This window comes from Indicator indicator, chromosome 16 (assembly GCF_027791375.1).
Source record: "Indicator indicator isolate 239-I01 chromosome 16, UM_Iind_1.1, whole genome shotgun sequence".
Classification (NCBI taxonomy): Eukaryota; Metazoa; Chordata; class Aves; order Piciformes; family Indicatoridae; genus Indicator; species Indicator indicator.
In genome coordinates this window covers 16719494-16863120 of record NC_072025.1, presented here as the reverse complement: position 1 = coordinate 16863120, position 143627 = coordinate 16719494, and the positions used below count along the sequence as shown (strand labels likewise).

Genomic DNA, 143627 nt, shown 5'->3' with positions numbered 1-143627 from the left:
GCTAAAGGGCTGGAGCTTGTCTAATATGCACAGTAACTGCAGACAAGAGCACAAACCTTGCAGATGTTACAGAGGGGAAAGAATCCATACTAAAATCCATTTAAATTCTTGCATTTTGTTTGTTGTTTTATTTCTTGTTGTTTTCTTACAATCATTATGCTCAAATATAAAAGTTCCTGGCCAAAGTCAAAGTCAGTTCTAAAAGTGATCCCATCTGCACTGGTACATGATAAACATCACTGAGTTTACCTTCTGAAATCAAACTGCTCAGACTCCCTGCAGGTTGCTCACCTGATGTAAAGAAAAATCCTCTTTTCCAAGTCATGCAAACATTCCTCAGTTTGACAGAAAATAGTTACACCTGAGTGTTTCCACACTTAGTTTTCATTAATTTTAAATAACTTTCTCCCATGGACCCTTAACAACTGGTTCATGCTAAGCTGCACCATTGTGATCCTTCTCATCTAGGCATCCTCACGAATCACAGGAACACCGGAATAAGAATAAATGGAAAGATGCCATGAGGAGAATATATTGGTGACAGGCACCTTTATTTCCAGAGCTCTGGAAGAGATGCAGTGCATTGCAGATTGGCTGTTATTAAGGCACGTGGTGAAGAGTTTATTACATCGGGCAAGCTCATCTCTCTGAGTCAAACATTCTGTGCCAGTAGTAGACGACGGTGGGCGAGTTGCTGGCCCCTATCACTAGCAGCAGCAGCAGGTACAGCATCATCATGATGGCAAAACGGTGGGTGGAAAACCAGGAAGACTGACCAGAAGGCCTGAAAAAGGAACAGGGAATTCTGTCAGATGCACAAATATCTGGGCAAAGAGTATCCCAGGTTTTGTTACTTCAAAGCACAGAATGCCAGGTTGGGAGGGACCCCAAGGATCAGCTGGTCCAACCTTTCCGGGTGATAGTTGAAATGAGCTGGCCCAGCACCCTGTCAAGCTCAGTCTTATAACTGTCCAGTGTAGGGGAATCCATCACTTCCCTTGGGAGATGATTCCAATGTCTGACTGCTCTCATAGGGACATGTTTTCTTCTGGAGTGCAGTCAGAACCTCCCCAGGAGTAACTTGTACCAAACAACCCTTGTCTTTTCCACGACTCCTTGTAAAAAGGGAGGCTCCATTGTACTGGTAGCCACCCTTCATATACTGGTACATGGTAATAAGGTGTCCCCTAAGCTTTCTCTTCTCAAGGCTGAACAAACCCAGTTCTCTCAGCCATTCTTCATATGGCAGGTCTGCCAGTCTCCTGGTCATTCCTGTGGTCCTTGGTTAAGCTCATGCAATAAAAGCAAAGAGTTGTTCCGTAGTCCCTGTAACTAACAGAGCCTGATTTCAAATCATTCTTCCCTAAATCTCTGTGCAGAATCCTGTTCTTTCTCCCCACGTTCACACTTTTCTCTGTGGTTTGGAGCTGTAACTGCCTGGCTTGCACACACATGTTGATTAGCTGGATGAGTGCTGCCACTTAGGAGAGATAAGGGCCCAGCTAAAACTGCCCTGTTTTTAAGAGCTCCACTCATCAGAGTTTCACCCCGTTTCCTGCCACAAAGAGATTATTGGACCTCTTGAGGATATGAAGTGCTGTCAGGTTCTGGTGAAAAGCAAATTTAGCTGAGCCTGGGAGTGTCAGAGGGAGACAGAGGCAACATTTTGGTATAAGCCTTATTTCCACGGGAAACAGGCTAAAAACAATGTCTGGCAGTGTCTTTCTTGCTTGTTTTCTGTTGTTTTTCAAAAGTGAGATGTATTTGTCTGGCTGTTACAGCACACTCATCACTCTAGACAGCTGAACTCTTACCTCCTATGCTGTTTCTGGGAATACACCAGCAAGTATTTAACTCTTAAAAGCTGATTGTTTGTGACAACAAAGTACTTCTGTGGTACATCACCCCCTTCGCTGTTTCTTACTCTTGCTCTTTTTCTGTCTATTTCTTCTGAATCTGAATGAGAAGAGAAAAGAAGAGGCCTTTGGGGAAACAGAAAAGCAAAAAAAAAAAGATGCACCAACTTCAAATAACTGCAAAAAATTAAACCAGCACCCCTCACCCCATCCCCAACACACACCCCCACAAGGGTGGGAATGAGATAACCAAGGACCTAGACTTGGTATTCCCCTGAATCCCTAAGCACCTATGAATAGACTGAAAAGTTTGCTTGAGGCTATACCACTCCCAGTCATCCCTGGTATGGGTGGCAGCATGGCCCAGCCCAGGGTGATAAGAAGGCATGTCTCCCACAGAGCACTTGAGGAGGTGCTCATGTTAACAGGGAAAGAAAAACATCGAAGAGTCCTGCAAGCAGGAAGCAGTCAAAGGAGAAGGAGAATTTGAGCAGAAGCTTCCCAGACATCTAAACAAGTTTATTACTGATACATTTGTGATGCTTCTGTTCCACCACCACGGGCGAAACGGTCAAATGTCATGAAACATGATTTAATCTTGCTACGAAAACTAGGGAAAACAACTGATGCCACCAAAGTATTTTCTATCCCTTAAATGTGCTATTTTAAGAGAAGCTTCACAGACAAGGAGACTGTTGTGCATTTGAAGGGTCAGGTGCAAAATGAGCCTGCAGGCAGTTTCTGTTGGAGGGTACCAACACTCCACGTGCTGCACTGGTTATACAGAATCACAGAACTACCTAGACTGGAAAAGACCTTAAAGATCATCAAGTCCAATCCTTACAACAGATATATACACTCAGCTGAAAGAGGAGAAGTGCTAAGGGAGACATGAACTGCACCCAGTTATTATTGCAAGCTCACCTTTCTTTTTCACCTGGCACTTTACATCTGGGTGGTCAATGATCTCACAAACAGCTACACAGCTCAGGATAGAGCCCAATGCACTTCGCTGCCAGCCAAGGCCATGAGGACTATAAAGGAGAGCCAGGCTCAGGTCACTGGTAAGATAGGTGCCTTCACCAAACAGGGATGTCTGAAAGGGAGCAGAAATACATCCCAAAATCCTGTGTTGCAAACCATGAACAATGTACAATCGTTCTTTACTTCCAGACTGGCAGCTCTGTTTCTGAAGGTAAACTATGAAAGGCTTTCCTGACCTGTGTTGGGCCTGGCACAACTTCCTCAGGGTGGGGCAGCTGCCCTCTCCCATCCCTCAGATTAACTGCTTGGCACAGCCCTTGGTGTGGACAGATTCATGCTTTCCCGGATTTGGGCTGAGTTTGCCAGCTGAAGTATTTTATATCAACATGAGTGCACTGCTCTTAGAGGCATCTCACTGATTTATTGAGGCTTCCTCCACAAAAAGGCAAGGCTCTGCTTGTGCTTAAATCCCTGCTTGGCTAGAAAAGAGGGAAGGATTTTTCATTTGTGAATTCCTTTCAAATGTTTTAATATTTGAATTCAGATGAAATTATTCATCCAGTAGAATCAGAGAATTCCTTCAGTTGGAAAAGACCTTTAAGATCATGAAGTCCATTAGCCCAGCACTGCCCGGTCACCACTAAACAGTGTCCTTCAACACCACATCAACATGGCTTTTAAATCCCTCCAGGGATGGGAACTCTACCACTGCCTTGAGCAGCTTGGGCTAGGCCTTGACAACTCTTTCAGGGAAGGAATAGTTCCTAACGTTCAACCTGAACCTCCACTTCCTCAGTTACTCCTAATATCCAAGCTAAACCACTCTCATCCTATTGCTTATTGCTTGGGAGAAGAGACTGACCCCCACCTTGCTCCAATCTCCTTTCAGGTAGTCGTAGAAAGTGAGGAAGTCCACTGTACCTGATATGCCATTATTCATAAAGAATGTAGGGGGAAAACATAGTCCAGGTTGACTGGAAGGTTAAGCAGCTGCTGTGTCAAAGCTGCTTTACAGATGACACAAGAATCCAGGAGTCCCAGCTGCCTTTCTGCTGAAACTGGAAGAGGTACAAATCCAGGATGTCATCCTTGACCAGGCCATCTAAAGAAGGCTCTATTTGCATTGCACTTAAACCTTAGTTGACCCAAAGCTGAGGTGAAGCAGAAAGAGAGGATCTCTGCACAGCCATTTTGCAGGTGCTGTCAGACCAGTACTTTCAGAGGCATTAAACTTCCTCACAAAGAAGCAAAAGATAATTTGTGCCACTTCCAGCTTTTACCCTCAAGCTGCACTAGAAAATTCAACACAACCATCCACAAAGGCTTACACTGAAGTGAAAACAGCAGTAAAAGACCATCATTTCATGCCCCTAAAGGAATCTGGGCCTATTTTTAAGAAGTGTCGCTAGCTGCAAGTGACCAACAGAAGATGGTACAAGGAGCCTCACCCTGTTCAAATGGCAGTGTAGACCGTTGTGAAGTATGGAATGGAAGTTCTCCAGGCGGCTCCCATGGAAGGCATAGATGAGGTCCCTCTTCCCCTTGGTCTCAGCAAACTTGGTGTTCATCTGATCGCAATATACGATCTCAAAGAGATAGTCTGGAGCAGGAACTGCAGCCCCAGACAGCCCTGTGAGTTCCTGGATCTTCTTGTACTTAAAAACAGGAGGAATATGAGTGTTGGTTTATGGGGTTAGATTACTCACTGGAAATTCTGCTTCTTGTCCCTTAGTCTTTCATACAGCTTTACATGTTTTGATCATGCTTTCTGTGTTAGAATTCAACACTGTCACAAGTCAGGAGTAAGCAGACAGTAAAAATTCTGACAGTTTCTTGCTATCAAAGCTATACCCTTCCTTTCCAGAAAAATAAAACAAAACAACAAACTGAACTGTGATTATGAGTCAACTGATGTAAGGACAATATCTCAATTCTACTTTGGCTACTAAGACGATATATTCATCAGCTGATCTTGGAAGAGGAACAAAAGTGAAAAGAGAAGTTGTTTTCATCTCACTGCTAATCTCTGCAACTATTTTGATCCCTGTTACAGAAGCACCTCAGTGGCTCTCAATCTTCCCATTTCTGGGGCAGCATGCAGAAATATAAAGTTGTCTTTCTCAGTCAGAAGCAGGATCTACCTCTATGATACTTGAGCTGGACGACTGTGGTCAGGAACATGCCTGTACATGCTGTGTTAATGCGAGTATCTGACTGCAATCACTGCCCATTATCAACTACTGGCAGTGACAACTATTTTTTCCAACTGCTCTTTGTGAAAATTTTGTTTCAAAAACAAAACAACCAACACTCTCTAGATACAGAGAAAAGCTGCATTCACACTGATCTGTCAAGCTCTCCCATCAACCAAATAACTTTTGTCAGGAGGGAATACTTCTTGAAATGTAAAGACAAATTCTAACCAAGACCTTCAGAATTCAAAACTTACCTCTTGTTTCTTAGCACTTTGTATCACAAAGACCTTTGATGATAAAATCCAACTAAACAAATCCCAGGTCCTTTTCTCTGTGGTTGGCACAGACTCCAGAAGTTCGTTCAAGCTTGGTAGAGCGTTAGTATCTGCAAGCTAACAAGACAAGCATTTAGGACAAGCTCCTTTTCATTATGACTAAAGAGAGACCTCTAGTGAAAACAAAACAATATTTCACTTTGAAAGGTTGTAAATTGAAGAGCAGTTTCTACTCTGAGACATAAACATTTGTATCCAGTCTGTGGGAAAGTTTGTCACTTCTCCTTAAAAACAAATACCAGACAAGTTAGGAAGTATTTGTGTTTACCAACAATGCCTGTAAGGAAACAAGTTCCTGAAAGAAAACAGCCCATCACCGTGTAGTACCTGAGGCGGGATAAAACACAGGAGGTGTTCAGGCCATGGCAAATACAAACACTTCAAAACTAATGTCAATTTCACTGAGGGCAAGCTCTTAAAACACTTCGTGTCCCAACACAGCGTTTGTAAGCTTCCATGGATGGGTGGGTTTCTAGGTCAGAATCTCAAAGTACTTTAAAACCTGGGTTGCTTAGCCAGATAAAGAATTAATTCTCCTTTATTCCTAACCCTGAGGCACTGCTGCCCTCCCCTCGCCCCGCTTCTGCCCCAGAACGGCCCCGGCACGCTCGGCCTGCGCTCCCCCAGCAGCCGGCCCTCACACGGCTCTTTCCCGGGGCAGAACGCGGTATTCCCGGTTCGGATATAGCCCCGCTCCTCGGCCCGGGGAACCGGCACTCACCAGCCCCGCAAAGTCCTTGGTGTCACCGCTGGCGTAGCGAGCCGGGAAGGGCCTGAGCACCGAATCCCTCTTGTAGCTCATCAGCGCGGCGGCGAAGAGGCTGCAGCGCAGGTCGGCGGCCAGCGGGTCCCTCTCCGCTTCCTCCCTAACGTTGGCCGCCGCCTCGCCGGGATCAGAGCCGGGCGGAGACATGCCCGGCGAGGGGCTGTCGCAGTGAGAAGGCGACAGCTTGCCTCCCGGGCCACGTCGCCCCCTCTTCCGCCTTGCCTCCGGGGCCGCGGCCTGGCCCCGCCGTTCCGCTCGGCCCCGCCGCTTCGCTCCGCTCCGCCCCGCCGCGGGCAGGCTGCCTCCGCCCGCCCGGGTCGGTCCTGCCCCGCATGGCTCGGCCGTTGGGGCTGCAAGGGCTGCGGCTGTGGCAGTTCCTCGGGGAAGAGGAGGAGGAGGCCTCGGGAATAAAGCTTTCCCCTCGGGTAGAGACCGGGATGGAGTACAGGGGGTTAATGGCTCCTTGTCTTCAGGTAGAGACTGGAAGAGAGATACAAGGGGGAAATGACACCTTCCCCTCCGGCAGACACCTGGAGAGGGCTGCAGGGGGGGAATGGTACCTGCCCCTGCAGGCATGTGGAGTGGGGAAACGGTGCCTTCTCCTTAGGCAGAGAGAGATGAAGACAGATACGAAGGGGAAATGGTGCCTTCCCTCCAGCAGAGACCTGGAGATGTCCGTGGCCCATGAGGCTGGGGGGGCATGGGGGGGAGCTGTCTGTACCCACAACACCAGCATGTTGTGACCCTGCGGCAGGGGACAGCACCTGCCCGGGGATCGTGGCAGCGTGCTGGGGTGTGAGTTGCACCCTGGCCCTGTCAGACAATTTGTGCCTAGTCCTTGGCTGATGGGGCATGGCAGATGCAAGCTCCCGGATTAGCTCCCGGATTAGCTATTGCATTCCTGTGAAGCAATAACACTGATTAGCCAGAGAAGTCATCCGGGGAGACTGCTTTTTGTGTGAAATTTGGGTTTATGTGGCTCTAATTTTAACAGATTTATGTGACAAGTAAAAACTATGTAGATGTTGTTGCTCTTTAGCAGTTCCCTTGTGGCCCGTGTGGCTTAGCAGTTGTTTGTGGCCTCAAAGAATGAATCCAGGTTCGTTTGAGTCATCTCCCACAGGATGGTGTTGGACAGTTAAGGGAGAAGGAATTACTGCTAATTTTTCAGCTGCTTACCAGTGGTTTCACTGGGTTGTATTCACTGAGTTGCCAGAGACTGGGGCTCAGTCTTCCATCTCTGAAATACTGGCACAGTGTCAGTGCTGTGAAGCATCTCCCCAGTTCCAAGATGTATGAGAAGTCACCACTGGCTGGGCGGAGGTCTCCTCAACTCGAACTGTGTTCCTGAGTACAAGTTATTTAGACTGACCAGTTTTGGAAATGGGCAGCCAATATTAGATGTCTTCTAACACCTTTCTCAGTTCTTCCATTTGGGAGGGGTATTGCACATGGAGCAACTGATACAGGCACTGCACATGTAGACCACTGGAAAAACCTTAAGGTCAGTCATGGATACGTGTTACTGGGCTCACTCCTCACAACTGTATCTCCAGAGAGTTCTGGAGCTACGATGTGCAGTCTTACTCGTCATGAACAGGAACACCAGCTGTGTTAAACAATGACTAAGGTGCTGTCAAACTGACATCAAAGCAAACAAAGCACAAACTTTATCCCCAAGTGCAGAGTTTATGTTCTTACTCACCCAGTTGAATGGGTTGGGCAGTACAAGGAGGTTTCATAGTCCTGAATAGATAGACCATAGGCTGTGCACAGTTACATTAAAATTGAGAATAATTTCACAGTGATGTCCATGAGTTGTAGGTTTGGTTGGTTGTGTTTTATCATTTTACCAAAAGTGCATCTTTGAATAACAGCTGCAAAATTAAGCCATCAGTTCTAGCACAGCACAAATACTTGCTTGGGTCTGACATATTTAAGTAGACAAAATTATTTTAAAGATATTTTTTATTTAGAGTCCTCAATTTCCTAGATATCTGCATATATTTTTAATCTTTAAAACATTATCCAGCCTGTGAGATCCAAGCTATTTTTTCCTTTTCGGTATATTGGTAGTGGGTTATTACCATGCAGGTTTTGGATGAAACCTTGAAATTCAGATTTTGTCTGCACTTTGCAGAACTTCTCATGCTGACAGAGGTTTGTCTGAGTGTCACAACCAGCACACCTCCAACTCCCCACTGTATTTTGTACTGTTTGTTTTCTTAGAACTGGTAGCAGCCACACTGCACTGGTCTCACACACACCAGCAGCATGGATGGGCAGCTTAAGAAGAGGTCTGCCACCACACAAAGCTTTTGCTCAGGAGCTATGGAAAGTAACTAGACACAAAATGCAGCCAGAGAGATTCCTTTCCATATTTCTATATCCTTGAGAGGATGTATATTACTTTATCTGATGTGGTGCCTTATTCTGCTGTAAATAGTCTGATATCTTTGGCAGGCTGTTAGCAACATCATCCAGTGATTCAGCTCAGGACATGTTTATTATCTCACATTATATTGAATTGTTCTGTGCCATCCCTTTGAAAATCAGCTGCTGGCTGTCTAATTGGCTGATTTCACCCACTAATAAATCATTAGATGTAATAATTTTTGGCGCCTGTTAAAGAACAATATTAGAAAATGGCAGAGATGTCTCTTTCAATGCCTTTGAATAGAATTTTGAGCTCTTGAATTCCAGTGTCCTTGTTTAAAATATCACTTAATATGGTAGAGAAGAAAGGATGAGTCCTGCTCCTGATGTCCCTGGGATGGACAGGGAACACTTCATGCAGCAGAAGGTGTGGTGTTCTGTCAGTCGAGACTTTCATGTGACAGCTTTCATCTCACAGCATGTCTGGGGCTGTGATTTTGGGGCAGTGGGCAGGATGCTTACAGCACTGTCGTCTGGAGCCCTGTTGTGAGGAGCTTTTGGCACATGATTAAGGAGTGGAGACAGGCATTAGTCTCTAAGGAGAAGCTAGAAGAAAAGGACAGCATGAAGAAATGGCGAGGTGGAAGGAAAAGGGTTTCCTTGGAACCACATCAGTTCTGGTGTTACCATGCCACCACTCTTACCGTAAGAGAGTCTCTCAAACAAGTGAAGGCATTTGGTTGACTTCTTGTGGTCTGAAGAAATTAACCCCAAATAGATCTAACACATCACTGGCATCATAATAGTTAATGGAGATTCTGAAAGCATTGATCCAAAACGGATGCCTGCCTTTGGGATTTCAAATGGATGGTGCTTCCATTACGGCTCAGCTCAGCTGAGTTAGGCAATGACAGATATTGATGAGATAACAAGTTTGCTGTATTGATGCTGTCCATGAGTGCTGTCTGGTCAAACTCATCTAACACTAGACTAAAATCCTGTTTACAAAGCAGCCCCTAAGCCAGAGGTGAAGTGATGAAAGCTCTTGGTGCTGGTTTTGAGGGAGATGCACCTTTGTGTGCTGGTGATACTGGACATCTACCTGCTGTAGGTTCAGGCTGGCAAAACATGGAGGATCAAACAGGATAAAGTCATCGTAAAGGAGATGGGAGCAAGGTGGGTGTTGGTCTGTTCTTCCAAGTAGCAAGGCACAGGATGAGAGAAAACAGATTCAGGTTGAGCCAGGAGAGGTTTAGGTTGGACATCAGGAAAAATGCCTTCCTTAAAAGGGTTATCAAGACCTGGAACAGGCTGCCCAGGACAGTGGTTGTTCATCATCTCTGGAAGGATTTAAAAGCTGTGTAGATGTGGTGCTGAAAGATGATGTAGCAGTGGACTTGATAAGTGTGGGGTTAATGGTTGGACTCAATGATTTTAGAGATTTCTTCCAACCAAAACAATTCTACGACTCTGTGATCATTCATCTGGGGGGGAAGCCCAACTTGCCCCTGGTGTTAGTTACAGCAAGTAAGTTCTTCCAGCTTGTGCCTCATGGAAGCCCCAGTCCCAGAAGATCTCATCTCATCTCATCCCTCTCCCAACAGCTCAGTGTTGGCAAGGCTTTAGAGTCAGAAGCAGCACACAACAGCTGCTGGTTTAGCTTGTGTGTTCCTGTTTTTTAATTAAGTGCTGCAAGGCTGTGTTGTGGGCTGAAGGTTGAGATTCAAAAGCATCTTTCCAGTCCTCTTTTAAAAGCAACCTTTTGAACACTGTGGTGTGCACCTCAGCATCTCTTAACAACTGCACCCCACGCTGCTGAGGTGGCTCATGCATTTTCCACCCCTGCTTGAGTCCTACCCTCCAATACCTACAGGCAGGCGAGCCTAGCTGGGGGGCACTTACAAGGAGCTCTCTTATTTTCCTTTGTGAAGTGCCTTTCAGATTTAATTTCCCTTTTCCAATTTTATTTTCCTGGATAGAAAAGTCATCTTCAGATGGTTTGCTGTGATTCAGAGCAAAGATGGCTTTGTAAGAGGTTCTGGCAGAGTGGTTGCCAGTGGAGGAGTTTGAATACCGTAGCTGTGTGGCTGCTTATGAAATCGAAGATCTGATTATTTAACATAAACCGCAATAAAAATAGTTTCTGGTGTTGGTGGATGTGTTTCAGCTGAGAAATGTGGCTTAAATGTCTTCATTTCATTCCAGTGTATTTAAAATTGATCTCATGGACCGGAAAAGAGATTTTTCTTTTCCCCCCTCCCCTCCTTAACTAGGGTCTGTGAAGGAAATTAATACAGGGAAGGGAAAATAGAAATACAATACTGCAGTCAGTGAAACAAATGCTTATGGCTGAGGGGTTCGTTACTTGCTAGCACCACTGGAAACGCCAGCTGGATGAGGTATGTTTTATTATAGAATTAACCTTGACCCAGGGTTCAAAGAGAAAGGTTAGTCAGAAATAAATCAGTAGTATGGGCAGGTCACTTCAAAGAGTCTAAAGCTGAGCTTGAAGATTACATGCTGTTTATGTGTATCCAGTTGGAATAGAACATATGGGAAAGATAATAGAAGTAAACTATTTATCTCTTCCCCTGCCTCCCCCCACCCCATCCTTAGCACTTAACACCTTTTTGTCCTTTGCTTGTGTATGCTGCAGGGGATGTTTTGATCCTGAACTATTTATTGAAAACAGAAATGTGGATATAAAGCAACCTTTAAGTCAGCTGGGTCTTTTGCCTTTAAGGTTTTTCCAATTGCTCAGAGAAAAGTAAGAACTATTTTGGAAATAGTGATATGCAGAGGGTGAATCATATTTCTCTGTCACTTGTCTCAGAGAGTTCGTCTGAGAAAATCAAAACAAAATGTGCTCAGCTCTGTAGTTGTCATTGAAAAGCAGGAAGATGTATAATTAAGAGCTTCCCAAATACCAGATAATCCATGTCCCAGCAAAATGGACATGAATACCCCAGCTAGCATGGGGAGTGGGAAGTGAGGTGGGTTAAGCAATTTACCCAAAACTGTAGCAAAATTTAGATGAGTCCTCAAGGCTGTGGTTGTTTCCCACACTTTCTGGGGGAGAGGACCAGAATCTCACCCTGAGTTTCCTGAATCCCAGTCTGCAACTTTAACCGTAAGACCAAAGCTTAGCTTTTGGTCCATGTTCCCTTAATTTTTGCTCTTTGTGCAGTAAGGAGGATACTAAGAGTTGCAAGGTGGAGTGTCTACCAGTCATTTGAGGCATGTTCAGCTTTGCGTGGATCACTGTATAGGGGAAGTGAAAGAAGGTTTCACTTAGCTTCTAAGCACATCAGAGGACACAAAGTGCTGTCAGTTAATTCCTACTAGATGACAATCTCCTGGGGGTTTCTGATGGTTTATGTCTATGATCGGGCAGCCAGAGAATCCCTTTTCCTTTTTTCGGGGTGGAATTCAGGCACAACTTCACTAAAGCAAGTGCAGTTTTGACTAAAAACCAGCATGTGAAGTGAGCTGGGCTTAGAAGGTGTTGAAAGACAAGGAGATGCTTGGGTGAACAGGTTCTCCCTGTTTGAGCTGCTGTAGGCTGTGATGTGCAAGGCCAACACTAGGGTTTTGCAGCACTTCTGGAGGAGGAGTGGGAAGAGCAGGGCTGGTGGCCTGGCTGGGAAGTAGAAGGGATCTCCTGCTGAAATGAAAACCAGACGTGGTCACTCCCTAATAGCTGTGCTCCACAGATTGTTTTTTCCCTAATGTGATACATACAGTGTGCAGATAGTAGCATGCTTTGAGTTTTATGATTGCCTGTTTTTTCCCATTAATAGGGAAATCTGATAATTATCCATTTAAAAGCAATTACTGAACAATAGGAAGGAGTATGCCTGTTAAAAGTAAGCATAAAAGTGAGCTGGATCTATCTTAGGGTGCTGAGCCTTTGATAGACTTGCTCCTTACAGCAGCCTTTGATCTGCCACACTAGAAAATAAACTCGGTGGGAGACTGGCTATGGAATATAGAGCAGTTCACCCCCAGGTCACAGGCTGCAATCCAAGCTAGGTCAGGAGAGCCCCTGGGTCAGTTTTTGCAGGACCTGGGGACAGGCTGAGCTGCATCTGCATGGTGAGCACAGGGAGAGCACAGCTCAGCAGAGACAGCCAGGTGTCCATGTCCTTCAGCATCACATCTACACAGCTTTTAAATCTGTCCAGGAACAGGGAATCCACCACTGCCCTGGGTTGCCTGTCCCAGGACTCCACAGGGTAGCCTGTTCCAGGCCTTACGGGGAAGAAATTGTTCCTAATATCCAAACTAAACTTTCCCTGGAACAACTAGAGGCCAATTCCTGTTGTCCTATCACTTGTTTTCTGGGAGAAAAGACCAACCCCCAACTGGCTTTGACCTCCTTACAGAGCATCATAGAGAGTCAGAAGGTCTCCCTTCAGCTTCCAGGCTCAATGCAAATGGCTCCACGTAGGAGGCACAGCACATGTAACAGGTCACAAATGAAGTGAGCTCACAGCAAGCCCTTGCCCTGGTACATTGTGAGGTTTTCTGGCTATGCAATCTGAAATTCTGGCTATAAGCCTAAAAATGAAACAGAAATTAAATGCAGAACTGAAAAGCTTGGGGTGTCTCACTGCTGGGGAAGTCACTGGAGTTTCTGGCAGTTCCAGAAAGAACAGGAACAGGGATTTTGTTGCACTTCACTTGTGTCAGATCTGGGGAGCTGGTTCTGGTTTGTCCTGTACAAGAGGTAACTGCCAAGATTTCTCTTTGGGGGGTGTTTTGCAGGAAGGGAAACAGATGTGAGAAAGGTCTGAAGTCTCACATAGCTCTGGGCAAGGCCATGTAACCTGAAGTAACTGGGCATCTGAAGTCTGGCCAAATCTCACTCCACACAATTCTCTCAACTCCAGACTAGAGCTATAGGGATAAATAGTAAGAGCCAGGCTGTCTGCTAGGGGCCTGCACACCTGCAAAATGATGTTTTGAGCCCAGAAGAGCAATCTGTACTGCCTCCACTTGGACCTGAAGGTCTCAGTCAGTGGTGGGAGGTGTGGCCTTTTGCTGGCCAGTCAGCACAGGGAGCACCATAGGCTGGAGGTGCCAGCTCATGCTGGACAGTGGGGTGACACGACAGGTGTGTGGGCTCAAGCCCTCAGTCCTCCCCTCTGCACCTGAGCGTGCCAAGAGCCTGCCTCAGGCACAGAGTGGGACATGGAGATGGAGCTGGTTGCACACCATACCTACCAATGACTGGGCTCTGCTTCGAGAAACATTAAGCCCAAAGCATTTTTCTGATCAGTTTTTGCTTCCTTTTTAAACTCCTGTCATCCTCTTTCATACATTTTTTTCATGATTCAAACCAGCACATGACAGATGTGTACTGCAGGAAGGCCACAAGCCTTTTGCTTTAGAGTGGATGGCAGGCAGTGGGCTGTGAGTTGGGCAGCAATCTGCCTGGCAGGAGGTCAGGGAATGGCTGCATAGACACAATTTCATGGGCTATGAGCCTCTGCAAGTGGCAGCTCAGTGCTGCCAGCTCCTGAGGGCAGCAGGGTCCTGGAGTCTCAGAAGGAGGAGGCAAAGGAGGGGAACTGGAAATCAGAAAGCTAGTGAAGTAAAAAAGATATCTAAATGAAAGATCCATGATTCAAGATGAACCTTCTTGCTTCTTAGGTGAAGGCCACAAAAATGATCCAAGTGTTGGAACCCTTCTGCTGTGAGGACAGGCTGAGAATTGGGGTTTCAGCCTGGAGGAGTAAAGGCTCCAGGGAGAACTTCTTGTGACCTTTCAGCACTTAAAGGGACCTAAAAGAAAGATGGGGACAGACTTGTTAGCAGGGCCTATTGTGACAGGACAAGGGGTGATGGGTTTAAACTAGCAGAGGGAGATTCAGGCTAGAGAGAACGAAGACATTTTTGGATGCTGAGTGTGGTGAGACACTGACCCAGGTTGGTATAAGCCTCATCCCTGGAACTGTTCCAGGTCAGGCTGGGGCTCTGAACAACCTGCTCTAGTTGCAGGTGTCCTTGCTGACTGCAGGGGAATTGGACAAGATGAGCTGCAAGGGTCCCATCAAACCCAAACCATTCTATGATTGATTCTGTGACAATCAAATGGAGTGTGTAGCTCTGATGCAACTTCAGCATTTTATGAACACTGGGTAGGGAGCTACCTGAGCAATCACACTTTTGCTGAGCTCCAAAATACTCAACCTGGGACACAGACCTGTCCACACCCTCCCTCTACCCTTAAGCTTTCATGATCTCAGTTCCATGGAGACAGACGGACGTTGGAGAGGATATGGAGGCACTTAAAGGCAAGATTTGCTTGGAGAGGTCCAGCCTTCCCATGCATCTGAGCTTCCCTGCTGTGCCTTTGCTCATTTTCTGTGCCAAATGATCTCTCCTCGGAGTGCGAACGGCAAAACGAGAGGCGTTGTGCCTGCTTTAGCTCTCCTCGCACCGGATTGCGCCTTGTGCTTGTTTCCATTTGCCAGCTGATGGCAGTAGTGCATCTGCACAGGGGAGCCGAGCTCGGGCAGGCAGCGCGCCTGCCCTCTTGCCTCTTCCCTTTGCTGCTCATTACCCCGAACAGTGCAACTCTGGGCTATAAGGCAGTTTCCCGCTGCCCTGCTGTGAGCCGGCCGTTGCCTCTGATCAAATAAGTCACACACAGGAGAGTTATCAGAGAGTGGCATGGAAATAAATCTGCTGCTTCAGAAGGGAAAAACTGCAAGAAACTTTCCTTGTCTGTAACCCACCTGCTGATTTGTCCCCTTCAAGCACAGCAGAACCAATTAATCACCTCCAAAAAGAAATGCCAGGTGCTGAGTTGTTCCTCTTCTGGAGACAGGACTATTTCCTTGGGACCCAGGAGGCAATGGGGTGGTTCTCTCTCCCCAAGAGGTGCTGTGGGGTTTACCCCACTGTTACCCTGCTGCTCCCTGGGATGTGTCAGCCCATGGCATTGCATTTAAAGGAGATGAATATTCCCCTCTCACCTTCTTAAACACAAACAATGATTTTGGGGGAAGAAAGAGAACAATAAGCTATTGTTATGTGGTTCCCCACCTCAGCCTCACACTGAAATATTTAAGCTCCCCCATGAATAATGCAGCTTCAGCCCCAAGCCTGTTCTGCACTTCACACTAACTGGGCCCATAAAACAACGGGATTGCTCCCGGCATACATTATGCCATATATAGGACATCTCCCACCAAGCAAAGCTTTGTCTTCACTATAACAAAGGCTATTGGGATTTTTTCCCCCCTCTCTCCAAGAAGGATAACGAGCCTGAGTTCTTGCTTTAAAACATTAGTGGAAACAAGTCACTGATGGTGTTTTACCTGGTGCTAACTAGCTGCGGTCCACACCGCATCTCTTCCTTGGGGCTGATCCCATGTAGTTTCCTTTTTATCCAGCTGCCATGCCCTGTAGCAAGCACTTCATCTACAGGGAAAATACACCAGATTTAGCTGTCAGGCAAACACAAAATGAGCCAGGCCAACAGTCTGCACCTTCAGACCAACAACTGCATTTGTGTGGTTTAAAGAAGGAAAAATCATGCTGGGTGATGCTGCCTCTCTGAGCAGTTTTGCACTGGCATGATCAGTGGCTGTGAGTGAGGATTAGATCTGATTTACATCCAGCTGGGAGTGCTCAGGTATTGTTGAGTTCTGGGAGACAAACTGATACATTAGGAGTCAGGATTGCTCTGTAACCTAAAATAGGAATAGTTTCTTTCTCTGCAGTAGGAATTGGGTACCTAAGATGCTGCAGTGAGCAGGGACAGCATGCTGTTAATGGCTGGAGGTTCATACATTCCCCCCCCCTGCCCCCGAGCATATCCCTTCCCATGTCCTTGTAAAGTTCAAAAGAGATTTTGGTAGCATTTTAATGATGCTGCTGTTCAGAACAGGACCCCTTTGGTGTCAGGTTTTGCCGTTCCCAGCCATGCTGTGCAAAGCTGCCCCCTCCTCAAAGGAAAAGGAAAAATGAGGCAAGAGTAGGGGAAAAATGTGTGCCCCCCGCCTCCTTCCCATGAAGATACCTTTACACTCACTCTAAACTACAAAGGTGAGGCTGTTGATGAATTTTGGATTAAAAGGAGCAATATGCCTCCCTGGACATCTGGTCTGTCGTCAATAATGACATTAGGATCTGTCACACAGGAATTGCCATCTGTGATCCGGTCAGAGGCCTTTCAAAGGGGAGGAAATGGGAGGGTGGAGATCAAGGAATGGTTTGCTGCAGGAAAGAGTGACTTGGAAGCCCTGGAGGTGCATGTACTTTTCCTTCAGCTCTGCAAATCATTCCTCCATCAGGCCAAGGAGGCAGAAAGGCAGAAACACGGGGTTTTGAAAAAATGGAGAGGGCCTTTGCTCTAGAGAGGAGATGAAGCAGGAAAAGGTAGGATTGTCTGTAACGTGATTAAAAACCAAAAGGCCATACTGAGTAAGTGCAAAGGTTCATCCACACCTGAACCCTCTCCCGAGAAGAAGCTGAGGGTGATGCTCAGAGAAGAATGGAGCAGTGGAGAGTCATACAGGGTGTTCCTGGTGTGCTCTGCCACCTCCCTGGTGCTCAGGGACTTCCTGGGTTAGATGTGAGAGGTCTGAGTTGAAGGGAATTGACCAAGCTGTGAGGTCTGGTGCAAACTACTGAAAGCAAATTAAAAGCACCCCATTTGCAGACTGCTCACATCAGGCTTTGGCTCCTGAAAGGAAGCAAGCTTGCAACTTGCCTTGTACAGGCCACCCTTACAGCCGGCTCTGTGCCAGCACCTCTCTGGAGCCTGCTGCTCCTGATTCCCATGCAAAGGTTGTAGTCGTGACTCCCTGGACCTTTACAAGTGAAGATGGAAAGAACAGACAGAGACCTAAAAGAGCTAGGAAAGGTTTTGCAGCTGTATTCTTGCATCATCTGAGTTAGACCACCTGCTAACCCTCTCCCAAACCAGTACTGTCTGGCAAGATATGTGCCTCTTGAAACCCACCTGCTGCCAAAGGCAATAATATTAAAACCTCCAGGGCCCTAGTGATGCTATTTTCCACACATTTTGTTTTTCTCTTGATTAGCTAGGTATAAACTTTCCCCATGGAAACCCAAGATTAATCTGATCACCAGCCCATCAGCTATTTATTTAAAGAGGGAAGTCCTCGTCTTGTATTTTGGCCATCAATCCCCATTAGCTTCCCTATATGGTTGATTGAATAGTCCATTGCCTGTACTAATAAGCACCCATTAGTTGTCCCACAGAGCTTTAGTTTTATTAGAAACAATTCATGTCACTCTAGGCCAGATGAAATGCTTTTAGCTGGATTGTTTTGATTGCATTACTTGGAAGGTGGCATCTGAGCTCCTGGAAGGTTAGAGAGGTGCAGCATCTGACTGAGCTGCTTTTGCACATCTGCAGTGCAGGAGAGATGCAGATGATAGTGTGGTGAGCCAGGTAAGGATTTGCTGCAGGGGCACACAGAATGCATTTGAACCTGCAGAAAAGGCTCTTTGGTTTGCCCCATTTGGGAGCAAATGTTTCCATCGTCTGCCCTCTGTCTTTGGGCTTTCAGAAGCTGCTGGATCTCAAAACGTGCCATTGGTGTTTCACTTCTCTTTTCGTTCTCCCTCTTCGTTCCTCACAAGTCCCCAAATTCCCATTTTCACAGCATTTTGGGCTGTGGTAAGCTGTTTACAAGCAATTTGGCTCACTGCTCTGGAAAAAAAAAAAAAAAAAAAAAAGGTGTGGAAGGCAGGAATTGCTGCAAATCACTCTTCAGCTGCTCTTCATCACACCAGCTCTGGCTTCCATCTACCAGACAGCCCTGCTAAAGGGATAATAATGCTTTAAAAATTAGAGTCAGCCAAATGACTACTTCATAAATTCATGGCCTTGCCCTGATCCTTTCCAGAAGTTTTTCTTTCAAATTGAGTCCTCACATCAAACCTTGGATTGCTTCCCTTTGGAAATGCTACTGCTTTTCTACTTTCTGAGCACTTGCTGGGTGACTCAGCTATGCAAAGGAGGTTACCAATTATCTGTCATTAGCTCAACATAAACAAGCATCGTTTGGGGATAATCTTGTGATCTGTCCTTCAGAGAACATGGGATAATCTCTCCATGATGTTGTCTTACTGTGGGATTTTGTCCTTGATAGATAAACTGGTTCTGAAATCCTATTAAGAGCTATTCTTCCTCCCCTGAAAAGAGACAAACTCACAGATGAAACAACTCCTGGCAAACTCAAAAGAGACCCTTAGCTTTGTCCACCTGATGGGAAACAGCTCAGTTCTGCAGCAGCTGTTTCCATCTGAACCACTTCTGAAAGCAATTGAAGATCTAACACAGCCCTGGCTTTTATATGGCACTGATGGTCCTTCTCAGCTCATCAGATCCACCTCCAGCTACCAGCAGGCAAGCACAGCAAATATATTAGGAGCTTGCTCAGGATGTGGTGAGAAGGCAGCACTTGATGGAAAAGCTGGCTGGAGAGGCTGATGTAGCACCCTTTTGATCAAAGGTAGGTCCTATCCATGTCAAAAGAAGAATTGTCCTATTGGTTTTCCACATACTGCAAAGGTGTGGTGTGCTAGAGGACCTAGGCAGGAGAGCTCCCACTATTGCTAGCTGGAGGTGAGGTTCAGCTGTAGTGTTCTGCTTCAGAATTTGGGGAATCTCAGCAGGAAAAGTACCTGGTTGGCAGCTTCCAGTATTTTCAGCCTGGTGTCCTAAAGGAGAAGGCATCTCAGTTCTTCTCCCAAAATAACTGACTCCAGTGTCTGACTTTATCTGTATCAAGACAGGGACAGAGCTCTCTAAAGCTCTCAGGTTTCATGAATAAAATTTCCATTCCTGGAGATGCAGGATGTCTCTGAAAATATTAAAGCCATGCTAGGACCCAATGGTTTAAACCACCCTGGGAAGCTGCTTTGGCAAAGAGGCTGTAAAAGGAATATTTGCTGCTTATCATCATAGAATGGTTTGGGTTAGAAAAGACCTTAAAGATCATGTAGTTCCACCCCCTAGCCATGAGCAGGGCTACCTTCCACTAGACCAGGTTGCTTGAGGCCCCATCCAACCTGTCCTTGAACACTTCCAGAGATGGGGCATCCATAACTGCTTTGGGTACAGAGTGAAAGAGGGACCCAGGGATGCCATGATAAACCCCACGAAAAGCATCTCAGTGGCCAAACTGGGAGGATAACCTTGGTGGGAGCTGAGCTCCCATCAGAGGAGCCTGATGCAAAGCACATTTAGCTGAGAGCATGTGGAGATGCTGAGCACAGCTTGGACAAGGCTTCTTGATGCCTGTCACATATCTGGGTGCAACATCATCAACCATCAAAAACTGCTTGTCCAAACCTTGCCATCCTTTGCCTGACTTCTTGGTTTGTGAAGAAAAAGGATCACTGCATTGATGGGTGCCTGGTGACCTCCTTGTTCTTGAGTTGATAACAGGTAGCTTTTTTTCTTATAGAGAAATGTGGTAGCACAGAGCTGCTGATTTCCTATGAATAAATAAAAATGGTAACAAACATCTCTGATTCAGATAAAACCCACCTCTGTCTTTAAAGATACCCAGATCTTCCTATGCCTGGGATTAAAGTGGGGCCTTACAGAAAGGAATATTAATAATACACAGTGGAGATCAGGCTCCAGAGGGCCAGAAAAAGTTCTTAGCAATCACATTTCCTTGAAGAGCAGTTTTGTACCCTGCTCAAGTCAGGAGTTTAGTATTAACAACAGTTTTTTGTGTTGCTACAGCTCTTCAGACAGCAAAGCCTTGGAGCCCTTCGCATGGTGGTGGTGTAGGCTTGAGCCCAGGTTTCTCCTGAGGTTTGCTCTTTAAATTGTGGGGGTCTTGTTTTAACCTTTTTGTGCCTCTTCTCAGTAGCACAGCAAATAAGCAGAGAAGTTTGGTTGGTTGAGTACCAAAGCTACAATGCATTGGCTGGTTTCCCAGAGCAGGTTCACACCTCTTGGTCAACATGTAGATTTAGAAGATACAAAGCAATACTGTCTTAGCAGCACCCTCCCAGGCACCACTGCAATAAATATGAACTCTTTTTAGCTAGCCCTGCTTACTCTTCAAATGTAGGGTCTTTATGTCATTGAAGAAACTATGACAATAAAAGAGAAACAAATCCATCAGTCATGCGGGGAGTTTGAAAATATTTTTTAGAAGGAAGGAAGATTTGATTAAAAAATACTGAGTGAGGTGTGAAGATGAAATCTCTTATTTTAGAAATCTGACAACTCCAGTGAAGTCAAATTGCTTCTCAAGGGACATTGATGGGAAGAGGGAACTACCCAAGCCTGGGATTCATAAAAAAGGGAAAGAAAGTAGTCAATGCTGTCTTAGATTTTTTTTTTTATTATTATTTATTTACTCGGAGCCATTCGGTCGTGAAGGACTCCAGTCCCTGCTGTGCATCTGCAGGGTTTGTTGTGCACAGGCATCAGGATCTCCCTGTAGCTGCTTTCATGTCTGAAAATACTGATGGTGATTTAAATCTCTTGGGTCCTTTTCCTTCTTGGCATTCTGCTTTTGGCTTCCTCAGGGTATTGAATAGAAGGGAGGTGGCTCCCCCACAAGTGGAGAAGCACATCTCCTGCTCTTCAAGGTGTGCAGGAAGGGGTCATAGAATCATAGAACAATTTGGATCTTCAGGCTTCTCCAGTTCTTAGGAGAAAAATATAAATATATTTTGGGGGAAAGTGTGAATGTATGAGATACATGAATATAGCTCTTAAAATAAGGCCCATTCCCTTCCAGTGGTGTGCTGCAATGTCCCACCAGTTCTTCAGCACCCAACCTTTCCTAGTGCCTGTCAGTAGTTTCTCTTGGTGCAAACAATAAATTTAACCCTGTTGGTTAATTTTGATGGATCTGCAGCAGGGTCCAGTTCTGGCACATCTGCCACAAGTAGCTGGGAGAAGGATCTCTCCTCCTCACTGCAGAAACCACCAGGTCTGTGACACGCCTGCTGTGCAGCATCCTCGCCTGGGGACTGGCAGGCATGTGTCCGAGCCTCAAAAATAAATCCGTCAGGGGAGCAGGGAGCGAGTGAAGCCTCTGCAGATGGAAAGGTCAGATTGTAAAGGCCATGTTAAAATATGCTCATAGGAAATGACAGCTTATAAGGACTCTCTTACCTAATTACTTGTGTCAGGCAGAGAAGTCTGGACAGCAATTATTTGTAACCCAAATCACGCAAACAACCACTGTAAGAGCTTTCCTAGTTCTCAGCATTTCTTTTAGTCATCATTTTGGGGGCAAAATGTAGAGCTTTGCAGGACAAACAGCAGTCTGAATGGGTTGGCTTTCACTTCCTCTGGAGTCTGAAGGTGGAGATGCTGCTTGCTTTATCTTTCTTTTTCTCTCTCAGAGATAACTAAACCCCATGCATTGGAGTCCCTGGGCAGCCTGCAGTGCTAAGCCTTATTTGCATTGCATATGGAGGGGAACTGGGTTTCATTTTCCTGCTGACAATGCTGGAAATGGGTAAAGGAAAGAAATGGCTGAAGCCAAAGATTCCTCACACAGGAGGAGGGCAGCCCCTTGGTCCTGCTGGGTTGGTGAGATGAATGTTAGATGGTGATCTGGAGGGGCTGAAAGCTGGAGCTTTCCCTGCCACAGACTCATACAACCTTGGGCAGGGCATGCAACTGAGCAAGAACTTGCACCCAGAAAGTAGCCACTCAGGAGCACATGAGGCTCATCTACATGGACACACTTAGAATGGAGATCACAGCCTCTGACTCCATCTCTAACTGTGCCCAAACCAATGTTGTGGGAGGACCCTAAGACCAGAGCAAGAGCATGGGATGGGAAACCACATTTACCTTTCATAGGCAGGTGTCACAGCCTTTTGCTCCAGTCTGGCACATAAAATCCAGGTCCTCTTGCTCCAGCATCAGCTTCCATCTTCTGCATGATCTGACATCTTCCTTTGTGTTGCTGAAGGAGCTTTCTAGCCAAAAATATTTCTCCATGCCTTATGGAGAGATCTTGGGATCACATATCATCTTACACAGCATGTCAGTCTTGGCTCTTTGACCTGTGCCTGGGGGAGCTGTCCCTGTGCTCTCAAGGTCTTTTGAATATCAGCAGAGACGTTCATCATCCTGGGGCCTCGAGGAAGGTATTGATCACGTATGATGAATCGACGTGTGTGTCGTGCAGGAGGAATGATTAGTTGCTGGATGAAAGATGTGAGAGCTTGTGCTTTCATCCCGACTCTCTGCATGCTTCTCCTCCCTTGTGTGAGGCTCTTCCTGCCTCGAGAGTGAGAGGCAGGCTGTGAGAGGCAGTGGGTGTTGGTGCTCCCTTCTCCTGGGTGCACAGTCTGTGTCTTCCAGTGTGCCACTGCCACAGCTGGTAATTGGATTTTGGGGAGAAGGAAGGGTGATGAAACACTGCTTTGGTCCGTGGCAGTGAAACCAAGAGGACTTGGTGCCGCAGATGCCACAGGATGACCCTGTGATGAAATAAAATCTTCCTCCAGGTTTCCACCAGTACCCTGGAGCTTAGACAGCCCTTTCATCTACAACACAGGCCCTGAAGCTCTGGCCAAACCTGTTACCACCACGATCTGAGCAGGACAATGAACGTTGCTCCAGCAGTGCCCTTCCAAACCATAGAGCTGAGTGGGATGTTTATTCTGCACGCAGCATTGGTGTCATTATACCAACCAAACCTACTGATGAGTGGCTTTGGCAAAGATCTACTGTTTTAAGTTGACTTCTCCCTCTCTCTCCCACTCTCCAAAGGTCTTTTACTTTCAAGAAGCATAATCCATAACTTCCATATCACTTTCTTTTAGCTTTCCAACTTCACCTGAGCAGCAAATTTGCAGCACCACTCCAGCCACATGGCATGGAGCGGTGCCACATTACAGGGGCCACAGAGCATGATGGATATAGGTGGATGCTTGAAACACCAGTACAAGAAAATTTTGATAGGGGAACTAGTTTGGAGATGAAGCCAGGAAGGAGAAGATGCCATGTGCCTCCTGGTCACACTCTCTCCCAGCCTGCAGAAATTACTGCAAACAGTGATTTATGAAATCTTTGTAAACCAGCAGGGTGTTGCACACCCCCATGGAGAGCTCTTTAGGAAATGTTATTCCAAAGGGCTGGTTTTGATTGTTTTTTTTTTTTTTTCCCCTATATGAATGTTTTGGAAGAAAAGCACACTATCCCAAACACGATTAAGTCATTTGGAAGAGGATTAGGGTGTTTTGGAATAACACCCTCTTATTCCAGAATGAGATCAGTCACACAGGGAGTTAATCGGAAACAGCTATTTTGCTCCTTTGGGAAGTCTCCAGAACCATGGCAGACAGTTGGACTGTTGGGGTTGCTCCCACTGCCTGCTGCCCACTGGTGCCTTCTTCCATTCATGGGGTCTAAGGCCAGCCAGTGCCTTTTAGCTCAATAATTTAAAGAGATAATTTAATTACTCCTGGCCTGGACTCTGGGGTTCTTGTAGTAGTGAAGATAGAATCAGAGACTCAAGATGGTGGGGGTTGGAAGGCACCTCCAGAGATCATCCAGTCCACCCCCCCTGCTAAAGCAGGGTCACCCGTAGCAGCTTGGCCAGGATCACAATGTCCAGGCAGGTTTGGAATCTCTCCACAGAAGGAGACTACACAACCTCTCTGGGCAGCCTGCTCCAGGGCTCCAACACCCTCACAGCAAAGGATTTTTTCCTCACATTTGTGTGGAACCTCCTGGGTTGCAGTTTGGGCCCATTGCCCCTTGTTCTGTCATGGGGCACCTCTGAGAAGAGTCTGGCCCCATTTTCTTACCCTCCACCCTTTAGCTCTTGCTGAACATTGAGAAGATCTCCTCTCAGGCTGCTCTTCTCCAGGCTAAGCAGCCCCAGGTCTCTCAGCCTTTCCTCCTCACAGAGGTGCTCCAGGCCCTTTGTAACCTATTGTTGGACTTTCTCCAGTAGTTCCTTGTCTCTCTTCAACTGGGGAGCCCAGAACTGGACTCAGTACTCCAGATGTAGCCTCACTAGGGCAGAATAAAAAGTGGGAGGAGAACTTCCCTTGACTTGCTGGTCACTCTTCTTCATGCACCCCAGGAGGCCATTTGCCTTCTTGGCCATGAGGGCATATTGCTGGCTCATGGTGAACTTGCCCACCAGCACTCTCAGGTCCTTCTCTGCAGAGCTGCTTTCCAGCAGGTCAGTCCCTCACCTGTGCTGATGCAGGGGGTTATTTCTCCCCAGGAACAGGACTCTGCACATGTCCTTGTTGAGCTTCATGAGGTTCTCCTCCACCCAACTCTGCAGCCTGTCCATTTCTCACTGAATGGCAGCACACCCTGACCGTGTGTCACTTGTGTGTCATCAGAGTCTGTAGAAATTGCTACGAATGAAGTTTCATGGACCAAAACCTGAGATGAGTCATGGAGAGCTGTTGCCTTCAAGAGACATTTGCTTACCCCAAAAAACTTCTTCATTTATGTCAGTAAGGGCTGGATCAAACCATCTACAATCCACAGCATGGCTCTTCCCACCAGCCCTGGGGCTCTGCTAGCCCTCACACATCCTCATGAAGGGCATCAGCATCTCCCACAACTTTGCCTCCCTTTCATGCGCAGCTCCACTGCTGCAGCCATCTCACTTCCTGATGCAACAGCCCAGAAGCTATGGGCTTGTGTATGCCACAAATTAATTTTTTTTTTCATCCTCTGATATGTATTTATTATGGAAAATTAAAGGGTTCCTTAAATCCTTATTTCCAGGCTGGGCCAAACACGGTTCAGGCAGTAAGCAATGCATATTTATTTCCAGCCCAAGCAGGAAAAAAATATAACTTCTTTCCTCGTGTTTCTCTAATTTCTTTTCTGTGCATATGCAAATTGCTGGTTTATTTGTGCAGGATTTATGCAGCTAAATGATGGGGAATTATGGAGGCAATTCAGCACTTAGAAAGGAGAGAGACAATTGCTGCAATTTGCTTGTGCCATGCGCTAATTCCTTTGGAAAATGCTTTTCTTCATTTATTTGCACCAAGCACAGATCTCTGCACCCCAAAGCAAGGCTGGGGCTTTTTTTTTTTTTTCTCCAGGGTCAATATCCTGCAAATGGTTTATGTTTCTTTCTGCTTGTGTGATCACCTCCCCATCATACTTTATAGCAATTAGTAACAATAATGAAATGTAGCTGTGAGTCCTCTAACGCTGGAGAAATGCAGCCAGCATTTGTGAACCAAACACATTTTCTGGTCAGATTGGCCATTTAAACATGCTGCTCAGGAAGCTTTAAATCCACCTCCATGGATCACTATGAGCTAAGCTCCAGGGGAGGGGGTGGTGGAAAGCACTGCTGGAAGCAGATTTTTCTCTTTTTTTTCTCTGCTTTTCTCTCTGCCAAAATGAACCTGCTCTGCAGGGTGATGCTGACAGATTCTGGTGCTGTCCCTGGTGTGAGCTGAAGCATTGTGCACACTTGCAAACATCATCCTTACTGATGTGGTGAGATGTTGGCTTCCAAAGCAAGTGGCAGCAAGAATTGGGTCATTCCCCAGGTTTTCCCACAGACCTTCTGGTATTTTCCTAAGCAGGGAAATCCACAGGGATAGGATCATAGAATCACAGAATCATTTAGGTTGGAAAAAAAGACTTAAAATCAAGTCTGGCCATTAACCCAGCACTGCCAGGTCACCACTAAACCATGTCCCTCAGCACCACATCTGTTAAATCCATCCAGGCGCAGGGACTCCACCAATTCCCTGAGTAGCCTGTTCCAGGGCTTGACAATCCTTTCCTGAAAGAAATTGTTCCTCATGTCCTATCTAAACCTCCCCTGATACAACTTGAGGCCATTTCCTCTTGTCCTATCGCTTGTTACTAGGGTGAAGGGACTGACCTCCACCTTGCTTCAGCCTCCTTCCAGGGAGTCATAGAGAGAGAGGTCTCCTCTCAGCCTCCTTTTCTCTGGGCTGGACAACCCCAGTTCCCTCCCTCACTCCTTATTAGACTTGAGTTCTTCATCAGCTTTGCTGCCCTTTTTTGGACCCGCTCCAGCACCTTAATGTCCTTTTTGGAGTGAGGGGCCCAAAACTGAATCCAGTGTTTTGGGTGCAGCCTCCTCATTACCAAGTACAGGTGGACAATCACTGCTCTAGTCCTGCTGGCCATGCTATTGCTGACTTAAGCCTGAGTGCTGTTGGCCTTCTTGGGCACCTGGGCACACACTCAGCTGACTGTCAACCAACACCCAGGTCCTGTTCCACTGAGCAGCTTTCCAGCCACTCTACCCCAAGGCTGTGGCATTGCACGGGGGTTTTGTGACCCAAGTACAGGACCCAGCACTTGCCTTAATGCTTTAGATCCAATGTCCAGATGCAGGATGGAGACAGGACAGAGGGATGGAGGTCTGGAGCCCCAGGAACTAACATGGAGGTCCTACAAAAGGACTTGTTGTAGTTAAATGTCACAAGACAGCTGGTGCCCAGCACTTAGGAGAAAGGGAAGTGATTTAGGTTTGGCCATTATCAGAAAAACATGTGTGGAGGACAGGCAATGAGAAGAGCAGCCGTTTTCTATTAGGATAAGAGTAGGTCAGGTGTAGTTAAAACTGAGTAAATGGAGCAGGAAATGTGGCTGTATATTACTCACCCAAGGTATATTGCACACATTAGCTTTGTTTGATCGGGTTGTTCAGAGATTCAGTGCTCCAAGTGCTGTTTTAGGGTGGCCAAATCCAGGCTTTGTACTCTATTAAAATAAATACATTGCTGGTGTTTAATAAAGTCCCCGAGTTTAACCCAAAGCCTGCGAGCAGTCGTTCCAGCAAGTCTGGGCTCTTAATGAACCCATGCCTGCCATGGGCTTTTGAAGGTGGGAAGTGTGATATTAATATTGTTTGTGTAGCAAAATAATTTATGAATATTCATTTAGTGACACTGCCAGCTTCCAATCTGTTTCTGCTCTTGGGAGCTCTAATGGATTTTCTCTCCCGACAGAATAAGGGCTGCAGGTTTGGTTGCAAATGCTCCTCAGCTACCCTGAGCTGTAGAAATGCATTCAGGCTGGTGGAGCAAGGCTGGGCTGAAATTTCATAGAATCATAGAATTGTTTTGGTTGGAAAAGACCTCTAAGATTGTTAAGTCCAACCATCAAGCTAACACCACAATGGCCATTAAACCATGTCCCAAATTGCCATGTCCACAAGTTTCTTAACACCTTCAGAGATGGTGACTCTACCACCTCCCTGAGCAGCCTGTTCCAATGCCTGACCACTCTTTCCATAAAGAAATTTTTCCTAATATCCAACCTAAACCTTCCTTGGTGTAACTTAAGGCCATTTCCTCTCATCACCTGGTACTAGGGAGAAGAGACCACCCCCCACCTCACTCCAACCTCCTTTCAGGTAGTTTTAGAAAGGAATGAGCTCTCTCCTCAGCCTCCTCATTTGCCTATGAAATGTTGCAGAAGGATTAGGGAAGTTCTCTTTCCCCTCTCAAAAAGCCACACGTGGTGCAGATGCACTATTGGCACTGTGTCAGTGAAAATGTGTTGGAGTTTTTGTGGTGCTGGAAGTCTTTGATTCCTAATGAAGAACTGTGTGTCCTCTCCAAAGCAGGAAAGACATTCATTATATCCTAAAATTAACTTACATTAGGTGATCTTCTGAAAAATGATAGCTTTTATCTCAGCTGTTCCGTATGCAGCATCTTTATCTACATTTACCTTTGATGCTCCTTGACCTGCCCCTTGGTGCATGGACAAGCTCTTTATCATGTCCCTCTGGCTCCAGATAAATACATCTGATAAGCATGTGCTTCTGGGTCCCTTTGAGACGCTGGGATCCACACAGCCAAGCTCACCTCATGGTCAGATGATGTGGTGAAGGAGAGCAAACCTCCCTGGGGGGTTATCTCATCTCTGCTAGCTCCAGATATACACATCTTAGTGGGAGGGGGACTGAGTCCATGAAGGGAACCTCAGCCAAATGTTGGACCTGTTCCTTCCCCAGCTCCTGCATTCTGGTCTCTGGAGAGGAGTTTCTGCTGCAGCTAAAGACTCAGCTAAAGCAGGGCTGCTTGTGACAGGCCAAGGGGTGATGATTTTAAACTAAAAGAGGGGAGATTTAGACTAGGTTGAAGGAGAGTTGTTACTATGAGGGTGGTGAAACCCTAGGACAGGTTACCCTGAGAGGTGGCAGATGCCTCATCCCTGGAACCATTAGAGGTCGGGCTGGATGGGGTTCTATGCAGCCTGCTCTAGTTGAGGATCTCCCTGCTGGCTGCAGGGGGGTGGACAGGATGACCTTTAAGGGCCCCTCCCAAGCCAAACCAGTCTGTGGTCCTATGATTCTGTGGTCCTATGATTCTGTGGTCCTATGATTCTGTGGTCCTATGATTCTGTGGTCCTATGATTCTGTGGTCCTATGATTCTGTGGTCCTATGATTCTGTGGTTCTGTGTTGCTGCATGTGCAGGCAGAAAACCAAACCAAGTGTCCTGGCTGTGGGGAGACTTTGCCAGCTCCCCATTGCCCAGGCTGCCCCAGGGTGATGCTTGGTGCATCACCCACAGCTGCCAGCCCATCTGTGGGCAGTAAATCCTGGGGTGGCATTCGGGACCCTCTTCATTCCTTCTTTGCCTCCAACAAAGCTTTATTGTTTTGGTGTGACCTGCTTTTAGCAGCCCCCTGAGCTCCAGCAATATATATTTGCCCTTGCCACATCCTGGAGAGTGGCTGGGACCTTGAAAGGGTCAGCCAAAGGGTATGTCACGGCTGGAAGGCAATTATCCCCCCGGCTGGGAAAAGCCAGGGCCAGGGCTGCTCTGTGACCTGGAGTCTCTTAAACGATCTTTGAAGGGTCCCAGGCTAGTGAAGGGCTGGGTTGCTCTGCAACACTATGACCTCTGCATCCTTTTCCAGGCACCCTGTGCAAAAAAATGTCCCTGGTTGTACTTAATGTTACTTTATTTGGACAAAGGTGGTCAGGGGGCTGGAGCACATCTGCTGTGGGGACAGGCTGAGAGAGCTGAGGTTGTTCAGCCTGGAGAAGAGAAGGCTCTGGGGAGACCTTCTTGTGGCCTTTCAATACTTACAGGGGCCAGTAAGAAAGCTGGAGAGGGACTTTTTGCAAGGACATCTAGTGATAGTACAAGGGGTGATGGTTTTAAACTGAGTGAGGGTTGGCTTAGGTATTAGGAAGAATCTCTTCACTGTGAGGGTGGTGAGGCACTCGAACAGGTGGCCCAGAGAAGTTGTGCATGTTCCATCCCTGGGAGTGTTCAAGGTTGGATGGAGCTTTGAGCAGCCTGGTCTGGTAGGAGGTGTCCTGCCCATGGAACTAGATGATCTTTAAGATCTCTTCCAAGCCAAACCTTTCTATGATGTTATTATCACACAGCAAACCATATTTGCCCTGCCCTAGACATGCCTGGGCTGGTGAGGAATGTCCTTTGACTCTTAGATGGACACTTTCTGATGAAATCCTGTAGGACTGAGGTTTCATGCTTCAAATCTGTACGTTCATTAGTTTCCTGTTTTCTGGCTTCCAGCACCTCCTGCCCAGCAGAACCACTAAATGGGGTTAAACCTGAAAGAAATGGCACACCATGAGTATGCAAACCACTGGGCTTCTGTTAAAAAGAAGACAAGATTCAGAACCTGGATAGTAACAAATCTGTATCCCAGGACCACTTGGGAGAGGACAGATGGGGAGGTGTCACTGTCCCTTTCCTGGTGTGCTGGAGGAAAGCCTCCACGTGCCACCTCCTGATACTCATCAAGAAAAAGCAGCCCAATTCCCTCTCCTGACCTATCCATCACTGCAAACTCCATCCCTGGGAGCAAGCAGCAGCTCTGCTCCACTGGGAGTGCAGTCTGCTGGCTCTCATCAATCTGCTGACACACAAAAACCATGGGCAGAAGGTGCTAGTTTTGGGGGGAGGATACTGTCGCCCCGGGGAGATGCCAGTGTGCCCTGTGTGCATTAATGAAACACTTTCTTTCCAGTTAGGACTTGAAGGATGCTCATTGAAAATCAGGCTGCCATGGAAACCAAAGGTGTTTAGTCTTTTGGGAATGCTGTTGGACGGAGGCAGGGAGAGGTGCAGGAGGGGGAGGAACAGGCACTGCAGGAGGCGCTTTAGCAAACCCCAGATTTGCCGTCCGTCAGGCCCTGTTTGTACTTGCGGCTGCTAATTGTGGGTGAGAAAGGTTTTTTGTCTCTGCTGGATGCCTTTCCCAGCCCCAGGAGCCTCCCTGCCCTCGGTGTGCCCCTGCAAGGATGTGGCACATGGATCCTCATGGCTGCTGAGGCATTGCCACATTGGAGGGGATGAGCAGCTTCAGAGCTCTGAGCATCCTTGCTTTCTCTCTTGCAGAAGTCAGGGACCTTTAGCTGTTCAGAGCCCACAGGTCCTGGCAGGATGGGTGCCAGCACCCTGAAGTCCTGCACCCCCTACCCCACTCCTCAAGGAGAAGGTCAGGGAGATGCAAGCATGGAGAAATAATGCCATTATTGCATCTCTCCTCCCTGCTCTGTCATGTACCATTCCTTTTAATTAACGCAGCACATCTGCGCTGTGACAGCGATATTAACAAAGGTTAGGAGGTTATTGTGAAACAGTGTCATCTGCCTACACTTTGTCACTTCAAGCACTGTCCCTAAACCTCCTTCTCCTTGCTCTGCTGTTCCTCTTTCCACCTTCTCACTGGCCCTTGCTGGGAGCCTGTGGCTGAGGGCTGAGCTCTCTGCCCCTTAGCCCCACATAGCCCCTCACCATGAGCAGTACCCATCAATATTTGCTTTAATTAGGATAATTAAATGAGTTGTGCTGGGAAGAAGGACCAGAGCAGGTCCCTGTTGCTCGTGATGGCTTGCCACAACAGCCTGCCACACGTGGCTGCGAGCACTGATGCTGCTGGGGGTTGTTATTAAGCCTAACTAATTGCAAAGCTATCCAGTGCTATCTGCTGGGTACCTTTGGATTGGGGCTGCTGTGGTCATCCAGTGCAGCGTGGACAAAGTCAGGGAGATGTGCGATGGCTCAGCCTGGGTTTGGAAGCAAAATGAGAGGAGATGAAAAGAGCAAAGTGGCCACTCCCCCTCCCATCAAATGTTGCTGAAATCAGCATCTTTCCACAGAAAATCTCCCCTTTTTTTTCCGGGCATGATGGAAAATCCTCAGCGATGGGGGACGAGGCAGTGCCAGCTGGCCAGAGATCAATGAACTCATGATTTGGACTTCCCTTGCCCCAGCAGTTCATGCTCTGCCAGTGTTTCACCACCATGTCCAGGTCCATAATTACAGTGAGTGCATGGATCAATTAGCAGCCATTTAAAACCATTAGCAGCCACTGCCCCTTTAGCTCTTAGTAGCCCAGAGCTCAGGGCCAGAGGGTGTCGGGAGGGGCCCCTCCCTCCTGGTACCTGCAGTGAGCAGGCCCTCAATGATTTTAAATTTACTTTTTAATTATGTTTTCCTCAGTGCACATCAGTAAAGATCCAGAGATGTCCTTAGCAGGGATGCTGAGGATCCCAACAGCCTAGAGTCGAAGGTTTCACTGTGGCTTCTCTGAGGTTTGATCAAACCAACCTCTGCCCACACACATGGACAAAGCCAGGCAGGATGGATTCGTGCTGGGATTGCACAAACCTACTCTTCCTTCCTTTCAATTCACACTTTGCCTGGCTGTGAACGTTTCATTTCTCTGGGATTTTGGTGTTGCCTCTTGGGGTTGGCCAAAAGGTGACAATTCTGTTTCATGATGGAATTTATGGTCAAAAATATGTCCTTGTTGAGTGCCCCTTAGGGACTGGGTCTGTTTTGAAATGTCCTTTTTCAGAGGGAAAAAGGAAAATCTTTCCTGAGATGTCATCCAGGGAGTGATGGGACCGTGGTGGGAAGCAGTGGATGTATGTGGACCAACACATTCTCTGAAGGTGAAGACAAATATTTTTTCTGTGTCTCAGTTTCTCTGTTGGGAATGTGAGTATTGCCTCTCCCTTTCCATGTAACCTGCAGAACTGGAGTCACACAGCTTCAGATCTCAGTGATTGAGGTTGAATGATTTGTCAACAGCTGGGCAACCTGGAGCCAGCCAGCTCCAATGGGGTGCCTCGGGTTAAAGGCTGGAGCTGGAGCTCCAGGCTCTTCATAAAGTCATCCTCATGTGTCCATGGGCACAAGCACCACAGATACAAGGCTTCCATTATAGGCATTTACATTAACTTCCTGTCTGACTCCGAAAGAGGGCAGTGAGCAACATCAAAATATCCCCCAAAGAAGTAGTTTCTTTCAGGGTCTCCCCAGAAAAGGGCAGGTCAAAAAAGTCCTGGGAGAAGCAGGAGGCTGTTAACCAAATCTTGTAATGTTCAACATCTCACATGCAGGGATTTTTTTTTTTTTTCTCTCTTCCTTCCTTTGGTGAACAGAGTTACCAGGTTTAATGGTGGCATGTCCCATGTGTGACCCCATGGCCAGGGTGTCCATGGTGGCCTGGCAGTCCCTGGGCAGAGCCCAACATCCTCAGCAGGGAGGACCTCTCCACGTTTTAAAAATGTAAATAGCTAAGATTGGAGGGTTTTTTCCCCCTTTTTCTCATAATTTTACAGTGATAACAACAACAAGAACAAAAAGATGAAGCTGCTGTGAAAAACATCGTATTTTCAATGGGGCTGAGGAACGCTGTGCACTCAAAGTCCTGTCGGGGCTGTGCTGGCCCCTGGGGTGGTTGGGAGACCCATGGGGTGGTAACTTGAAGGTCCCTGGGGGGGGCTGATTTCCCAACCCCAGCTCATAAATCTTGCATGTAAGAAGTCACTTGGGGCACTCTCTAAAGCAGCGTGTGGCAAGTGTAAATATTTCTAAGCTAAAGGATGATTTTTCTGGTAGGGAAGTGGATGGCTCTGTGTGTGACTTATCTCCTCTCTAGATCGATGTGCAGGGTGGGGGTTTTGCAGGCACATGTGGCCTTGTATCTGCTCGTGATGAGTTGATCATGCACAAACACCCAGGCTGTCCTGTACTTTTCTATGTATTCCCTTTACATGGGATAGGAAAAATAACTGGAGGGTTAAAAAAAAAAAAAAAAAAGGTAAAGCAACCCAACAATCTGGAGGATGGTATTGTTCCTGCTGGATATTAAAAAAAAAAAAAAGCCTACAACAAACCCTGCAACCCTGTGAACAAAGCAATTGGCATCATTTCACTTGCAAATTGAGCAGTGAAGCAAAATAGCATTTATGAAACTGTAATTTATTCCTGGAGAAGCAAGCACTTACAATGTCGCCTTGTCACAGGTTAAGTTACAGAAAAGGGGGAAAATAGATTAATGATGAACGTGACAACGTTGCAGGGTAAATCAGCCTTTGGAAAGCTTCTGCTCTCCCTGCACTAACTGGATTTTTTTTTCCCTGCACTCTTAACAACGTTAAACCAGGGATTGCTTCCAGGGTTGGTGGTGCTGGCTGTAGCCGAGCAAGCAGTAGCAAGGTCTGGGGAGGTGCCTGCACCTCTTTGCCCCCACTCTGCTTCTGGGGAGCCATTGGTGCCTTCAGAAGCCAAAAAAACAAAGTCTGGCTCATTATTTTGTTTCCTTGCCTGCAATTAGTCCATCCCTTCAGGATTCTCTTTCTTGCAGATGTGCATATTGTATTCTTATATTTCCAGGCAACTTGGACAATCAAAGTCAAACCTCTAGTGGGGACATCACCAAGGCCATCATTGGAACATCAAAGCCCATCATCAGCTCTTCCAGACGAACAGCAGGAGATGCTTCATGACCTGGTTCCTTGAAGAAGGTCTCCCAGGGTCTCCTTTCTGCCCTGGCTTTTATTCCCCATCCCTCTTAAGCCTTTTTTGTCAGACCAGGAGACCACTCTCCATCACATGTGGACACTTCCTGGTATCCAGCAGATGCCATAGAGTCATTACAACAGGAATGTGAAGAAAACTAATATAATCTGCATAAAATGAGCACAGAGCTCATCAGAGTAAGTCAATAGGTGATTAGAAGGTCTGGCGTTGCATCTCAGCCTGGGGGCAGTTTCTGGACTACTTAGCCCTGAATCCTAGCTTGGGCTCACCCTCTGGCTGTCCACCTTAGGTCTTTATTAAAAGAGCTATCAGAAGATAGTCCTAATCCCAGCAATTTCTGCACTGCCATCTTTCAAGGTGTCACCCCAAGTGCTGGATCCTGCCACTGCCTCAGGAACAAGGTCTTGGAAAGGAGGGAGGAAGTTCCTGATCTTCCAAACAAAGCTTCAGATAAAGAAATTAATGAAATGTCTCTAAATGCACTACTGCCAGCAGTGCCCTGCTGTGACTGGTACCTGACACCCTCTGAGGGATGGGGGCTGTCTCAAGGAGTGTTTGGGGCTCACGGGCTGATGGGGGCCCAGGAGAGCATCTGTGGAGCATCCTCCCTTGGGGAAGATGGAGTTGGTGCTATTGTCCAGGCTGAACAACCCCAGGTCCCTCAGCCACTCCTCACAAGACTTGTGCTTTAGACCCTGCACCAGCTTTGTTGCCCTCCTCTGAACCTGCCCCAGCACCTCAGTGTCACTACAAGAAGCAGTGAGGGGCCAAAACTGAACCCAGTAATTGAGGTGTGACCTCATCAGTGCTGAGTACAGGCGGACAATCCCTGCTCTAGTCCTTCTGGCCACACTATTCCTGATGCAAGCCAGAGATACACAGCTTCAGACCCATCTGCAAAGGGACACCCCTTTGTGATGGGGTGGTAGCTGTGATGAATTTGCAACTGCTCAGCACAGGTGAAGGTGCTAGGACTGAATCCAACACGCCTATTGCTGTCCTCTAGCACTTCCAGACTTGATAATCTTAACAGTTTTTTCCAACTAGAATAAGGATGAGAGACCTCCTGAGACTGCTTAGTCTGAAGAAGAGAAGACTGAGAGTGGATCTTATTAATGATTACAAATATCTGAAGGGTGGGTGTCAAGAAGAGGGGGCCAGACTCTTTTCACTGGTATCCTGTGATAGGATGAGGAACCCTGGATACAAACTGGAACACAGGAAGTTCTGCCTCAACACCAGGAAAAACTTCTTTACTGTAAGGGTGCTGGAGCACTGTAAAAGGCTTCTCAAAGAGATTGTGGAGTCTTCTTCTCTGGAGCCTTTCAAGACCTACCTGGACATGCTTCTGTGTGTCCTGTCCTAGGTGACCCTGCTTTGGCAGGTGGGGCTGGACTTGATCTCTTCTAACCCCTACCATTCTATGATTCTACAGTTCTATGATTCAAAGATAAGGCCCTAGATGAGGGCTTCCAGCAATTAAGATTTACTTTTGCTCTTTACACTTCGGGTAACAGACAGAAGCACTGAAGGGTAGGGGTTGGAAGGGACCTCCAGAGATCACTGAGTCCAACCCCCCTTCCAAAGCAGGATCACCAAGGGCAGGTCACACAGGAACACATGCAGGCAGGTTTTGACAGTCTCCAGAGGAGACTCCACAACTTTGCTGGGCAGCCTGTTCCAGGGCTCTGGCACCCTCACCATAAAGAGTTGTCTGCCTGTGTTGAGGTGGAATCTCCTGTGTTCCAGCTTGTACCCGTTGTTCCTTGTCCTGTCACTGGGCACTACCAAAAAGAGCCTGGCACCTTCATCCTGACACCCACCCCTCAGACATTTATAGACATGACAGGATCCCTTTTCAGCCTTCTCCTCTCCAGCCTAAACAGCCCCAGGGCTCTCAGTCTTTCCTCATAGCAGAGATGTTCAAGTCCCCCAGTCATCCTTGTAGCTCTCTATTGGACTCTCCAGAAGATCCTATCTCTCTTGGTAGGCAAAGACCATCACCACAGTGGGGTGGTGTGAGCAGAGAGGCATTTTTGGGTTTGCCCAGCATTCAGCTGGAAGCCCCACAATGAGGTGTTTGGGGCAGGAGCAGCTGTTTCCATAACTGGGGCTGAGGCGTCGCTGAAGGTGATGGTAAAAGGAGTTCGCGACCCGAGGAGCTCTTGCTGGCTGTTAAGAGTGTGTCACGTATTAAGGGAGCATGTTTGAAACCACATTATATTATTAAAATTCATAGGAGTGATTTATAGGGGGTTTTAAAAAACAGCAGCTTGCCAATATAAATTGGCTTAAGAAAGTCAACTGTAATCCACTCAGGTCCAAATAATGACATTTCCTCCAATACATCCAAAAAGCTGAAAAGCAGAAAATAATATCCAGGCTCCAGAGATAAGGCGAGGACCCAAGGGAAAGAGGCCTCTGAAATATTCATGTGATGGTAGATTGGATGGTGGAAATGGCCATTCCCAGCGGCTGTGTTTAGGGGCTGATGAATTTAGTTACTGTACCTTTGTATTTATCGCTCAATAAACAAGACAAGCTCCTTCACGCCGCCAAGCAAGACTAATTTAGCTATTTTAGCACTAAGGAAATGGCTTTCTGGGCAAGACCAGGGTTTGATAGGCCTGCATGAAATTAGAAGACTTTTAATTCAACCAAGTGGGTGTTGGTAGGCTGGGAATAATGAGGCTGGAGACACAGCTTTGAGGCTTATGCCCTCCTTGAACCAGGTCTGCAGTGGTTTGAGGTGCCCAGACTCCATTTTTTTGGGGGTGGGCTTACACTGAGAGCAAGCACAGCCTTTTGGGGCTGCCTGCACCTGCTGATGGAGATGTTCCAGCTCATGACTTTTAAAGATTATTTTTGGAGGCAGAAGCCATGGCTGTAAAGGTTTTACAGCAGCCGTGCTAGCATTTAGCATGGCTCTGTAAAAGTGTCACCAAATGAAACGGTGATGCCCGAGTGCTAGCAGCACTAGAATGACCTTTTGGATAGTTAGGGCTTTATGGGATATTATAAATTCTCCCTGGGTTGGCAGGGTTATAACTGGGACATTAGCAGTAAGATCTTCTCCAGTGATACCTGAGGCGTTCAGAGCTGAAAAGATTCATTTTTTTTTTTTAAAGTATTTCTGGGGCTGAGGAATTGCTGTGAGCCGTTCCCAGCAGAAATTTGAATGTGCACAGGCAAAAGGAGATTTCTTTTGTTAGCTCTGAGTTTGAACACGCAGGGAGGTGGTTTTTTTTTTTTTTTTTTTGAGCCTACTACTACTTCCAGCAGCCCCAAGAAATCAAAGTGATTTAAATGTATTGCTTGGGGTTTTTTTGTTTCCTTAGTTTCTAAGATGTTAGATTAATATTGTCAAGCCTTGTTTTTTTTTTTTTTATTGCCATGAAGGCAAGACAAGTCCTTGTCTAATGAAAGCCAAGAGCTTCGTACAATACCTTGACTTCACAGCCGCTGTCTGAAGCATTGTGTTCCACTGAACTTACACAAAAATCCCCTGAGTGAGCTCTGATTTTTTTTTTTTCCACCTCTTGCCTTGCCACTGGGAAACAAAATCCATTTTTATGCTACTGTTTATTGTTAAGTATCTATTTAGGCAATCCATGCTGCAATTTAGCAGTTTCAAGAGCTTTGGGGAGTTGTTTGAAGAGACTCTTCACTCACCTGCTTACTGAAAACCCCTCAGAAATTGCTGGTGGGCTCAGTCTCCCTCATTTATTCCTCACAGCCCTTTGCTTAGACTGTCCTTTGGCATCCAGAGCAGCAGGAGGAGGAGAGGACAGACCTGGTCCTCCAGCCAGCTTGTTGCTAAATGGTGTTTTCACAAAGTGACTTGTGTTGGGGCTGCTGGGCAGGAGCTCTGCACTAACAGGGAGATGCAGGTCCCTACACAGGAGTCCTACGAATTATCCTTGCATGCAGAGCAGTTCATTACCTTGGGAAGCAAGTCTGCAGACGATACCAAGCTAAATGGTGCAGCTGACATGCCTGAGGGACAGGATCTGTCCGGGGAGACCAGGACAAGCATGAGAAGTGAGCCATGTGAACCTCATGAGATCCATCAAAGCTAAGTGCAAGGTTCTGTGCATGGATTGGAGCAACCAATATCAATCCAGACTAGAAGATGAAGGACTGGAGAGCAGTTCTGTGGAGAAGGACTTGGGGGTGCTGGGTGAAAAGCTGGATGTGAGCTGGCACCGTGTGCTCAGCCCAGACCCAGCCATGTCCTGGGCTGATCCCCAGCTGCATGGGCAGCAGGTCAAAGGAGGGGACACTTCTCCTCTGCTGAGACCCCACCTGCAGTGCTGGGTCCAACTCTGGAGTTCTCAGCACAAGAGAGACATGGACCTGTTGCAGCAGGGCCAGAGAGGGCCACAGCAATGATGGGAGGGCTGGAAGCCCTCAGCTGTGAGGCCAGGCTGAGAGAGTTGGGGTTGTTCAGTCTGGAGAAGAGAAGGCTCCAGGGAGACCTTCTGGTGGCCTTTCAGTACTTAGAGGGACAGATAAGAAAGCTGGAGCCAGACTTTTCAGCAGGGCCTGTTGTGACACAACAAGGGGTGATGATTTTAAGCTAAAAGTGGGGAGATTCAGACTAGAGAGAGGAGGATACTTTTGACACTGAGAGTGGTGAGACACTGGCCCAGGTTGCCCAATTTCAGCAGCACAAAGAACCACTCAGGCTGAAACAGGCTTGTTTATTCTAGCTTTATTTTTCTTGTACAAGTAGCCACAGGCTAAAATCTAAACAGAGCAAACTACAAACAAAACAAAACAGAGAAAAAGGTTTTATTTTATTATTTTTGTTTGTTTTTTATAGAGAGCTAACAATCATAGGATCAGTGGGATTTCAAATATCAAGACAGTTCAAAACCAGAAAAGTAGAAAATAAACAGTAGAAAAGTGCTTTGCAATTTGGGTTTTCACCATTACTCTCAATGGTTGGTTCCCAAAGAGGACTGGGACAAAGGTTTAGCACCTCCTCTACTATTACTTTATTAACAACCTCAAGATGTTGCAAGTTTATGTGATGGAAACACAACCAAAGTGAAAATCCCTCTTTGCTTTGTAAGCAAGAGCCTGATGCCAAGCCCCATGAAATCAGGCTTCTCCCTGACTCACCGGGCTTTGCACCAGCCCCATCCCTTCTTCTTCCCTGATGCTGAAGCTCAACCTCTGCTCTTGGAGCAAACCTGGAGCCCTTTCACTGATCTCCAGCCTCAGGGTGGGTTTCAGTGCTGTGGCCACCCCCCCATTTTGGCTGGGGGTGCTGGTGCTGCACACCTAACCCCTCTCCTCACTCCCAGCTCCAGCCCAAGCACCTTCCCTTTCCTTTCCCTTTTTTTTTTTTTTTCAGTTTGGTGGGTGAGGGAAATAAATGAGCAGGCATCAAGTTGCTCGTTAGGACCTTCCAGTGGCCTCAGCAGGCGCAGCAGAGGGAGGGATAGATTTCCAAACACTGTTTGCACAGATGAAGTAACTAAGCAGCTCCCCCCGCGCTGCTGCCCTTTGTTTTCATAAGCTTTTAATTTCCTTTTTTCAAATCGATCTTCCCATGCTTAAGTGCTGTCAGTCAGCTCAGAGAGGGCTCAGCCACAGCACCGAACCCCCCCTCTGGAATGCCCTGGGATGGTGATCCTGGAGGAAAACCCCCACAGGCAGCAAAATCCACTCCCTTCATCCAGGTGCAACAAGCTTTGCAGCTTCTCTCCTTTTATTGCCAACCTAAAACGTACAGAGTCCCTTGGTATCATTTTGGGTGGAAGCTTTAAAATTCCCAAACTGGCCCAGCACTTAGATCTATCAGCATTTTAACAAAACAAGGAAGAAGAAAGAGACAGTTGACAATTAAATACCTGACCCCAACAGTGTGAAAATACCCTGTCCAGCATCAAACTATTCTCTGTTCAACTAAAGACAATGTGGATACTATCCCTGAGGTAGCAGCCATCTCTGGTAAACGTGAGAGCTCCAGAAGAGGTTGTGTGCCCATTATGGGTTACAAAAAAACCAATCAACCACCACCAACAACAACTAAAAAAAAAAATAATCTTTTGGATACTTTATGCCATGCTGTATAATTTCATCTCACCACAACCAGAAAGGCAAGAGAATTTTCTGACCAAAAAAAAAGCAGTGAGTTGAATTAGTGGAATTACCTACTTGGAAAAATGCTAGAGGATGAGATTTCTGCCCCAAACACTGCTGGTTGCCAGTGGCTTGTGCTGGATCCAACACCTGCCTGATATCTCTGGATAAAACTCTCAGACTCATCAAGAACAGAGGAGATTTAAAACAGAAATAAGGAATCTGGCAAGCTGTTGCTGAAATGTTTGAGGTGTTTAAACCAATTCTAGGGGTGCAGGGAGCAGCTGCCATTAGCTGATCTCAGGCAGGCAGGCGAGGACGGGTGCAAGGCACTGGGGACGACCCCTGGGACAGTCTGGCTGGTTCAGCCCTGTGATCTGGGTGCATAAAATGATGCCCAGACCCCTTTGCTGTGGCACAGCCCCATGCCCACACACCGTGTCCCATTGCTGGCCCAAGGTGGTGGGTTTGGTGGCCAGTGGATCTGCAACAGAGCTTTGCCTTGAGGCTCAGGAAAGCTTACCCCTCCTGGGATGCTGCCACAGTATGGAGACACACTCCCAGAGTAGCAATGCTCCTGTGCAACTAACAGCCTGGCCCAAGCCTGGAGCTGATCCCTCTGAACGTGCCTCTAATTCCATGAAAACAGGTAGATGCTCACAGAAAACCTGGGAGGAGCAGTTCTGACACCTGTAGACCTGCATCCAAACCACTGTCAGCACACGGAGTCCTCCAGTCCTGCATCTGCCCAAGCACAACGTGTCTACCTGACTGCAGCATGCCTACCCAAGTACAACACATCTGCCCAAGTACAACACGTCTGCCCAAGTGCATCTGCACCCCAAGTACACACTAAAGATCTGATGGTTTCCCTCAAACACAGTCTGGATGAACCAAGGACTTGAAGCTGTTTCCCATGCTGAAACCAAACACAAGTTGTTCTTTTTTTGTTGTTGTTCTTTTTTTCTTTCTTGTTTGACAGATTAAAGGCCAGACATACTCCAGGTGATGATTTCCAAAGGTTTTGGTTGGCACAGCTTTGCCATTAGCCCTGCTCCAGCATCAGTGAATGGCAAGAGGGGCTGTTACGTGTTGCTTCTCCAACAAAGTGGCAGCTACAGGTACTCTGCAGCCATTTCCAGGTGGGTTTCCCCCCCCCCCCCCATTTTCCTGGACTTGGGAGGCTCTGATAATTTAGGGAAGACCATGTTGTCCTGATGGATCTCCAGACTTCAGCCTCATCTCTTTGGGGACTGACCTGCCACAACTGTTTATGTTAGGTCCCAACAAGTAAGGAATGACAAGAATGGAAAAGAAACCCCAAAAAAGGAGGAAAAGCTAAATTATCTAAAAAATAGTCTTTAAAGATTTACACCCAGCTTCAACTGCCTCAAACCAACACCCAGTCTGCATTGGTTTAAGCCATCACATTTCTGCATAATTAAAAAAAAAAAACAAACCAAACACAAACAAAACAACCAAAAGCAAAAAGCTCTATTCTCAACCTACTATTGTATGTCAACTAATCAAATGGCACAGCATTTCCCTTTAATAAAAGGAAGTAGTGACAAATACTTGTTACTATTACAATATCACAAGAATATGATATTAAATTAATAGCATGTTCACAGCTGCAGGAAGTCTGAGCTGAAAGCTAATCTAAATTCTGTGTTCACTTTGGCAACAGGACTTATTCAATGTGAAATGTCAGCATGACACACACAAAAAGAAACCCAATGGAAAGAAAAGCTGGGCTGGAGCAGGAGGGGGATGGAATGGCAGGAGGAGATTGGGACCTCTTTGATATGACTTTATAACTTGAGCTGGTTGGCATCTCCTCCTCCATACTGTCCTTTCCAAAACCCAGCACCTGTCAGCTCCCAGGATGGGCTGTGCTGACCTACCGGTCTTGCATGGTGCCACCAGTGTCATCCCCCCATGGTCCCTTTCCAGGTCCAGCATCGTGGGGCAGGAGCATCACCCCATGGTAGGTGTGAGCAGGAATCAGTCTGATGACCCATTTAGCCTCTTTGATGGAGCAGGGAGAGTCTCTTGGCAGGGATCAATACAGAAGTTTAGCCCTTCACATTTTTTTATGTCCTTCAAGATGTCTGCAGGAGGAGAGGAATTTTACTGGGAGAGGGCTTCAAACATGGAACCTCAAGAGGTCCTTGCTCTCGAAGTCAGTGTCATTACATCTGCTTGGGACAAGCTGGATGATCTGATCTGAAAGGACAGAGTCCTGCTCACAGCTCCCCTAGCCCAGGGCACAGCACAGGGGAAGAGATGTTGGCCTCTGCCTGCTCCTCTTGTACACTGCATTGTTGACACAGTTATGGGTAGCACAAGTGCTGCCCAATGGGAGGTGACAGGGATGTTGCTGACAGAAGGGACCCTCTCACTGGTACCATTTAAAACAATACAATTCTGACCTTGTTTAAACTTCAACTCATTTCCTTTCCTGAATCCTTTCACTTGTCCTTGCACACAGAGGGGTGTCTGGTTTACCACCACCTATACAATGAGCCCAAGCCTTCACATTTGCCCAGCTTCAACCAGTGCATGTGGCAGGTAAAGGACTGCCCTTGGGCACTGGCTGGCCAATGTCCCTGTCCCCTGTACATGCCCCCGGCTGACCCCATGGATGATGCTGGTCACACACCAACTCATGAGGCTGCACCATGCCAGGACAACCCAAAAACCACAGTGGCAGGCTGGTGGTTGGTTCCTGGAATGAGGGTCATGCACAAACCCTCTCTTTGGTGTCAGGAGCTCCTCTGCCAATCCTGGGCATGGGGAAGGGGCGGCTGCCAGTGGTTCCCAGTATCCTCCAGTGCAAGGTCTCATTCTGCATCACCGCCCAGGAGCCCTCACTTCCTCTGTCACAGGGAAGTGAGACCTTTTCAGCTCAGCTCATCCTTTGGATGATCTGCTAGCTGGAAATATGCTGGAGGAACTGGGAGCTGCTCAGTAGCATCTCAAGGGGGTTTGGAAGTGCTGTATCAGAATTTCCTTGTAGGTGCTCCTGATGGCAGGGTGGGCTTTGAAGGGACAAGACAGTGATGTCCAGATTCCCACCTCCCAGAGGTGTATTATGCTGCTCATGCTGGCACATGCCATAAACCATCCTACCAGGAATCAGCCTTTGAATCAGCACACTAAGAAGGCAGGAAGGTGCTCTGACCTCAGCACTGGCATCTGAGCAACCCTGTCAACCCCACTCCCAGATACAGCCAGGACAGAGGCAGCCACCACCAGCACCCACATCAGCCCCGCAAGAGCCAACGGTGCTGGCAAACCACAGGGCATGGAGCTGCGCATCTGTGACGGCCCCAAAAATCTTTAAAGTAAAAAACCATGACACGAATCTCCACCACACAATATCACCCCAGACCCCCACCTAAAAATAAAGCTCATAACACTAGTGAAGCATCACACTTCGTGCAGGGCTGGGTGGGAGAGGCAGGAATTGAGGGAGAGGAGAGGACACGCACGCTCTCACACACACACACACAGCACACACACGAGTTCCTATCACGCTTGAGGTAGAACATTGCTTTCAAAGGTTTGGAAGTGCTTTACATGGGAACAAAGACAACAATAAAACCACCAAGGTGGCAGGTACAGAGCGTGACTGCTGAGGTAGGACCAAGCTTGTACTGACCAAGTGCTATGCTACTTGTTTTTTGAACACGAAGGAAGACGCAGGTATTTCTGCTTCCCAGAAGACATTCATTCCGGTTGAGGTAGGTTCTGAGTTCACTCGGGTTGTCTGTCCAAGTCTTTCAGTAGCCCTCAGGCAGGCATCCTTTGACACACACACACACACTTTTTTTTTTTAGCTTTTTCTTTTTTTTTTTTCATATTATTTAGAGTCAATCAGCAAAAAAAGGTATCCTGAGAAACAGTGAAAGTGTACAAAATCATCAAATCCACCGAGACGCACCCTTCCTGGGCTGCCATTTTTGGAGTCAAGTGAGAAGGATTTCTCCAAATCCAGTCTTCTGGAAATAAAAAATAGATCCCAAAAGTAGTCCTAAAGCTGCTGATTGGGAAAAAAAGTCTGGGATGCCAAGAGAAGGAGGCTCAACCATATCCCCAGTCTGTCAGAGACGGGAGAGTTTGCCACACTCTGCCAAGGTGTCCTTTTACTTAGCAGCTGCAGGGAAAACAATCCATTGTGACCAGACTCCATATAACCATCGCTGGAAGAAATCCACCGAGAGGCCCAAGAGAGGTCAGAAAGAGAAAACTTCACAAGAGTTTCCAAAAGGCTGTGTACATATATATATATTTTTATATATATATATATATAAAAATAAAGCAAAACAACAAAAATAACAATCAGACTGTAGAAATCTTCAATTGACCTGAGATTGACGACTCGTCGTAAAGACATCACCAGCCGTGGGTTTGGTTTCTGGTTTGAGTCTTGGCAGTTTTATCCTTCATTGGTGGGACCTTGGTTGGGAGCTGGAGCAGCAGGGCGGCCGCTGTGGGGGCTTTTCGGGAGGGGGTCTGGCTGCTCCTCAATGAAGCTGAACTCATCCAGAGGGAGTGTGGTCACCTGGGTGTCATTGTGGGTGGTTGGTGAGCTGTGAGCTGACTGAAGAGAGAGAAAGGGACAGTGCAGTGATGGCAGCAGGTGACCAATGCTCTTACACATGCAGACATGTCTGCATTCACAGAATCACAGAATGCCAGGGCATGGAAGGGACCTCGAAAGATCATCTAGTGCAATCCTGCTGCCAGAGCAAGACCACCTATACCAGATCATACAGGAGTGCATCCAGGCACGTCTTGAATATCTCCAGAGAGGGAGACTCCACAACCCCCCTGGGCAGCCTGTTCCAGTGTTCTGTCACCCTCACAGTGAAAATTTTTCCTCATGTTTCCATGGAACTTCCTATGGCTCAACTTCCACCCGCTGCCCTTTGTGCTGTCATTGGGCATCACCGAGCAAAGCCTGGCTCCATCCTCTCAGCACTCACCCTTTACATATTTATAAACATTAATGAGGTCACCCCTCAGTCTCCTCTTCTCCCAGGCATGCTCCCATCCTGCTGGACTTACCATTATTCCTTTATCCCGCTGCTCCTGGGATGGGGATGCTGGGAATAACCTCTCCAGCTCGTTCATATCCAGCTGCTTTCCATTCAAGTCCCGGTCGTCCCTGTCCCTGCGAGCAGCTCCGTTCAGGACGAGGCCAGTGGAGCTCCTCTGGCTCCTGGGGATCTGTGGGGTTGAGAGCTGCTCCTGAACGTTTTTGCACATCAGCAGCCTGAAAAATAAAGGGACGGAGCCTGAGGGTGAGCAAAGCTGGTGCTTCCTCCCTGTTCCTTCCCCCAAGCCTGAGTCTGCCTTATCCCTGTGCTACATTCCTTTGCTCCTTAAATCCCTCCTACAGTCACCTCTCTTCCCCTTGCCAAGAAAGGACTTCTGCTTTACAGCAGGGGTCAAGGTTTGCCAGAGCAAAAATAGTGATAGTCCTGGGAAGCACTAGGTTCCTCAAGGGGAACCAGAGCTGATGGGCTGTATTTGGAGAAGCCCACTGGGTCTGCATGCTTGGGAGGGAGGCAGGAGCCATGCTGTGAACAGCACCTGGCCTTCACAGGAGCTGGGCTGTGCAGCGGCACACTGCAGGATGCATGTCCTGAGATGCACACAGAAAACAGTCAATCAGCTCTACAAGAACACTGAGGTGCTGGAGCGGGGCCAAAGAGCAACAAAGCTGGTGAAGGCTCTAGAGCAAAAGTCTCCTGAGGAGCAGCTGAGGGAGCTGGGATTGTTCAGCCTGGAGAAAAGGAGGCTGAGAGGAGACCTTCTGCCTCTCTACAACTCCCTGAAAGGAGGCTGGAGTGAGGTGGGGGTCAGGCTTTTCTCTGTAGTATCAAGTGAAAGAACAAGAGGAAGTGGCCTCAGGTTACACCAGGGAGGTATAGGTTGGACATGAGGAAAAATTTCTTCTCTGAAAGGGTTGTCAAGCCCTGGAACAGGCTTGCCCAGAGCAGTGGTGGAGTCCCCCCATCCCTGGAGGGATTGAAAAACTGTGTAGATGTGGAGCTAAGGGACGTGGATGATTCTGTGATCACGCTGCGGGTGCAAGACCCCTGCAGCAATACTCACATGCCATTGGGGACCGTCAGCCCCTGTGAGCAGTGGTGTGAGCAATCCCTACCTTCCTCTGTACCCAAACATGAGGAAAAGGACGCAGAATATGATGCAGGTGATGCCAATGTGGATCCCAATGATGATGCCAGTGGCAGAGGTTTTATTGTTCTGCTCGTCCTTCATGCAGTCACAAGGAGGATTCAGCACTGCCAGAAGAAAGGGGGAGAGAGGGGGTCAGCAGTGATGTTTGACTGTTGCTCCTTCAGCTTTTGGGGAGCCCAGAGCAAAGGTTAGACCCTGAGCAGTGCTGGGAGCTATGTTTGGGGAAGAAGAAAGCAGGATGTGGAGCTGGGGGTAGGCAGCACCTGCCAGAGCAGCTCCCCTGCTTCTGGTACCCCAGGAAGGCAACCACAGCAAGCACAGGACTGGAGGGTCTGGGTAGGTAGATGCCACGAGATTAGTATTTACTCCAACACAGACAGAAGAGTAATAGCTGTTTCTTGAAGATATTCCCACTGGAAGGCTTAAAATGCTTCCAAGAGCAGCAGGATGTTTTTTACACATAGGTGAATATGAAAGGTGTGACCAGTTAGAGATTCCCTCTAGAGATTTTCTCTTCTCTGCCACATAATGCAGTGCTCATGCTCTGCAGCCTTTCTCCTTTCCAAAGCCATGTGTCCTCCTTTCCCAGCACCACTGAAGGTTAAAATGTCCAGGAGAGAGGAGATACTCAGCGCACCACATCTCGTCCAAGGATTGCAGCTCCTAGCTTTGGTATGGGGGTTTGTTCCTGTCCATGGCTTTACCTCTGGCTCAAGCTTAGGGGACAAAACTGGCAATTAGAGGGACATTTGGTTTGTCTTTTCCCCCTTGGTAAAAAAGACATCAGGTTGGACTGGCCAATGGGGATGCTGCAAGCCACGTGGCAGAGAAGTCAACCCTACCAGCACTAAGCAGTCCCAGCCCTGTGGAGATTTGCTTCATCTTTACTGGTGATGCGGCAAAGAAATGAGTGGCTGAAGGTGAGATGCAGTAGAACCATGGGTGTTCGGGGGATATGTCTGGCCTTGCCACCAGGAAAGTTTTCACAAACCACCTCCAAGCCCAGTGTCTCATCTCACCTGTCCTCTCCACAGTTTCCCTCAAGGACACGAAGCGGACAGTTGAATTTCCATCCCCATGCTGGTTATAGGCGAGGAGCTTGACTTCGTACACCACTGACGCATCTGTTTATGAGGAGACACAAAAAGATCCTTTCAGATTTAATCTTCAGTGTTCCCTCCCCAGGTGATGCTCATTTAGGACACACATCTTATGCACAAGATGCTGCAAATAAGTACCCGTTGCTGGGAAAGCCCCCCCTCCCCAAAAAAATAAAAACTGGGGGAGAGCTGCAGCATCTCCTGCTTAGTGGCTTAGCATGTACCCTATGAGGAGAGGCTGAGAAACCTGGGGCTTTTTAGTCTGGAGAAGAGAAGACTGAGAGGGGATTTAATAAATGTTTATAAATATCTGAGGGCTGGGGTTCAAGAGGGAGGGGACAGGCTCTGCTCAGTTGCACCCTGTGATAGAACAAGGGGTAATGGATAGAAACTACAGCACAGAAGGTTCCACCTCAACATGAGGAGGAACTCCTTCACTGTGAGGGTCACAGAGCACTCAAACAGGCTGCCCAGAGAGGTTGTGAAGTCTCCTTCTCTGGAGACTTTCAAGACCCATCTGGCTGTGTTCCTGTGCGACATGTGCTAGATTCTATGGTCCTGCTCTGGCAGGGGGGTTGGACTTGATGAAGGTCCCTTCAAAGGTCCCTTCCAACCCCTAACATCCTATGATCCTATGAACACACCTGAGCTCTCCCATCACAACAGGGCCTGCCAGGGTCAGGAGGGGACCTGGACCAAGCTTTCACCATACTCACCCAGGTGGGTAATGTTGTATGCTGTGACGTTGCTGGGCAGCAGCACCGGCCCCGTGTACTGGGAGAGGTGAACCTTGCGGTAGTACAGCTTGAAGCCTTCGTGCTGGCCCAGTTTGATGGAGGGCTCCCAGGTAGCCAGGACAGCAGTGCTGTTAATGACTTTAATAAAGAGGGATGGCATGGCTGGGACTGAAACAGAGAGAGAAAGACAGTGGGTTGCACGTGCTTTTTGAGTCTGCACAACAAGAAGTTCCTCAGCAGCCTTTCCCTGTGTTCACTGCACCAACGAATGTTCCTAGGTGAGAAAAATCACATCAGACCAGATCCTGGTTTAACAGCTTTGAACTTCTCCAAGGAGCTGGAGGAGCTTCCAAAGGTTTCCTTTGCTCAGTTCAGCAAGCAAGAGACTACTTTGATGCTCCAACTGCAACCTGATGCTCAGCCCCCTTGGGTCAGGGCAGGAATGCAGCAACTTTGGCAACAGCACTCCCAAATTCCACTTTTTTGCCCTTGCCCTGAAGGCAGTGAGGACCTTTCAGAGTGATTAATCCCCCAGGGAGAAAGGAACCAGAAAGGATGGAGGTAGAGAATCTCTAAAAGCATGCTGGGTACCTGCACTGGCTTGCAGGGTGCGTGGGAGCTTGCTCTGCCCATCAGCTTTAGGAGGGACATTTGTTATTCTGTGCTGGGGAATTAGGAGAGACCAGGGTCATCTCCATTAACAGTCCTAGATCCCTGAGCAGCTGGAGATCCCTGCAGAGCTGTTGCTGGCTTGTTTAGGAAGGCAAGCACTTACCTGGCCTTAAGGGTGCATGGGTTTAGCTGGGAAGATGTCCCTGCTGCTGCCCAGTGTCACCGAGGCCGGATCGAAAGCTCAGCAGGACGCCTTTTGCTCCAGTCAATGCCCCGAACCCTGTCTTTGTTCTCAGGGTGTGCTGCAGAAGGGTGATCAAAGCCATTCCCTCTCCAGGTCCCCAAAAACCTGCCTGGCCCCATCCTGTCCATCAGCCTGGGCTGAGAGGCAAACATTTGCAAGCTAAAGACAATTTTCTTTACAATGGTTTAAACTAGAGAGGGAGAAGAAATTTTTTACACTGATGGTGGTGAGACCCTGGCCCAGGTTACCCAGAGAAGTGGTAGATGCTCCATTCCTGGAACCATTGCAGGTCACATTGTTTGGGACTTGGAGCAACCTCCTCTAGTTGCAGATGTCCCTGCTCAGTGCAGGGGGGTTGGGCTAGATAGCCTTTAAAGGTCCCTTCCAATCCAAACCAGTCTGGGATTCTATGATTCTTGTGAAGCAGACATTCAGGTTTTCCAAAGCTGGTTCTTCCCCAAACCCCCATGCAGAGCTGGGACACAGAAGATCACCTTTCCCCCAGGGCTCTTTCTTCCCCTTTCCCTCCCTTTCTCCTACACTGATCACACCAACACAGAGGTGTACCTCAGCAGGATTACGATTTTTCTTTTCACCACGTTTCCACAAAACATCCTTGGGCCAAATGGTTCCATCAGTTCACCCAGCCTTTGACACCATTCAGAAGGTGCTGAGCACCAGGTGCTGCAGGACCTGGCCTGCCCAGAGGTCCAGGAGGGAGAAGGGCTTTTGGGCACTGCTCTACCATACAGTGAGCTTGGATACACCCTACAGCAAAATTATCCAGCAAAACAACAGCCCTGCTTCTCTAGCAGCCTCCAGGCTTGGAGGCAGAGCTCTTTTTCCAATCCCACATGATTCCAAGCTCAGAAGTCCCCCAATATAACGATTGCTGGGCTTGCACTGGGCTGCTGCTGCTTTTTGTTTTGTTTTGCTTTCCCCAAAGGTTCTCTAAAGACTGAGCAGTGCAAACCTGGCCTCTGGCAGAGAGTTCAGCACAGCCACTTAGAGAGTGATAGGGAGAAGCAGATGAAACGTGGCTGTTAGTGTAAGACTGACGAGAGCTAAAAAGGGCATTTCCTCCAGTTAATGGGAAAAGCCAAAGCACACAGCACTACAGTTTGTCTTTTCCCAGGCACTGAGAGCTCACGCTTTCCCACAAGGAGACTTAGGGGAAGGAAAGACATCTCTCCTGGTGAGAAGAAGGACCTAGGCTACCCTGACTCTTCCCAAAGCGATGCCCTCTTTCAGGTTGCAGGGTCTTTGCTGGATGCCCTCCAAATAAGTATCAAGAGAAGCACAAGTCTTTGCTGACTTGTGAGCATCTCCATGTGGATTCAGGAGGAAAGACTCAGAGCATCTATCCTCAGTGAGGTCATGAGATCCCTCCTATTCGAGTGCTGCCCCTAGGAAAAGCATAGGCTGAAGTACATTTTGTGTGTAGGATTTATTCTGATGCAGATGGGAAGGTTGTGCTTCACATTTTCTGGGTGCAGACCAGAGTAAATTCTACTGCTACCAGAATGAACCATTCCTCCCAAGGCTGAGTACTTTTGCAGTTCAATGAAATTATCTTTTTTGTTTGTTTGGTTTGGTTTGTTGATTTTCCCATTTCCCTTTAGGACAAAATCAGGAATTGCCTGGATTCCCCACTCTGAGAAGCTGGACTCTTGCTTAAAGCATCACTTTCCAAATGATGGCTGAAAATGCCACAGAAACGGAAACTGCACTATGCCAGGGTACAAAGAAACACTGATGTGGGCCATCCTGATTTGTGACAAGTTGGCAAAGCCTCACAATTAATAAAAACCACAAGAATCTCTCTCCTTTGATGTATGGAATATATAGTATTTATTCAAGCTTTGAGTATATATATATGTATCATATAGATGATATGGATGCACTCGCAGAATGCACGTGCTGGTCATGTTATTACACAAATAAGTGTATACAGATGGAGTATATCTGCATGTGTGTGCAAATATAAGTGCACACAGCAGTCTATAGGTGCTTCACAGAAGTATATATAAGACAGAGTATCTACTATAAGTGAGGCATCTCCCTCATGCTAAGGGCTGGGGTACTTGTTTTCCTCTTCTGTGCTGTTTGGAATTTTCCCCAGGTCATTTCAACTTTCTTCTTGAAGGTGTCTTTAGCCGAAGATGACTAAAGGAACAGTCTTCACCCTAGAGAAATGTCAAAAAGTCCTGGAGAAAATCCTAAAAAGCATTAAAAGACAAGGAGAAGGAGTGTGTGCTGCTTAGTGAAGCAGAGAGAGGCTGAGACTTAAAAGAGAACAACAGGGAGGAGACGAGAGGACCTTCCAAGCAAGAGAGGTTTGTGGAGGACAAGGTTCACTTGGGTCGTTTCTCTGTGGCATCTTCCCTTCTACTTTCCATCCTAAACTATCACTAGCACAAAGGAAGGAGCATTGTGCTACTAGAAAGCATTGCAGTCTTCAGCCAAGCACTCTCAGCACTTTCACAGCTCTGAAAAGTTGAAAGCAGCCCTGATCCTCAGTACCTTCATCATATTCCTACTCCAGACAATACCAGTATAACTTTTGCACTCAGACCAGTCTCCAGCTGGCAGAATCTCAGCTGGCCACTCCAACAAGTGGTGCTCAAATTCCACCAAGGCATCCCTGCCTACCAGATTCAGGCTCCGTGTCCTTCCCATGTGAGGCAGAAAGCGTGTCCTTTCCAGTGTGGCGCCATGAAGGGCCCTGCCACCATGGGGCCTCACACACATCTCTGTGCACATCTCATGTGCATCATGCTGAGCTAGGATGGCAAAACCAAGACACAGTGTGTCAAGGAATTGCTGTCCCTTTCCAAGGCTGCTAGCACAGACCAGGGGCTATCTGAGCTCAGGGGAGTCACAGCTACCTGGTGCACCCTGGGAAGTAATGGGGTGAGATGGCTTGGCTGTGAGAAGAGGCAAGCTTGCAGTGAAACCTTAATTTGGTGACAAAAGCTACTGGATCCTGACTCCCTGACATGTTCTCTCTTCTGTGAGCAGAAGGCAACAAGCATCCAAGTGAAACAAAGCAAACAAATCAAGCCAAAACAGGGCCTTTTAAATCTCTTTTTATCCTCCTACAAGACAAAAGCAAGCTGGGGTTGAGTGATCTCAGCCAGGTCAGCTTGTCCATCCTGACTGTGAGGCTAATTGCTGAAGTCTCGTTACACAGGACGAGTCTGTATTAGAGGATAGCAGAACAGCACAGCGATGCCTTGAAACTTCAGAGAGCCAGGAAATTTATGATCCCATAACTGGACACCTAACTATTTGTGTCATGATTAAAGGCAACAATGACAAAAAGTCCTCTTCAGCTTGACCCAGACTTCTGCAGAAACCCCAGGCTCTACGAAGCATGGCTGGCTTCTAGCTCCAGTAGCTGAGCTCAGTGCACTGGGTCAAGGAGTTTCAAGTTTTGCCTTAGTCCATCCTTCTGTCTCTAAATTGGAAGGAAAAACAAACTCAAAGGGTGACTGATGCCCTGCAGAGTACCAAGGAAAATAAATGTGCAGAGCAATGACCCAGCAGGGGGAGGATTTATTGGCTTAAATGCTGCAGCAAAAATCTGCAAGGGATGAAAATGGCACAAGAACCGGATCCCTCACCTGGAAGTCAACACACTCTTTCATCTGATCCTAAATAACATCCTCACACCCAAGGCCCTCTCTGCTGCAGATTCATAACTACTGAGTGTTTGTGAGAATGATACAATGCTCCTAAGAAATACATTTCTCGGTGTGAAAGGAGCTAGGATTGAGAGGTGCTGAGGAGATCTCCATAAAAATGTTCCTAAAACGCTGACAGATCACACTGGGGCTGTGGTTGCTATCTGGTGTCTGTGTGCAAGGGTCCTGCGTTAAAGTATCCATTTTCTTACTGGGCAAGTTAACTGGTGGTCCCAACTGGGAGGCCAAATCAGGGGATTAGGGCCTTAGAGATGGCCCTAACTTGCCACTGAAACAGAAGGCTGCACCAAGACAGGGATTTGTAAGTCAGGACAGCTCAGTTCTAGTGTGATTTCTCCAGGGCAGAGCAGGAAAAAAAAAAAATAAAAATCAGACTTACAGAAGTGTGGCACTGCTCAAGTTAAGAGCTGCGAATACCAGAGCTGCTGGAGGATGCTGAGACGCTGCTTGAGCAGGAAATCTGCACTTAGCAAGCGGTGTAGGAAAAGCCCAGAGCAGCTGCAACACAGAGACCAGCCAGACCTGCACTCCCCCCACCGCCACAACATGAGCTGTGCCAGGCGCTGACTCCCCACCCCCCCATACAAGTGAGGCTCACATGATGGCACAGAGTACAAGGAGGAGCAGGAACAAGGAGCATCAACACCACAGGCGATGTGCCAAAGCACTCCGCAGTGGGTGTCAGGGTGACTGGCGCTGCTGCTGCTGCGCACAGTGGGGTTCAGCAGCTGATGGTCCAAGCGCAAAGTGTTCCTTACCTTCTCCCAGCGTGCTCACCACTGTGACTTCTGAGGCTTTGCTGGCACCCCGGGAGGTGTAAGCCTTTATATAAAAGCTGTAGCTGGTTGAGGGCTCTAAATCAGTCACTAGCTGCTGGAAGGTGCTCTTGCTGACAGCCTCCTGATACTCCATCTCTACAGGATCTGAAGTGCAAGGAGAGAACAGAGCAGTGTTAGGCTTTGCAAGAGGTAAAGAGACTAAACAGATGTTGCAAGTGGTAACTGTGGTCCCCAAGGTGGATGTGTATCTGCCCACAGTATCTGCTGCTTTCTGTGCTCTTTGCCAGACACCTAAGTGGGCAGCAGGATTTGATGATGCAGCTTAACCCTCCCCACCCTTTTGGTGTTTACATCAGTGTTGCTGCCTTATCTGTCTTTCAGGAACAGGGAGGTGATGGAGAACATGGGTGGCAGCACTGCCCACTGCTGTGCAGACCTGTTTTACCCAACAGGTGATGTTGCTAAATTACGGAAGTCTGAAGATGCTCTGGGCAGCGGACACACCCTACCTGCAGCCTTCCGAATGTGCAGCACGTAGCCGATGATCTCCTTGGTGTTCTGCAGAGGCTCTCTCCAAGACACCTGGATGGTGGTGGCAGAGACCGTCTCAGCCTTCACGGCCTGCGGAGGGCCAGGCAGCCCATCCGCCCACAGGACAGTCAGGCGAGCGCTGGCCTGCGTGGAGCCGGCGCTGTTCTCGGCGATGCACTGGTAGATGGCTTCATCTGTCTGGTTGATCCCGTAGATGGAGAGAGTGCTGTGTGAGGACACAAGACGGACAAGCGTCTCACTGAGTGTTCTGCAGTGGACATCCCTGGCAGTGGCTGGACTCAATTATCTTAAAGGTCTTTTCCAACCAAAGCAGTTCTACAACTCTATCATTCCCTCCCCTCTGGCTATGCCGTGGCCCCCATGCTGGCTCTGATGGCAGGGCATCCCACATCCCTCTGTTTCCACATAAAGCTTCCAGGAAGCTTTTGGGATGGTGCTTTTGGGGAAGGAAAAGCCCAGGAGATGGATGCTTCATTTCCAGATCCTGTGACTGGGCAGATTGCATCACCTGGTAAAATCTGTGGTTCAGATGGGGACACAGGGTGGGATGGGAAAGGTCTGTGATCCGAAGCTGTGAGTGCAGAAAGATCCCAGCCACAATATAGAGACAGCTCTGTGGCAAGAGCATCCATACACCCAAATCAGCTTTAACTGGCTTAGTTCCAGTACACTCCAGTGAGACCCATCCAGGCACTGCACACGGTTGCTAAGCCAAGTCTAATCAAGCGCAGCCAGAAAGCCCTCTGGTGATGCTCTAATTGCATTATAGCACATTAGAGCAGTCTTAGAGTAACTCTGGGATTAGCTGACTTATCCAACAGGGTTACAGCCTCAGCTCCTGCTTCTGCATTTTCAGAAAGATCACCACAAGCCAAAATCCAAAGCTTATGAGCAGGTTGCAGGTTTTGCCTGCAAAACCTCTGAGCATCTTTTTGATGCTGGTGCACCAAAGGTCACTTTCCCAGGGAAGCAATCAGGACAGTTCCCCCAGGTTGCTCTCAGGGACCTCTACGCCATGATTAGGTGCTGGTTTCAATCTCTAAGAGAAAGAAGCACTGGCTGCCCTGGTGGAGAACATCCCTAAAGGAGGGAGAAAAGCCAGTGATGCACGAGCTTCCCAAATGAGAGTGTTCCTGAGCATGGTGCCCACCTCTGCACCTTCTCCAGGTGGCTCCCTGAATACAGGGACAACAAGAGTCCTTATACATGTGGCCACATGAACTGAAGGCCCTTTCAGCACTGCATAACCCTCCAGTAATGGCTGTGTACGACCAGAGCAAGTTCACGGCCAGCCCAAGGACTGCACTGCTCAGTATCTTCACAACACCGCCAGGAAACACTGACTCAGAAGTAGCTGTGCAGCCAATGAGCTCTGTCTTGCTGTTCAGCATGCAAGCAGCCAGGGACCCATCAAGGAAAGCCCTGTTCTCTTCAGGGCTTGCTCCCTTCCTCAGAAACCAAGCCTGGAATGACATGATTCCATTTGTGTGAATAAAATCCCACTCACCACTGCCACCACTTCCATTTTACAGCATCCCACATACATGCACCACTCTGCATTAACCCCTATTTCTGCATCTGTATTTCCAGTCCTGCCCAGTTAGTTTGAAGTATGGTTTGCTTCTGGCTTGGCATGAATGCTTGGAAGACCACAACAACTCCAAGCTTCAGCATCATCTTTTTGGTCCACACCAACTTGGAGCTTTTTGGTTGCTATTTTGCTGTAAGGAATGACTCAAATCTTACAAAAATCCGCATCTACTGCCTGCTTCTAGGGAGAAAGAAATTATTTTTTTTTCTCCTGTGATGAATTCCAGGTGGAATTAGGACTTGACTGCACATGAGTAAATCCCAAGCATCCCTGCCGATGCGAGGGGCACTTCACAGCTTTCTGGGGGTCATAATCGAAGATGCCTTTTATGTAAATGAAAACCTGTACATGGGAAGTGGAAACAATAAATAACCTTCCCCTGCCTGCCTGCTTCTAATTGCAGCAAAATATTGGCCTTCCCATATTAAAATTTACTATTGCTGTTGATTTAACATTCCTATTTCTGCCTTGCAAATTATCAGGACCATGGTGAGTGAGCAAATGTTTAACAGTCATCTATTTATGTCCTGTACCTTTGTTTCCTTGGAAACATTGTAAATGGAATATCAAATGCGATGGTTTCAGCTGATACAGTGATTTTAGAGAATCAGCCCTAAGCTCCTCTGATAGCCACGGGCTCAACGTATCTGATTAAATGGAAGGAGAAAGGCAGGGCTGGGAGGGAGGCACAGGGAGGAAGGACCCTGATGTGTGGCTCAACTGCGTCAACAAGAGCTGATTCTTGTGAGGACAGATGGCAGAAGGCAGGATTACACCATCCAAAAGCTGTACTTGCAGCTCTGCACTAAGCAGATGTGTAGAAGGAGCAGCAGAGCTTCCTTCTGCCCCCTCAATGCAAGGATTATTTCCAGGCAGCCGCTGTTGCACCTGGGCACCCCAGAGCAGGCAGGTTGGGCTGGCACACAAGTCCAGAATGGCATTAGGTTTACCAGGCACAAGCAGCCCAGGAACAATGAGGAGTATTTAGATCCTGCTGCTTTCAAGTGTAGTGGAAGGGGATTGTCCACCTCTACTCCACCCTGGTGAGACCCTACCTGCAGTAGTGTGTCCAGCTCTGAAGTCCTAGCAGAGGAGTGACATGGACCTGCTGGAGCAGGGCCAGAGGAGGCCACAGCAATGGTGTGATGGCTGGAACCCCTGCCCTCTGCTATGAGCTGGGGTTGTACAGCCTGGAGAAGAGGAAACTCCAGGGAGACCTTTTGATGGTCTTTCATTACTTAAAGGTTCTGAAAAGAAAGCTGGGGACAGACTTTTGAGCAGGGCCTTGTGACAGGACAAGAGATGATGGTTTGAACTAAAAGAGGAAGATTCGGATAGATAGGAGGAGGATATTTTTTACAAGGAAGGTGATGAGACACTAGCCCAGGTTGCCGAGAGAGGTGGGAGATGCCAGCCCAAATCATTCTAAGATTCTAAGTTTCTATTTATTTGATTTTCTTGGAGAAAGCAAAAGACACCAAAGAGAGAAGAGGGAAGCCTTGTTGGAAAGCAATGCAAGCGTGTGAAGAGCCTGATGGCATGATGCTGAGGCCAAAGACATCTCTCTCCTGGGAGGATTGCATGGTGAGCCATGCTGCTCTCACAGGCAGATGAAGAGCACTTGACCACTGGGACCTGGAGCTGGACAGAACCTCAGACATCCCAGGTGTCTCTCTGCAGAGGTCCCAGGGCAGCTGGTAATGCTAGCAGGCAGTCAGGTCAAAATAAATAAATAAAATAAATTTCTGCAAAATGGACATGGCAGGTAGCTGGAAACTTGCTTCAGGCTTTGAAAAGTTCATTTTCCTTGAGCTTTACAAGACTGTATTTGGATGCACCATGCAATCAGAGCCTCAGCCATCCATCACTTAGGACCCACATTCCCTGAAACAATGAGCAGGCAATGGGGTCAATAAAACAGAGTTTTGGTGATGCCTCTAAACCTGGGTAAGGAGCAGAAACAAGCATGGAGAAGTTGGTAAGTAGAATGCCCAGCATCTAAACCCCAGCTTCATTAGACTAAGGGGTTTCCCTCCCTGTTGGCCCTGTAACACCCCCAACCAGGTCTATAAACAAGGCTGCTGATGTCCTGGCAAACCCCTGTGTGAGCCCTGAGCATGCTGGTAGCTGTGATGAGAAGAGCAGGAGCGGGCAGTGAGCTACATGAAGCCCAGCATCATCCCAGCTGATACCTCTGCTGGGCATCCATTTTCATCTTAATTACTGACAAATTCTTCCTGCCCTCACCCACCGCATCGCTGCTGGTATGTGGAGGATGTGGTGTGGTGAGGTCAGCTTCAGTCCAGCAGCTTTCCCAGGTTTTGCTGCTTTTTGTCTTTTTCTTGAGGAAGCTCAGACAAAAGGGAAAGATGGAGTTGCTGTGTGAGGAGGCACGGAGCGTCTCTGCGTGTCAGCCATCTGAAATATGCAGTGTCCTTTTATTTTTTCCCCATCAACAGGAAGAAAAAAAATCTGTCACTTTGGGACATCTGCTGTTGGAAAACTTTCCTGTGAGTGCCAGACTGGCAGTGCCGTGAGCACGTCAGACAAGGCGAGATGCCAGAAGGCTTTCTGCTGGTCACCAAAGCTGCTCAGCGAGCAGAGGGCTCCATCACATCTCTGCACAATGGCCTGACAGGCATTGATGGAAGTGGGGAGAGGAGCTGCTGCAGATTCACACCCAGCTGAGCCGAAACGAGAGGCCTCTGCCACTCGAAAGCCCTGCTATTCCCAAGCTGTCTTCGCAGTTCATAGGCAATCACGATGACTGATCTGGCTGGGGTCAGGGGTCTGGGCCGGTGACCGGAGATCAGCCTTCCAAAGGCTCTTCTGAAAAGTCTGAGAACTGAAGGAAGCCTCTTCATCGATTCAGCAGCACAAAGAAGAAGAGGGGCCCATCTGGAAGGACATCAGCATGCACGCACATGGGCGCACAAAAGAGGGAGTGTGATGAAATTAGTGCAGAGAGCTGGCTGTGGCTGGCGGGGAGAAGAGCATTTTAAGTGCCAGCAGCCACAGAACTGCAGAATTGCCTGGACTGGAAAAGACCTCTCAGATCGTCGAGTCCAGTCATTAACCTAATGCTGACGAGTCCTTGCCTAAACCATATCGCTAAGCAATACATCTTCATGCCTCTTAGGTATCTCCAGGGATGGCGACTCTCCCACTGCCCTGAGCAAGCTGTTCCAATGCCTCATAACCCTTTCAGTGAAGAAATTTTTCCTAATATCCAACCTAAACTCCCCTTAGTGCAACTTGAGAACATTTCCTCTTGTCTCATCAATTGTTACTTGGTTGAACAGACCAATGCCCACCTGGCTCTACTCTCCTTTCAGGTAGCTGCAGAGAGTAAGAAGGTCCTTCTCTGCTGAGCAGCTTCCCAGCCACTCCTCCTCTAGCAATGCCAGGGATTGTTGTGGTCAAAGTGCTGTTTGTGGTTGATGATTTCCATGTCTGTCCTAGTTTTAAGCAGCCCAACAAGTGCAAGGAAAGCAAAGTTGTCCTGAAGTTCATTTAGGGAGGAATATTTTCCCTGATGAACACTGAACATTTGTGGCCCTTGAAGTGAGTCATTCCCAGAGCACTAAAACAAGTGTGAACCAGGGAGGAAGACTTTAAAAAGGAGACAGTTCATAAGCAAAGGTCACTGAGGAGAGCAAACGCCACCTGAGCTCAGGTTCTGCTGAGGCCTTTTTCCGGTGGAACAAATGAAGTCCCTCAATTACCATTTTGTAAATAAAATCTTCTTGGAAAATCAATATTTAGAGCCTGCCTTCTCTGAAGATGTTGGCCTTTGTTCCTTGCTATTACAGCAATACGAACCCCATAGTGTGATATACTTCTGGCTGAAAATTACCCCCTGAACCTGATTGGGTCAAGGGAAGAAAAGCAATAAAGCTTTCAGAGTAGTAATTTGGGTACTATTTCATGCTTCCTTGTAAATTTTGAAGTAATAACCTAGAAAGCATGATTTCACACAAGCCCTCTATTAAATTGGGCCACCCCTTCCTCCTGCAGTAAGACAGCTGCTTTCAGGCCAAGCCGGTCATGCCAGGTGGGAATCATGCTGGAAATGCCCATTACACCCTCTCAGGCATTTGGATCATGATTGATCCCCATCACCCCAGGAACAACACAGGCAAAACTGCATCTCTGATCAACAGAGAGGGACAGACTCTGTGGCTGCCCGACACAGAAATGGTTCCACCCAAGTCAAAAAGCCTCCATCAGTGTCTCCACCCAAGAGCATAGCTGAGCGCAGCATCACCCTGGCAGCCATCGGCTCCATCAACCTGTGTGGCAAGGCAGCCCCATCAGCAGCTCCTTCAATGATTTTTATTCACAGCTTTTAATGGCAAAGCCCACAATTCCCCACGCTTGAGCCTTCATGCATTTTTCATTAACAATTATCTGCTATCCCAGAACTGCTTTTGATTTTTGCTAATCATCGATTGGATATTTTGTTCCCACACAGCTGGCATTTTCAAAACATAACAACCACCTCTGGAGAGGGCACAGCAGAAGGCTGATCTTTAATGCTAATGTGACCAGAAACTGTCAACACATCAGGTGATGAGAACTCACATTGGAGGGACCACGAGCGAAGAAGTATTTATCGGCCCCAGCCCATGAGGCTTATTTTACTCTGCTCAAAGGCTGGAAGTTGCTTAGCAAGTGATCGTCTGATGTCATACCAGCAACCACAACCAATCTGTCATGAATCCAATACTGAAGCTGCTGTCTCTCATCTCAACAATGATGGGCTTCTGGAATCCCCTGACCTTCAGGGTTTGCTCCCCTTGGGTTTGCCGTTTGAGAGACAGCATGGGGCGAGGTAGATGCCAGAAGACCCTTCTCAACTTTGTGAAGCAACAGTTTGGTGGACAGATCTTCCCATGGGCTGTGGGTTTGTGCAGATATGCTACTGCCTGCAGGAGCCATGCCTCAGGAGCAGAGCACACACCATCTTCACCATGTGGGTGGTGACACACTGGAACAGGTTGCCCAGGGACGTGCTGGAAACCTCATCCCTGGATGTTTTTAAGGCCAGGCTGGATGTGACTCTGGGCAACCTGATCTAGTGGAGGGTGTCCCTGCCCATGGCAGGGGGGTTTGAACTGGATGATCCTTGGGGTCCCTTCCAACCCTGACAATTCTGTGATTCTGTGATCTTCTGCAGGTCTGGACCTCACTTTTAGCTGTGCTTATTTACATGAAACAAGTTGCTCCTAATGCAACATTTTGCAATCAATTAGCAAATGATATGATTTGGGATGATTTACTGCTTTTTTTTCCTAAAATATCCCTTTGGGGGCATTCAGACCTTTATTGCCATATTAAGCAGAATTTTAATCCAAATGAATTTTCTAGGAAACCATGTAATCTAATTAAAAAACTCATAGTGCAGTTTAGTAGCTTCATTACTAGTAGATTCAAGATCCATCTTTACAGGGACAAATATTTTCCAAGTGCAACAGACTGATAAATCCAAAGCATAATCACAAACTGATTCTGCCTGGAACTAAGTGGGTTACAGCTCTTAGTCATGCCCATGAGAACGAAACAAAGAACAACTTGAGAAAGCTCAGCAAAAAAAAAAAACAACAAACCAGCCGTTGATCTGTTTCCTCTAATTCACAGAGCACCCAGCTCTGCTGTACCAGCGAGGGCATTTTTCAGACTGACAGCTCTGGAAACCACCAGACATGGCCACTTGCCTGAAGCTGGGGGTCAGAGTAGACCAAGCCTAGTGCGCAAGAAGCTGAAAGTTCAGCATCGTGGAGGACGATGGCCTTAGGGCTCAGCTTTACAATCACGTTACTATAGCTTGAGAAGATGCCACGTGTCAGCTGAGCCCCACTAACTGGTGGAGCTCCCCCAGCCTCTGCCAGATGCGATGTAATCTGATCACTGAGCTCGCAGAGGAAAGGGCTGATGCTAAATTGCATTAAATGATTCCCATAAGAAAATGATTACAGCGATGTCCACCAAGTCGCAGCTCATGTGGCTGCGTAGCGCAGCTCCAGGAGACACAACCCTGACCAAAGACCTTCTTTTTACCTTCCTCCATCAGTGAAGAGGAATGATTTCCCAGGTAAGACATCTGGGTGAGATGCAAAGCTGGACTCAGTGTGAATTTTGTCATGGATTTAATGACTGCTTGCACAGTCTTCAGTCACTTTTGACTGCTTCCTGGTCAGATGCACTGATTTCCCTTCTGTTTCTGCTCTGTTCATATCCTAAGGGCAGATATGGCTCAGAAATCCCATGCAATGAACTAGACCATGAGCCTGATTGTATTCAGCACTGGTGAAGCCACACCCCGAATACTGGGTTCAGTTTTGGGCCCCTCACTCCAAGAAGGACATTGAGGTGCTGGAGCATGTCCAGAGAAGGGCAACAAAGTCAGTGAAGAGTCTTTCACGTAACTAAGCTTTAAAAGAGCCTCAAACATCAAAACAGAAAGACAGATTATAGAGAAATTTAGAAAAACAACATATCAGTTTTAACTTGAGGAACAAGCCATGGTAGCCACACAGCAATTCCCAACAGCCTAAACTGAATGTCCAGACCCTTCAGCAAGGGTCACACATCATGAGATGTGTTTCTTCATACACAGAGCAGCTATGTGACACCACAGAGCAGAAATCTCCACCAATAACTGAGGTTTCCAGCACAATTATTATTATTTTTCAGCACATTGTTCCATGCTATTTCCATAGAAACTATGTTGTCAACTTGCAATTTCCACACTAAGTGCATCCCACTGCATCATTTCCCCAGCACAAACATCCCCATCCCCTCGCATGAAAATGCAGTTATTTAGTACTCAAGAGAAAATGCTCTTCCCTGGTGCGATAAGAGGCTGAAGTTTAGTGAAATTCAGCTTCCATGCAAATATTATTTCAAATGTATTTGCATTTGCACACCCACTCAGGTTAATGTTCAGGGGCTCAAGCATGGTTCCTCCACTGTGCAGCGAGTGTAGTCTCTGCCAGCTCCAGGGACAACATTTCGTCCTTTCAGAAATACCTAGATGATGAGCAGACTGAAGACAAACTTCTACTAGGTTCCTGCACCATCAGGGCAAGTCTAACACTAATGGCCTGATACAACAAAGCATGAAGCACTGAAATGTAAGCCTGCAAAGCACAGCTGGTAGGACAGGAGCAGTATTTTAGTATATCAAAGGCTGAGATGAATCCACAGACCTGCTTCTGGACATTACCACCTTCACATTAGCTCTTTCTGATGTAGAAAGCAAGCCAACATCTCTCCCACTTCCCTTTTTTACTGGAGTCCAGATAGTTTAAAAAAATGGCTTTGAATTCATTCCACCTAGCCTGCTGAAGCCAAGCTGGCTCTAAAACACTTTTCAAGCACCAGGGCTGCAGTCTCTGTAGGTCACTCATTCCCATCTCGGCCCCAAGCACGTTACCCATTGCTCAGCACAATAGGGCTGTGGTGAAAGCAGGGCTTGCACAGCTCACCAGGACATGCTGCAGAGCCCACTGCTCTCTGCCAGCCTTCACCAAACAGTCCACATCTGCCCCATATCTGCTGTTGTCACAAAAGCTAAGGCCTGTGTGAGCCAATTTGTTCTTTGTCCAAGAAATAAACCTGTAGGGACAGCTATTTTTGGACCATTAAGTAGATGACGTCAGTCCTCCATGCATGGTACTCCAGATGGATGCTTGGGAATGGCACAACTTGGCCGAAGGTCTCACACAGCTCTCCAGCCCATGCTGCAGTGCCAGCAGCCAGCACAACAGGACTTACCTGTTGTTATTCTTCAGCTTAATGTGGTCACTAGTCTCCAGGATCTGCCCATTCCTCAGCCAAGTGATCTGTGGGGGTGGTTCCCCTTGAGCCACACATGTGAAGATGGCAGTAGTCCCCACAGGCCTCGAAATGGACTGGGGATGCTGCACAAACTCTGCAGGGGCTGAAAGGAGGAAGAAGAAGGGTGAGAAAAGTCATGATGATCCCACTTGTGATCACAGCGTGGGCTTCAGTAAGCTTCCTCTGCCTGGGAACATGAGATACTTGGCCAACCCACAGCATAGGCAGCAGGTAACTACAGTTTGGATGGTGTGCCTGTAATCAATTGGTCATCCAACCTGGCAGTTATGGCTTCACAGAGGGCACCTGAAGGTCAGGCTCAGTACTTAACAGAGAGTGAAGTGAGCTCTGCAGGTTTCAGGCAGGCAGCATCAAGATGTAAGCTCCCTCACCTCTCCCCAGTCTCCTACTGAAAGCAACCCCAATGCTGCAAAATAATCCATATCTGACAAAGGTTATTGAAAACTGCATCCTGCTTGTTAGGGAAACAGGCTGGGAGGTCAGCAGTCTCTGGTCACTTGCACACATGTAGAATGGAAAGCATGCTCATAACCCTTCAGAGTGTGTGGCACCATGCAGGGCCATCATGATATAAATTCCAGACTTGCTGCAGACTCTCCTGGTAGCAATAGACTGGGAGGACTTTTTCACCCTCGGGGTCCTGCCAAGCCTGGGAGAAGACTCCACCATGCCTATAAATGCTGCTTGCTCTGTAACCACGTTTTCATCTTTAACAATAACGGTTTTTAATGGAAAGTGATTTTCCCCCTTCCAGCAGCTCAAAATAGATTTGAAATCATTTATCAGAATAAACCAGCACATCAGGCTACAGAAAGCAGGGCCTGAGAGACACTGGTGAGTTGATTCAAGCAGTTACGCTTCAAAGAGCGAGGTGATAAATATACTCCACGATGCTGCTGAAACCTAAAATCAGGTGGAACCAGCAGCAAACAGATAAGAGACACAGGCCCATAATGAATTTACCCACCAGTGTCATGTAATGGATGGCTGGTGTCAAATTCTTCCGACACAAGCAAGATTATCCAGGGAGACATGCTCGGTGCCACTCACTGCCACCTCCTAAGCCCAGGGTTGGTGGGCTCTGCCACCAGCAGAGATGCTCAGATGGGAGAAGGGAGCAAAGTGATCCAGCAAAATGTGTGGAGGAGTGGCCAGGCTGCAGGTGGGAGCACAGAATGTTGGAAGTGACCTCTGGAGATCATCTAGTACAACCATCCTGCTAAAGCAGGGTCACCTAGAGCAGGTTGTACACGATCATGTCCAGGTGGGTTTTGAAAGTCTTGAGAGAAGGAGACTCCACAGCTTGTTTGGGCAGCCTAGTCCAATGCTGCAGCACCCCCATAATAAAGAAGTTTTTTCCTTAAGTTGCAAGAGCAGAGCCTCATGGTTCATGGCCAAAACCTAAAACAATCTTCAGGGTTTGCTGTGGGATAAATCTCTTCTCCAACTGCCTCCATGCAAAGAAAGAACATTGCTCCTGCTGCAACAAGGCCAAAGCACAGTGCAAGGTGTATGTGAGCAGGAGCAAAGTCCTGAACATTACAAGTCCTGCAAGCAGAAAGACACAGGAATTCACTGATGAGCCCTGTCTGCCTCCAAGGAGCCCCCTCTTTCATTTTCAATAATCAAAGGGAAGTGGAGCATGGCAGGTCTGACTTATGTTAGCGGTGGGGGGTGTCTGCTGGCAGAGTTTACTGTCAGGCTACTTCTCCCACTGCTCAGGTCCACTAATGAACCTGATCTCAACAACCTAATGGGCACGTATTTCCAGAACCTCCTGCTAAACTTCCCCAGGTGCCAATCGATCCCTTGTCCTTTCATTTCCCTCCTCCATTTCTCCCCCTCTAGACTTATAAATTAAAATAAAATTCAGGATGGGTTCAATAAAAGTTGGAAGCAGGGAGAAACAGGGGGGAAGCACCCCCCCCCATCCCTGCAGTGAATGGTCCCTTTGTGGTGTGCAATGAGAGCATTAGGGACTTGATTTTCAAGACTTCCTTAACTTCCCGCCTCCTGCTTTGTGCTGGCTGTTTTGCAGGAGCAATTACTTTGCAAGCGGCTGTGCACCACCCTGCTTTCATCTGGGCTCCCGAGCTGCACCCGCGCTACTCACAGGTGCAAACCCGCGATGCCAAGGAAGGGCACAGCCATCTTCCAAGCTTCATTAAAGATCCTGCTGCTTGGCTCTCTGCCTCTGCCTCCCCTCCCTGCTTTGCCAAATCTCAAACCCATCGCTTGTTCCAGCAGAAGCAAAGTTTAAATATGGAAAGAAGCACCCGGCGTGAGCCCTCTGGAGCCGCCAGCTCCCCTTATCCTCCCTTATTAGCCCGTGTCAAGAGGGAGTAATTGGAGCGGTGTCGCGTGTGACTCAGGACAGCCAACGTGCAGCTGCGGCCGCTGGCTCACTGCCAGTGATGCTATTCAGGACCGTGGCCCCTCGGGTTCCTGCTCCCCTCGGCTGTCCCTCCTAAACAGAACCAGATCAAAACCCCAGCCCCTGGTTAACTTGCTTAAACTCTCTGGGGAGCAGGCAGCTACTCCTTCAAACTCTGATGTGCCAAGGTGTCCTTTCTTGGTGGCACCCCTTGCTGCAAATCATCGGATGCTCTTCCACTGCTCCTGCTCCTCCTGGCTTTCTCCAGACATTGCTCTGTCCCTTTCAGATCTCACCCTGCTCCCTTTGGGGCAGAAGGACCCACAATGTGGAGCTGCAACAGCATAAGGGCCCATGCCTCAACAGAAATCCATGGAGTTAAAATGTTCCTTATGCACATCACCAGCTTCTGACATCAGAGAAAGAACATGGCGTAGCATCACCAGGGTCTTAACATAGGGGCATAGAATAACAGAATCATTTTGGTTGGAAAAGACCTTTCAGGTCATTGAGTCCAACCATTAAAGTCCAGCCATTGCTGCAAGGACATGTCTCTCTGCTACCCCAGACCAGGTTGCACCCAGCTTGGTGTTCGTACCAGTGTTCCCAGGCAGAGTGCCCTGAGGCAGCTGCTGGTGTGTGGTCTGGGGGTGAAGAGCTCATTTCCTGGAGAGAAGATCATCTGCTCTCCTCCCATGTCCTCTCTCTCCCTGCCCTTTCAAATGATTTTGACAGGGACTGAGACTTTTCCACCTCTGGCCCTGGGTTAGCATGAGGAGTAGAAGCAAAGCCTTGACTTCACCAAGCCTTGCTGTCAGCCAAGCCCTCCACCACAGTCATCTTTCATAATAAATAGAGCATCTTGTCAGTGAGTGCTCATCTCAGAGGCACAGTGGTCTCTCCCTCTTCCACACTACATGCCAAGAGGCCATCCTGGGTGGCAAGAAGCAGCACTTCTAAACCCTCCATGAAGATTTTAATAAAGATGGTAATGCAGATCACTGTTAAGAGCAGAGGATTAAAAGCTGGCAAGGAGGAGTGGGCAGGATCCAGCCCTAGCTTATGAATTATGAAGAAATCAGAGCATTGATTATTCAGGACTTAATGGGAGGGAGGAGACCATGCAGTTTTAATAAATATTTAAAGGCATGACATCAGTATCAAAAAGCAGTTACAACACCCCCCCCCCCCCCAGAATCGTTAAAGAAGTGCTTCAATAGCTATTACTGTGCTCAGCAAACTGAGCACATGAACTGAGAGCATGAAGATGCATCACAACAGTAGGTTGTAACAGGAGACACGGATGAGTTCCATCTCCTTAGGTGCAGGCTGGAGCTCTGCAGCAGTGTACCCATGTCACCTACCAGCATACTTGTGGAAGAATGCTCACAAAGGCTGAGGCACCCCAACTCACTTCAGCAACCCAACAGATGAGATCTCAGTGCTCACTTGTCCCTGCTTGGGGGCTTTCCTTGGGAAGGCAAGGAAAACATGGGCAGGAAGGAGAGTGCTCCACGGGGCACACTGATCCATGCAGCATCTACTGAAGCTGGTTTTGCAACCTAAATTTATGGCTAAACTCGAGGACAACCGAAATGTCACAGAGCCAAGCCTAAAACACAGCAACTGGAATGCATCTGCCGAATTCAACCCTGCAGCCAAGGCTGGCAATGCCAGCCAGCAAGAACCATGGAAGGAACATCAGGACACACAGCAACAGCCGGATCTGCTGGACCAAGCAGCACTGCCCAGTGCTGCCAGCAGAAAGCAAGGCAAACAAGGCAGCCATTGTCAGCAGAGCCTTCAGAAATGTGTCCTTAAGATGGGCACTCATTTATGAGATGGGATCTCATTTTTCTGCATAGCTTTCAGGGGGAAATGAAGTGTGGAGTGGAGAACACTGGTGACCATCTGGCCATTCACAGCCCATCAGTTTGTTATGACACCAAACACATAATAAAGCACAAAAGATTGCACAGGAGGTAGAGAGAAAGCACTTTGATATAGTTTTTTCCCTTTTGCCTTCTCCTGCAGCCTGCTCTTCCCTCGCACCACACACACGCACAGCCTCTGTTGCAGCCGGCGACGCATTCGTTCGGCTCTTCCACAACTCCCCCCGTGAGACTTTCATTGGCAGCCCGGCACAAAGCAATATTCAAATGGCTGCGCCAGGATCTGAAGAGAAAATGGAAACTTTCTTCTGTGAGAACCTTACAAAAGAGATCAAAGGAGTCTAAATGGCCAGGGGAGGGCAGGGAGGGAGGGAGCTGGGGATCAACGCCTTCTCCTCTGAAGGGAGGAGGAATTCCCAGGAAGATAATCAGATGATCTGAAGGAGAGGCTGCAATGAGAAAGGACATTACTGCCTGAGCAAGAGAGAGCCCTGAGCTGGGACACCTCTGCCCACGTGGCAGCAGTGATAGGTACAAGGACCATCACTGGCAGCAGGAGGGAGGACATGGTCTCAGTCCCAGCCTCCTGCTAACTCCTTGCCTTACAACAGGAAACATCGCTCTTTCTCCTCCAGTTTCCCACCTATAAAACTTGCCTCCTTCAAAAGATGAGGGGCAGGTTAATTTGTGCCTCCAGGCACTTCAAGGGCCCCTGTATAAAGGCAGCAAGTACCTGGCCTGGCGTGCTTTGAGGACACTGTATTGTCCTAGCCTATGCTAACTTCCTCTCCAGCCAGGCTTTTGATAGCCTGCTCTTTGCTTTTATTCTCCTTACGGATGTAATTTGCATCACTGACATCTTGACAAAGATAAAACCCACGGTCTCCCATGTCAGTCATTATTGCTGTTTTCTTCCCAGACAAACCTGAACAGCAATCATTTGTACCTCTCAGCTGGAAAATCAGGCAAAATGAGATTCAGAGGAAGGAAAAGCTGCTTCCAGAGGGAGGGTAAGCAAACCAGGGATGAGCCCAGCTGCCTGGAAAGGGCCTGCCATGAACTTCCCTAGGGAACAACAGCTCTCTGAAAAATATGAAGCATTTCATGGGTGAGGAACACAAGTAGGGGTCCTGGACACTGCAGCTCATGCCTCTTCTTCAATGACACATTGGCCATGCCACTCCATACCACTGCCAACTTCTCTGCTACTGCTGAACACAAGAGCAACCAACCCCCTTCCACAGAGAGGCTGGGCTCCAATGGCCCTGCGATTACCATTTTAGGGATGAGTTTTCATCTTGGTTCACCAGGTGAATATTCACAGTGATTCTACCTCAGATGAACTCCAGCAATAGCCCAGCTGCCCAGGAGCTGATGTTCCAATCTCCAAAGAAACCAAAAACTGCTGACCTGTAGCAATGAGAAGTTGCTCTACCTTTCACCACTTATCCAGTTGCTAAAAGGAGCAGTCAACAGTGTTCAAAAGATGTATTTCTACAACTTCATGGCTTTTCCAGGTAATTTATCTTGGCTCTGCCTGCCTGCCTGATGGCATTTGGATTTAGCAGACCTCTGCCACATGGACCATGTGCAGAGCTGTCCTGCAGCAGCTCTAATGGATTTCTATCAGTACAGCAAGGTTCTTCTCAAAACCTTGAGTTTCATAACAAGAGGTGTGCCCAGTGCCAGGCAGCTGGGAGATCCCCTTGTTGCACTGCTTGCCTGAAAATCTGACAGCAAAAGAAATGGTGAGTTTTCATAGGATCATATAATCATTTCAGTTGGAAAGGACCTTTAAGTTCAGGGATTCCAACCATTACCTAATTCTACCAGGTCTGGTGCTAAATCATGGCTCTCAGCACCACATCTCTGCAGCTTTTAAACACCTCCAGGGATGGGAATTCAACCACCTCCCTAGGAAGCCTGTTCCAGGGTTCAAGAACCCTTCCAGTGAAGAGTTACACCTCCCCAACTTGAGGCCATCTCCTCTCATCCCATCACTTGTTACTAGGGAGAAGACACTGACCTTGGTCCAACCTTCTTTCAAGTTGTAGAGAGCAAGAAGGTCTACCTTTAAGCTCTTTTTCTCCAGACTAAACCACCCCAGTTCCCTCAGCCACTCCTCATAAAGCCTGTTTTCCAGACCCTTCACCAACTTTCTTGTCCTTCTCAAAGAGCAATGATTGCTGTTTCACCTCCTCTCATATCTGACCATAGGAGTCAGGAGGCATCAGCAGCCCTGGAAAAGCACTTTTCTATGTTGCTCCTTGCTGCTCCCAAGGCAAAGAGGAAAAGGGATGCCAGCTGCTGCACAGGCAGTGCAGTGCCAGATCACTGCCAGCGACTCCTGGGACCTGTCAGGTGAGCATCAGGGCTGGTGCAGGGCACTTTCCCCACCACCAGCATGAAAGGTTCAATTAGCTGGCTCCGGCAGGAGGTGTGTAATTTTAGATTCAGGATATCATCAGTCAATAGTTAATGAGTGAACTGATGAGGGTGTGAGATGCTTTAAGTGGACTAGCTTGAAGAGGAGGTGAGTGCCTGTAATCAGGGGCGGATTACTGCCATTCAGAGCATGCTGCCAGCTGGGTTTGCCTGCTGAAATACTTGCCTGGTTCCCCTCACCATGGAGACTGGCTGCATGGAGCATGTGGAGGGGATTTGTTTGGTTTCTTGAGTGCTGATCTCTGCTCAGGGCCGAATCACCCTTCACAAGTGGCATTTCGGGACAGTTGCTGCAGGGAAGGGGAATGACCTGCATCTCCTGGGCATGGTCCCCAAAGGGTGCTTTACTCATGTGGTGGCAAGGGGCTCAGATACAGAGTTGACTGTAAAAAAAGAGTCTTGCTGACATTTTGGTAATGGTTTTAGGCTTACTGGTGCCATTTCAGATGGACAGAAATACCCTGTGAGTGATTCCCACTCCTGAATATCACTGCAGAGGGGTCCAGTATGAGAACAGTATCCATGCCTCCATGTCACAAAGGACCATGCAGTGGTGAGAGATGAATTTGGCTGATTAATTCAGCCCAGGCTTTCTGCTGAGACCTGCAAATATGATAACAAGTAACAAGTAGCATCTGTTAAGCCAAGTAGATGCCTGTGATGGGGTAGGAAACCACTGCAACCCATGCAGCTGAGGCCTCAGTTGAACGATGCCTGGGTGCCACTCATCTGTGTGGGACACAGAGACATACACCCATCGGGAAAACCATGTATCTAGAGAAGAAGTTCTGTGGCTGGTATCATCAGAGAAGCAGAGTCAGAATCTGTCCAACCCATCACAGTGCCCAGGCAACACACAGAGCCTGTGCAGAGGGCATCAGCACTCCCCAGGGCCCATGTTTGCTCACCTTGCACAACGAGCCTGCCCTGCGCAGTCCTTCGCACTCGAGTGCCAGGCTTGTTGGCGGCGCACACGTAGATGCCAGAATGCTGCACGGTGAGGTCAGAGATCATCAGATTTCCTGTCCCCAGCACCTGGATCCCCTCCACACCAATGGGGCGACCATCTGAAAGAAGGGGAAAAAGGCAAGAGTCACATACTAGATCTCTGAGACAGGTTCTCCAGGGCACAGTCCTCAGGGAGATCCATCTAAGTACTTCTGGAGTGGTGCCATACTCTCTTACTGGGATTTGTCAAGTAAAGTCTGTGTATTTTCAATGATGTTCTTAGCAGAAATGCCTGAAGAAACCCAAGATTTCAGGTGTGTGCCCCAAACCACACTTTGGGCTGCTTGGAAAACCAAGGTACCATCACAGGAAACGTGAAAGCTTTCAGCCACGTTTGGATCAAGAGGATGTGCCCAGGACACTTTTCAGCTGAAAAGTTAAACCAAGTGAGATGACCAGGGATCCAACCAACTCAAAGGCTGCTCCAAACAGAGATGCTCTGGGAACAAGATCACCTTTAGTTCCCTTATGCACTCTCCCAGCTGCCAGCAATTTATGACTTGGGGACTTCCTGAGTCAGAAGTCATGGTTTTTGCTTGCTAACCCTTATATTTTATGGGTTAGGAAACTGTGAACACTGGATTTTCAATTCCTTAGCTCTAGAACACACAACAGTTCAGGGCCAAGCTCTGAGCTGATGGTTAGATCTGCTCAGCTGTTCTGGCTTGGAAGGGCAATCGGAAAGAGCTGTCTTCACCCTGGGTGCTAGGCCTGAGGTACACTGGCAGGAGAGCAGTGATGTTCCTGAAAAACAGATCTGGGCTCCAGCAAAAGGCCTTCAAAATTGAAGGTGAATTAATTCAATATCCAGGAATCCACCTTTTTCCTACAAAGGCAGTTTTCACTGGAAAATTCCCAGCCAGCTCTAATTACAATGTGCTTCATTAGTATCAGCCTATTGCTTTTTGTTGTGTCATTGGTTTGTGTTTTAAGACACTTGTCTGCCAAAGGCAGCTCTAGGTCAGTCCTAACATGCATCAGGGTGTCTGAGCAGAGGGGCAAGGCAGGGCAGAGCTTTTCTGGAGGAGCAGTTAAAGGCAGCACACAGAAATCTAGTTCCTCTCTTGGCTTTGCTCCTGGAGGAGGTTAAAGAACATACAGAAAAGAGAGAAGCAAGAACCAACCCCAGCGATCTCCCCACCTTGACCATCCCATGAGTCCTCCATACGTGTGTGCTCCACAAGAGCAGAAGAGCCTGTATCTTGTGCTTCAAAGTTGTGGCTAGTAAAAGGAAAATGTTGAACTTAAGGGTTTCTTTCCTTCATTAGGCAGGCAATTCCAGACTACCTTGTTATTTGCATTGCAAAGAAAAATGCTCAGGTCTTTCAGAGCGAGCAAAACAATGTCATTAAATGATTAAATGATCACAAGCTGGCCAAGCCACTGCAGCAGTAAACGGCTGAGTCATAAAAGGGACAATAAAACATGACCTGTCCCACATTTAATGAGCAATAAGAAGGAACCATTCCTTTCAAACATCATTTAAATTGAAGTGTAAAAAGGTCTGAATTAAATTCAAATTGAACTTGATTTCATCTTTTAAATTAGACCTTTTGGAAGTCCATCTTTACAACAGGTATAAAAAAAATCAAATCTCTCTCTCTCCAGGCAGGGACCAGACCAGTGAAAGATGCAAAGCGGTCATACCTGGATGCTTCATAACATCATTGCCTTAAGAAATACCACAGAATCGTGTCTTGAATGTCAGGAGTTTACTGTATTATTTATAACCTGCTACATAATTCAAGCATGCAAGGACCAGTCTGCAGCAGGTACTCCACACAGTCCAAATATCAGCACTGATACACCCTCCGTTATCTCTCTGACTCCAACTATTAGTTAGAGGCGTGGTGGTCTGAAGAAACATCTCCTGTCTACCAAGCAGCTCTCATTTACCTGAAGAACAAAGTTCTCCAAACTCAGAAACCTTGGAGGATCTGTCATTTGATTCCAAGAGTGCGGCCATCTCTAACAGCCAGCATAGTTCATGGTGCTAGATCACCCCAGGTGCCTCTTACTCAGTTCCTCCCTTCCAAAAGCACTGAAAAGGGCTTCAAGAGAAATTGTTCTACTTTCCCAGTAGAGAAATATCTCTACTTTCCCAGCCTGCTCCATCCTTCTTCCACTCAACCTGCACAGTCCTGTCACCAGTTAGAAGGCCTTCTCCTACTATCAACTACAACTTATTAACACTGACAACACATATAAATAATACAGAGTGTTTACACAAGAAATTCCTTGCATCCTGAAAGCTCAGCACTTTGCAGAAGTGCTGTGCAGAGGGACTGACACCTCACACCTGCTTTGCAAAGGCTGCTATCTAGTTTAACCCTGTTTGCCTTACACAGAGATCTGAAGAGTGGCTTGGATCAAAGGATCCAAACCCTGAAACCCCAGCTTCCTAGCATCACTTGCCATCACTAAGTCATCTTTCCATGAATGAGGTCTGGAAGACTGCAAAAGCTAACACTGTTGCTCAGTTCCAAATGCTCCCAGGACCAATGCAGGCTTCAAACATCATAGAATCATGGAATGGTTTGGAAGGAACCTTAAAGATCATCTAGTTCCAACACCCTGTCATGGGCAGGGAAACCTCCTACTAGACCAGGTTGCCAAGGCCCCATCCAACATGGCTTTGACCACTTCCAGGGTTGGAGCCCCAACAGCTTCTCTGAGCAACCTGTTCTAGTGCCTAACCAGAAGGTGATTTAACATGACCTTCTACTTCTTTTTATGAAGTCAAAAGCAGAAAAATTGAGGGCTAAAACCAAGTCAGTTGGGGTGGAAATGCTTGACAGATTCTCTCTCAACTCTTGATTGGTGATGGGAGAAGGGAAAGGTTCAGCTAGTTGTCAAGAGCAAAACAACCAATTAATAAAGGAGATCCATCTCCCAATGCAATGGGCAACTAGAGGCTTCCAGGCTCCCTAGTGGGTTAAAGCTGGGATGAAAGATGCCGGCACTTTGGGAGCCACATTATTTACTTCTCCAAGGTGTATGTGATGCTTTCTGCAGTCCTTTCTCTGCCTGCTAAGGGAGTGATTGGCACACCGGCACCAATTACAGAGGCCCGTTAAAACGTGCCAGGCGATATGAATATGCAACAACACGGCTGCCTTTCTTTTATAAGTAGCAAGTAGAAAGAAAGTAACAACTTTCTAATGTTGATCATTTAGGTCTTTTGTGAATTCTTTGTATTGTGCCATAGTAGCCTTCCACTTTTTAGACACATGGGTCTCCTGCTCCGGCGGACACCGGGCGCTGTGGATTAGCATATTTAGAGTACATTGCAACAGTTGACTATTCAGTATGTGAAGTGGTGAAATTTACTCTATTATTTCTAAACACTTACAGGAACGGTGCTCCTGTCAACCAGTCAGCCATCTATTGCAAGCTTCTGTGTCCAATAAGTTACCAATTAATTGGCTCCTACAATTGTTGTATAGTTTACTTCTTGAATGGCCCCCTCTTTAGTAATTTCCTTCCCATTGTGCAACCCTTTCTGACAACTTCTGTATAACGATATCAGATAATCACTGTCCTTTCTCTCTCGCCTCACTTTTCTCTATCTCACTAAATAGTTTATTATTCTGCCTTGGTACCTTTTATGGAGGCCAGCTCAGTGGCCTGTCACTTTAAAGGGTAAGGATACATTAAAATCGTCATTCACTCAAAAGGCTTTGCAGTAAGCGCCCAGGATATTCATTTGTGCACACATACAGGTCCGAGGCTGAAGTACGTAGCTCTGAAAAGAACAGCCCTATCTTCCCCGAACAAACCCTTAATGATTTTACATTTCTCTCAGAGCCTGCTCTCTAATGAATGTTGACATTTCACGCACGGTGAGACACAGGAATTCTGTTTGTGGTCAGGGGGCTACAACATATTCCCAAGGAAATTAAATTCAAAATTGATTGTGCGGCGCTCAAAAACTGGCCCAGAATGTGAATGATTTCCTTCAAGCAAAAGATAGCTGCCTTTGCCCCTGAAAACCAGCTGGGTTTTAGCACAGCCAAAGGAAGAAGTGCCAGTGTTGTTTATGGCTTGCTTTCCCCTGCACCGGAAAGCTGTAAAAGCAAAATTGTTCTTTTGCTCCTTTCTGACAGAAGAAAGGTCACAACATCAAACCTGTGAGCAACAGGGTCCAGAGAGACACTCAAAAACAGCAGCAAAGACCTGGCACAACGACAATGCCACGGAGACAACTAACGTTGGACAGGCAAGAAAGATGTTCACACATAACTGACTTCTTGTTGCTAAATGAAGTCAGGCCTATTGCTAAATCAGCTGTGACTCTCCAAGACTTTGGGGGCATCGATTGTTTTATTTCTGGCAGCGGATTAAAAACGAGATTTTTTTCCAAGATAAGTAAATTTTGGGCAATGATTCTGGTGAAGGGTCTAGAGAACAGGTCTTATGAGGAGCATCTGAGGGAACTAGGATTGTTTAGTCTGGAGAAAAGGAGGCTGAGGGGAGACCTCATTGCTTTCTACAACTCCCTGAAAGGAGGTTGGAGTGAGGTGGTCTCTTCTCCCTAGAATCAGATGGTAGACTGAGAGGAAATAGCCTCTCAGTCAGGGAAGGTTTAGGTTGGGTATGAGGAAGAACTGCTTTCCTGCAAGAGTGGTCAGGCATTGGAACAGGCTGCCCAGGGAGGTGGTGAAACCACCATCCCTGGAGGTGTTCAAGAAATGTATAGACATGGCACTTTGGGACGTGGTTTAATGGTCATGGTCTCAGACTGATGGTTGGACTTGACGATCTTAGAGGTCTTTTCCAACCAAAACAGTTCTGTGATTCTCTGACTTAACTATTTAAGCTAAAACCAGCTCTGTCAAAGGAACTTCAGGAAGAAGGCCTTTACACAAGAGGAAGCCACATGCACAGACAAATGCTCAGAGGACCTCCCCATCCAGCATGAACCCCGCTCCCTCCTTGTGATCACACCAACACAAAGACATGAAAGTGCTTCCAAAATGGCTACAAAGAGATGACAAATCCCTCAATTCATCCAAGAGCCTGCACACCACATCCCTGTTGAGATTGGTGTAATCCCAAATCCTGATTGGATCCTGTGATGCTCTGGTCAGGAAACATTTCTGCTGGAGGGGAGGAGAAGTAACAGGATCTCTTTTCCCTTCAGTAGCTCCAGTTCTGCTGCTGTGCTACAAAGCAGCGTGGAGAGGGTATTTATTTTTGGCAGAAGGTAACACTGAGCTCAGACCATCCAGGCAAACAATCACAACAAGCTATTACATCTTCATTATTGCACTGCTCTACAGAGACAAGTGTTTTGAAGAAGGTAATAAGCACTTATAATTAAGGCAATTATAAAGTAGTTTATTATGGCTGATCACTAACATAGGGCTGCCTTGTGTCCAAGAGAACCAAAACAGTGATACAGCCTACCTGGGGAATTTTTAAAGCAGCATCAATCTGATGGTTATGGCTCTGGAGATAAAAAAAAACAGCTAGTGGCAGACACGAGCTGATTTTACGAGCCACCAGAGGATGTGAGTACGAGGGCAAACATGGAGAAATTGAGTGACTAATGCTGGATCTGTGTCCTAGTCCGGTGGCAGACAGCTTTGGAGTGAGAAGTCTCCTTTCCCAAGGGCTGGACCCTGACCCTCAGAGAGCCACAGGGGTGAAGTCCCACATCCAGCAGAGCAGCATGAGACAGGATTATCCCTGTTTGTGCTTCACAGCCACCTTGGAGGACTCAGTGGGGATTAGCATCCCAAAATGATGTGACCTCACAGACCACAAGGGCTTGGGAAATACTAACTGAGCCCAACCCCACAGCTTGCAGACATGGAATTACAAGTTAAAAGCCATTGGCTCTTTGCTCAGCACAGATTTTTGTAGGGCCAGGGAAGTGTCACTCTGAGCAAGATAGTTTCTGAGGTACTATCACAAAGTTGGAACCTAAACCAGCCTTTGCTTTCAGACTGGGAGAAAGACGTATGATGCCATCAGACACTGCCTTTGGTTTCCACACCGATTTAAAGAAATACCACAGACCCCAGCAGCAAGCGTCTGTTTTTTCAGAGCTTCAGACTCTGCTACTTTAAAAAAAAAATTGAGGGGAAGAGTGTTTAAACTCCCTGAACAGGCAGCACATTTCTTTCAAGTAAGTTTTACGTGAAAGAAGTGTTTATGTACAACTTCGCTTCTCTGGGCCAACAGTGGTGATGTTTCTGCTGCAGCTGTCACTCAAAGAAAGATAAAATTATCACCTTTCATGGAACATCTACGGGCTTAACCAGCCCACTGCTCTAACAGGTGAAAACAGGATCTTGGCAGAAAGAAAAAACCCAAAGTGTAGACTTGAGGCTAAAAAGTGCTTCAAACCTATAGTTAACTTCAGCAGGAAGGGAAAGGCTGGATCACTTGTTGCATAAAATTGTCAGTGGCACAGGACTTCCCACAGGATGGCAATGGAGAGGAGTAGGAGGAGGAAATGGCAGTGGAGAGGAGAAAGAGGAAGTGGCAGTGGAGAGGAGAAGGAGGAAATGGCAGTGAAAAGGAGAAGGAAATCCCAGTCACCACCAGGGCTTACCTAGGCGGCTCCAGGAGACGATGGGCCGGGGGTTGCCTGTTGCAATGCACTCCAGCACCGCTGTCTGGTGCACGGTCAGGGTGAGGTTTTCCGGACCAACAAGAATCATGGGGTCTTTGTAAACAGTGGAGTGGGAGCCTGCAAAGACAGCATCAGTGTTAGAAGGCATCTGAACCTCTCTTGTTGAATGGAAACACCAAGGACTTCATGCACTCTCTACACATCAGTGATGTGGCTGAGGTAATCCTTAGTAAATCTGAGATGTCTGTGAAGCACAAGGAGCACAATGTTTGCGTGACAGCCACATTGTCTGAACGTGTTTTAAGTTTGTGCACTGATACTCCTGAGGAAAACTCCTCAGCCAGCTGACCCAGCCATAAGCAGCCCTGTTAACACCCAAATGCAGGCAGCCACACCATGAACTGTGGCGAGCAGATGCGCAGGAAAAACGCGGCACGTAGGGAGGACGCAAGCTGTAGGACAGGAAGGCAAATAAATGGAGTTGCTTTATCTTTCAGCATCTCAAGGCATAAAGTAAGCCATGCAGTCTACAATGCCTAAATGCATCTCTCTACAAGCATCCTCTCTTGCTGCTGGTGACATTTGCTCCAGAAGCCCTGTCCTGGGACAAAAAGAGCAATGGAGATGCCAGTCTCTGACTTCTGATGAGGATTGCTTTGAAAGGCAACTCAAGGAACCTCCTCTGGTGACTGCAGGCCAGAGGGTGGTCATTTCCCTGCCTTATACTGTCCTGGCCTGCTTTGCTGTGACCGGGTGCAGGGAGAGGATGCATCCTATTGCTCTGATAGAAACACATTACGATCATTGCTCACGACGCAACCACTGATCATTTATTTGCACTACAGTAGCACCAAGTGGCAGCAACCATGAATGAAACCCACCATAGAGGATGATGGACAGACCCATAATAACATAAAGCCCTGGCACAAGGACTCTGGACACCAGACAGGCACAGGACAAGCAAAAGAAACCACATTTCAGCAGACAGAAGGAGAGTGTGGGACAAAACCATCATGCTGTGTCAGGTACACCACAGCTGAACCTGCATCTCCTGAGTCTCTCAAAAGCGCCTTATCCCTGGGCCAAAGGTCCCTTCGGCCTTCACTCCCATTTGTTGGGAGCAGGAGAGGAGGAAAAGGAGATATTCTCAGTTGCCCATCAGCAAACAGGAGCACTGATAATGTCTGCATTTGTCTTCTCCCCATTTTGGATGAGAGCTGGGTTACGTGCCAGAAATGCCAGGGTCAAGCAGTGTTTAAGGAATTTCAACAATCTGACAACTGCTGCTGGCAAAAATGCTCTGTACACCTGTGGAGAGAAATACTTGGGCTGGTCATCTGCCCCCAGGCAGGAGAGGGGCAGAGGGAGGGCTGGAGATCTGAGCTCTGTCATGGGCTGGGCCTTTGCTGTAGGGACCATCCCACACTGACTCCTGTACATGCGCTTTCTGATGTCCAAAAAGCTTTGTTAAAGAGAAGTGATCCACCAAAAAACCCCAAACATCTGCAAAGGCTTTGCTCCAAGAAACAAATGTCTTTTCTTCCTGCATTTTCTAGCGTTACCCTTTCACAGCAGCTCAGGGGCTGAAGTCAGGGTGTTAGCAGAGGGATTTCCCAGCGGTGCAAGGGCAAGCACAGATCAGAGCAGCTCATTTGGTAATCACTCCTACAGGGGCTAAACAGGGAGTGATAAAGCGACTGCGAGGTTGTGTCTAAATGGCCAAAATCCAAGAAAAATCACCATGTCAGTGTGACTTAAGAGCTGACTTTCTCACTAAATGCATTTCACTGCAAGCCATAAAATGCAGATTTTTTTTTTTTTATGAGAACCAGAATGCACAATAAATTCATATGACCGGCTGGTTAACCCCAAGAGATCTGAAAAACAATCCCTTCCCCCTCAGTACCTCCAAGTGCCTTTAAAACCTGTGTGGATTTATTGTTCTAAGTCACAATACTAAATGTTCACGCTTAGAATAATACCACATTATCATCGTATTATATAGTGGTTTCAATATTTCAAAACACAGGGAAATGAAATGACTTACCCAAGGTCACCCAAGACTATCCACAAATGGGAGCTGAGACCAAAGTAGAATTTATAATACACTCTGCTTTGACCAAAAAAACATTCACAGCATCACACTCTTTTGATTTAAACTCCATGTCCTAAATAGGCACTCAGGTTTCTGAGTTGGGCTTAGCAATCTGAGTTTGGCCAATACCTGCCCAGCTCTGGAATTGGCATTTCCACCATGGCTCACCTTCTCCAAAGGCCACATAATGGTCCCATAGTTTTCCTGCTGAGCCCAGTGCCCATTGCAGTGCCAGCTCCAGAGCCAGAAAGGATGCTGACCCAGCATGGACACGGTGGTTGGACTCCAGCACCATGCAAAGAGGTTGGTTGTGCCTGACCATCAAGGAGGAGGTTTCCTCCTCCAACCAGAAAAGCTCTTTGATGCAGAATCAGGAAGGAAGGAGTGACAAAAAAAGGGCCAAGCAGCAGGCAAATGCTGCTGGAGCACAACAGGGTTCAGGGCAATGCAGGGGGAATTTGTTTTGGAAGGGAAAAAGACTCTAATGACGCACATAGTCCCCAGAGACTCTGCCAGCAGCAGTCATGATGAGGACAGGGAGGTCCCAGGCACCACCAGCAGTGACAAGCACTCTAGCAGAGACAGAAGTGTGGCTGGCCCAGGCTGTTAGATCTTGATCAAAAGGACAGCAGCAGAGAGAGCCGCAGCTCACGCTGGAAAGGTGTCAGTGCAGAGAGGAAGGCAGCCCCCTGGGAGCATCTCCGCTAAGCAGGCACTTGAAAATAATCAATCAGGAGGGCTGGAAGACATATCCCTGCCACTTGCTGCCAGCAGCCCTACCATCGCTGCCAGAGACAGGAAGGCAAGTGCTGTGAGCAGGCTTCTTCATCTGCACAAGCAGCCACCCTCCTCTTCCTCTCCAGCCAGGCTATGGCAGTGTCCTGCAGGACAGGGGCTCCCAGAGTTCCTCTGCATCTTCTCCCTCCCCAGCTAGGGCTCACTTTGGAAATCCCGGTCCCAGTGCTTCTCTGTGGGCGATGCAATGGTTGAAGCTGCTGTCCTGCTAAGAGGGAGCTCTCCTGCCACCATGAAGGGCAGTGAGCACCACTCCCTTTACATAAGAGGGAGACAGTGAAAAGATTTGCAAGAACACTGCTTTGTGCTTGTTGACATCAGCACAGCTCACTCAGGCTACTTCAGTATTGACTGACAACACCCACGCCAGTGAAGGAACGTTCCAGTGCTACCTCTGTGGCATACCACAGCCTCTGCTGGGTTACCATGGTGGCACATACCCACTGTCCTGATCCAACAGGTATTTCTGTGCTCTTGGTAAGTATCAGAGAGAACAAACCTTCTGCCCTGAGGTTTTGCCCAGTGCAATGGGTTTTCCATGGGCTAAGAGCATGGAAACATCCCATCACAGCAGCTCTGCTGACACGTAGTCACTGAAGCACAGTCCAAGCCCTTCAACAGACACTCACACACAGTGCCTGTGTTCATCATCCAACTGCTTTAAGGAAGAGAAAAACCACAAACCTTTCACAGACAGGAAGCCTGGAAAATATCCATCTGAAATGAGCGATGGGTAGATGAGAACAGCTAGCACTTTCTGCCCTGAGAGAAATAGTAACTCAGACGGATAAATTGACACAAAGAACTTCACCACGTTGACAATTTACTTTTCTTTTTCCCCTCCATGTGGCTACTGTTCACACAGATCAGGAAAACAGAAGTGTGACATCAAAAGCTCCCAGGTCTCTCAGAACCAGTTAGCCTGCTTGCTTTCCCTATCAGAGTTGATAAACACAGCATTACTCTTCCCTCAGCTTCATCCCATTTCAGATGTGATGCTTTGTTGAGAGTCAGCAGAGGCTAATCTGACACTTGGTACAGGTGTGGAGTCTTCTACTCCAGAAGCACTGGCCTGGCAGCCATCTCAGGGGGGTGAAGGCAGGCCGTGGATACCAGTGAACGCTGGCAAGCCTCCAGTCACCAGGTACCAGCAATTACATGATGGACAGGAGGATCACAGCTCACAGGGTAAAGGATTTTTTGCTGCATACAAAAAAACTCGGAGAAACACGTCCAAGTAGCCCTGTGCAGACATCACTTGCCTCTTATCTCCAAAGCTGTAATCTCCATTTCCACAGGCAATTTGGAGCCACAGATACATCACCACCTCTATGACAGAGTACCACAGTGGCTATCCACCATCTCAGAGGGGTTCTGTCCTGCGCAGAGTCCCACATCTCAGAGGCCCTCCTTCCAGCTGGATGTATTCACAGTTTGCAGGTGAGCACCTCTTTAGCACTTTTATGTTCTCTGAAGGTAACCCACAAATGCTCTGAACTTCAGGAGAAACATGCTGTCCTGTTTCCATACATGGAGTTGAGCGTATCAAAGGCTTTTCTAAAGAGAAGGCACCAAAGCGTTATTCACTCCTGGCTGCTTGATCAGGCTGGGTTGTATGATTTCACTTAACACTTCCCACTTCCTTCATACTAGGAACAGCTACTGACCCAGCAGGGGAGACTTCTGAAGCTAAATGTGTTCTAAATTAAAAAGACTGACAATGAAAGCCTATTGAGAAGATGACAATCTACCATCATGTTTAGAAATTGATGAGTTACTGCTCTAAGGGGCTCCAAGAGACCAGCTTGGGTCCCACAGAGACAGCAAACAGAGGATGGGCAGTGGGCAGGTCAGTGGAGGGCAGCATGGCTATGGACATGTGGTAGCATATTTGCACCCTAAGGAAGCTTCACACTGCCCAAGGTCATCACTACCACATGCCACTTTGTGTGCTTTCACAAAGAGGCCAAACACATGCACATGCAAAGCATGGATGTGGCTTGCTTTGGTTTGCCTTTAAAGCTTCACCACATCCTACCTCTGGGAGCAAGAAGTCAAACAGCATGAAACCAGATTTGGGCCTTTTTTTTTTTTGAGGATACAATAAGACACCATCATTTCTTCAAAGGAAGCTCTCAGAGGTAAAAACCTATTTCAGCTACTGACTTCAAATGTGGATGGACAACCAAGTCAAAATTCAGCCTGGGGTGCTGAGGGCTTCTCCTTGTTGTCTTCCAAAGAAAGGTTAGTCTGCTTCAGTCTCAATTCAATACTAACAGCCTACAGAACATAATCCCCCCCGTTAGATAAATAATTGATCACCCTGTGTGCTGCAATTACTTCCAGAGTGGGCAGGTCTCGTAAGGAAATGATGAATCTTCCACATTTCCAAAAGAATTTATTTAATATAAAGCTGCTATAACTCATTTTCTCACTGTCCTCCCTCTACCCAGAAAGGGGTGTTAATTTACAGGCAAAGAGACAGATTTATCTGCTATCAAATGGCCTGATCTGGCAGGAACTAATAACAATCCAGAAGGAAGGTGTGATGGCCAGACAGAGGAACACTTCCCAGCGCAGTTAGCCTGAAGCTCTCCTCAATTGTCCCAGTCCAGATCAGCAGTAGAAAGAAGGAGACAGAAGGACAGTCAGGACAGAGTTTACTGGCACTAACCTGACACGGTGAGTCTGGCCTCCCGGCTGAACTTCACGTTAGCAATATTGGTGGCAACGCAGTGAAAAATCCCGCTGTCCTCTGCCCTCAGCCCCGTAATCTGCAGCACCCCCTTTGGAAGCAGCGTGTACCTGTGGGAGGAGAAAGGCAGAAACAAGAACTCGCAAAGCAGGACATGATGTGAAAGGAGATGGGGCAGGCTGGCTCCTCATACCTCACTGCAGAGGCACCAATGCCACCCAAAAGATTTAGACCCTGGAGCACTGAGCCTGTGCTTATCACTGCAACAGTTCTTTTTTCTTTTTATTTGGATAATTGATCCTCTGGTCGTCTTTTATAAGGGCTCATGTTCCCTTTCCTTGTCTTCTGATGCATCCTTGAGAAAGGATGACTTTTGCCAGAAGGCTAAGAACTAGATACTTCATATTCAACCTGTGGAAAAGCTTTGGCAGTGCATTTGCATGTGAACACAGGAGATATGGGAATTACCACTCATCAGGTGAAGCACAGTGACCATGGACTAGCATCAGAAGAAGCTCCAGGAGGGAACATGTAGCTCACATGAGCTTAAAACTTTGAATGCGTGGAAGAGTGGGGCAGAGAGGCTGGGAAGTTGCCCAGTGGAAAAAGACCTAAAGGTGCTGGTCAGCAGCTGATGGATTATGAGCCCGTGTGTGTCCAAGTGACCAAGAAGACCAACAGCATCCTGGCCTGCATCAGCAGTAGCATAGCCAGCAGGACTAAGGCAGTGACTGTCCCCCTTTACTTGGCACTGGTGGGACAGCATCTTGAATACTGTGTTGCTTTGGGCCCCTCACTACAAGAAGGACATTTGAGGTGCTGGATTGTGTCTAAAGAAGGAAGGTGAAGGGTCTAGAGTACAAGTCTTGTGAGGAGCAGCTGAGGGAACTGGAGTTGTTGAGCCTGAAGAAAAGGAGGCTGAGGGGAGATCTTGCTCTCTACAAATCCCTGAAAGGAGGCTGGAGCAGGGTGGGGGTCAGCCTCTTCTCCCAAGGAACAAGTGATCGGACAAGAGGAAGCGGCCTCAAGTTGTGTCAGGAGAGGTTTAGGTTGGATATTAACACAATTTTTTTTCCCAGGAAAGACTGTCAAGCCCTGGAACAGGCTGCCCAGGACAGAGGTGGAGTCCTTATCCCGGGGAGGTTTCAAAGCTGTGTAGATTGGTACTGAGGGCCACGGTTGAATGATGACCTGGCAGTGCTGGGTTAATGGTTTTACTCTATCGTAAAGGTCTTTTCCAACTCAAACAGTTGTATGATTCTATGAAAGGCATGTTTAAAACAGACACCAAGTGGGCCTACATAAATACCAATAAACACTTCCTATGTTTAAGACACAGGTACATTTAAATCATGCCTGCAGACACACATATTTGTATACATACATTAGGGGTTGCTCAGCAACCCTGCATTTAAGTTGGCTGGTTGTAAGTCATTACTCTGTGATGAGTTAATAATCCATTTCCTTCTGGAAGATGAAGAATATCTCTTCCCCCTATCAGCATATGGTTAAGTGTCTATAACCTGCTCCCCGTGCTGGCTTCCAAGCGCGCGGCTCGGTGGCAGCGTGACAGCAATCAGTTTTTGCACGTCCTGAAGTTGATTGCAATCTCTCTGGGACTTTAAAATGCCCATTGTTTTGGATGAATTATACCAGTAGAAGCCTTCATTTTTGCTAACAATCTGCCCACAGCATTAGAAGATTCAATTCCAAAGCTATTATTCTGCCTTCAAAGGCTGCAAGCGCAAGGCTCAGCATACAAATTTATAGACACTTTATAGGCAGAAATGCACCCAGAGTGATTATGTAGAAATTCAATTCAGTTGGAGAAGCAACCTGCATCACCCAGGCCCTTTGGTGTCAGAGATTAAACCCACTGAGCTGACAACAAAAACCTGCCCTGCTAACTTTACTCCTACAAACAGCCAGATCTGTTCCAAATCAGGGCATTGGACACAGGGTAAACTGCTCCTTGACCATGTTCTTCAGCATCTTCCCCAAAAGGGTTGTCAAGGCCTGATATAGGCTGCACAGGGCAGTGGTGGAGTCAGTATCACTGCAGGGACTGAAACACCCTGTAGATGTGGTGGCTGAGGGATGTGGTTTAGTGGTGACCCGGCAGTGCTGGGTTAATGGTTGGACTTGATAATCGTAAACATCTTTTCCAACCAACCAATTCTGTGATTCTATGATTCTCCAGGACTTGGGCAAGCTCCCTGCACCAGTGGAGAAACAGGAGGGATGAGTGTGGCTTGAGGCGTTCAGTCTTGGAGCATCTCAGCCTTGAGGAGAAGTTCTGGTCACACTCAACCACATCTCTTACCATCTCCATGTGTGTGACCCAGAGTTCAATTGGAAGGGGGCAACAGTGCATGAGGGACTTCAAGAGAATTTCACCTGTCCTGCAAGATCTCATCAGGGTGCACCCAAGGCATCAGGCTCCGTTCTGCACCCCTTACTTTTGCTGATGGGGCCAGTCTTTTTTCAGTGGTGTTCAGTGACAGGACAAGAGGAAACTGGAACAAACTTGAACACTGGAAGTTCCATCTAAACATGAAGAGGAACTTCTTTATTTTGAGGGTCGTAGAGCACTGGAACAAGCTGCCCAGACAGGTGGTGGAGTCTCCATCTCTGGAGTAATTCAAAAGTTGCCTGGATGCCATCCTGTGCAACCTGCTCTAGGTGAAGTTCTGGCAGGGGAGTTGAACTAGATTGTCTCCAGTAGTGCTTTCCAACCCCTATCATTCTGTGATACCACCCTGGACCAGTTGCCCTGCTCTACCATGTCCCCAGTTTAGCACTTGTGAGAGTAAGGAGCCTTCAGCAGAGATCAAACTTAACAAATCAACCCTGTGCTGAGCTACAAAAAAGCTCAGATGAAAAAGGCAAGGGAAAACAAAACCTGACAGTTGCAGTTTTCCACAGCACAGTTGGGCCTCTTGGGTCCTTCCACTCTAAGTTCACCATAACGCTGAAAAGGTCAAGCATTGTTCCAGCCCTCATGTTTTCTCCTGCCTCCAAAGAGCCCAACCACGTTCTGCTGCTGAACTGACATTTTTAAGAATAGAGACTTTCAGGAAAGTATTTACAGCTTCCTGGTTTTGCCAGCTCCCAACACACAGACATCAATGTGCAAGCGAGGTGTGCTGTGACCAATTGTCTCCCACACCGGCCGTGTGGCTCCTGAGCCACAGCTGGGACTGCTGGAGGCTGCTGGCACAGAGCACATGTTTCCTGCCACCTGTCCTCTGCCAGGCCCCACTACTGCTTGGAGGATCAAACCGTGATGAAGGAGGTTTCCGACATGAAGGGAGCAGCCTGTCAAACAAAGGAAGCGAGGACGTGCCGGCCCAGGTCTAGGCTGGGGAAGGGAGGCAGCTGGAATTTCTCTTCAGGAGGATTGCAGGGGAAATGGCAGCTCTGTAGAGCTTCCCTGTCACCACATACAAGAGAGTCCACCTGGGAAGGAAAGTCTATTGGCCATAGTGTAATTCAGTGTTTGCAGGAGTTCAGGACTCACATGGAAGACCCTAAATCATGAAGCTGTCTTGGAAAGAGCTGCACAAAATGGGGCCATAGAGGGATGATGAATGCCAAAGATAGCTCAGCTCTGCCAGGATTGCTAGATGGGCTCTTTATGCTTGGAAGTCCACGTGGGGGAGGGCTGATCCTCACAGAGAAAGTTGCTCCCTCCAAAATCAGCCAGCAGGGTTTACCTAGCCCTCATGGGACATGCAGTATTTCCACAGTGTCTGACCAGCAGAAGCCCAGACAACTAACAACGTTAACTGAAAGAACCTTCCACGGCAGAAACGCTGGCCAAGGCCCTCAGCATAATTTAGTCACGTCCTAGCACAAGTGTGAAAGCAAAAGCAAGCCTGGCCAACTTTTTCCACTTGGAGAAATGACAGTAGTACATGGCTTGGACATGTCCTACCTTTCGTTGTCCGTGTTGACTGGCATGCGGTTCTTTTGCCAGAGGATTACTGGCTCGGGCAAGCCATGGATCTGGCACTGGAATCTTGCTACGCCACCTTCCTCTACCACTGCATTCTGAGGGTGGACATGGAAGTCAGACATTGCTGGAAGACAAAAAGAGAGACAAAAACGTCGATGTGTGAAGAGAAATCCATTGTCAACAACTTCACCTGACCTAGAAACACCTCAGCTGGCTGGGACTGTAATGCAAGAACAGGAGGCTGGTTTGCAGCCTACCTCCTGCACGGAGTAACGAGATAAGTGGCAAGGTCTTGCTGTATGTTTGCCTCTGCACATTGAACTGATGGAGTCAACCATGACAGGAGATGGTGCTCTATGACCCACATGCTCCATAGCAAGGTCTATGGAGGCACTGTGGCAAACACTGCACTCGCACTTATTGGAGGTCACTCTCAATTTCAACCAGCTTTGCATCCAAGCTCATATCAGAAAAGAGATGTCTGTCCTTTCTGTTGTTGTCAATTTCTTATCTGCTGTAAAGATCCCTTTGGTGTGCATAGCTTGACTCCAAAACTCATTTTGCTCACCTTGGCCAAAATAGCTCTCAGATAACGTGGTAAAACCTGCAACCTTTGACTTCCACCTCCATTTGGCAGGTGCTCCAGCCCATTGCATACTCTGCCTTCCAGCCCCATGGAAGGAGTGGTCACATCCACATGCTGTGGAGCAACAGGCTTCAGTGGACAGGAAGAGCAGCTGCCAAGAGCTCAGCAGCTCCACAAATGGAGGCTTTTGGGGTTAAGACCATCCGACAGCAAATGACAAAGCCCAGCGTGCCCACACAGGATGAGCACAGCCCAGCCCACTTCAGCACAGCCGCAGCTGTAACTGCTGCGCGGCAAGACTCTGGCGTGCTGTTAGAGCTACATAAATAATACAGTAATTATTACTATTAATTAATTGGAAGGTGCTGCCTGTTGACTCTGCAATAAACATATCTGAAGCTAATAAACATCCCAGTGGTTATTTAGCTCATGATTCATTTCTAGTGCTGCATCCGTGGGAAGATCACTCACATTATCATACCAAGATAAACTCCGAGAGCCCCCTGCTCTGCACCCCCAGCCCAATAATTCCCCTCTCCCCGGCAAGAAAGCCTCGGCTGCTCTCACGTGAGTCGAGTGTAATGAATGTTCCTCTGCTAAGGACCAGGCTGCATCTGTGTCAGGGCAGCTTAATCATTCATCTGCAAACTCCAGTTGGGCTCAGGCAGATGGGAGATGGCCATTAGCAATCATACATTAAATATGTGTTGCATTAACCCACGCTGCTCCCACAACCACCGCTCTCAACCCGCTGGCTGCAGATTTGTTAAGCTGATGGAGTAGCACAGAGCAAAGCACCAGCCCTACACGGCCACAGGGTTGGGAAGGTTTTGGAGCCCCGAAGGTGGGATGGGCAGCCAGCCTCACATTGGGATGCATCAATCAGAACAGGATTGGAAGGCGGCTGGGCAATGCTCCAGCCAGGTGGGAACAAACCAGCACTAGGCGAAGGATCTTGTAAAATTTTATTTTGGCCAGTAGGTTGAGAGAGGGGATTCTGCCCCTCTGCTCCACTTTGTTGAGACCCCACCTGCAGTGCTGGGTCCAGCTATAGAGTCCTTAGCACAGGAGAGACATGGACCTGTTAGAATGAGTCCCTAGGAGGCCACAGCAATGATGGGAGGGCTGGAAGCCCTCTGCTGTTAGGACAGGCTGAGAGAGTTGGGGTTGTTCAGCCTGGAGAAGAGCAGGCTCCAGGGAGACGTTCTGGTGGCCTTTCACTACTTGAAAGGGGTTGATAAGAAAGCTGGAGACAGACTTTTTAGCAGGGCCTGTTGTGACAGGACAAGGGGTGATGGTCTTAAAATAAACCAGAAAGTTTTAGACTGGAGATAAGGAAGAATTTTTTATGCTGAGGGTGCTGAGACACTAGCCCAGGTTGCCCAGAGAGATGGTAGATGTCCTATCCCTGGAACCATTCCAGGTCAGGTTGGATAAGGCTCCGGAGCAGCCTGCTCTAGTTGAAGATGTCCCTCCTCACCACAGGAGGGCTGGACTAGAGGATATTAAAAGGTCCCTTCCAATCCAAACCATTCTATGGTTCTATTTCCCTTTCCCAAGACGAAAGCTAATGCAAATATCCTCTCTGGTAAGGAATGAAGCCCAACAGTGGAATGGTAATTTACCTAACTCACACAGATTTAGCCTAGAAACGAGACTGCTCGTGGCCCAGAGCACTCAGCCGTATGGAAAGGCTGCTGGGGGGTCTCCTACACCAGGCAAATCTCCTTCAGAAGCAGCAAGGGATGCTGCAAAAATTAGGAGTTTGGAGGTGCCAGCAGGAGGTGAGCTCAAAGAAGAATATTTCAAGGCTGCAGTTTGGAGATCCAGACCAGGGCAAGTGTCTTGTAACCAAAGTTTATGAACTCTCCCCAGGAAAAAAAAAAAAAAAAAAATCAAGAATTAATGAGAATGACACAAAGAAAAGAGAGGGAAAAAAAAACCACTAGATTCAGATGCCTGCAGGAAAACTCCTTTCAAATGTACAGATGCTCAGTGCTGAGGTTTTCTGGTGGCTGACAAGGTTGATAAGGAGAGGGAGGTGTGAATGAGGACAGCCCCGGCACAGACTGGGCAGCTACAGTGCTGGCTACAGAACTCATCTCTGTTCCTTTATTTCAATAATATCACCTCTTACAGGTAAAACTGCAGCAATAACCTCTGCTCTTAAAGACACTAGTATTAATATTTATCATGAATAAAACATGGGGAGTTATAAATAATTCAGTTATGAGGATGTTAACTAAAACATTACTCTTCAATGACCCTATAATGTGGCTTTGAAGCACAGTTTTATGTTAAATGCCTAGGAAACACTGTGACCCTTGCCAAGACCAGCTGGCTTGCAGAAGATGCATTAAAAATTCATGTGCTGAGCTACAAAATGCTATTTTTAAAACAGGTTTACCAGTTTATTTACAGTTGTGGAGACGAAAGCTTTTGTAGCATCTCCTGGAAAGCAGCAACAAGACTTGAACATGAGTGCATACCTGGGATGCTGCTTTCAGCCTGGAATTAAATCACAGAAGAATCATAGAATGGTGTGGGTTGGAAAGGACCTTAAAGATCATCTAGTTTCAACCACCCTGCCATGGGCAGGGACAAGTTGCAGTAGACCAGGTTGCTCAAGGCCCCATCCAGCCTGGCCTTGAACACCTCCAGGGAAGACCTCCCTGGGCAATTTGTTCCAGTGTCTCACCACTCTCACTGTAAAGAATTTCTTCCTCATTTCCAGTCTAAATCTCCACTCTTCCAGCTCAAAGCCATTGCCCCTCATCCTATCATTACAAGCCCTTGTAAAAAGTCCCTCCTCAGCTTTCCTCTAGCCTCCTTCAGGTACCAGAAGGCTGCCATAAGCCCTCCCCACAGCTTTCTCTTCTCCAGGCTGGACAGCCCCAGCTCTCTCAGCCTGTCCCCACAGGGGAGGTTCTCCAGCCCTCTGACCATCTTCATGTCCTCCTCTGGACCTGCTCCAGCAGTTCAATGTCATTCTTCTGTTGAGTGCCCCAGAACTGGGCACCGTTGTTTCAGCTGCCGCAGGGAAGAGCTGCACACCAGACCGGGTGGGGTTGGCCAGCAGCCAGGGAGCTGCATCTCATTTCTATGCTAATGGCCATAATAATTTTAAAAATAAATAGATGCAATCACAATATTCACCCAGGAGCTCCTAAGAGAGGAGGCACCCTCTAATCCATCTGCCTGCAGGCACCATCATTCAGCACTGCAGCATCCGTGTGCCAGCGGAGGGACTGGTGCTGCCTCAGGCCCTTTTGCTGTCATAGATGAGGTAAGTGCCACCTTGTTCCCATTAAACTTCCCTCTGCCCTCTCCATGTGTAGCATGGCACCATCCACACACACAGTGAGCATGAAGTAGACATCAAGGTATAAAAATCAACCTAAATCATGCAAACAGTCACTGCTCCATATTGATGCTCCAAGGCATGGTGTCCCAGAGCTTCTGCCATCATCACACCTGGATTTTGGTTATAGCATGCAGAGATCAGCACAGGGCAGGGAAAGACAAAATCAAATGGGCTCACAGCAGATGGGGAATGGTCCTAGCAGCCCTCCCACATTGCAGGCATTGGTGAACCTTCTCCAAAAGACACTGGCTAAGGCTACATTCAAGCTGAGTTGTTTACAGCCACACTGACGCACAAGGGGGAATAAATACTCTTCATTCTTCTTCCTCCTTCTTGTGCCATGGAGAACCTCAACTAGGATAAGGTTGTATCACAAGTGCTGCTCTTCTCTAAAGAGAATCCCATGCTCAGGGTCTCCCATCACCTAGCCTTCATCAATATGCAGGCCCCAGAGGCACGTCCTACAGGACACAGCACAGGTGAGCAGCAGCTCTTATCCTCATCCATATTCACTGAGGATTTGTTCTGGTTAAATGAATTTGCTGGGTCTCCTCTAATCAAAGTGCAAACAAACTCCATCCTAACAGGCTCCATGGAAAGGCCAATGGAATAAAAATGAAAATAGCTATTGAGTGAAATTTTCTTTACTCCACGAAAAACTAAATTGAAACCATTAGTGGCCAATCCTTTTTTTCTCAGTACAGCATTAGTGCTAAGCCAGAGATTGACCTGATATAGAAAAAGAAAACATTAACTTGGTGTGTCAAAATAAATCCCAGGTCTGTCAGGATCATTAAAACTCAAACATTATTATCAACTGCAGGCACAAGGGGAGGAAGAAGACTGGAAAGGTTCAGTGCCAAGCCTGCTGTTAGCAGAGTATTAAGGAAGTCCAGCTAAGTTCTGCAGTCATTACAACTCTGGCACTACAACTCTGTCCCAAATGCTTTCCATGCCTCCAAGCAAGCAGAAGGATGACATCCTGATCTAGTTGGAGATGTTCCTGCTCATTGCAGGGGAGTTGGACAAGATGACTTTTGAGGGTCCCTTCCAATTTGATGCATTCAATGATTCTATGATCCTCTTCCGTTTGCTTCTAGCTCTAGGAGATCTTCACCATTAAGCTAGCAACTGCCAGGGAACATTTTCAAGGAAGACATCAGGTGAAGGCGTAGCAGGCATAGGTCTCATAGAGATAGGATGAGAGGGAATGGATTGAAGCTTAAGGAAAGTTGATTTAGACTGGCTCTTAGAAAGAAATTCTTTACACTAAGGGTGGTGAGACACTGGAACAGTTGCCCAAGAAGGTTGAGGATGCCCTCTCCCTGAAGGCGTTCAAGGATGAATTGGATAAGACCTTGAGCAATCTGGCCTAGTGTCCCTGCCCCCAGCAGGGGGTTGGAACTAGATGATCTTTAAGGTCCTTTCTGACATAAACCGTTCTGTGAATTTACCAATCTATGAATTTGGTCCCCTCTGTACTCTGGAAACAGAGGCTATCCCTGCACGAAGAGCCAGCACAGAAGATGGGGGGCGTATGGACACCACAAATCCCATCCTCTTCTCTCTTCCCCCTGCTTTCAAACAGTGAGGCTTCCCCGAGTCCCAGGGAAAAAAAAAAAAAAAAAAAAAAAAAAAAAAAAAAAGACACTGCCTCCTCTTTCTCTACATTGTTTTGGTTTTTTTAAGATGCAATTTTATCAAACTTCGAAAACAAACCAAACCAAGCCCCACATCACACCAGCCCGGTCGCTACTCCAGCTGCAGAGCAGCCTCTGCGCCTGCGAGCCGGCCCTGCGTGTCTAATGACGCTTTTGTGTGAGGTTGTCGCCCAAGTGCCATGAGCTCGGTTTTGAATGGGAGCTGCTTTGTGCATAGTGAAGCGTGAACAACAGCGCCGCCCATTTATCTATTTAATTCTCCAGGAGCAGCAGGCGCGGGGGCCTTCGCTCCCAGCCAAAGGCAAGAAAAATCGCCTGCTCGCAGCTTTGGAAAGAGAGGGAAATATTAAAGAGCAGCCCTGCCTCTTTCCAGAACAGAGGAAAATCATGACCCCCCTCCCCGCCCCCTAGTCACAGGGGTGAAAATCCCAAATCTCTATTGTCCGTGCTGCGCTCTAAAGAAAACGGGCTGCGAGACTCAGGAGAGTTTGAAGCAAGGCATTTTGGAGGAATGTAGCTCACTGAAGAGGAACCAAAATACACAGTGAGGGAGGAACACTCATCTTGCTCTGTGCTGGGCAGATGCAGAGTGAAAGAGGGCCAGTCCTGCAGGCTTTCCATTTGCAAACAAATGCTTATTCCTGTAGTTTTCTCCCCCCACAGCTGGTACAACTGCTGAGAGCAGTGGTGGAGTATGGTCCAGGCTCCTTGCCCTCTCTATTTTGCATCCTCCTGTCTCCTAACACTCAATCACAGCTAAGTGAAATAATTCAGACAAGGCTGAGAAGATGCCCCATCAGACAGACTTCTCTGGTTGAGGAACAAAGTCTCCACCTGGCCTGTTTCTTTCTCCCCCTGCCCTAAGCCCCTGGGACAGGGATGAAAGGAAAACAAACGAGCTAATGCCTCACAGTGGGACACAGCAGCTGCCCACTGGAGGGAACATGCAACAGATATTTTAGAAGAGGAAGGGAAAAATGAAAATCCACTGCACGTGACTCAAGTCCACCAGGAGGCAAATTGTTGCCTGACCTGGGACTATGGCTTCTCAGTTTTTTGCACAACATGTGAAATGACTGCGAGGCAAATCCAGCTCAGGTCACCTCCCCACCACATCACAATGAGCAGTACTGATGGACTCTACCAACTCATGATTTACTGTTTGCTCTGGTGCTTTGAGAAGCAAGTGGAAAAAAACACAGAGCCCTGCAGGGGCTGCTTCTGTGTAGGGATAATAAATATCTTGTGAAAGTGATGGACACATCTCCACTGAATGCAGACAAGTGGTTGGAGGGGACATCCTCCTGGAGGTCCCTGGTTGCTCTGCCCATCCTGCACAAGAGAGGGACCATGACTGGGAGGAGTAGGAAGAGTTGTCCCTGCAAAGATCTCTGTAGGGACTTTATCATGGCACCTGGGAAACCTCCAAATGCCTGCACTGCAGCTCCACTACTCTTCCTGAGGCTCCCCTGAATGTGCTCTGCATCACAGCACACCCAGCTGCTCCTGCACAACCAGACATGCCTTCAAGTCTGGCTTCCAGTCCTACAGAACATTTAGTATATTTATGGTATAGCTCACTTATTGGAAAAATGACTACAGCCCCATCAGCTGTTGATGCAAGGGTGCTCTCCCATGAGTGGGAATGATTTGTGCATGGATAAATGCACCTGCATGATGCATTAGAATAAACAGGAGCCACACACTCCAAAGGCTGTTTTATACTGAAGCACCTCACAATTTGCGTAAAGCTCACAGATCTGGAAAGAGACTGTGCCCACACTGTCCCAGTACAGCGTGCCAGTGAGCATGCCCAGCATCCAACACCCCACCACTCTTGCTGTCTTGACTTCAGAGAACAGAGAACACCAGGGGAGCTGCCATTGCCAGAGAAAAGCTCTGAACGCAGTTGGCCTTTGCCATGCTCTCCCTTGGGCAGCGGTGCTGCCCAAATGCTGCCTGCTCAGGCCCAAGATCTCCTGTAATGCAGCTGCAGACTGAAATCATCTCAGCCTGGAAACAGGACATCACAGAATCATTTTGGCTGAAAAAGATCTTTAAGATCATTGAGTCCACCCAGCACTGCCAGATTACCACTAAACCATGTCCCACAGCACCACCTCCAGACAGCTTTTAAATTCCTCCAGGGATGGGGACTCCACCACTGCCCTAGACAGCCTGTTCCAGGACTTGACAAGCCTTTCAGGGAAGAACTTGATTCTCATGACCTATTTAAACCTCCCATGCAACTTGAAGCTGTTTCCTCTTGTCCTATCACTTGTTTCTTGGGAGAAGAAACCAATCCTCACCTGGCTCCAACCTCCTTTCAGAGCATTGTAGAGGTCTCCTCTCAGCCTCCTTTTCTCCAGGCTCAACAACACTAGGAGACTTGTGCTCTAGACCCTTCACCAGCTTCTCTGTCCTCCTCTGGACACGCTCCAGCACCTCAATGCCCTTCTTGGAGTGAGGGGCCCAAAACAGAACCCAGTATTTGAGGTGCAGTCCCACCAGTGTTGAATACAGGGGACAATCACTGCTTTTGGTCATCTTGTCCACTTGGGCACATTGCTGGCTCATATTTAACCAGCTGTGAACCAAAACTACACATCCTTTTCTGCCAGGCAGCAAGTCCCAGTGCACCAGCACAAACACCCTCTCTGAAGCCCAGAGATTAACCAGAGCTGTCTCAGCATCCTCAAACCTTTCCTATAAACTTATCAGTCAGTTTAGAGATAGGCACAGGGAATGCAACACCCACAGTCACAAAACAAATTCAGCCTCATCCCTTGAGTACCATGATATGCTCTACCCACAAGGCAAAGCTGCCTATTAATCACTTAAAAGATGCACTGTGGCAATCCCACAGACCAAATTTCTCCCCTCCCTCTGTTCAGAGCACATGGCAGCATCCCATCATGTCCAGGTTTCATCCAAAAGCTGAGCCAAACCCACAACACATTGCGTTACCTGCTAGGCAGAGTAGCACATCAGATAGCTTGTGGTGGTTATTCGTCTTCCAGCACCCTCTTGTTTTATAGGGGAATCAACTAATAAAGAGCCCCTTTAGCACTTTCAAATTGGTTTCAGGGAGAGAAGAAGTTTCTGGTGGAGAGGGAGGCATCGCTGGGCGAGACCTTTACCACAGACAGCTATTGCAGTAATTTTTCAAGACGAAATTGCTCTCTGGCTCATGACAGCGTTTAGTGTATCCTGAGGCGACCATTTGTGAAGCCAAACCTGTGGTCCTGCCGCCCTGCTGCTGGAGGGAAGGGGGAGTATTAAATGTCATAAACAACTCTTAATTTGCTTGGGCGGATTGCATATGGGGCTAGCCATTCTGCAGTGCAGGAGGAGGTTATCTGTCATCATTTCAGTGCTCCAGCACCACGGGTGATGCTGGCCAGGCAACACTGGCCACTGTGACTGTGGTACAAGTGGTACAAGTCACCACAAAGGGCTCCTAGGTTCCTGCAGGGTCACACAAAGCTCCTCCATCTCAGACAGAGCCCTCCTCCAGCGATGCTCCCTCCTGTTGCATGCACTGCTCACTTGACTTTGGGCACTGGTTTCTTCAGGACCTAAACAACTCCCAGGCTTTCCTCTGAAGCACACATTTGCTCTTTGCAAAATATCTATAGTTTGTCCAATTCAAGTGCCCCTGGAGACCCCTGAAATGATGAGAAAATGAAGAGCAAGCTGTCCTGCAAGCCTCTGGGAGAGGCCGGCTCAGCAAGGGCAAAGCAAAGCGTGCAGCACTCTGCCAGCAGGCAGGTCTCTCCTGTCAGATTCCCATTCGGAGCTCCTCATGTTTTTCCTACTCCAACACACACAATTAAGACAAATTACATAGTTACCATTTTGATTTGTTGCACAATCACAATGTTTTCCATCCCTCTCCCAAATATTGATGGAGATGGTACAAGAGGAAGCTCACGCTCAGCCGTTTTTGGCCCTGGACCACTTTGTTCACAGCCAGCTGCTTCCGCTAGCGAGCAGAGTCGAGCAATCCTGCTTTCTATCAGCCGGGAGAGGCAGCGAGCCACCCGAGCACACAGCCTTACCCTGCCCCAACGCAGCTCTTGCAGCACCTCTGGGTGGATGCATCCCTGCTCAGACCTCCTGCTCCACAAAGCCAGCAGCCATCCCTGCGGTTCCATGCTCGCCAACGAGCGCCTGCTTCGTTTCGGCACCTCTGGAGGCGGTGGTGGAATCCAGAAAGGTGAAGGAAAGGAAGCTTTTCATCACGACTGCCTACGGAAATGCCACCAGCCCTGCTCTCAGAGAGGGAGCTGTCCTGATTTACAGGCTAATGAATTTTAAATGAGATGCATTTTTTAATTTTTTTTGTTGTCAGCCCCCATTTTTCTGCCAGCAATCATTCCAATAATAGCTTTAAATTTCCAGCATCTGTTTTTACCAGCTCTCTTGTAATTAGTTTACTAATGTATTTCACTGTGCCTTTGTTATTTTCAGAGAATTACTTCATTCCCAGCTATCAGAGATAGTGCACTTCAGTCTATAAGGAGTTTGGCCTTTGTTCCCTCGTGGTTATTCACATGGGGGAAGATGGCTCAGAGGATGACAAGCCTTTCTATCACCTCACATTCTCCATTTAATGTCTTTATACTGGCTCATTAATTACCACAGAAAACTCCTTTCTGAGTGGAACCTGTGATTTATAGAAGACTTGGACAAGGTGCCACTTTTATCAGGCCAACAGCACCAGTGCTGGTAATTCACCCTTCATTTTCCCTTCTGCTGCTGCACGGTCAGGCCCACTGCACTAGGAGTTTTGCCTGGGCAAAGGAGCTCAGTGCTGCCAAGCCACAGCTGTCAGTATGCTCCTGCATGGCTGGGATGACCAAATCCCCAGAAACTTGTGCTACAGCACCATGGTACACAGGCAGAATGGGCTTGCTGTACAGACAGCAGCTGGATGAGTGCCTAGAGGAGATGGGACTGCCACCAAGGTGATGCCCTGCATCTCTCTATCAAATCTAGTGGTCCAAGGTGGTGTGGTGCATACAATGAAGCATCTCTTAGCACACAGCAAAAACCCAAGCACAGCACAGAGACTCAGGCTGTCACTAGGGACCAGGCATCAAATATGATGGACTGTGTGATACCTACACACACCTTTCTCCCACACCCCATTACACAGAACAGGCTAGGTGGCAGCTTTGAGTCCCAGCTGTATTCCTCAGACTCTAAAACACAACAGATTTGCAAACCTCCCAGCAGTACAGGGTCTGGCTGAGGGGAAGAGCTGCACAAAGACACAAGGTAAAGGCTCCCTGCAGACCCAAGACAGGCAGAGCACCACAGAAAGGCAGTTGCCCAGCCTTCAAGAGGGGGGAACCCGAACAACAGCCTCTCTGTCCAACGGAAATTAACTTTAAATCCTCCAGAACACTATGTCTTTCACCACGACTATGCTCTCTGCTGAGCATGATAAACTGCCCCCTTCTTTCTAAGGAATGAAATAGAGGTGGAAATGGTGCACCGGTTGACTAAAGGAGTTATTCACATAGATAAACAATCAGTAGGCTGGATTCCCAGTGTTTGATGCAGAGCAGCCATCTCACACCAGTGCAAGGGAAACACTCAGCATCCCCTGTGCACATGGAGAGGAAAGAGAAGAGGCCAGAACAAGTTGGGCATGGAGTTAGCATTTCAAAGGACTGCTCTAAATCACAGGATCATTCAGGTTGGAAAAGACCCTCAGCATCATCAAGTCCAACTGATCACCCTACTCCACAAGGTTCATCCCTAAACCATATCCCCAAGCACCACATCTAAATGACCTTCAAACACATCCAGGGCTGGTGACTCAACCACCCCCTGGGCAGCACATTCCAATGCCTGGCCACTCTTTCCATGAAAAAGATTTCCTAATGTCCAGTCTAAACCTGCAGCTTGAGTCCATTCCCTCTTGTTCTATCACTAATTTCCTGTGAGAAAAGACCAGCACCAACTTCTCTACAACGTCCTTTCAGGTAAAGCTCCTTTCCCTTCATTTTAACTCTGAATTTCACTCCAATATAGGTGATTTTCCAAATACTGAGCATTCCTCTGCTCCTACACTTGATGGTGAGCGTATTGTGTTACACTGATAACATCAAAGACGTAGAAAGGATGGAACCTCTGTGATACTGAGAGAGCCCAGCTTCCGAGGAGGGGGAAAGCCCAGCTCTTCCTCCTCGCAGCAGCTCAGCCGTGAGCTGTCATCTCATCCCTCTGGCTGAGTTACATATCTACATTCCTGTTCGCTCCTTGGCAATAGCAACAGCTTCCTATTCAGCTGGCAGCCAGCCAGGGGAAATTCAAGCTGAATTACAGCCATTCTTCAGAAAATAGGCCAAATCCACGAAAGCAGGACACATGACCGCAGACGAGAGCTCGTCCTTTTTTCTGTTTCTCTCGTGGTGAGAAGCCCTGTTGGCTGAAAATAGCTTATCTCTGGAAGTCCCCCTTTCCGCTCGCGGCTGCCGCTCCTGGCTGCCAGCCAAACTATTACCACCTCAAAGAGAAAGTTCATAGCTCCAGCGTATCAGCCCCACTGTACAGGACGTGCGGTTTGATGTTTTCACTGATTTCTCTCCAGGAGCTCGGAGGAGATGGGGGATTGTGTTTCTGTGCAAGAGCCAGCGAGTGTTAGCTCCTTTCCTGCGCCTCTGCTGGACTGGCTGTACTTGGGGTCGTACCCCAGCATCGTGTGTCAGCCTCTGCACAGTAGCATACATCTCTGTAGAGATTCAGAGAATCATTCTGGTGGGAGAAGACCTCTAAGAACATCAAGTCCAACCATTACCTAACTTGACCAAGTCTGGTGCTAAAACACAGCCCTCAACACCACATCCACATGGCTTTTAAATCCCTGCAGGGGTGGGGATTCAACCACCTCCCTGGGGAGCCTGTTCCATGTTTGAGAAGCCTTTCAGTGAAGAAGTTTCTTCTAACATCCAATCTCAACCTACCCTGGTACAACTTGAGGCCATTTTCTCTCATCTTGTCACTTGTTACTTGGGAGAAGAGACAGACCCCCACCTGGCTCCAACCTCCTTTCAGGGACCTGTAAAGTGCCATAAGGTCTCCCTAACTCAGCCTCCTTTTCTCCAGACTAAAGAACCCTGTTCCTCTTAAGACCTGTTCTCCAGACCCTTCACCAGCTTCATTGCCCTTCTCTGGACCTGCTCCAGCATCTCAATGCCTTTCTTGTGTTGAAGGTCCTAAAACTGAACCAAGCAGTCAAGGTGTGGCCTCACCAGTGCTTAGTACAGGGAGACAATCACTTCCCTGTTGCATGTATGACACAAACAGTGCAGCAAAACAGAACTTCAGCTCTGAACACTTTCCTAAGGCATTCAGACAAACACCAGTAACCTCAGGTAGTGCCTCTCCTGTCTTCTCAAAGAGAACAGAATACAATGAGAAGCTCTGGGTAACATGAGGGAAGGGTGGTGAGGCTCAAGAAGCCTTTAAAGTGGTAATTCCCAAGGGGTGCTCATGGATGGGATAACTGTTAGCTCAGAGGGCTGCAAAGATGTGCTCTATCGATTTCCCAGCAGGAGAAGGGTTGGGAAGTGCCTGGGTTATTTCCTGCTGTGGGATTTGCAAATATTTTACCCAAAAGTTTGTGCCAGGCAGCCAAGTAATGGTCCCTTGACTAGAACATGCAGATTCTCTGACAGGCTTGTGCCTACCACCAGCAAAGCCCTCTACAAAGGTGCCATGGTCCTAGTTCCTCCATTGCTCCCCATCCATTCTTCCAAACAACCTCTGCAGTAAAATTTGTTACCATGGACAACAGATGAGAGAAGATCCTGAAAAAAAAATCCAGAGCCCAATGCCCAGTTTTGAAGAAGGGCTCAGCACCACAGCTGCAGCTGAAATAAGAAAAACTAGAAGAAAGGTTGAACACTCAAGCAACACATAATACAAATTTAAACATCAATATCTTTCCTCAAAGGCTCTCAGTGATGAGAGAGCCACACAAATGACAACACAGAGGAGGGATGTGGCTGCATCCCTTCTGTAAAGGCTCCCCTGCTTTGCTGGCTGAGTGCACCCATGGGAGAGGGTGATCTCCCCCTGTGCACCTGGGACTCTCCCATCTCCATCCCTGCTCACGCATTTGCTGTCCCTATTCACTTTCCAGCCACGTTCCCAATCCAGATGCCAGGGTTAACAACATTTAGCCACCTAAGCTCCCTGATGTGATGAAATTTCATTTTAATTAAGGTTTGTTAAAGGTTTGGGATGCACATGAGTGTGGAAACCTGCCTGGGTTGGAGTGATGCTAAGTAACATACCATGGTGGCACTACAAAAACAATGTGGACTTTAGAGAGCAGGCAGAGGTCAAATGCTGTTCCCGCATGGTGGGGTTGCAAGGAGGACATTTTTCCTGATTTTGAGATTTAAACTTGAGCTTTGCCCTGGTGTTTGTAGCATACTGGGGAAATCAGAGCCAAACCCACAAGCTTGATCTTCAGGGGGCCTCCACTGGGACGTTCAGCCCCTCCTGCATCGAGCCTGGGTAATCAGCCCCTCTCTCTCCTGAAATGTACATCTGCAGCATACAAAAAAAACCCCAAAACAAACCAAACTTGCACCCCAAAGCAGGCACCTCTCTGGTATTAACAAAAGAAATGAAAACTCAGTAACAAATGGATAATTGAATCACAGACTGTTAAGAGACCTGGAAAACTGCTGGACACCAAAATATCCAGGGTAGAGATTAAATCTATCTTAACAAAACCTTGTGGCACATAATGACCCCTCAGGAGACCCACTATGACACCCTAATGACTTGTTTATGTGACCAAATTGTCCCAGAAGAGATTTGGTGTGGGTGTGCATGCACACAGGACCACACACCCCACGTGCACGTTCAGGTGGGGAATAAAAGATGGGAAATAGCAAAGTCCCTAAGACACTCGCTTGGGACAGGGCAGGAGCATCAGCACGGAAAACATCACCAGTGACTTCACAGCCTTCCCCACCGTGAAACAAAGTAAATAAATAAAGAGAGCTGCAGGAATTAGCTGTGAGGGTGACAGCACTGAAGGAAAATGAAAGCAGAAGGGGGGGGGGGGAGAAATCCAGCCCAGCTCGCTTTTGTGTTCTCGCACAATGGGGCACGTCAGCTCCGGAGCCTCCGCAAGCCATCACCCGCCATCTGGCACTGGGCTGGACCGCTAATGGGAGGCCCCAGTGCCCCAGCTGACTCCTGGAGCCACGGGGGAAATCAAGCTGATGAGCTCCCCACATTAAGCCATCTAAATTAATGCAGATGCGTGGCCTGCTCGCGAGAAATTTGTCCACTGAAGGGCAGCAAAGAGAGCGGCGTGGGGCGGCCGCAGCGGCCACGCAGCCCAGCCACCGTGTTCAGCGGGGCTGCAGTGCGCCTGAGCTGCCCTAGCTCATTTGCAAGATGAATTGTTGGTGAGGGGGTGTAGAAGCACAGCCCTTGTTACCAAGCACTCGCAGCTTGGCTGCGAGATGCACAACAGTGGCCAGATGTAAATTCTGCAGCAGCAGGGACAGCCCCGATGAGCAGCAGCCCGCCTGAAACCAGCCTCATTAACTGATGGCCCTGCAATGCCCTAATGGAACAGATCGACCAGGAAATTACTGTGCATGGGGTTTACACAGGCAAGGGGATAAAGATGTTGATGTGAGTGCTCACAGAGTCACAGAATCCCAGCGTGGTGGGGGTTGGAACGGACCTCTGGCGATCATCCAGTCCAACCCCCCTTGCCAAAGCAGGGTCATCCACAGCAGGTTGCCCAGGATCACCGATGTCCAGGTAGGTTTGGAATTTCTCCAGAGAAGGAGACTACACAACCTTTCTGAGCAGCTGGCTCCAGCAACCTCACAGCAAAAACGTTTCTCCTCATGTTCACATGGAACATCTTGGGTTCCAGGTTGTGCCCAGTGCCCCTTGTCCTGTCACTGGGCACCACTGACAAGAGCCCAGCCCCATTCTCTTGTCCCCTGCCCTTTAGCTATTGATCAACATTGAGGAGATTGCCCTAAGGCTGCTCTTCTCCAGGCTAAACAGCCTCAGGTCTTTCAGCCTTTTCTCCTCACTGAGTTGCTCTAGGCTCCTCAGTGTCTTTGTAGCCTCCACTGGACTCCCTGCATTAGTTCATTCTCTCTCTTGAACCAGAACTGGACACAGAACTCCAGATGTGTCCTCACAAGGGCAGAATAAAGAGTGAGGAGATCCTCCCTTTACCTGCTTTTCACACTCTCTTACAGGCCAGGTTCAACAGCAATGCTTCTCTCCCAGGAGCAACCCTGCCGATTTTGGCAGTCCTACAGGACTCATTGCCCCAACAGAACATTTACTGCCATGAGTTATCTGATTTCCCTAAGCACTGTGGCACTGAATCTCGAGACAAAATTCAGTGATGTCCTGGTGTAGCAATCCTGGCTAGGAATCTTGTCAAGGACACACTATCCAGCTCCAGTCCTTTTCCTTGCCAGTTGCTGCATGAGGAGTGAAAAAACAAGCCACAGGGGACTAAGGATGCACAACAGTTCCTAGGCATGGAAATGCATATTGGAGAGACGGATCTCCAGACCCTAGGGGTGACTGCTGAAGCTCTCTGAAGGGACTTTGCTTGGCTGGAGCACAAAACAAACAGAAAAGTCAGCTTTCAGGAAGGGATTTTGCTTCTCTCCTCCATCACCAACTTCAGAGAACTGATGGGAAGTCAGCTCCGCAGTGGTCTGAGCCAGGGATCAGAGACAGCAGAGTTAATTCAGACACAGATGAAGAAAGGCCTGGGAGGATCAAAGGAGCATCCCAGGGGAGCAGCAGGAGAGCAGCACTGCCTCCCTGCAGCCAGCCCCACACAGGCTGCCTTGCACCCCACCATGAGAGCAGCAAACGATGCCCTTGCTAGTTTTTGCGTGCCTTTACCATGTCTGTAAGCAGCAGCCTGCTTATCACCAGTGCCAAAAATCAGCCATACACCTCCCCAGGGTGAACTCAACAACGCAGACCTCCAGGGAAACGCTACAACAAACCTTGGGCAGACAAAGCCCAAACCTTTTAAACCTGAAGCACATTTTGGCATCCCCAGGTACAGCTGCTGTTGCACATCCTCTTGGGGTGCCAGCAATGCCTTGCAATAAAGCAGGTATTCGGGGATCCATCACTGTCAGTGACAGCTGAGCTCCTGCTTACAGCACCACGGGTAAACCCACACCCTTTCTGATGACTTCAGATTCAGAACCTATTCCCACAGATGCAGAATTGTACTCCCGAATGCAGAGAGACCCTCAGAGCAGCAGCTTGAGTGATTACAGTCTCTGCTCTGCGGAGCTGCTATCATTTGCAGGGAGGTGGAAACAGTCCCAGCCCCATTTTACTTAAAGGGGAGGGTGGAAGCATATGGCACACACAGGTTACACTCAGCCCCAGGAGCCACGCTCGAGCTCTTACACAGCTCACACCATCTCTGAACTGCATTCCAGGTCCATAATGTCCCATCAGAATAGAAGCAGCATTTTTTACTGGGGTAGGAGACTGGGTGAAAAAAATCTCTCCACGCAATTAATTTGCCTCCAAATTCAAGCTAGTTGAAATAATCTGTTGGTAAACACAAAGCGCCATTGGGATAAGAGCTGAGCAGAGGCTTACATTAAACAAGCATCTTCAGATGAAAATATCACTCATCTAAAAGGCATCACCATTCATTCATGCTCAATAAAACACAAAATGGTTACAGATAGAGCTGATGGAAAATGAAGAGAGAGAAATGGAAGTCAAGGTAAAGCGGCCAGGCAAGAAACAGCACAAAACCTCCAACCAACGCTGTGAAGAGGTTGATTTAGCATTCTGCTTTAGGAGAAATTTCAAAAGGAGGTTTTAGTATCTGATAAAACTTCACTGCTGGCTGGCATGCTGCCTGACAGAAGCGCAGAAGGGGACTAATAGCCCTGGCATACACCGTGATAAAACATTTTAAGCTTCAATAGCTTTACTTGGACTTGCTACTTTTAACGACGTTTTACAGTTCACTGCTAGCCAGTGTCCTACCAACAACCCCTGAGCAGACACAAGCTCTCATCTGCCCACCAGGCAGGTAGGTTCTCCCAAGGCTGAGTTTTTCCAGCCTGCAGATTGTCACAGCTCAATATTAGCACTTGACTGGTGAGGCATTGGAATAGGTCACCCAGGGAGGTGGTGGAGCCACTGTCCCTGGAGGTGTTTAAGAAATGTGTGGACACGGGACTTCAGGACATGGTTTAATGGCCACAGTGGTCTTAAGTTGACAGTTGGACTCGATCTTAGAGTTCTTTTCCAACTGAAGCGATTCTATGATTCTACGAATCCTGCAAGTTGCTGCTAGCGGCCGGGTGCAGGACTGCCCAGGCTGGTGACTCTGGTCTCCTAACACCTAGCTTCTTTGGGGCTTTCCAGCGTCCTTCCTGCTACAACAGGACCCTTTGAAGCTCCCCATGATACATATGTTCCATCTGACCAGATGGATACTGCTGACTCAACACTAACAAGAGACACAGAGGCTTGATTTCAAATACCCTTTGGCTTTATAGATGATTTCCCAACCTAATAAAGAGGCAAAATATTATCCATCTTTTTTTCTCTTATTTCCCAAGGAACACTAAGACTAGAAACATCTTTCTGCTTCGCTAATAAAACTGTTATAACCTCCTTCCCCAACAGCCCCTGTGAAAGGGTCCTTTTCCTAAAGAGAAACCTGAGATAAGCAGAGAAGGGAGTGACAGGATCTGTATTCACAGCCCTCCCCAGCTCAGGTGGCAGCATGGAACATCGGGGTCACACATGGATGCAGGCTGCAAAAAAATTCCCCTTCACCAGCTGCCCAGGGATTGGGTTTGCCAGCACAGCAAATATCCCACTGACAAAATTTGAAAGCTATCTGATCACTCCAGGATCAAAAAAAAGAAAAAAAAAAAAAAAGGCAACTAAGATGGGGTTTGTTGGCTGGTCTGAGTCCTTTTTTTTTTTTTTTTTTTTTTTTTTCGGTCTGGCACCAGCTTGTATTTCCTGGCAGCCATCCTGCCATCTCCAGTTTGATTTTTACATTAGGGGAAGAGTGGAAAACCAGGCAAATTTGGCTATGGGATGAACAGTTCTACCTGTATATCACTCTGCACAACCACAGCTCTCAGTGCAGTCCACAGTGGCACTGCCACGCTAGTGCTGCTGCCAGGACAAATGGCTCTGGTTACTGGACAGGCTGTGTGACAGCAGGAACAGAGCTCTTTTCACCCCTAGCTCTACATTTCAAGGATTGCCAAACTGGTATAGATGTGTGGGCAAAAGTGTTGAGAGCAGAGAATACGTTGTAGATACCCGGAGGCAGTAGATGACAGCAAGTTTTCCAAGAAGCATATGGTCATCAGCACAGGAAATAAACCCAACAGGTATTACTCATTTCCACACAGTATTTCCAGCTGGAAGGAGGAAGAATCAGCACAAAACAGGCTGTCTGCCAGCAATAATCTTTCTTGGTCTTCCCTGGGATGCTGCCCAACACAGCACTTTATAAATGATCCTTCCCCACGTGGGAGACCAGGCCAGCAAGAAGAGACACAAACCTACTGACTGAGTGGGTTTGCTCTGGTACTGTCTGTCTGATGGGACAGGGTTGGCCAAGACAGATAATGACCATGAACCCCTAACTAGGAGGAAGAACATGGAAGAGGAAAAAAAATATCAAAAGTAATATGGCTTAACCACCCTGGAAGAGCTTTCCCAAGTGGTCCACTACAGCCTCCAGGAAACCTCTCCTGGTCACAAACAGAGAGTCAGGAGGGGAAAGAGAGCTACTGAGAAGGAGAGCAGGAAACATTATCCTTTTTTTATCACATAAATCAAGTCAGGGAAATATTCCATGCCCCAGAATCCCCAGGCCTGGTTACTCATAGATTCAATCATAAACTTCAGGAAGGAGAGGTCTTTCCTTTCTTTCTGCAAAGTGCTTTTTTTATGTCAGGAATGGTTTTAATTAGCGTGCCCAAAGCTTGTGAGCAGCTCTAGGAGCTGAGGAGCCTGTCCTACTAATGGTCTCAGAGGAAACTGAGCACCCCAGCAGGATTTGTCCTGCTTTCCAGGGACGGTTCATCCCTCTGGCTCCAAATTGGAGAGTGGGCAGGAAAATGGAGCTTGGGGTAGTTGCTAACATCATGAGATGGTCAGATTTCCAGAGGCCCTCACCATTTCTTGGAAGACCTAGGCTCTACAGCAAACTCCTGATATGGCTCTGAGCAACACCAACCCTTTCCTCCTTTTCCCACCAGAAAGGTTTGCAGAGGTCAGCACAAAGACCCCCAACAGGCCTTTCAGCCACTGTTGCCCCAGGCTAGAGCTTTCCACACGTGCCTGAACATTGCTGAGAGCTCCAAAAGCAAATACCTGATTACAGGTCCAGCTGGGCACACCTCACCTGATGAAAGGTGCAAACCATTTCAAGGGTACAGATGCAATGCTGGTGCATTTTGCACTTAGCGTGGACCACAGGTTTGCTCAGACCCTGACTTGGCACATGGCAAACAGGTAGGGCCAAGCTCCTTTTGGAGATACCATTACCCTTTCCCTACACTTCTTCAGCCCAACTGATGAGAACAGCTGCTCATTAAAGCAGAGTCTTGTTTAGCAGAGCACACACCACCTCCCTCTACATTAAAACAGTAACCTGACCTCAATGAAGTACAAAACAATTAACTCACTAATTAGTCAACAAATAACTGTTTTGCCCAAGTAGATACTAAGTTGTGAGGAAATCTATTAGTATTTCCCGTGTAATTTCATGCTTTGCTGATGATGAACAAAACAAAGCAGAAAGGGACCCATTCACGTGCAGAGCACAACGCCCAGTAGCTGTAAGACAGCTAGCAGAAAACTTCCTCAAAAAGCCAAATACTGGGACCAGAACCATGGCCTGGATGGTGTCACCAATGCTACAGAAGCACTGAAACCCAGTCCTGCCTGCACTTCTATGGTAAGGTGAGGGATGGTCTACTTCTCCTTAGTATCAGGTGATAGTAGGAGAGGAAGTAGCCTGAAATTATGTCAGGGGAGGTTTAGACTGGATCTTAGGGGGGGAAAAAAAAAAATCTTCACTGAAAGAGTGGTCAAGCATTGGAACAGGCTGCCCAAGGAGGTGGTAGAGTCACCATCCCTGGAGGTGTTCAAGAAAAGTGTGGAGCTGGGGTTGTTCAGCCTAGAGAAGAGAAGACTCCAGGGAGATCTTACAGCTGCCTTCCAATACCTGAAGGGATCCTAAAGGAAGGCTGGAGAGGGACTTTTCATAAGAGACTTGTCTAGAGATAGGACAAGGGGGAATAGTTTCAAGCTGAGGAAGTATAGAGTTAGACTGGATCTTAGGAAGAAGTTTTTCAGTACAAGGGTGGTGGGACTCTGGAATAGGCTTCCCAGGCAGGCTGTGGATACCTCCTCCCTGGGACTGTTCAAGACCAGGTTGGATGAGGCTTTGAGCAGCCGAGTCTAGCTGAGAAGGATCCCTGCCTGTGGCAGGAGATTAGGGTAGATCTCTAAGGTTCCTTCCAACCTAAGCCATTCTCTGCTTCTATGACATGGCACTTGCAGACATGGTTTAACAGCCATGGTGATCTTACGTTGATGGTTGGAGTTGGTGATCTTGGAAGTCTTTCCCAAATTCTATAATTCTATGACTTAACCAGCGCTTTATTCACTCAAACCCCAGCACCCTGCTTAGTGGTCCCTTATGGTTCCTGCAGAGCTTCTCAGAGACCCTGCAGCACAACACACACAATCAGAAAAAGAGAGGTTGATGCATCCAACTGCCTGCAGAGTGCTTGGCTCCACCCCCATAACCTACACCCACAAAACACAGCCCCTGCCTTCCTTTCATCCCAACAGCTTTGCTCAAAATTTGCATGTTAGAACAATTAGACGTGAAACATTACATGCCTTATCTCAACAATATTACATAATTGGATTTGTGGCATATACAGATAATGAAAGCCAGAGCTTCCAGCAGCCAGAAACATAAATCATACGCTGGATTTTCTGCAGTTAGTTTGGAATATTTTAAGAGGCCCCAACAAACGTGCTGTTTATATTAAGAAATCGAATCACGTTATTAGGCCCTGCATTTATCTAGTAAAATCTTTAAAAAGCTCATAAACTCCTTACTTTATTAGTTCAGACTTATTATATGTATTTGAAGCAATACTCAGAGGTATTGTTAAGCTACTGCAGGCAAGAGTTACAGGTCTTATGTATGTTCCTTTTGGAAGCACCAGATGTGTCGGAGGTGGTGGTGGCTGTGCCGGAGGCTTGCCTGGTGCTCAGAGCAAGCCCAAGTGAACTTCAGTCTGTCACTGTTCACCGCAGACCCCCGGCGCATCTCTTGCACAGGCAGCTTTGTTTTACCCAGGGATAACTCTTCACCTGCCTGTCCACCCCTGCAAACCACCCTCCCCCAGGAGGAAAGGCCACCTGAGAGTTGTCTGTGCAAATGCAGCTGTAATCCTGCTCCCCAGGTAATGACGCCTGGACGTGGTGCACTAATTAAGCCAAATGAGTTCCTGCTCTGCATCACCGGAGCACCCACGGAGAGCGCGCAGGACCCCGGCGCGACTCGCCTAGCACGGAATCGTTTACAGAGCTGCTCTCACAGCAATTCATCTCCATCAGCCGCTCGGATCCAGAAGATGTATGCAAATAGCTTAATGTGTTAATTTGCATATTTGATGAATATGCATTGTCGTGCCCAGAGAAGTGACAGCAAACATCCTAATTACCAGCACGCAAGCCTGGTTGGGCTGTAGGATGGAAGGAAGTGTGAAGCAAGAGCTGCTGAGTTACACCAAACACCAAAGGCTGCCTAGATGCTTTTCCCCCCCATCTCATCACACATCTCCTTCATCATTTCTCAACACGCATGGGGCCCTCAGCTTTCTTTGGTAGGAGCAGGTCAAAGAGCATCTGATCCCAGAAGCCTCCCAGTATTGCCAAAACGTCTGCTTTGATCTTCAGCCTCTCAGCGGCTGCTGTTCCTCCCTGATCCTGCCGGAGGGGATTTGCAGGAGGATCTTAGCTTAGATGGAAATAAACAAACTCGTTCCAGAGACTCCAACGAGAAGCTTTCACAGGGGACCCCCAAAGTATCCTCAAGGCCCAGAGTACAAATTCAGAGAACCTAAATATGAGGAAAATTTTCTTCTCCTTTGGCAATCTTGTAATTTTTTACCCACTCTCCTGATCTTTTTTGGGTTGGATGTGATTCAGGAAAGCTTAAGGCTATTCAGAGCAGGACCTATAAACGTGAGGGCACAGAGCCTTGTGACCAAGCTCCCTTATAAGCATCCCCAACAAGACAAAATCATATTCCAGAGTGTCCAAGAGACATAGAGGACGCCATTGAATCATTTTAGGCAGCACCGTTCCAAGGGAGCTACACTGTTAACAGCTGCCATAACCCACAAGCAATGCTTCACTCCATCACCCCAGCACTGCTAAAAGGTTGTACCCCCAGCTCACAACCCACACACCCAGTTTGGCAGGCTACAGTGTAAAGGACATCAGCGATATGGCTTTCCCCACGCTCCATCCTTCTGCTTTCCTTAGGCTCCATCCTCCCAGAGCAGCTGTGCACCAGGTGAGCTGGCCCACAGGGAGGCTAGGCAAGGGGCTCACAGCCTTCTGTGACCCTACAGCTCTTCTACCCCCTTCCCTGATGCCTTGCCTGCCTTTGAAGCCTGGCTAATGACAAAATGACATCCTGCTTCCTTCACCTCCCTCTGCCCACTAACCGGGCCCCTGGCCTGACCTTAAGGTGTGATGGCTTCTCAGGTTCAAAGCAGAGAGAGGATGCTCAGAGCTAAGCCCCAGCCATGAGTGGGGGAAAAAAGGGGGGAGTCCAAGGGGCCAGGTTGAGGAGCCCCACATTGCTCCAAGCTTCAGCTCTCCCCTCTGACCCCTCCCTTGCTGCCTCGACAAGAGGAAACCAGCCATTTTACAGCCCCAGAGGCAACAGCACTACTGGAGGCTACAAACCACCACCACCACCTTTTTCCTTGTACTTCAGCCCTGAAAGGCTCAGGAAAAGGCTGCTTCTCCCTGGCTCCTTTTTGTCAGTTGAAACTTGAACAGGTTCAGTCACTACGCTGGGAGTTTTTGCCTGGAAATCAAACTCTGTTCGGGTGATCAGCCATCAAAGTTTCCTGTGCCACCAGAATCTAAATACTTTATAAGGTCTAATTACTGCTGCAGACAGAGCACTGATCACCCCCTTAGCAGCGTTTGAGGGGTATCAGATGAGATATCACTCATCTCACTTTCTATCTGAGATGTCATTCAGTCAGGTTCCCCTTACCTGCTCCTCAGCTCAGACACTGGCAAAGACAGACAAGACTCTAGTTCTTAAAGCATTTCCCATCTCCACTTTAAAAAACAAACCACCACAAAACTTGAACAAAATCCTCCCAAGCAGACAGGGAAAATTTTTCTAATCTCTCCCTCTGCTGTTTAGTATCAGCATGCAGTTACCATCGGCTCAGATTTATTTAATGGGATGTACAGCATGAATAAGCAAGTGTCTACTACTAGAACCTGGGGATGCAAAACCTCCAGTACTGGCTGCTGCAACCATTGTAAAGGCCATTAAGGGACCTAGTCTGCCTAAATGCACATAATCAGCAAATTTATGGCCTGTTTCTTCTGCTCAGTGAGGAACTGGGAGAGGCAAGATGTGTGATGCTGACAGCTCCCAGGCAGGGCTGGTGTGCAAGCCCAGAAATACCAACAACTGCCCCAAACATGCAACAGTTGGGTGCACAAACGTGCCAAGCATTTCACGCCAGCTCTGCGGCGTGCACACAAAGCTGCCGGCTTCAGTGTAATTGATTCCCCAAGGGCTTTGGTATGGGTTTTATAGTGCATAACTAATACTGATAAGCAGGCATGATAAGGTGGTGTTATTACCCAACTAATGGGTCACTTCATCCACAAATACTTCCTAATTCAATTGAAAACAGGAACCTATGAGCTGCAAACAGCCAAAAACTTCCAGGATCATCCACACCAGCATTTCTAGCAGTTTATTTTGCTCTCCCCTTCCCACCTTCAGTAGCTGGTGAACCACAGCAGATGTCACAGGACCCTGTTTTGGGGCTACAGATTCACAACTGAAGATCTCTGGATTCAATTCAGCCATGCAGCGAGGAAGTGCAGCTCCCAGGAACTTCAAAGAGAATTGCATCCATCACTTTAGGCAGGGCCAAACTGGCCTTTGCTTTTACCTACCTCCCTAGGTCTGCCCTGAAAAGGAAATTCCTGGAATAACTTTCATGTGCTTAACCCTTCGGAAATGGTAGGCATTAATAAAGCCCCTCCTCAGCATCCGCTTGCCTGGCAGAGGTTGGAGGCTATCCACGTCCAACCAGCAGGGACATTTGCTGGTCGCTAGCAGAAAAACACACCTCCACGTTTCCATTCTGCTGGAAAAAAGGGTATTTCCAGCCTCTCCTGAGAGCATTCCTAAAGAGAACAGCTACCATTAGGCAAATTGCTTTAAGGAGAGCCTGGCCTCCTCTACTAACAGCTATCGGACCAGGCAGAAATATCAGATGAACTTCTCAGATGAACTTCAGATGAACTGAGGAAAAAACACTGACTTCTAAATCACAGAGAAAAAAGAATTTTCTCTATTTTCAGTTGGTCTGGTGCTTGCCCTTTTCCTTATGAAGAATTTTTGTCCATTCTCACCAATTCTGTGCTCTGTACCATGGGGTACTACCACACTGCAAGGCTCTAGCTTGGAAATCAGGCTACCAGCTACAGCTGGAACGGAGAATTATCGAAGTATTAGTGATTACATCTCCCCCTTGTGCCTGCAAACTCTGTGAGAGGCTACAAATTCAAGTTCTGCCACTGTTCAACATCAGAAGTTTTCTTTAACAGACTTTAGAGCAAAACTGAGCTCAGTCCTGTGGCAGAGGGCAAGGGCTCAATGTGGTCTGTGTACCAGGACACCACTTGTGCCATGGGTGGGCACACAAGTAGGCTCACACCATGAGCACACACCTCATCAGTCAGAAAACACTGGGTTTTAGAAAGCTTTGAAAAATAAAATACTTCCCAGCCCATCCCTGAGCACATTCCCCTTCATTAGCACTAAGATCAACAATTTAGCAGGAGGCAGCTAGGGTATAGCAAGACCAATCCAAACAGTTTGACTTAAATTCCATCTAAATGAACGTAGTTTTGTGAGCTTTTAGCAACGGAGGGATAATGTATGCCTATTAAAGAGCATGTCAAAGCCCCAGTCACACAGTCTGGGCATTCAGTTAAAGTGAAGGTCACAGATCTGTGCCCTGGGGCCAGGGGAGAAAGGCTCAGAGGAAGAGGAGTGGCCATCTGGTCCCCCCGCTTATGCAGAGGTCACTGCTTTCTGTCACCCCCCTTGTGGCCTCTGACTTCTAGGACTCAAAGAGAAGGGAAAAAAAAAAAGCCAGGCATGATGAAAGTGGGGCCCTGATGTGCTGAGACAACTTGCTAAAAGAGCTCTAACTAAAACCAGCCACATGCTCTGCACGTTAAAGGGACAGCTCTCCCCTTCGCCGTCCAGCAACATTTTTCCACGCGTGGTAGGAAAGAGCTGGGATGAAATGAAAGCCCGCCAAGCCATCAGCACTCCAGCAGCTGTAAGGGGAAGCCAGGAGCTCGGTATAACACACATGAATACAGCAGCAGGATGATCAAGACGGAAAGCAAGGGGGGAAACAGAGTACAGGCTGTTTGCAAAGCTCTCTGAAGTGCCAGATACTTGCACATGGCTGAGAATAAGATTGATGCTGCTCCTGCCCGGCGTGCTTGTTTCCTGCTTGGCAGTGGCATGTGCGCTGAATCGAATCCACTAATTGTTTCGTCCGCACCAGCATTTGCAAACGAGCTGGCTGAGGAGCCAGGAGAAAATGAACGAGGTGTTTATTAGAGGAGAGGCTGGTTTCATATTCATCATAAAAGCCAAACAGCTCCGATTCTCAGCGCCATCTCCAAGCTTGCCTTTCTGGTTGAGATGTGACTTTGAGCTCCCAGGGCTTTTATTCCTCCAGAGATACTCACTCAGCATTCAAAGCAGAAAGGCATTTAGAGTAACTCTGCCATTTATTTTCAGAGTAAACAGGTTTCTTGTTCATTAATTACATGGGTCTTCAGATAACACACACAATTTCCCATTACCTGGGCTCAGTGCAGTTTGTTCCCTGCATGCCAGAACACCGTAGACTTTTTATCAAGCAATTCTGCTTCATTTTAATCTGTGATTTATCTGAGGGCTCAGCATTGGTGCCTGAAGGGTATTGTTTAAGTTACAATACTGATGTACACATTCCCACATCAAATGTCAAGGGAGAGAAGGGCTGCTCCAGAGGATGCATGGACTCAAAGGAAATCATTAAAAGCCACTGGCCTGCAGAAACTAAATTGTACTCAAAAAGAAAAACTAACAACAGACAGGAAGCTACTGGCAACCAGGCATGGCTTAGGAAAGGAGCTCTGGTGGGAATAGCTTGGTTTCCCCTTACACACTCCCATCGTGGCCCAGATTTCTTTTTCAGGCAGTGACAAATTTCAGTTCCAGTTCATATACACAGCCCTGGTGCACGGATCAGAGTTAGGTGGATTGAAAAAGGGACATGGCTCAGCACCAGACTTGGTAGTTAAATAATGGCTGGACTCGATGATCTTAAAGGTCTTTTCCAACCAAAATGATTCTATGAATTCTCCTTCCCAAACTGCAGCGGCAGCACACCACATCCCTTTGAACCAACAGCAAATCTACCACCACCTGTGGATGAAGCCAGGGTTTCATCAGCCTTCCTCACTCCCTGCTAGCTTTGAAGCCACTGGAAATTAGTGCAGCCCCATCAGAAGCAATAACTCCAATTAAAAGCTATTGAGAACCTTTCCCACTTTATATTCCAAATGTGCTCCTGGAAAAACACACCCTTGAGCAAGAGCAAATCAGCCTTGGGAATGTCACAGTTTTGTGACCACAGGAAAAAAGGATGCTTGAGATTTGCTGACTCTTCCTGTATTTGCTCAGGAATGAAAAAGTATTTACACCTGGAATGTGATCTGCCCTGCAACTGATTTAGGAGCTACTTTTAAATTAAGGGCACAGTGCTATGTAAAAGGTTAATCAGCACAACACAGGGAGAAAGAAACCTGTCAGAATAATATTTTGTCAGAATGATTTTTAAAAGAACTAATAAAGCAAGACACTGTCACCTCATCCCTGCTACTCAAAAAAGGTCAACAGATGCTATGAACATGTCAGGGATGAAGGCAGCTTTCAAAGGTGTTGTGCAAAGAGTTTTCAATCCAGCGGAGCTGAAAAGCAGCTACACAAGTTACAGCTGAGAGTAATGTCACTGAGTGTGGACTTTGTGGTCCAGGTTCCAGCAAAGCAAACTAGGAGATGTAGATAGCTTGACTTTGCAGAGGGCTGTAGTACCTATGCTCCTCCAAGGAGGCTGGATTGGAGCCTGTGAAGGACAGCAGAGAAAATTTCTGCTGGTTTTATATTTTCAGTAACAGATCACAAGTTAGCTGCCTGTATTCCTGCCATTTTATGCTATGCTCTGAACACATTATGTGATGCCCGCAGCAATTAGGAGTTAGCTCACAAGAGTGAATTAATATAGCTGGCACTGTCTGATCTGAGCCCAATTCAGGAAATATCCCACCTTGGAATAGCCAAGTAACAGCCTGGTTTTAAAGGGTCTTCAGCCCATACCTTGGTGCTCTCTTGATCAGATTCCAAGAAAAATAATCATAGCAAAAAACATCACCTTCATTTCACTGTGGGCCTTGGGACTCTCCCAGTTCAAGGACTGACAGCTCAAACCACTCACACAACCCCCAGCTACTTCTTCCCTAAAGCCACAGCTATTTTCTGGTTTAGCTAACTTTCAACCTGTTGTGATCCTGCACTTGCACCCAATGTGAAGTCCATCAGTTCTCCATGATCACAGCAACCTGCCAGGAACCAGCCAAGTCTCATAGACACACATTGCTTTTCCAGCACCACAGGACTCTTGATGACACCGTGTGCAGAAAGCACCAGCATGACTAGAAATGGTACTTATCACTCAATGGTTCATAGACACAACTGTATGGAGAGTGGGTTGCACTGTGAATTCAAACAGCAGCTCCAAGACAAGCTGCAAATGCAGCAGATCTCACAAATTTCCTCTCAAAACAATACAAAAATACTGATGTCTTTAAGGAATAAAAAAAAAAAGGCAACAAAAACCATTTCCAGTGTAGTTCACATGAAGGAAGTGACAGAGGAATTAGATGCTAATTCATCTGCAAACATAATTAAACTCTGCAACACTAAGACTTCACTGTTAATTTACTTGCATGTCCATGTCATATGTGCAACAAATCAGAAACAGGCCTATTAATCCACAACTTTACATATAATGGATTCAGAACAGAGCATAAAATGGCAGGAATACAGGCAGTTCCATCTCAAACTCTGCAGTTGGTAAATTAAATCTATCCTCAGCAAAGTAAATTGAAATACATACTGAACTTATTACTGTGTCTAGTTTAATATCTACAAATGGGGTGGATTTCTCCAGGTGAATATTAGCCATATGCAGGGAAACAAATTGGGCTGCTCCCATCTCTGCTCACAATATTGCTGCTGTCCTGGAGGGGCTACTTAGCCTGACTGGCACTGCGGGGTTTGGGTGGTTGGTGGAGGTGCCAGCACACAAGTTTCCCAATCTGATTGCTCTCCAAACATTGGTAGGAATAAGTACTGTCTTTTCCAAACATGACAGTATCTTGTAGTGACCCTGCAAAATGTCAGACACACAGCTGAGAAAAATCAAGGTGATCTGGTCCTTCACAGAAGCATTTAGATGTATCCACACCCAGGGGACCATCAAGCATGCACTCAGGATGGTCAGGGATGTCCCACAGGCCATTACAGCCCAGGCCTTAGGACACACTTCAGGGTTGGGCAGAAATTTGAGAGAGAATGCCAAATGTTTTTTCCACCCAAAACAGTGTATAGGACCCCTTTGCTCCTCAGCCAGCAGACCCAAAGACAGCTGGACTGAGCATCTAACCGAGACACCCAGCCTCAGCTTTACAATGATTTCTAACTCTGTTTAAAGAAATTCAGGACCAGCACACAAGACTGCACTTGAATTTCATTTTCAGAAGAAAACCACCCCCTTTTTCCACCCCCACTGCACTGCTCCTGCCTAACAGGCTGTATTTAAACAGGACTTGCCAACAGCTCTTCCCCCACAACCCCCCCTCCCCTTTAATACTTTCAATCCATAATGCCTGAAAGGCTCTTTCCCTGGACCTTGCACGGTTTATAGGGTTAATTGAATGCACACTGATCTACTAAGTGTCCATAAGAAGAAGCACCATTCTTTAAGATGTCATTTCTCCCCCCAGCCCCCTCCCCGGCCCCCTGGACAATGATGCAGGGCTGTGCCTGGCCAGGCTTGGCCCCAGCAAGGTATTGTTCCCCATCTGGGGGGGGCTTTGGAAAACAAAGCAAAACAAAAGAATCCCTGACATGCCTAAAAAAGGAGACTTCATGCCAGAGCTAACCTTTGAAGATTTATTCCCCACTGCCCTTGTGACCCAATTCAACCTCCATTACTCAGGAATTCCCCAGACAAGCCCCAAAAGGCAGGGATGGAATTTCGGACTTTCTAACTCATTTGTTTGTGCAGGACAGGGTGGTCTGGCAACCTCAGCCAGACAGAGAACTTGTGTGCTGGGAGAAGCTTTAGAGAAATATACATCTGTACTTATAGGTACTTTAGGTATTATATGTAATTATCACGATGGTTCCCTCTCCCTCTGCTTAAAATTGCAAATCCCCACCTTGCTCAATGCCACTGGATTGTAATGGGCTTTTGTGTGGTTGCTTCCCTCGAGCCTCAGAATTCACCCCTACTTTTGGGGCTGAAAACTGGAGGGGGAAGAGGAGGCAAAAAAAAAAAAAGAAAAAAAAAAAAAAAAAAGAGAGGCTCATCTACATTATAAAACTGAAGCATGTTTCTCTTGAGAATATCTCTAGTGACTGAGAACTTGGGAAACATTCATTTGGGACATCTGCTCCAACACACCTCTTGCAACAAAGCCTTGGGAGGTCTGTGGGGTGGATGGTGTCCGTAACGTGCCAGGATGGACAGCCCTTCATGCAGGGCCCCGGGAGATGCCTGGAGAGATGCATCTATGCCTGGTAAAAAGTCAGAGAAACCTTGAAGGAAAGATGTAAGAGCCACAGTCAAGCCAGACACACCCCCAGGAGGGTTACCTCTGTATCAGTCTCCTGTCTGCAGATGGCTTTCCCAATAACACAGGGGATTGAAGGAAGGAATTCAATTGAACACTAAAAACTTGGAGGAAATGGCTTGGGAAGGAGTCATTAAAATGTCACATACACCCAGTCTCATTAGTCCAGCCAGGGACATGCTCCCCCCACCATGCTGAATAGAAACCAAGCTGGAGAGCATGATTACACCAGGAACAAGCCAAAAGCCACTGATGCACAAATCCTGCAGCCCCATGGGGCAGCTGCAGTGCACAGGAGTGAGATTGTTGCAGCCACTGAGGTTTAGGGTCCACTTTTTCTCCATGCACAGTAATGTGCCTGATTTTTTTTGGCCTGTGATTTGCTCAGAGCTCACTAATCAGTCGTGGTTAGCCTTGGACCCTTCCTCCAGGATAGCAAGGGGGATTTTGCATGCCTCAGGTGCTAGGAACAATGAGGTCTCACACTCTGGACAAAGAGGAAAAAATTCACTCCCCATGGGTAGCAGTAGGTGACAAGCAGTGGGCTGGAAGGCAAACAATCACCTGGCTTTCTAGCTGCCCACCAGCCATGTTCTGCAAAAAGAGCTACGAGCTGCCTGCAGAATTCCTCATCTTGAGAAGAGTTCAGGCCAAGGCATCTCTGCTTCAAACCAACCCCTTCCAAGGTAGAAAGGGACCTCCCCATGGAACAGCCCTTACTTCAGCACCACCACATTGTGCTTGGTGGAGAGAAAAAAACACTATTTGAGTTGTTGAACATCTCAGAAAACAGGAAGCCAACAGAGGTTTAATTTGCATGAGACCTCAGAGACGTTTGTCTTCATGAGAGTAAGTGCTCCACACTCACACAACACAAATACTCCTGTTGCTGCTTCCCTCTCTCAGAAGGCATCAACCTGCCTGCCTACCTGCCTGAACAGCAAGGTAGGAGCAGAGGGTTTTGACAGACGATCAAGCATGATGTGAAAATATTCTGGGCCAAACAGAGCTTATACATCAGCACAGATGTGCCTCTTTGGAGAGCAGGCAGCTCTTGTCTGCTTGCAGCACCATCCAGCCTTGCCAGCAGACAAAACCCCTGCTCTTCACTTACAGCTCCAGAAAGACTCTGCCAGCTCTTGACACACAAACACAGAGCATTTAATCACTGAGGATGGTTTAGTGCAATAATTAATGATCTTACCACCATTTGTGTGTTAAAAAGCACTGGATTAGAATAGAACCCTTTGATGTTGGCTTTGAATGAGCATGACTGACTCCAGCAGAGCAGGTCGGAATTCCTCTCCAGGCAGGGCACACAACCCCAACAAGAGACTGAAGGATTTCATGCTCCACATCAGCTCTGCAACAGAGCTCTGGACTGCCTCAGCATCATCCTACCCTTCCTATTCCTTCATGTTCACACTGAAAAATGACAGTGATAGCGTTCACCTGCTTTGCTGGCCCTGCAAGAATTCCCTTGCTAATCTTGGCATAGTCCTTTATAGATGGAGAACTGTTCTGTGCTGGAGCTGTGCTGAAACAGGCCAGCTGGAGGTCTGTCCCATTAAGGGGTAGGTGTTGTTTAGGTCTATGTTCAATACATAGGAAACAGTCTTGAGAAATGAGGTTATGCACACAGCATGGTGCTACACATGAACTAGCAAGAACTAGTTTCATTCCTGCCTAGTGGAAGCAGCCCTGAGTGACTGCCTGCTTACTCCATCTATATACAGTAAGGCTACACTGTAAGTATGTCAGCCCCATGTCAAACAAACCTCAGAAGTGCCAAGTACAAGGTGAGAGTCTGGAATGCAAAAATGACCTCTTGGGTTTTTGCTGCTATCCACTAAGCACGTTGGTTAAATGTCTGAATGTCTAGGAAAGAGCTTCAAAGTGACCATCACTTAGACCAGAGACATCTCAGAGAGGTATGGAACAGCCTCATGCACCACACCAGCCAGGGCAAAGCTGCCTGCAATAGTCACCCTGGTCCTTATTCAAATCACTTACCAAGCCTCAGCAGATAAACTATAAACTCCTGGATTTCTTCTAAAAACCTCTCTCCCTCTGAAAGACTTCAGAGGACATCAGCATTAAACCCTAGATAGCCAAGCCACCCAGGTTAAAAAGCCCCATGGATCCAAACATGACAAGATGCCTCCCAAAAGAACACAGGGGAGGCTGAAACACCCTCACCAAGCAAAACTCCATTACACTCCTGACCCTTCTCATTAAGATAAATGAGGTCTGACTGTCACTTTACCTTGCCACCCTTTCACTTCAAACTGAAAAGGAAGCAGATGCTTAATTAGCATCCGTCATGGGTGTTCACAGGTCTCGGTGTAAGGAGTAAGCAATCTGCTACTTCTCCTTAGAGATCCTGGGTGACGTCCTCCATCCACCCACAGCAACGCACACTGATGAAGTCCCTGAAGGGACAGAACTCCAGGACCGAAACCAGGAATTTGCTAGGAGTCCATCTATCACCTCCATGTCTCAAGATAGCTGGATGCCCAAGTCAAAGACCTACAGCTACAAGGTCTGGATGATCTCTGTATCTGTGGCTAAGCTTAGAGATTTTGTAGCTCTTAGCCAAGGTAATGTGTCCACTCCAGTTACACACCCAGGAAAGGAGCATTGTACAGTCAAAAACCTCATGCACATATGTACATAGCCTCCCATTAGCTGGGGAGAGGCCAGGTGGTGAAGGAGCTAAATTGGCTGCATCACAGAGCACTTTCTTTGGTAGTGCTTGAGACCTTCCTGCCATGGACTGAAAGACTTCTGGATCAAGAACACTGAAAGGTGCAGAAAGAAACAAAGAAAAAGACCAAAACCCTACAAGGCCAAGATCTCTGTGTTGAAGGTAGGTCCCATGCTGTCATGCAGAGGGTCACCTCACATCACCTTCTACTGAGCTGTACTGCTCCTGTGATGGGAACGCGAACCAGAGCTTCCACCTTCCCACGGTACTCACCCAAATCTCTGGGAGGAATTACTACAAGGAGCAATAACAAGGAACAAGAAATCCTGGAGCTGCTGAGATTGTCTCAATAAATCATGCTTCGAAGCACAGTTCAGTTCTCATTCCCACCTGACGAGATACTCAGAGACTTTTCTCCAGTGAAAATAGAGCAAGTCTCCAAGTGAGAAAGAGCAACAGATTAGACCCCTTAGGAAAAAGATAAAATGGACTATTGGCTGTTTAAGAGCCCTTGATTTGAGGAGGATGGGATTGCAGTTCAATTTTATCAGCTGCTCAATAGGTACATTTAATGAACTACATTGCTGGCGGTCTCTCGACTCAGACAGGGATTAGCATTAAACTGAGAGAAAACAAAGCAATTTGATGGGAAAAGAAACACAATTGGAGCAAAGTGAGATGGAGACCACTTCAACCTCCATAACATCATGGAAAATTTGCAGCTGAACCCATAAAAAAAAGTCTGGATTACATAATAAAACCCCAAAAGTCACCTCTCAGCAGTCCTCCATTTATATCCCATTAAAAACTCCTGGTTGTGTAAATTGGATTCAAATGAAGGTATTTACATTTGCAGTAGGAACCTGAAGTCAAGCTGTCAAAATGTCACTCTGTCACTCATGTTTTCATTGCACCTCATCACAACACCAAGACATTCCCCCCCCCCCGACCCTCCCTTCCTCAACAGCCTCCTTGGACACAAGGGAATGAGTGGCAGGAAGGAAGGACGGCTGCTGGGAGGGTGTATCCCAAGGATGCTGTAGTGGAAAAGTGTTATTTGCCTGTGAATTCTGGCATGCCAGGCTCTTATTGTCATTGGCTTTCAGCCAAGCACTGCCAGGACACAAAAAGTCAATTTATGTCAGGATTTTCATTGACTCACTACCCCTCGTTCCTCATGGGTTTTTTGGGGCAACTTATTATGGAGCCGGCACTGGCCATATGTGGAGTTTTCACATAAGCGTTCATCCTAATTAACAGCATGCCAGGATGGAGAGTAAATTACAGTGAGCCAGGATTGTGTTCACGGTGAAAAAATAATGTGTTCTTAATCTGAGACAATCTATTGTATGTCAGGGATGACAGGATTCCTCTCATTTTCCTCAAAATGTAAAAAGCCCACAGGGAAAAAACAGTCTTCAAAAAACCAAACAGTTTAGAGTCATAAAAACCCACTCTTCTAAGTGAAGTTTCTGAAGGCAGTAAAAATCTTCCAGAATGAAAATAAATTCCAAGTGAGACCAAGATTTACCACTTGAGGCTAAATGTTCAAGGGAAAGCATCAGTAAGTTATTACTTTTCATTCTGTGATACGATGCTAATGGTGCAGCAGAGATGAGGGATACATTTGCATCAGTCCTTGTGCTGTAACAGGGCAATGATAAAGGACCTAACTCCCTATTTTTTTTTTCCAGGCTCTCTCTGAGTCTTTTGGACAGCAGCTCTCAAATATTTCAGGACTTCTCTTGGGCAGACAAGCTGGAGCTGCGCATGCAATGGTGAGAGGAGGGGCAGCATTTTAGAGGAGACTCTCATGCAACCCAAGTGTAGCAATTCATCTCCTTTTGGGCTACTACCTGATAAATATTCTTGCAGGACCAAGGAACAAATTAATCACAAAGTGATACCACTCCTAAACAGTAGCCAGTGTTATCAAAGCTAGAAAAAGAGAGATGTGCAGCCCTGAGCACTAATGATAAAGCATATGAGCTGCAGACAGAAAGAAGAAATATCCAGCAGGAAGGCTGTGCACACATTCATTGGCATGGCCAAAGCCCAGCTCAGCACACAGAGCTAAAATGGGCAATCTCACAGCTTTTGCTCAGACAGGCTCCTAACAAGTGAGCCAGTTTTTGCACCAGGGAGTATGTCTCAGTCTGAGTAACAATACCTCTGGAAAGAGAGCCATGGCAGTAAGGCACATCAATAGCAAAAAAACAAAGCAAACAATAGCAAAGCTGATGAGTATGCCACTGCCAACGAGACACAGGAGCTGAACTAACCATACAGACCTGCCTGCCTCATGCAGGGTTTCATCTGGAAGGGGGGATTACTGGTGTGATAGAACTCAGCAGCCTGCCATGCTTAGCTCTAGTGCTGGCCTTAGCTCTTCCAGCCAGCTCTGGATACTCCCCAGGATGGGCTAAGGTCTTGCAGCTCTTGACTAGATGCTTACCATGCCAGAGCTGTCTCCCAGGCTTTCTGGCCCCTGTGCCATGAAGCAAACATGATGCCTACAGTATTCAAAACCAGGAGACAGTTCAACATCTCTTAGGAATGATCTCTCAGCCTAGATTCTGATTTTTAAGCACAGCTGTTTCCAATCCAAAGATGGAAGTACCTCCCATGTATCAGAACATCCCATGTTTTACTAATCAGTATAAAAATAATTTAAAAATACTTGTTCTCAGCAGCCCTGTCTTGCCCTTTTCTCTGAACCAGCTGGTTTGGACCCTCTCAGAGTCAAGAGACTGCATTAGCCAGAGCTGATGCACTAACCCATCAATTCCACGCTCCTCTGAGATGCTGCCTTCAAGCTCATTATCCAAAACCTAAATTGCAACAAATTAGATACCTTCACTCTGCATACAAGCAGGAAAAGGAGGGGAAGGGAAAAAAAAAAAAAAATCAAAACAACCACCAAAAAAAGTCCCACAAACCTAACAACCAAATCAAATCCACAAGCCCACAATCTAATTAGGGGAGAAAGAAAAAAAAACAACAAACCACCCCCCCACAACTTCCAGTCCTGAAGCATTTGTCAGCCTTTCATCCTGCAAAATGCATACTAATGCCCTCTCCCCGGCACACTGCGTGGGGCTGCCATCACACTGCTTCCATAACGTGCCAGAAGTGATCAGCATCCGACCTTCCTAATGTGTCTCAGAAACAATAGCAATTACAGAGTCGTCCATTCAGATCTAAAGGCTTCCCAGACTACAAACTTCCCTCAGGAGGCTAAAGACGTTTCATGGAAGCAATTATATTTATGTAGCATTAAAGTACTTTCCTTAAAGCCACAGCAGTTACCTTCTTGCACTAGAAGCAGAGCAGTAACAAGGACCCCACTCATCCCACCCAAACTCCTCTAAGCATTTTTTTGCCTGTTTAAAGATTGCTAACACACACACCTTAGGGTTTCTGCTGCCTTACTTTTAATGTTATTAGACTGCCTTACCCAAGGGATCTGACATGCAGATTGAAGCCTATTTACATGACAAGGGACCAGAATGGAAGAAGCTCATCAGTTTATTCCACTTTCCCAGCTCTCATCATGTCATCAAGGACCTTGTGATGTCTGGCAATGCCGTGAAGCCCCAACTTCAACTTTCAGCAGGTCCCAGTTCTGTCAACCTTGGCTCCTGCTACATTAAAAGCAAGAGGTTTTCGAGCTTATTCCTCCTCCCCCACCCCAAACCATAAACACTAGAAACATGACCTGAGTACATCATAACAGCTAAAAGTCAGTAGGTGACCTAAAGGGACTAATAATTAATTTGTTTGGGTTTTTGGTTTTGTGTTTTTGTTTTGTTTTGTTTTTTTAACATCGAGAATTCAGAACCAGTGTTCTGATTTGGGGAGGGGAGAGAAACTCCAGGCAGGTTTTTAATGCTGGGAGCTGTCAATATAACACTTTATTTTCCACTTTCCTTGCTCTTTTCCTACAGGAAGACAGCTCCCTAGGAACATTCCACCTATGAATTTCACAGCATGCATTGCAAAAATTAAAACGTGAAGCCTTGGCGTGACATCTCAAATCTCTGTCACTCAACAGCTGATCAGAGTTTTCCTTTGAGCTGCACCAGCTGCACCCCACTGGCTTGTGCAGGGTTGCCAGGAGGTGCCAGAGGCAAGTTCAGCAATTGGGATCCAGGCTTGAAGAGACATTTTCTTCTAAGCAAAGGCTGCGCCAAGCTCTGATAGCTGGGAGGATTGGTTTTGTGCTTGAAGAGCTAATAAGAGGAACAGAGTCCTTGTGTTTGACCAACATTGCCTGGGATATAAACTTTCCATCTTCCTTTCTGAGCTAAGGCATTGGAGAGCAAGAGCTATCATGACTCTGCACATCAGTGCTGCCCAGCAGAGAATCCCAAAAGGATCACCCAGTGGCTCACCTGTCCTTTTTGGGTCAGAAACAAGCAGCAGAGCATCCTGCAACCATGAAACCTTGCCCCCTCCCTCCTGCTTCCCTGGGTCGCTCCGGTGATGCCACAAGGCTGGACCATCTCCTGGCTGCCTTGCCACATTGCACCCAGCCCAACCGTTGTCCTGGCCCGAGGATGAACTTGTTGCCATGGCAGGAGCTAAAGCATGCCTTGTGCTGCCGGCATGGCGGTGAGCAGCAGCACGGAGCGCCGGCTGCTCCTCCACAACAGCTTTTTGTTCCTTTCTCACCAAGGCAGCCCTGCCACAATGCACCCATCCTCTCACCACGCTGGAGCAGCCTGGCAAAATCCAGCTGACCATGAAGGACAAGGAGCACCATGGCTGAGGGCCCAACGCAGCATTTCTCTGCTGCAGAGCACATCCCGTGGCATAAGGCAAGCCTCCCAATGCAAAGCTAAGACATCAGGGGATGCCAAAAATATGAGGCAGGAGCTCTGTCCAATACAGAGAAGGAGATTAAGTGAGGGGAAATAGCATCACTCCTAAAAGAGGCTGTCACCAGCTACAGCATTTCCTCACTGCTGCTGGGATGTTTATCACAGGGCAAGCTTAGTGCAGCTCCCAGTTAGTGCTATTCAGAACTCCTTTCACAGCTTTGATTAGCCTCGCTAAAACTACGAGCATCTCTCACTCACACCAATTAACAGGAGGCTCAGAAGAGGTTGGTATCCCTCATCGCAGCAGATTTTAACAAGGAGAAATACAAAGGTAGACTTAAAACTTAAAGCAATGCTCCTTCCTGAGCAGCGGTTTCAGTGCTTTGGAGATTACAAGGCAGCCCTGCTCTGTGTGTCAGCAAGCCTTTCCAAAATAATGAGCCTGCTTCCGTCCCAAGCAGCTCCTGTTGCACTGGAGAAATGAGCAGAAAGGTATTATGGGCTCACACTCACCAGATGGATGTCCTGCTTTGTTCTGCGCTTACAGAAACCCCTACACATACAGTTTGGATTATCTTCATTGTAATTCTAATCACCACCTCTCTGCCAGGGAGGGAGGGAGGAAAGGAGGGATCCTTGCCTCGGTCAGGAGAGCTAATTAAAAGTTGTGAGTCATCCAGACTTCTCTGCACATTGGAAATGCTTTTGGAAGATCAGGTAATCTCTCATTCTTGGGGGAACTTAGTAAAAGAAAAATTAAGCGGGCTCCTCTTGGGCAGTGAGAGAACAAATCCTGTTGTCCCTGTGAGACGCAGCAGTATGAGTCACAGAGGTGCTTCAAACAGATGCAAACTGTGCTTTAGAACAGAGCTGCTTGGATGTGTTCCCCAGCACAGAAACACCAACACCTCCTGTGCACCTATACCCACATTGGCTTCTAAAACTTAGGAGGCTTCTTCATGTAAATACATGCTGCAGGGACCTCCACCTCTCCCTAAAATAACTTCTGAACCTTCTGGCTGGTTCTTGGATGGTTGGGTACAAGCTCAAAGGTCTCAGACCCACGACCTTCACAAAAATTGACAGCCAGCAGGGATGCAAGGTCCACACAACTCCTCAACCTCGATTAGCCACAGAGCAATTGGTGCCAAGGAGCATGCCCAGAGGGAAGTGGCCTCCCCAAACCTGCTGTGGTGGGAATGAGCTGCCTGTGCTGGTAACCAGATCTGACAGCTTCAAGTGGGGTCAGAGCCCCCTGCACCACCTCAGCACAGGCAGTCTGTAGGCAGTGGGCCCCCAAACCCAAAGGGGCTGGGAGTTGCTGGGGAGCACCAAATCCACTGTCCCTGATTCCTCAGGATGCAAGGGCATTGAGAGAGTTTCTCAAGGTCAGACAGGACAGCAGTAGCAGAGCCAGGCTTCCCAAGGCATCCAGCACCATGCTGCTTTGGTCAAAGTGGTCAAGTCTGGACCTGCAATACAGCTCCCAGGCTCTGTATTTAGAATATTAGCCAGTACCTGTCATTTAGGGAAGCTGGAGTTTGCAGAGCCTGCAGTCTTGTGATGGTCTAAGAGCACCCACAGGTGTCCCAAGGGACAAGGAAGCTGTTTTCTTTGGCTACCATAAAACCCCAAGATTACTTTCATTACCATCTTCTAAATGGCCAGTCCAGCATCCAAAGACTTTTTCTTCTCTCTCATCTCCCTTTTTTTACAACAGAGAGTTCAAGCTGACCCCTTAGGGCCCTGCCTCTCCTCTCCCCCCTGAGCACTAGGATCACTAATTAAAGACAGTCAGGACTTTCCCTCCCACCCCTTTTTACACATTGCCGTGGGAAACCATGGTGAGCTGGATGTGGATGCTGCTCTGAGCAAACAAAGTGCCTCAGCATGCACCCTCACCTCAGAGCTGCCACACTGGGGACCAACGGGACACAGCTGTATTGTTTGGCCATTCAGGGCAACGTCATTGCACAGCTCAGGATGAGAGCAAACCCCTGGACCAAGGCTGAAGAACCCACTGCCCTCTGGAGAAGATGCTGAGCTGCAGGGAATAAAACTGGAAATGGGCAAACCACACCAAGGAGCAAGGGGAAACAGGGGACTACCACTTCCACCTGACTATTCCAGAGGTTCTCAGTACTGTCAGTCTGTTTGTATTCAAATTTAACCTTTGCTTCATGGGAATCCCACAGGCCCCAGAGAAGGTAAAAGGGTGCTCCAGACAATGTTCCTACCTTTCTGTCCAAAGCAAATACAACCAAAACCAGACATGAGATATTTCTATCATCAAAACGATTTTCAGACTGATCTGACTGGCACAGCTTGAGGTCCTGGGCCTGCTTATCCCAAATTTGCAACCTGCTTATCCCAAATACACATTAGCTCTGACTTTGTTTTTGTTGTACATGAAGACTTGGGCAACCTGAATTAGGTTTCTTCAATGCTCAGCGAGGCCATGAACCCATCTTACACAACCTTGGCTGTTCCTTGGCCCTCCTGTTGCATTCATGACACTCCTTGAGAGTTCACTATCCTCCTTCCCTCTTTGTCACCTCCTCCAAATGAGCACTCCTCTGCAGTCTCAGCAAAGCAGGGCAATCCCTAGAAAGGCGAGCCATGGGCTGAGATGAGAATGGACATCATCCTGCCCACAGAGATGGGGAGAGAACACAACACAACACACCGCGCACAAAAGCCACCAGCCAATTCACAGTGCCGTGCTTCAAGACGAGCAGCACAATTAGAGAACTAAGCTCCTGGTCAAAAACATCTCACAGGGATCAACCATGATTTAATTCTGCATTTTGCTGTTCCTGCCCTTCCTGGGCACAACAGGCAGGAAACTGTTTGGATTTTCCTCAATGAATGAGCACCAAAGGATCGATCAAATGCAGTGGAGCACAATGCTGCAGCTGAAGTACGCACACAGAGCCTCTTCTGCTACTGCAACGTGGCCACACATTTACACACCAGCAACCTAAAACTATCTCCTTTTGTACACCCAAATTGATCCTCACTCTTAATTAGTGCTCTCAGTTGTAGGAAAATTTCATTTGTTTCTTCCAAGTGTGGCCTGATCCATTGTCCCTCTTTCGTGACCTGTGAAAATGAGTCATTGAGCTCAGTGACTGTGGTAAGTGCGAAATGCAGCATCAAAGGGACATAATGGGGGCCTCTTAGGGCTGACAAAAAAACACCATTAATCAAAGCATGCTCAAGAGGTGCCAACTTACTGAGGCATACAAGTGGTGCTGGTCCCAAGTGCGAGTTGGCTGGATGCAGAGGGATGTGTGGGTGCATGAGAACTCTCCGTTGCCCCGAGACCACAGCCTGCCCCAGGGAGGAACAGCTATCCCAGCATCGCTCCTCCCTGGGCTGATGGTCTCTGTTCTGCATCTCCTGAGGATCTCCCTGCCTGCTTTCCCACAGAAGCGCCACGTTTTTCCAGGCAGCTCCTAGAAAGTGGAGACTAAGACTGTGATACTTAAGGCACTGCTTTAACAGCATCTGTAGCCCTTGCCACTATCAGCAGTGATGTATGGGACGCAACAGCAGATCAGGAAGGAGATGTCAACATCTCCATCTGTGTTTCCAGAGCTAACACCAGGAGTCTGCAGATCCAAACACATGACATCATCCATCCAGCAGCACCCTGCACTGACACCCTTGTGCGATACCAGGACCACACTATGGGGGAAAGCACAAACTGCACACAGAGATATGTGGAAGTTGCAGCAAAATCTCTCAGGGAATTACCCCTGGATACCTGCACAAGTACAAAGCCAGGGCAAGCCCTGCTCACCTGGTGAGACAGCAGCAGGGCAGCTGAAAGGGGAGGAAACCAATTTTAGTTGATGGGAGTAAAAACCAAGAGTTTTAACAGCACAAAACCAAAGCAAAGAAGTAAACCTGTTTTTAAATTCAAACTTCCACAGCAAAGCAGTGCGTCTAAACCCTCTCCTGCAAATCCATGCCATTAAACAGAACTTGGACTCAACAAATCCAAATGACTTTCACTTTCAAGGTCCTGCATTCAGAAGGCCACAATGGGGAACAATGAGGTAGAGAAAAAGCTGAGGATCTTGACGCTGCATTCAGAAGGCCATCTGGTCTGGCCAGCACAGCCAGCGCTGGGAACGGGCAGCGTCGTGGGTTGAGATTTAATCTGAGCCACTTATTGAGTGACCTCAGGCGAATCGTTTGACCTCCTTTTGCCTCAGTCAACCCAACTGTAAAATTGGGTTTAAAGCAAGAACCTCTCTGAAAACCATATGCTGTGCCTAGGAGGAGTGGGAGAAGACTCCCTTCTCAGCAGCAGGACAGCAATGGTGGGTAGAGCCAAAACCGAAGCGAATGAGGCGGTGCATGAAGTGGGGATCCAGCATCCCTTGGTGTCAGGGAGCTCCAGTCAGCAGCTCTTCCAGATCTCATCTCACTAGTCCTAGGAAAGCAGCTTTGGCCCCATGCAGGGACTCACTCATTACAGGGGATTTGTGAGGTCTGCCCTTGCTTCTATCAATACTGCATCCAAAGGCCCCAGAAATTCCAGGTAAGGTCCTCACATCCCAGCCTCCCAGCAGGAAGGCTGCTGTGGGCAGAGATCAGCACAGAAGAGAAAAAAAATCAGGGATCTTTCTCTACAGCTTCTGTGCCCTTTTATTTACTTCCATATTTTTCTGTTTTCCGTAACTGTGTGTTACAACCATAACCAGAGCTTTGAGGGAAATGACACAGTGCTTTCCTTTCACTCACTGGTTATCCACTAGATCAAGACCATTGACTGTTCTGGTCAAATGCCCCTGAAATTGATTCCTACTCACAGCCATGCCAACGAGCAGAAGACCAGCCCTTCTCTCACCCAGGCATTGTGCACCCTTCAACTCTTGGTACACTTGCAGGGAAGGGACAGCACAGATGAAACACCATCCCCAGTTACAGCGGGTGCCCAAGAAATATAAAATAGCAACCTGACCCCCACAAGGTGGGGGGGAGGGGGCAGGTCAGAGGGTTGTGCTGTCTACATTTAGCCCACATCTGGGGCTAAACTGTAGCAGCTGCTCTATCACCTCATGACCAGTCCCCAGCAGAGAAGGGGATCAGGAATAACAGAAAAGATCTGTGAGTTGAAATGAAAAGGGACTTAATGAAACAACCAAATTGATCCCAATGCCAATATAAAGTTATACTCAGCCCAACAAGCATACAGAAGTCACAATAAATGGGAAGGTGGCCCTCAATGGCAGGAGAGAGAAGACAAGCAGGGTCAGCAAGAAACTCCTTCAGCAAGAACCTCTCCTCAGCAAACTTCCCCCTTTATACTGAGCAGGATGGTTCTGTTCTGGGATACACCTGTGGCCAACTCAGCTCAGCTGCCTTGGTTGACTCCAAAACGCTAACGACCTGCAGCCCATGGCTGGCCTGGGATTCTGTCCCAGCTAAACCAACTGACAGTACTGACAGCAAACCCACCCTGGGATTCAGAGAGGGGAAATTGAGGCACAGCTGGTGCATGGCTATTATGGGCCACACTGTGGCCAGCTGGGGCTCTTGAAAGGCAGAATGCCAGCAAAACCCACATATAACCATATCACTACCCCACTGGAAAATCAACTGTATACCTAGTGGCATTACAAATCCTTAAGCTGAGACAAGCCCAAGCAGATGAAGAGCTGCTCCAGGTGACAGTACTAAAGAGAGCCCAGGCTGATGACTGTGAGCAGAAGACTAATGCAGCAGAGACCTGCCCCCCTGAATCAAATAACAGGAGGATGGTCCCACACTTCAAGAAAAGGCTGGAACAAAACAGCAGGCAGAGGGACAAGCAGCGTAAAAGCACATGAGGCTGGGCACTGAGCTGTCTGCCCAGAGCTTCCCACACAGGTACAAGCAGAGCATCACCTCGTGTGAGAAAAGCAGGCAGGGGACTGGGGAGCAGCTTCACGCTGCAGGTGCATGCTGTGGAGATGTCAGAACTTCCTCAGCTGTGCTCCAAGAGTTAATTGAGACAAATAACTCAACAGTGCTGCCATTAATGAAATTCTTCTGATATATTTCCCCTGAGCTTTCTAGAAATGACTAAGTGACATTACTGCCTGCAGTGCAAACCTCCTATATGCGAGATAATGTTGGCAGAGCTAGGGTTGGTGCACCCACGTTGGAAGCCTCGTGCAGAAGTGCAAGATGATATTTAAATAACTATCACACTGCTCTGAAATGAGCAAGCAAAAGAAATATGGTCTTATAATGTGCTCAAGTCTCAGGATGAATCCTGGCTGTTACAGACACTGAAATGCAGAGGGTGGGACGTGACAAACTCTTTTAATCCTGCAAATCTATTAAAATTCCCAGTCAGATCTCTTTGATCTGCCCCCCCAGTGACTCCTATATTTGTACATTTGTTTTGCAGCACACACAGGGCCAAATACTGCAACAATACAGATGTAAGAGGCAGCATCACGTGAGCCAGCATGTCCTAGAGGCAGCCAAAAGAGCTGATGGAGGGAAATAACCCACTCACCCATCACATCCATCCCCTGGAAACCTCTCACAGCCTTTTTGCTTCACTTAATTTCTTTCTCTTTCCTGTTTGTTTGGTTTGGGTTTTTTGCTGTAATTCCTCACAGATAATTTTCCGCCTCTGAGACCCACAGCTACAAGCACAGAACTTGCTCTGATCTTACCAAGAGCCATCAGCATTCAAAGCACAGGCGATGAAGAATTACAGAATCCCAGAACCCCAGCATGGTGGGGGTTGGAAGGGACCTCTGGAAATCATCCAGCCTAACCCCCTGCTAAAGTAGGGGTGCCCACAGCAGCTTGCCCAGGATCACAATGTCCAGGTGGGCTTGGAATCTCTGCAGAGGAGACTCCACAACCTCTCAGGGAAGCCTGCTCCAAGTCTCCAGCACTCTCAGAGGAAAAAAGCTTCTCCGTATCTTTTTCCTAAGAAACATCACTGGCATCAGGACTGAGCCCTTCGACATTTGAGAAGAAAGGGGATTAAATGCAAGCAGAGCCACAACTGAAAAAAATAAAATAAAAAAAAAGAGAATTACCTCATTTGTGGATGGAGGAAAATTGGCATGTAACCCCAGGGGTTAAACTCCAATGAAATGCAAGAAACCATTAGCTAAAAGTTCCTGGAGTGTCACAACCAGGATCTCCTGAGCTGCAAACTGGCACAAGAGCAGCTGCTTTAAAAGCATACCTTCACCTCCTGCATGTTCCACACCACAAAAACATATCACAAAAGTATCCTGCTTCCAACTACAAAACCAGGTTCACTTGATCTAAGCACAGGCTGTAGGTAAGGCTCTGCTGACAGCATGGATACTGTACAAGAGAGAAACAACAGCAGACCCATGTGTTTAAGGTTTGCCTTGATGTTTTGAGCTGAGACTCACAATCTACATCCAAACAGTGGCACTGCCCAGGAAATACCTTGGTGACAACTTTGGTGCCACCTTATTTAAACCTTAATTTAAAATGCTAACTTCATAATGAGTGGAACAAAACTGTGTAAAAACATTTCCCACTCTAATCCTGGTTTGATCCCCCCAGTATGGCCTTCTTTTGTAATTACATCCCTTTGTGATCTCACTCTAATGCCTTGTATTGTGACCCATAAAATAATCAGCCCCTTTTGTCTCTCCTTAATCCTTTTAGACTTCCTTCTTGTCTCTACACTCTTATAAATGCTGCTATTATTTGGGCTCAGCAGCTCTTCCCACCACCCCAGAGCCTGGAAAGGGGGCTGCAGGTTAAACCCTGAATATATTCTGTGCAGAGGAGCTGAAGTGATGGGAAGATCTTTGCTGCTTTAAAAACCCTGCAATTCCCAACCTCCTGGCAGTCTGGCAGGGGAAGCAACTTGCAGGAATGCAAATGCACCAGATCTCCTCTCTTTATGTTTCGCAGATGACCTTGAGACCCTTGGCCTGGAGGTTGGTTTTGAGGAGAGGATGGTTAGCCCCAGGCTGGGTGAGAGGAGCTTCTGCTGGGATCAGTGCAGAAAAGAGACCTGATGTCAGTCTTGCCTGGGCTATATCCGTCCTGCCCTCCTGCTGGCAGAGTAAGTGGTGTAGATGGTCAGGCACTGTGGCATGGAGGAGTGGGATTTGGGGCAGGATGAAGACGGAAAGGGAGTATGGGAGCAGAGAAGGGCACAGGGATGTATGCTGCTCTGCTTGGCTGCAAAACTCCCCCTGCAGCAAGACAGGATGAAGAAAGCATCTTTACAAGCCCAGATCTCTCCAAAGCCATTCTCAGGTCCCACAGTGCTTCAAATAGTGGGCAGGTCCATTTCACCCAACTTCAAGAAACCTCTTTGGCTTGAAGTTGCATAATTGACTTTCTTTCCTTCTTTCCTGTTGTTATTTTTTTTATAGCACCAGATCAAACAGGGAAAATTGCTGCTCTCAGGCTGGATGCGTGCAGAGCCTGAGCCGATACCAAGTTTGATGGTGATTTCCAATTAGTGGTAACTGCTTGTTATTGAGTGATATAATCAATGGGTCTTACTCCACCAGCCAGGCTGTGATTTATGATGATGTGGAGTCAGCTCCATCAAATTACAACATCGGCAAAAAGGGATGGAAATGCCATGAGACAAGATGATCAGAGTCAAACAAGGCCAAGTTAAGCAGAGGGTGGTGACAAGGAGAAAGCTCACCTTCCAAAGGAGTGGAATCTAGCCATGACTGTTGCTCAGAGGGTATCTTCATCCTCAGACAGCAAATGCATGCATTAGCTTCTGTCATGTACAAGGGAAATAGAGCTCCTCAAAGAGAGCTGTGAAGAGACAGCCAGGCAGTGCCTCCTGAGAACACTCTGCCTACAAAACTGATTTTAATTAAGGCAGCTTGGAGTCATGCGAAATTATGGAACTGCCATTAGGAGAAAGAAAAGGTCTGTATTCAATAACCTGATCAGATTATGAAAACATGTTGCATTCCACAACCTTCTAAACTAACACACCAGGGTTTGAACAGACACAGAAACAGCAACTGAAAAAATTCCGCCTGGCAGGTTCAGCAGAGGGTGGAAAGGACAAGGGCCTCCACCCAACTCAGTCATGTGCATGCTTCTTGCACACTTGTACTTGCTCAAAAGAAGGTTATACTACAAAAATACTATCAATGTGTTTAGCATCTGATCTGCCATTCCACAAACCAGGCAAGGTCCACTTCCCTCTGCCAAGTACCTTTGGTTAATAACCACAGAAAATAATCATAGCATTGTGGAGGCTGGAAAAGACCTTTAAGATAATTGAGTCCAACTGCTAACCCAGCACTGTCAGGTCCACCACTAAACCATGCATCACATCTACATGGCTTTGAAATCCCTCCAGAGATGGACTCTACCACTGTCCTGGGTAGCCTGTTTCAGGGCTTGACAACCCTTTTGAGGATGAAATTGTTCCTCACATCCAACCTCAACCTCCCTTGGTGCATCTTTCTTGGGAGAAGGGACCAACCCCTACCTGGCTCCAGCCTCCTTTCAGGGAGTTGTAGAGAGAGCCAGATGGTCTCTCTTCTGCCTCCTCTTCTCCAGGCTGAACAAGCCCAGTTCCCTCAGCTGCTCCTCACAAGGCTTGTGCCCTTCAACAGCTTCATTGCCCTTCTTTGGGCATTGGACATTGGACATTCCAGCACCTCTATGTTTTTCTTGTAGCCAGGGGCCAAAACTGAGCACAGTATTTGAGGTGTGGCCTCACCAGTGCTGGTGAGTACAGGGTAGGAATCACCTCTCTGGTCCTGCTGATCACACTATTCCTGATACAGGCCAGGATGCTGCTGGCCTTCTTGGCCACCTGGGCACGGACCAGCTCAGACAGCTGTCAAACACCACCTCCATGTCCTTTTCTGCTGGCCACTTTCCAGCCACTCTGCCCCAAGCCTGAAGCATACATGGGATTATTGCGACCCAAGTCCTGGACCTGGCACTTGCCCATGTTGAATTTTACACCACCTTTCCAGCCTGTCCAGATCCCTCTGTAGAGCCTTCCTACTCTCAAGTAGATCAACACTGCCACCCAACTGGGTGTTGTTCGCAAACATACTGAGCGTGCCTTCAATCCCCTCATCCAGATCATTGATAAAGATATTCAAGAGAGTAAAATGATGAAAAGAACATATAGAAATTCCCCTGAATTTTAGTTAAACACATTTAATGAGTCAGTTTTTAGGAGGAAGGTTTTAAGAAGTTCCTTCTCCATGGGGAAACTGGATGCACCTCGAGGCCATCGGGGCCGCACGTGCGGCAGCTGAGAGCGGCAGATTCTTCCAGTTCAATTTTACTCAGCGCCAAGTGTTGAAGTAAATTTGAAACATAAAAAACATGATATCCAGCCCACATTTCCTGAATGCAAATATGTACATTCCTCCCAGCCAAGAAGATTATATTCCAAGCACTAGTACAAAGCCAGGGTCTGTAATGGTGATATGAGACTAACAGCCTGCCTTTGAAGACAGCGAAAAGTGCAGCAGAGCTCTCAAGGGGCTCCGGTCTGTCAGATCCCTTTTATTCCTCAGTAGCACGGCCTTGATCAACTTTCAAGATTTTTGTTTGTGAAAGGTTTTTATTTCTCCTTTGCTTTTGTGTTCAGATGTCAGGCTCAGAGGGAAGAAGAGATCAGCGTTGGGATGAGGTTTTACCCACCGGCAGTATTTACTCAGCTTGGCAAAGGTCTGCTTAGTGCCTGGGCTTTCTTTTCCTCCCAGGCAGCCAGCACCCATTTCTTCACTGAGATGGTCCTGTCATCTCTAAAATGGGGATAATTACCTTCTCCTTTGTTTGACTTGCTTACCGTGACTTGGGGCAAGGAAAATCATGATTACTTGTCTGTAACCACCTTAAGCCATGGGGGCTTGAAAGTACAAGTGTTACTTATTCTTAGGAGATTTCATCTACGTTTAAGCCATGTCCTAAGTGCAAGTGCAGGCTCCTGCGGTTCAGGCACAGCGAGGGAGTTTGCCTGGAGTAGCAGGTTACGTTTGCCCACAACATCCCATTTTATTCCCATTATCCACAGGCACCTGTGGCACCAAGCTGACTTCACCCAGACCTCTTCTCAGAGATGATAAGAAATCAAGCCTGAAGCTAGAACAGAGTCCAGAGTTTTTTCAAGACAATCCTTTTTTAGTTTTAATTCACACAAAACTAGGGCTACAAAAGGAAATGCTACTCAGGAACACCCAGCACATCACATCCATACTGATGCTGGAGCAGAGGTAACAGTGTTTGTTGACAATCTGCTACCCCAAAGGCAATTCCTCCAGCTCTCATGGCTCCTGTTTACAGGTCCAAGAAGTTTGACACAGTGCTTGTGCCTCAGCCAGCTCCCAGCTCATAAATGCCAGAGCCGTTCATCAAAAGTGCTCCAAGGTTTAGCACCACAAGACTGACAAGTTTTAGATCCAGCTGCTACTCTGGCACGGACCCAAAGCCCTTGGCTCCTGGACAATGTCACTTCTTACACTACTGAAAAGCTAGGTTTGCAGATGGCCACTTCATGCACTTGGGAATTGTTATACACAAGGGCTGGAGTGTTCTCTTGGTGGGCTGCCAGCCGGCCCTGGTGCTGCAGGGAGCTGGTGGGAGCACTCAGAAAGCCACCCTCTACCCCAGGTTGGGGAGTGCAAGCAGGAAACCTCAGCCCCAGACTTTGTCATAGACTTTTCCTGCCTTGCAACAGTCTGTAATTTACAAATGCAACAGAAGCAGTAGTAAGTAGCTTGCACAGAAAGAAGAGTAGTAGCCACCTCCCAGATAAGAACCCTTCAGTAGAGCTTACTAACAAACCAGCATTTGGCCAGGTCTCAGAGCTATGCTCGACACCTGTCTTCACATCCATGTATAAATTACACCCAGCAATGACCTCTGAATGCAAAAAAGATCAGCAGCTGCACCCCGAGAGCCCACAGACAGTGCGTGGGAAAACTGGTCACCAACACAACAGGGTCAGAACCCACCAAGATACCTCAGCTTTGCCCTCAGTTCTGGGACAAACACAAACCAACCACCAGAGCCAGCAAGGGGGAACCTAGCAGTCTGTGTGGCAGGAATCTTAAAACCCATAGTATAGCTGTGGTTAGAGGAAACTTAAGATCATCAAGTCCAACCATTAATCCAGCACTACCAGGTCACCACTAAACCATGTCCCTCAGCACCATATCCACAAGGCTTTTAAATCTCTCCAGGGTTGGTGACTCCACCACTTCCCTGGGCAGCCTATTCCAGTGCTTAACAACCCTTTGGGAGAAGAAATTATTCTTAATGTCCAACCTAAACCTCCCCTGATACAGCTGATTCCTCTTGTTCCCTGGGAGAAGACACTGACATCCACCTGGCTCCAACCTCCTTTCAGGGAGTTGCAGAGAGCCAGAAGGTCTACCCTCAGCCATCTTTTCTCCAGACTGAACAGCCCCAGTTCCCTCAGTCGCTTCTCAGAGACCTGTGTTCTAGAAGAGGAGACCCCACAAGATCAACTGCTCTGGCCACGGTGATGCAGCAGGCTAAGCTGGGTATTGTGCAGGGCTGGAGTCACAGACTGCCCTGTAATTCTTCCTCCCCCACCTTTAAATTTCATTCCCTTCTGACATTTTCATCTCTCTCCTCCTCTGGGCTCCCCCAGCAGACAATCTGTCTGGTGTTGTTAGCCTTGCCCCCAAAGGCACTGCCATGCCGGGTAGTAAATAAGACCTTGCTGCCTCCACACTGCCTGCCTTAAATAACAAAATGAAGGAAACCATGACCTTCAGAAGGTCTTTGTCTATGGTTTGGAAAGCACTGCCAGCCAAGCAGAGCCCAGCCACACTGCACAGCAAAGGAGCTTCCAGACCCACTGTAGAAGATACACAAATCACAGACTTCTTCACCACATGACTTTAATGCAACTTACCCCTCCAAGACATGCAATTTATTGCTAGAAGGTGGCTTTTAGCTTTCTCCCCAAGAAGGCTGATTAGCTCTGGACAGCTAAATGGATTAGATGCCATCCAGGTGCCCACACCGGCTTCAGGTTCTTTTTTCTCTTCCCTTTCTTTAATTTCCCTCCCCAAACACCCAGCACCCACCACGCTGCCCTCCTGCTTCCCAGCAAAGCCAGTGCCCCCTGTGGGACTGCCCCAGGAGGTGTGGGGGGGACAATGCCCATACTTACTCGCTGCCTGAATCTTGGCCTTCCGGCTCACCAGCAGCCCGTAGTGGTTCTGCGCCATGCAGTCGTACTCGCCCTCGTCTGAGGAGCCATCTGCGCGGACCCTCTGGAAGCGGGAGACGTAGAGAGAGCCATTGGCCAACATAAAGGCATTCTCGCTGTCCACGATCGTCACACCGTTCTTCCGCCACGTGATGCTGATGGGCTGGATGCCCTCCACCTGGCAGTAGAGGATCAAAGGTTGCTCCTGCACAGCTATGTCATCGCTGGGCTCCACAACAAATGCCAATTCAGAGGAACGGCCAAAATCTAAAATGAAAAGAGGACAAAGTCAGCGGCGTGTCCACCGGAAGCAGGAAGAGCTAACAGGATGATGAAAATCATAGAATAGTCTGGGCTGGCAGGGACCTCCAAAGGTCATCTAGTCCAAACCCCACAGCAGTAAACAGGGGCATCCTCAACTAGATCAGGTTGCCCAGAGCCTTTGAGTTAGAGTGGGCTGCAACAGTACTACAGGGTGCAAGCATTTTGGAGAAACACAAGATCCTGGGGCATGGGTTGCCTCCCAAGGCTTTGCTATCAAGATCTTGGAATGCAATTTCCAAAGCCACAAACACAGCTACAGACTTTCAAAGTTGCCTTCAGAGACTCCAGTGATGCCTTCAGTGGCCTGCCAAACCCTGGCTCCACTTCACAACCCCCTTGTGGATTGCATCCTCATCTCCCTTTGCAGAGGTGTAGCAACAAAACCTTGTATAAGCACGGGGCAGTGCTTCTTTCACATCAGCCATTGCCACCCCAAGAGCAGAAGTTTACACCAAATCAAGAAATCCGCTCCTCTCTGCCATCTTCCACTCCTCTCCTCCCATGTTCTGCTCTTCCCCAGCTTCCACTTTCCTCCCCATCTTCCACTTTCCTCCCCCATCTTCCACTTCTCCCTCCATCTTCCACTCCTCTCCCTCATGTTCTACTCCCATGTAAGCAGGCAGGGAGGGGGCTGTGCTGTGCCCCAGACCCCTTGGCAGCACAGCCAGCAGAGGTGAAGACAGGGGATCGGCAGTTCCCGATCCAGACCATATTGTCACCAGTGTCTCCGTGACACTTCCCTGCTTGGCAGAGCAGGAGGCTGTTTGCCTCTCGTGCCTAACACAGTGCCCTTCTGGGTCTTTGCTCTCTCTCACGCTGTAACAGGCAAAGGATGGTGCTATTCAGCCTGTAATGAAGAGCAAGTTAAGCACTGAAATACAAATGCTCAATGTTCTGGCTCAGCGACACAAAGAATGTCTTGCAAAGCAATTATGCTAAACGATGTCCACCAGAGATAAGATACTGCAGAACCTGGACCAACAATAGACAGACCCTGGCTCCCCATCATACAGATACATCCTAATTTACTTCTTGGCCAACAAAAGGTTTACAAAGCTACATCTTTGACATGTTGCACCTCATGTGGCCCAGCACACCTTTTTAGGGTATAATTTGCCATACAGTCATGACGAGACTCTGCAGAAGAGGACAGGAATAGAGCTGTTGCTCAAAGAGCAGGCTAAAGCATACACTGACATGAAAGACAAAAAGTGACTGAGAAACAGGATCCAGCAATATGCTCAGGTGGCCAAGAAGACCAACAGCATCCTGGGCAGTATCAGGAATAGTGTGGTCAGCAGGACAAGGGCAGTGACGATGCACCTGTATTTGTAACTGGTGAGGCCACCCCTCACTGTGTTCAGTTTTGGACCCCTCACTACAAGAAAGACATTGAGTTGATGGAATATGTACAGAGAAGGGCAACAAAGACAGTGAAGGGTCTAGGGAAAAGCTACTGAGAGAACTGGGATTTGTCAGCCTAGAGGAGGCTGCAGGGAGACCTCATTGCTCTCTACAACTCCTCTCTACAAGGAGGTTGGAGTGAGGTGGGGGTTTAGATGATAGAACGAAGGAAAATGGCCTGAAATTGTGCCAGCGGAGATTTAAGTTAGATATTAGGAAAACAATTTTTCCAGAATAGGCTGCCCAGGGATATGATGGAGTCACCATCCCTTGAGGTGTTCAAGAAACATATGGGCATGGCACTTGGGGATATGGTTTAATGGCCATGGTGGTCTTAGGTTGACAGTTGGACTCGATGACCTTAGAGGTCTTTTCCAACAGAAACTATTCTATATAAATATTTGAAGGGTGTGAAGGCAGGGATGGAGGTGAATTATGTTTTTTTAAAGAGCAGTGGAGAAGAAATTCCAACAGAGTAAGAAAACTACAATTTCATCTGAAAATGGGGAAAACCTTTCTAACAGTTCTCTTGCGCAGCAGGCCCTCAACAGGTGGAGGTTTCCAGCTGCTCAGACCTGCAGTACAGCTTCTCCCTTCTCTCAAGGGCTCAGGGGAAGTGACTCCAGAGCAGCTCACACAACTGGGGCACACAGAGGCAGTTTCTCTTGACCAGCCACAGCAGAGTCTTTGTAGTGCCTGTACCTAACACAGACCCCACCAAGGATAGGATCCCACAGCTCGAGGCTCAAAACCAGAGTGGAGAGGAGAACGTTAATGCATGTCAAAAATAAAAGTGAGGAGAAGCAGCAGTTACCCTTCAGAAAAAGCAGGGGGGGAAAGTCTGTCTTTTCTGCTTTGCAAACCCAGTGAGATTTTTTTTCCTTTCTTTCTGCAAATCCCCACTGCTTTCTACAGCAACTTAAATTGGATTAGGGGGGATAAACATTGAGTGCAACCTGAGCCGAGGCAGATGGACAGAGCAGACAAAGAAGGCAGGGGTAGTGCACAGCAGGTCAAAGGTACAGCAGCCAAGGTATGAATGTGTGCAGGGAATGGACAAACTCTACTTAGTGACAGACACCTAAAACACAGACTTTATTAACCCATTAAGTCTTAAAATGTCAGGCTAGCTCCAGCCATCTCGGTGATCTATCGCTCACTGTGACTTCTTTTTTATGAGATAGCCCTGGGGTCCTCTCAAGCAAGTCAGACCACAGCCAGCACAAACCATCAATTACTTTTTTTTTTTTTTTTTGGGAGGTGAAAATTAAGGAATTAGATGAATGCTCCACATTTTTCTGCAAAGTGGCCAGAGTCTCAACAGCCCCTACCATGCTGAGGCCCAATTCCCTGCGTGGGTGCTCCTGGGAGTTAGATAGGATGAGAAGCCTCATGCCCTGACACTGAACCAAGGAGGACTTCTGAAAGATTGAACAAGATTTTGGGATTTAGCTTAACGAGCAATCAGAAAAAATCCCTAATGAAATAAATGCCCTATCTCTTCCCTCTACTCTCAGATAAAGCAGCTTATTATTAGATGTACAATAAAAGGAAGAATCAACATAATTACATGCCCTTCCCACAATAGCTGTCATTATAGCAACCATCATTAAGGCCTGTGATTGGAGATAATCATGTTTACCTCCATAAACAGTCAGTCTCATCCCAACTCCAGGCTGCACGAGCAGCAGAAGTGATGAAGCTCCTAATTAGGACCAGTGCCCGCAGACACAAGCTGGGGTGGGGACAGCACTGCCTTGTCCTAGGATTTCCTCGGGCTGTAGGCAAGAGCAGGACTGTGCCTCAAGACGTGATGTGGTGCAACTGGTTTGTAACCTGCAGACACCTCGAGAAGCACCCAAATTCCTCCTCAATGGGTGCTTTTCTCATGGGATGCTTTTCTGACTTGGAAGAAACCCCACTGACACACTCTCCTGGTGGCTTCAGGACCACATGACCAACTTACTGGACACATGGGGAGAAGCCCACCACATCTGGGGAACTGGGAGAAGCCAAACTCTTTCCTTTACCCCAAAATGGGGTTTCCATGCAAACTCAGCCAAAAGCCTCTCTTCTCCCAAGATACTTAGATACCGAAATATGCAGAGAGGTATCTGCTGCTCTTCAAAAGTCCCCACGCCTTTCCTTGGCATCATGGACACATTAGACACCCTGAAGTTGTCTATCTGCATTCTTAAAGAGATAGATGTGAAATTGCCTTTAAAAACTGAGCTTTGGTCCTCAGGGGCCTCAGCATTCCACTCTGCAAAAACCACAGGCTCTATCTTTTACGGGGAAAACATCCGAGTCTCACAAATAGGTAAGTCACTGGTGGCAGGATCAGCAAGAACCTCACTGGCAAACCAACCTCAGCATGTCTCTGCAGCCCAGCAGGTCCTCAGCATGTAGAAATCTCTGAGGAGTGGCTACCTCCAGCCAAAGGTAACCTTGAAACCAGGCCCATTCCCTATAGCCCTCAGCCTCATAGCATGATTTGGGCACAGAGTGAGCTTGGTGAGAAGGACCCCCATTCCACGTTTCCACAAAGCATAATGTTCATGGAAGTTTTCTCAGTGAAGGATGAGGCCTTGAG

General features: G+C 47.7%; 2 protein-coding genes across 2 annotated transcripts; both read right to left on the bottom strand.

Annotated features, from left to right (window-relative positions):
- Positions 1–639: 639 nt before the first annotated feature.
- Positions 640–6283, bottom strand: PARP16 (poly(ADP-ribose) polymerase family member 16). Its single transcript, XM_054388084.1, has 6 exons — positions 6092–6283; positions 5290–5427; positions 4289–4495; positions 2781–2952; positions 1815–1956; positions 640–784 (listed from the first exon to the last, which is right to left on the bottom strand). The coding sequence occupies exons 1-6, from the start codon at positions 6281–6283 to the stop codon at positions 640–642; spliced, it is 996 nt and encodes a 331-aa protein (XP_054244059.1).
- A 38544-nt stretch (positions 6284–44827) lies between these two features.
- IGDCC3 (immunoglobulin superfamily DCC subclass member 3) lies at positions 44828–140055 on the bottom strand. The gene is made up of 14 exons (XM_054387740.1): positions 139944–140055; positions 139268–139573; positions 87609–87753; positions 83651–83781; positions 78066–78203; positions 71404–71562; positions 63701–63866; positions 54288–54535; positions 53758–53922; positions 48416–48604; positions 47619–47723; positions 46565–46703; positions 45460–45667; positions 44828–44992 (listed from the first exon to the last, which is right to left on the bottom strand). Exons 1-14 carry the CDS (start codon positions 140053–140055, stop codon positions 44828–44830), a joined length of 2376 nt encoding a protein of 791 aa, XP_054243715.1.
- Between the last annotated feature and the right edge of the window lie 3572 nt (positions 140056–143627).

Coding starts and splice junctions, on each gene's coding strand:
- IGDCC3 (XM_054387740.1), bottom strand. CDS start 140,055: ATGGCTGATGTGAAAGAAGCACTGCCCCGTGCTTATACAAGGTTTTGT. Junction 87,754..139,267: donor GGCCAAGATTCAGGCAGCGA/GTAAGTATGGGC, acceptor TTTGTCTTCCAG/CAATGTCTGACTTCCATGTC. Junction 83,782..87,608: donor GTCAACACGGACAACGAAAG/GTAGGACATGTC, acceptor CTCCTCCCACAG/GTACACGCTGCTTCCAAAGG.
- PARP16 (XM_054388084.1), bottom strand. CDS start 6,283: ATGTCTCCGCCCGGCTCTGATCCCGGCGAGGCGGCGGCCAACGTTAGG. Junction 4,496..5,289: donor AAAGTGCTAAGAAACAAGAG/GTAAGTTTTGAA, acceptor CCTGTTTTTAAG/TACAAGAAGATCCAGGAACT. Junction 785..1,814: donor TCCCAGAAACAGCATAGGAG/GTAAGAGTTCAG, acceptor TTCCTTTTTCAG/GCCTTCTGGTCAGTCTTCCT.